Source organism: Struthio camelus, chromosome 7 (assembly GCF_040807025.1).
Source record: "Struthio camelus isolate bStrCam1 chromosome 7, bStrCam1.hap1, whole genome shotgun sequence".
NCBI classification, from domain to species: domain Eukaryota; kingdom Metazoa; phylum Chordata; class Aves; order Struthioniformes; family Struthionidae; genus Struthio; species Struthio camelus.
In genome coordinates, this window is record NC_090948.1 from 5,970,277 (window position 1) to 6,114,455 (window position 144,179).

Genomic DNA, 144,179 nt, shown 5'->3' on the forward strand with positions numbered 1-144,179 from the left:
AACGTCTCCTGCGCAAGGACTCGGCGTCTTCCTTTAAACAGAGCTGCTGTTTATGGTGGGAAAAACAAAAGTGGAGGCCTCCCTTCTGCGCAGACACCTATGAAGCTCCTGTTGCCGGGAAAGCGGTACTGCCTGCCGTGTGAAAGCCCACGCTGCCAGGCAGGCGTCTGGAAAATGGCTCACGCGTCAGGACGTTTCCGCGGGGCTCGCGTTCCCGCCTGCAGTTTGGGTTGGCGTGAGCAAGGGACAACTGGCAGCTGAGGAATACAGCTAGGAAGGCTGTATTCAGGGACAACTGCAGGCAAACTACCTGGGAGGGTCAACTACAGGTAGGCGCCTAGGGCAGGAAGAGGAGGCGACGCCCCCTGTCAGGCCGCTGTTGTGGCGCGGGGGCGGCACCGGCCCCGGGGCGCCGCCTCACGCGCCCGCCGGCAAATGGCGGCGGCGGCTGCGCGCGCGCGACCGCCCGCCCGCCCGCCCGCCCGCTCGGGACGGCTCAACCGGGGGCGGGCGCCCCGGCGCGTCGCAGCGCGGCAGGCAGTTGCCTGCGGGCTCGGCCTGACTCCCGGCTCCGCTCCGCTCCGCCCTGCGCGGGCGGCAGGATGCCCCGGCCGCGCTCGCCGCTACCCCGGTTACCACGCCGCCGCTAGGCGGATCGCGGCGGCCTCGGCCCGGCCCCGGCCCCGCCCCGCTGCGAGCGGCTCCGCGCTTTGGCCCTCTCGAGCCGCCGTGGGGCCGGGTAACGGTGTCGCGCAGCGCCGTTGGCGCCTTCTGCGGCGGCCGGGGCTGGGCGGGCCGCGTCCCGTCCCGTCCGGTCACCCCCTTCCCCGCGGCGGCCGGTGAGGGCCCGGGGCGCCGCGCAGCCATGTCTGAGGCGGGCGGGAGCGGTGACTTCTCCTCCCCGCGGAGCTCGGGCTCGGACTGCAGCCGCCTCTCGCTGCCGTCCACCTCTCGCAACGGCGCGGTGTCCGAGCACAAGCAGCAGCGGCTCTCGGGCGGCCTCGGCCCCCCGCGCCCGCCGGCCTCCGAGGAGGAGGAGGAGGAGGAGGAGGAAGAGGAGCCGGAGGTGGTGTGCGAGAGGCCCAGGCGGCCGCAGGGCGCCGAGGCCACCGGCGGCGGCGATGAGCGCAGCAGGAGGATGATCCGCAACCAGTACCGGGAGCTCATCTACAGCGTGCAGCGTAAGCCCGGGCCGCGGGGCCCTCGGGGGGCGCCCGCCGCCGCCGCCGCCCTGGGCGGGCACGGCTTGCCGCCGGCGGGCATGTCTCTTCTCCCGGAAAAAAACGAGGCTTGCCAGCGGGGGCAAGGGCCAGCGTTTCGGCGCCGCGCTGGGACCGTGGCTTGATCTTGGGAAGTAGCTTTTCCCGGAGCCTGAAGTTCTTTGCTGAGATTCTGGCCTCGTGTTTAGCTGGGGATTTGTCCGCCTGAAAGCGGGGGGTTGCGGAAGGGTAGAGAGCTTACAGGGGGGTTTACCTGCACGTACCGTGCATTTGAGTGCCTTGATGCAAGGAGGGCACGTTCCTTGAGCTAGAGAAGTGCCGCAAGCTCTTAAGGTTGCGTTCGTTGTGCTTGAGAACGAGCCTTAGCTTGGAACTGCAGGTCCCAGGATCTGCCGATGCCAAAACCTTATCCTTAGGCCTTTTGGAAAGTGCCATGAACTTTTTAACAGTTTTCTAAACAAACATATATGTATTGTTTTACTTCTTCCATCCATATTTAGAGTGTGCTGTTTTTCTCATTGCTGTATTTTTGAGGCATGACAATGCTTGTTTGAGTAAGCACTACTAACTGCAGCAGCTCCTGATGTTGGTTGTCTTCTGCGTGCTCGCTAAACTTACTCGATTTTGTTTGTTTTCGTTTTGTTTCGTTTTTAAGAGATTGCAACACAGTTTGTGGATGATCCAGTTTCCACTTCTGTAATCTAACACTTTCCAAGAAATGCAATAGTGTCATGTCTGTGCGTTGAGTAATGGTGTACATTCTTAAAACACTTAGGTGGGGTGAGTAGCTGTTTGGAATCGGACATCTGAAAGTCTGTAAATCAAACATGCACAGGTGCATATAGTATCTGTTTGACAGGATGATTGTTAAAAATCATCAAGCGTTCTTTTTTTTCCTGATAATCCACAGTAGTTTAAATAGGTGAGACAAATGACATTCAGTAAACTACAGGACCTGATAAGTGCTTTGACACAGGTACAAACAATAATTGGAATTATAAGGAATCTGACATTACAAAGTTTGGAGCTTTTTAGTAAAATGTATTTTGGAGTGATGACGTTGGATGTGCATAATTCATACAACTACAGTAGATGATAAGGTTCCACGTTAATTCCAGCCATGTGAATCTTGTTCCATTGATGTAAATGCAAAGTTGCCACTGAGCAGGTGAGTGAGCATTGATAAGAATCAGGCCTATGCAATCTCACAGTGAAAGTATTGTAAATAGTCTTGTACGTTTTGAGTAGGCTGGGGTGTGAACCAGACAGTTTAGCTTTAAGTTGCAAGTATGTGTTTATTGGTGTCTTTATGTAATTTGGAGTTTCATTTGTAATTTTCCTTTCTCTCTTCTCCCCTCCCCCCAATCCAGAAAATCGTGAGGATATGCTGAATTCAAAAAGCAACAAACTGACAGAAGCTTTGGAAGAAGCCAATAAGCTGTTCAGTGGAGGTAAAAACAAATTCTGTAACCCTTGTTGGAGATGATTGCTTGACAGTTGGCCAAGTATGAAGAGATGATGCCTTAACTTAAAAAAACAAACCAAAAATGGTATGAGATTTAATTTAGATCCAAGTACTTTATCAAAAACATGAAATAACTTGAGATAAATAACTTTAGCTGAAGAGGATTTGCTTGAATAAGGTGTTACCAGAATATAAATATCATTACTTTAGTGTTATTTGTACTTGGAAACGTTTTTTGCTTTATCTTTATAGAGCAATATACATAAATAGTACACAAAGTGGGTTCACTTCTCTTTACTCAGAGGAGAAAAACATGTTAATGAAAAATCCATTTTCTTCTTCCAAATGATGTGTTAGACCTCCCAGCTTGCCTTTGGCTATGTCGTCATCTTCTTTTCTCCTTTTTGTGGAAATAGCAAGTGTTATGCTATTTGTTGTGTTAGAGGTCACTACAGTAACCTCTACAGTTACAAAGCTGTAAACCTAGGGTATTCTGTATGCTAAACTTTACTATTATATTTTTGACAATTAGGTATTATTAACATACACTTTTTTTTCTTCTTCTGTAACAGTTTCCTGTGCGCGAGAGGCTGCACTGGATGCCCAATTTCTTGTCTTAGCATCAAATCTAGGAAAGGAGAAAGCCAATGAGTTGCACTCTGAAATGACAGCGTTTGATTCACCAGCATTTGCAGAAGACCTAGTAAGTTCCAGACTCGGAATTTGCCAAGAACTTTACTAGAGGTTTGCCCTTTTTGTTGTAGATTCATAAAAGTAAATCTGTAGATGGTCAGGCAGAACCTGACTGATAGAACTTAACATACTTCCTATTACTTTCTTTGATTAAGTTTCTAGTTAATATTGTTGTTGTAAACTATGTATTTAGCATTTCCAATTTACAGAGGGGAAAACGTAACTTAAGAATGTAGTCCGCACATATAGAATAACTGTACTTTTGCTGCTCCATCACAGTTTAGTTGGTTCATGCTCTTAACCAAAGCAGAGAGATGTTTGTGCCTTTTTGTTTTTTTGGTGTTTTTTAAGATATACAGTGTTTGGAGTTTCATGGCAGCAAAGTAGTTTCTTTATCTTGTTCACTGCTTTGTGTGTTTTTGGATGGGGTTTTCAAGGTCCTAGGTGACTGATATGAAATGGGACTTTGGATTGCTTGGATACTTTTAGCCATCCTATGCTTGTCTCTTACACTGTGACTGGTTGGAAGAGTCAGTTCAGAATAGCATTGCAACAGACATTTTTCTTTCAAGACACTTTTTGTGTTATGTTATGGTAGATATTTAAAGAGTCTGAGTCAAGATTCTACGATATAAGAAAATCAAGTTTCATTTTTTTATTAAAGTTTTCCTGAGGAGGGGTGGATTGATGGGTGCAGGGTTGGGCCAAAGAAGTTGTTTTATGGTATCTGAAAAGCTAGGCTCCCTGGAAGTGTGTGGTGTTCAGAAATTGTGAGATACTTTCGCTTTATAGTGCAATTTAAGTAATGCTTTCCTATTTCATAGATCACTGAAATTCTGTTGGAGTACAGACAGTTTTACTTGTGTAGCTCTCTTTTTCTTTGCTGCTGATCCTGCGTAGTGATTATTGCAAACATGCAAAAAGCTCTGCGCAAGTGGAAAGCTCTCACATTGGTTCCTTACTGAAGACAGAGTCTGTGACCCAGTGCAGCCAGTGAAAGAGTGCAGCTTGTAATTGTTATTAGGTTAGCATTTGGGCTTAAGCTTATGGTTAGTGTTATTGCAATCACTGGGGTGATGGCAGTTACCAAATCTTGTTCTCGAGTTCACTACAGGAGACTGCATAAGAAGCACTATCCTTTAATTTTCTTCCTCTTTCTGATAATTCAGAGGATGGAGAATCCATCCCTTTACAGTTACTTAGGAGTGATGATATTCTAAATAATTAAGAACAAAAAAAGCTGCCTGTATTCTTTAGTGTTTATGTTATCGTCTATGAAGTAAGAAAGATTTATTGAGGAAAGAAAAACCTTTTTATTGGGCCCAGTGAAATCTTTGGAAAGATAAGACTGACTAATATCTGAAAGCATGTTTAAGATCTCTTGAAATGAGATTTAACCCTAACCTCCATTTTCCTGAAGTCCATGCATTCTCTGACACTGAAGTTTGTGTTCACTGGTGACTTGCTCTTTTGATAACAGCTGCAAGTCGTTCACTTAAAAGAATTACTCATTGCTAAATACTAATATTGAATTCTGTCACCTAATTTAGTTTAGATAAAAATGTATCCTAATAGGAAGTTTAATATCAGATGCAGCGTGGCTGCTGTCTGCAATGCTGTGCAAGTCTATATGTGTGTTTTCCTGTTTTCACTGCAACTTTGGGAAAATTGACGTTCTTTTGTTATGCAATGATATTAAACATTAATCTAGCAGAACAAACAGCATAACAGTATTTCACCATTAATGCATCTACTGATCTTTCTTTTAAGTGAATTTCCTTTTCAATTTCTTTCTCTTGTAGCTAACATTCATGGGTCTAAATCGCATAGAAGTAGAAGAAAAGGATAGTGATAATGAGGGCATTTCTGGTGGCTATTTACCTAGTAATGCCTGGCATAAACTGGGAGCAGAAACAGAGAAGTACTTCAGAAGAGCACCTTCTTTTCACTACATGTAAGTTTATTTGAGGAAAATTGTATATACTGTAGCTAATGGCCTTAATTGATGTTAATTCTAAAAAATAATTTTGTACTGATTTTTAGTGCCCTGGGCTTGAGTAAAGTTTAGTTTCAGTTTGCAGGGTGCCAATGGGGACTTCTGCATGGCATCTGTTGTGACAGGGAACTTCTCGTCTCCTAAGTATCTCCTACTATATTTCTCTTTGAGTCTGACTTGGCTTGGATACAAAATAATACTTTTTTAAATATTTTAGGGATAGCAAGGTATTCGTGAGTTATGTCTTTCAGACCTAAACCAGTAGACTTTAATCACCCTCTTTCTTTCCAAAGCTGACTGATTGCTTTCCCTCCCCGTACAAGCTGCAGCTAAAAGTGTTAGAAGATCATTCATTTCTTTACTAGGGCTTTATTAGACCCTGAAAGACTAAACTCATGTATCTTTTACCTGATGATTGTATTATGAGGCTTTTTTCAAAGGGAGATGAACAGTCTTTTTCATGCATCTGTGTTAATGGGCTGTCTCTTAGTAGCTTCTTTTCAGCTCTATCTTTGGAAGAAATCTCCTGATTACTGGCCAGTGTCCTTGTATAGAATCAGTATCCCCTCTCTTTTTGTGAGGAGGCCTCCTGTTTAAATCTCAGCCTGCAATAGCGCTATCTAGTACCATCAAGTTTTGGTGATAGAGCTGATAAAAACATTTCAAATTCATACTTGCACTTTCAAGGTAAAAGCCCTAAATGATAAATATAATACTGTCCTAAGAAAATTATAAAAACTGCAGAAGGGACTTTTTTTTTTTAATTTCTCCTTCTGTGTAGTTGAATTTTGAGATCTTAAGTACTGTTGGACTTCTTGTGATGGAAGATGTGAATATTAGCAGATATTAGAAGAGTGTTTATTTTAAATTACAGTCCTTGTAGGAAGAGAACTACTTAATTCTGACTCTGTCTATTATTTGAGGTTCAAATTCTTTTTTCTGTGGTCAGTCTGGTGTTTTTTGAAATGGAGCAGTGGCAAATTACCCAATATAGGGTATGCTGCTAAAATTCTGGATACCTGCTGAGCTAACTTGAATTGACGCTCGATTCACACTCTTATTTAGGCATTTGACTTGGCAGCCAAAGTTAGTGCCTAAGTTGCTGATGCAATCATCAGAGAGAGAAAGGCACTTCACAAGGGCTAGCGGATACATTCTCATTATTTAATGAGGAACTCTGGATCTCTTTTGAATGTACTGAATGTTCTATTTATTGACTATATAGTATCATTTTTTTAAAGACACTTCTTATTGCAAATGTGAACTTACAGATGCTAAACAGTGGATGAAAAAGAGATGAATGTTATATGGAGCCAGTTTGCATACAGAGAAATCTGCAATAAAAACAAAGATCTTGGAGGATATGAATGTCATGCTTTGTTTCAAAAGTTACTCTAGTTTTAAGAAAAGTAGACTTACTAAATTTTCAGTAAAAAGGAACAGCTGGACTAATTACATTAGTTTAAAATATCCTATTGATAGCTTTATTGTGAAGCTATCAACAGGTATTGGGAAAAACTACTGGGGATGGTTGTTTGCAGTAGTCCCTAAATGTGATCAGAGGCTTTGTTCAGATTTTAGTCATTATTTTGCACTTTTATCAGGAAGTAAACTGCTGAGTATTGATTTCTTAACAAACACTGTTTAAAAAAAATGTATATATTCTTTTTATTTGGGTTAGGTTGGGATCCTTCAAGTCTGATCCTCCAGTACCAAGGCAACGGATTGAGAGGCAGAAAAAGACTACAGGAAGAGAAGAAAAAAGGGCAATGCCTGCTCAGGTTTGTGAAGCACTATTTTTATTAATGATTTATTACAGAAGAGTTATTGCAGCTGAGTTTTAAATCATTCTGTTACTCATGCCATTTCTAGTTTTGTGGTTCTGTACTGAAGGATTCAGATTTAAATCTTAGGCCTCTTGGTTTGTTTTGTGCAGACTGTGGTATTTCATTAATTGAATAGAATGAAATAGGATTGACAGACTGATTTATTTTTATTTATTTATTTTTTTTACTAGCTTCTAATACTTTTTTCTGACACTGATTCACTACCAGGACTTGTCTTTCAAACAGAGTTGTATAAATATAAAATGTATGTCCACAATGGAGGACTGGCAGACCTTCTGAAATAGTAAAAAGGTCTGGGGAGCTTGTGCGGCTTTACAGTTTATCAAGAGGTCATACCTACAGAACTGTAACAAAATGTAGTGGAGAATCTTGCTTTTACACATGTTTTTATCAATTTTAGGAAAGGAAAATGATATGAAGAGATCTTTCATTCTCTCATGAAGAATGAAAAATTGCCAGCTTACTGAAATCTTACAACTCTGTGGTAGTATTTTTATAGAATTTCTTTTGTTTATCAGCTAAGATGTTGATGCTCCTGAAAGAGGAAAGAAGTTGAATTGATAAATGATGAAGAAGAAAATGACAAATAGTATTCTCTGTGTGCCTGTACTTCAGTAGTTTACCATGTTCTAGCATGAAATGTCTGGAACGGTAATCATCCTCAGAAGAGATCAAGAGAAGTTCACAATAGTTTCTTTGCTCACTGCTTTGAAAGGAAGAACAGGAAAAAAAAAAAACTTAAGTTAGTGTGTTCTCAAGTGTTTTTTCAAATAAGTCTCTATAACAGTCTGTGGTGTTCATATCAGAATTTGGTTCATTAACAGTAACAAACTAATTAGGTCACATAAGTAGTATTTTCCTTACCTTCTGTTTCCCTGTTCTTTCCGTCTGTCTTCCTGTGTCAAAATGGCAAATGTCTTAGAACTTAAATTCAGAGGGACTTTTTTGAGAGTTTGAAAAAGTAAACCAAGTTGTTATTGGGTACATATGGCTGATACTGCCAGTTCAGAGAGCGGTAAAACATTGTGATGGCTTTTAAATATAATTTGTTTCATAATAATCTGAATAGTGACAGAAATTGTGACATAGTGAATTGTGAATAGTGACAGAAATAGTGGCAGTCAGATTTGTACTGGGAAGGAGAGGAGCAGGAGGATTGGGAGAGCTGCTACCAAAAGTATGTGATTGCTCTTCATGTTCACGTAGGTAAACACTCAACAGTGTATGTTTTAATATGTGTTAGATACATGGTTGTGTGGAAAGGTTTCTGTTGCTTGCATTATTGCAAGGTGGTCAGAGGAAAAGTATTGGTTAACAGAAACAACAAATAGTTTATTGAAAAGCATACCCCAGTGCATTTGTTACTCTGCAGATTATAGTACTTGAAAAATAATTTGGTGTACCCTTCTTTACAGATAATGAACAAATCTGTAAAATTGGAGTAATATACCCTTTAAGATTTCCAACTTGACCCCATGACCTTTCTTCCTTGGGTAAACTTAGCTACCTTCTCTGAATACATGTTAAAGATCTTAAGAAACAAGCTACTTCGGTTTCTTCAATAAATTCACAGATTAAGTACCACCAGGGTTGTCCTAGTTCCTCCGAGTTAGGGGAAAGTAAGGGTAGACCTGTAAACCGACTCAAAACATATAAACAGTGACTCTTTCAGTTTTTGCTAGTTGTCTTATTTTTACGTTAAGTGTCTGTAACTGTGCTTACGTGGCGTAGGGAGAAAATTGTATCATTTGCATACTGTGTTGGTGAAGGGCCTTTTAGTACTTACCACGGTGAGGTTTTTTGTAATGCAGATCTTACATTTCTGCTGACGTATAAACTTTCTGGAAGAATATTTTTCAAAATTTAGAAGATGTTTGTCTTACAACAGTAGGTATGTGCATTGGAAATACAATTCTTAATAAGCAACTTTTTTTCCAGTTAAAAAAGATGGAGGAGTCTCATCAGGAAGCTACAGAAAAAGAAGTAGAGAGGATCTTGGGATTATTGCAGACTCATTTTAAAAATGATCGTAAGTATGACTTCAGCTTAGCTTTTAAAGCATTAATTTGAGAAAATGAATACTCTTAGTCCTCCACAGCTAGAGTGGCTTTGGAGTTTGTAAGTAGAAAACCTTATGCTGAAGGTTGTATACTGACTAGATATGTTTTTATGAACACTAAATATTAATTAGGGTTTGATAATAATCCAAATTCAAAACTTTCCCTCTTATTAGAACATATTTTTGGAGAACGGAAATGAATAGTGCCTTAGTTTCATACTTCATATGAAGTTATTTATATATATAGAGAGAGAGAGAGATGTTTATAGAGAGAGAGAGAGAGAGAATGTCAACTCCTGTATTTCCTTTCCCACATATAGAGTAGCAGGGGAGGCAAAACGTGGAAGAAAATAAGTTTATCTAGGAACTTTAGCACTGCATGTAATTGTGAATTCAACGTTGCAACTAAATTGACATAAACTTTTAGTTAGCTTTTAAAATGAGTACTGAATTTCTTAAGATCGTATCTACTTATCTTTTAGCTTCATGTATAACACCCGTTTTTAACAAGTAACACATTTTTGCATCTCTAGCTGATATACCTATTTCCTTCTTTGATCTTGTGATTGATCCAAACTCCTTTGCACGCACTGTGGAAAACATTTTTCACGTGTCCTTCATTATAAGGGTAAGACATGATATGTTCTTGAAATCTTATTTTAGATACTGAAGTTATAGAAAAGTTTCGATTTGAACTTTGTGGTATTGAAAAAATGAAGATCTAAACATCAGGATTCCTAATTTGTAAATAGAATGAAAACAGAATTGACAGATTAATTTTTCTGCTAGATTTTTCTGCTAACCCAGGCAATTTATCAACAAAGCAACAGTGAAACTTTCGCTGTCAATACCTTTGCTTTTCGAAAAGTACTCTGGCTCACCTATGTTAATATATTTATAGAACAGTATGTCACCTTTACATACTTTAGTTATTTAATTAAAAATGTCCCTCAGTTTGATCTTGGAGGGTAAGCAATGTCTAAGAGCTTATTACTAGGCTGCATAATAATATTTAAGCGAGGAATACTTGTATGTCTTAAAAAAAAAAAAAAATCCCTTAAGCCTCCCTGATGTTGACTGTTCAAATAGGGATACTTACTACTGAGAAGATTTTTCTATTCCTTCTAGTGTTAGGTCTCATGAAATGGTAGAGTTCTGGATAAGGTCACAGAAAAGTCTGTTCAAGACCACTTTCAGTAGGTTTCACTATTCATGAATGAAATCTTGGGAGATTTAAAGTCAATTTAAAGTTTTAGTCAGTTTAAAAAGAAATTAATCTCATACTTTATAATATTACAGTCTTGTTTTTATACTTGTTTGTTCAAGCATTGTAACTTTTTTCAGTAATGCACTTTCAATCTTACTCTCACATCCTCATGGTTTTATAAATTCATTTCAGTGTGTCTTCAATTAAAAGTTATAGCGTTCTCTTCTCTGCATAAGGTAGCACAGAAGGTTCTTTTGTAATGTTTTATGTTCTTGTGGAGTCTGTAGATTGTGCTTCTAACTATCTTAATTTGACAAGTCTAATTAATAAAATGTTTACTGAACTTGGGAAAAGAAAAAAACTACAAATGTATCTTGACTTATCTGTGGCTTATAATGTATTGTGATATGGTTATGAAGGGCTAATCAAAGTATATTTGATGAATGATTATGACTTTAACATTAGATAATAAAAATATATTTAATGAACTGCCCTGTAGAAACTGATTCCTCCTTTATGACTAGTTATTATATTGAAATAATAATTGTCATACCAAATAAGAATAAAGATTCTTATCGGTATCATAAGCATATGTACGTGGTTATGATTATGTAATACAATATCAGTGGATAATTGTGGCATCTCAGTGTCTCATCTCATTTGGATGGTTCTAATGTCTGAAATTTTATATCTTATTGTCTTTTAGGATGGTTTTGCACGATTAAAACTGGATGAGGATAAATTGCCAATAATAGGTAAAATACATCTAACTTGATTGAACACTTTTTGTTATAATGTTAAAAAGCAGCTACATCTTGTGTATCACAAAGCATTAAGTACATATTTAGCTGCAAGAGTAGAGATTTGGGGATAAGCATGGAATGCAACTAATGGCATGCAGACACTTGAGAACTGAAAAAAAATGTTACTATTTAAATATGGAAATACAAAAAAAGATGTCTATTATAATGATTTATACAAATTCTATTCATAGAATGAAAAGAAGTAGCCTTTTACTTTTAAGTAGTATTTTGGGTGCTTTTGTTATGTTTTGCTGAGAAAGTATAATTTGTATGTGAGAAATCTCATCTTTTAGCTAGCTGAGCTGTCAAGTGCTACAACTTCAAAGTAGTTGAAAGGAAATGCCATCCTATGTACTGGGTCTTCAGCTTTCATTCCCACAAGATATCAATGGGCTTAAGACTTTGGGTTTTCATGAAGGATTAAACACTTATTCCCATCTGGGACTCTGTTAGTTTCTAGGATTCTGTGACGTAAGACTAAAATTTCTCATGAAGCATAGGGTACCGGCTATTGACTGAAACAAATCTAGTGGAGTATATCTTACTGATTCAATTTTTGTGACAGTTTTGTTCCTGAAGGAAAATGACTTTAAGAGCTTTGCAACTATAAAGATTATGAAAATATAATATTTTGAACAGAGCCTGCAAAAGATGATGAGGGAAAAGAGGATGACCATAGTACTCAAGCACGGAACCAAGTTGTCATATCTCTGAGCCATCAAGAATGGAAGGTATAATCAATAGCACTCTGCGCCTTTTTTTTTTTTTTTTTAACGTAAGAAATTTTGTGAGAGCTGTGCTGTTACGTACTCAGAGTAGGGCAGGACTTGCTGTATATGTTAATATCACCGCACTTAATTTTACGGATTCCAGAACAATTATGAGTCGAATGTTTTAGCTGCAAGAAAGCTAAGGAGAGGTGGGATGGAAGCTTGATCTTGGAAGCCTTGTTGATTTAGGTGCTTCTGACTTAAAACTGTGCAATAATTTGCCTTTTCTGTTTTTTATATGAGAACCAGGTAATGGAGTCTTTTTCTTCCCTCTTATATAACATCTGCTTTCAGCTAGGATATTCTGAAGTCCACACAGAAGCAGTACATGAGCAGTAGTTTTGCATGTATTGATGAGATTGGCTACCAGCTGCAGCTTTCATAACTGCTCTGCTTTATTCTCCCCATTCAGAACTGCTCTTTCAAAAACCCTGTCAAATACATATATCTGCTTAGCACTTAGCAGCAAGAGTACAACTTTGGACTTGGATTATAATCCAAACTGTCAATAATGCTCCAAACATTTCCTCGGTGTATGCTATTTTGAATAAATCTTCAGCAAAAAGTGTTTCTTTGCACAAGCAACTTGTCTCCTTTGTCCCTCCCTCAAAATGTGCAGAATAGACTTAGTCATTTGCAATAGTGCTTTAGAAAGTGAAACCTCTTAAGTTTCCCTTGCAGTAACTGCTGCAATTCTATTGAAATAGTTCAGCTCATGTAACTTAAGACGCTCTTAAAATTTTGCTGTCTCTAAACAGGACATCGTAGAAACATTTGAAATAACAGAACCCATGATTGGTCCTCCGTGTCACAGCAGTGAAGATGAAATGGAGATAGCTTAATTCTTCAAGCAAGTTCTTCTTATAAATCAAACTGAATAAATAAGGATACAAATGTGCGAGGTCCTTATGGACATATAAAACCTGCAGAGAAGCTACCTGTGATTACACATGTAGAAAAATTTTAAGGAGGATAATCGTATAACATCCTCAGAATTTCTTTATTCATGATCTCTTCATGGATCAAACCTTTCCGTGTTTAATCTTTGCAGGAATGAACTGAAGAGACTTTTTCGTTTGATGGCCAGTTAAGTGGTATACTTTAGTTCATCTTTGAGACTGTATACTTGTACTTGAAATGCAACGCTGTGAAGAATCATAGCTTAGGTTTTGTACTTTTTTTTTTAAACAGCTGATGTTCTTGTTAACAGAGTAGTCTGAAGGAGGTCTTAGGGGAACAGGAAGGGAAGACAGACAGGTTCCTCCCAGAATCTTTTAAATAACAACTGAATTATTTTATTATCATAAATTTTGGGTAAGTTCTAAAAGTTAATTACATATTAATGTCTTCTCTTTTTTTTCCCCTTAGGTGCCTTAAAGAAAAATATTTTAAAATATTTCCTTCAAATAAGGTTTTATTTGTATATATTGTACAATTAAATTTATTTTTATTAGAACCATTTGACACTTTATATAAGCTGTCTTGTCTGTAGGTCACAGAGGTAGAAGTTATCATATACTTCCATTTTATTATGGCTTTGTTTACTACTTTACAGAAAGTTTACTGATGATTTTACAAGCTTGCATAAGAAAGGAAATGCTATTCCTCGTTTCATCTGTGTCTTTTACCAGTAGCTGCCTGGAATTGGAGTTTATGTGGTTAACCATCTCTGCTTGTTATCTATCTTGTTTTTTGTTATCTAAATAATCTTAGGCATTACAGGAAAAAACCGATACTGTCATCCTGTTCTTACTCTTCTTCAAATCAAGGATTGACGTTTGGGAATTTGATCTCAGGACTGCAGATAGGGGTGAAAAAGAAGAGGAAAGTGCAACTGCCAACTTTATCACGTGTTTTTGGCTTTGTAAGATAGGCAGGAGAGCTATATTGGGACAAGGCATTATTTTCCTCAACAGAAATAAAACTTAGCTCCATCCTCAGAAAATACTCTTCTGAAGAACACTACTTCTGGTGGTTTTTGATATTTCTTTCCCCCTTTCCCTTTTGCTTCAGACAAGTGTTTCTGCTGAAAAGACTGAGATCAGACTTACTAAGTGGGTATTGAGGATCCTTTATTAGTTTTCTCAAACCTTATAATACATTCAGTGGGGTGCTTACAAAAAAAAACCCAAACCGTTTAAATGATTTCTTCTGCATTTCAGAGAAATAGTATTCTGCTTGAAATTTTGCTTCACCAGTAGGTGACTGAGGACTGCAGTATGGTATTCATCTGCTGTCCGGTGCTAGCAGGATGTCTCTAGGTGACGATAAAACGCGATCAGGTTATGAGGATATTTGAAAACAGACATGGCTTGATCGTCTTTGGTCACGTGCAGTAAAGCTGAGCGCTGTATTCCCTCAGCCTTCCTTGCTAGCTCCCAGTTTATTCTGAAGTTAACGGGGTATTCACTGCTGAAGACTAGGGATGAAAAAGCATCCGGCTGCTCTGTGAAATCTAGCTCAGGAGTTCCTTGAACTGATCCAGCTAGCAGCAGATCGGGCATGTTTGTGTTGTCTGGCAGTGCTGTTAATGTCTGCTTGTTTGATGCTAATTGCGTTGGCAAGTGTCCTGAATCTCCTCTATGAATGGCAGATGACGGGTAACACCTGTGTGGTGGTTTTTTCCTGAAGACAGTGAGGGTTAACTCCGAATCGGTGAAGCCAGCCTAGATATTTTACTTCACTTCGGAAATTTAATTAGCACTTACCGCCTGGGCTGTGGCATTTGCATGCTGTGCTTAGGGTGATTACACACAACTATTTAACAGGTTATAGGGGCTTAAAGTAGGAAGAGCTTTTTTTTTTTTTTTTTTTTAAATTTCAACAGTAACTTCACGTGGTCGGAGCACAATTGCCGCACCGTTGAGTAGTTCTGTGGCTCGTCAACAGCGCCTCGCCCCGCGGCAGCGGAGAAGGCCTTACCGGGAGAACGGAGGCTCGACAGCTCTTGCGCAAATCCCGGCAAGGAGGCCAGGCCTCCGCCAGGCGATCGCGGCCGGCGCCGTCCCCGCTGCCCCCGCCCGCTGGCTGCGGGGCGGCGGCGGCGGCAGGATGCGCCGCGCCGTGGTGGAGTACAAGGGCTGGAAGGAGGGCTACCGCTGCGGCTACTGCGCCTCGCCCCAGGGGAAGGTCTCGGCGGGTGAGTGCGCTCAGCCGGCGCTCGGGGCCGGCAGGCGCGGCCCCTGCGCGCCGCTCGCTCGACATGGGAGCCGGCCGGGCACCTGCCCTCAGCCAACATGGCGGGCTCCGCCGGCCGGCTGCTTCCTGTGAGGCGCTGCCTGGGGGCCTGCCCGTAGCAAAGATGGCGGCGGTTTCCGGGGTTCCCGGGGCGGCGGGCAGGGTGCTGTCCTGAGCAGGGCGGCGCGGCCGGGCCGCCGGCGGCCATGGCGGCGGCCGAGAGCTCTCCTAGCATCGTCGAGTACTTCGGGGGAGAAGATGGCTACCGCTGCGGCTACTGCAAGAACGAGACCGGCAACCTCTCCCATGGTGGGGGCTGAGCAGAGCGTGCGGCCTGGGGGGGGGGGGGGGGGGCCGGGCCGCAGGGGCGGCGCGGCGGGGCCGTGAGGGGTGAGGGAGCGGCGGTCAAAAGCAGCCCTGGAGCCGCGTCCTGCCCTCGGGCCCCCCCCGACTTACCGGGCCTGGACGTGTGCCCCACGCACAGAGCCGGCGACGGCCTTGGCGCCGGGCGGCGGCGGCTGAATGGCGCAGATGGGGCTGCGAAAAGCACGTTTGCCTGGAGCCGTGTGGCAGTAGGGGAGGGTGTTGGCAGCGGTGTCGCTCGTTTTGCAAACTTTATTGGGATGACAGATTTTTATTTTTTTTTGAGTTTGTCTGTTGTCGAGGTTATCTGGTAGTTGCTATAACGGATGAGTTTCTTGCTGTGAAGGATGTAGGCACACAGGGGAGAAACGCAAAGGACGTGAATAGTCAGCGAAGCGCAGTATCGAAAACCTTACTGTTGGAAAGGGGGAGGAGGACGCGTGATAGTGACAGTGCTCTGATTGAGGAGGTTCTTATTGCATCCCTTGCCCCATTTAACCCCCGTACACGTGATACGATGCGCTCTTCTCCTTTAGTGGTAGATAGCCACATGCAAAAGTTACAAGCCTGCTGTGTTTTTGGAGTAACAGACCCGAGCCTTCTTGCTTAAGCTGGGTTATGTTTTAAGAAGGCTGAGAACTGACATTGGCAAAGTGGTTTCATATATATATGTGTGTATATACATATATATGTGTGTGTATATATATATATATATGTATATATATATTTTATATGTGTGTGTGTGTGTGTATATGTATGTATATATACATATATATATCTATATATAAAAAAATAAATATATATATATTTTTTCCTTCGGAGCCAGCCTGGAGAGGGCGAGAGCCTAGCTACATGGAAAGGCTCAGCGGGCTTAAAAGCTGTGGCTGGACAAGCTCTCCTTCAGGCAGCTCTGCAGGACGCGGGGGTTTTCTGTTCCCTCGGCCCCTGGTCAGAGGTGACAGCTGCCGCACGCCTGCTCGGCTCCGCTGCCGGAGAGGTCCCTGGAAACGAGCAGAGTTAGCGTCAGCGGCTTTCCTAAGAGTTTTTCTGACCCAGATCAGTTTGGCAGAGGAGCAGTTGTTTGTGTCACTTTGTTGGCCGATCTCGGGGAAAGGTGACGGGTGGGGTAGTAATCTTTTGACGCGTATAGTCAGAATGATGTGTTTGATTGTAGGCCGAGATTTATGTAGCTGCTTTTTTTTTTTTTTCTTTCTTTTTTCCCCACGTTCAACTGTGGTGTTAATTTGAGATTTATGAATATGCCAAATCCTTGAAGGACATTTATTCAAAAGTTACAATTAGCTGGTTAGTTTTATAATAATAATTCTGTGGAACTTGTCATATTTTAGTGTTTTAAAGGGTCTAACTGTGGTCGGTTAAGTGTATGTCTATTTATTACAGGTATGTGGGCACATTCGATGACAGTTCAAGATTACCAGGATCTCATAGATAGAGGATGGCGAAGGTAAACTTAAAACAAGAATTAATCCACAAAGGCATGTTGTCAGTTTAGTTCAGTTAGAATCCAGATGTGAGTTATAGGTTTGCAAAACAGTTAAGTAGCTTCCGTAAAAGATGGAAGGCAGTAGGGAGCATTTTCTAGAAATGTTGCACTAAGTATAAGGAAAAATAAGTGAAGAATTTTCAACAGATATTGGTCCTATGCTCTTAAGACTTTGTGACACTGTAGAACAGGGGGAAAAAGGATTCTTCTTGTTCGACCTGATATAAAAATGATAATGATAATCAAGATCACGTGAGAATTGAAACTTTCATCAGTATGGGGTAAATATATTTGTGTAGCATATTGTATTTAAATTGACAATATTCCTTCAGAATATTCATTTATTAAAGCAAATACTGAACATAATGGACCATTTCTTTTTAGTAACGTTTGGAGCGCTACGTAACTCCAAGAACAAAAGTAATACTTCAAAAATACTCACTAAACTCAGTCTGCCAACTTTATATCTCATGCTTTAAAACAAACAAAGGGATAAATTTCTTGCGCTAACCGTTCAGTATTGCTTTTAAGTTCAACCATTGCTGAGGCTGAGTGATTTAAGTACGGATGTGGATGCCTAGGTATTTTGAAAGTCTTGAATGTTCTAGGACACTTTGAGGCACTGTCTGCACCTCGAATGCAGGTTATTTTCAGAAGCTGCAAATACAAGAGCTGAGCAACTCAAAAAATCTCTTTTACAGTGTCCTGTTCCTTTTTTTCACTGTCTAGCAACTCCTGCGCAGCGGAACAAATGTCTCTTCTAACAAGGAAAAACACTTCTAAAGTCACTAAATTGTAAATGCATCTGAATGTTCTTTTAGACATGCTACCTAAACAAATTGCAGCAAGGCAAGATGATCTTTAAAGGTGCCTTCTAACCTCAGCTGTGCTGTGACTCTGTGAAGGCAAGCAAACAGAGAGAGCAAATTAAAGCGGTGCTGGGGTAACAGGTATCTCTTGGCCATCTTCTACAGCCCTGAGGGTTGTTCACTAGATGCAAATTTGAGAGAGACATTTACCTCATCCTCCTCTTTAATGCTGAGATTCTTGGAAATATTACAGCTGAATATGTTTGGAAACTTTTATTTCAGATTCTGTTCAGCAAGGATCTGATACATTTTGAAATTCATATTTTTGGGTCAGAATCTTTTTTTTTTTTCCTCTCCATCTGCTGTCCTGCTCTGAGTCTTTTGACTGCACGAGCTGCTTCCTAAGCCTCTGTTTTTGGGAAATGGTGATGAATGTTTTGTCCTGGGTGTTAAAGCCTATCCCTGCAGCTGTTCCCAGCTCTGCCAAGCAGGAGACAAAAGTGTGTGGTGGGGATTCTTGTCAGATGCTTTGCAGTTAGCTTCTGGGCAAGAAAGTGGACTTCTAGGCAAGAGTCCTGCTGGAGAATCCAAAATATCTTTCTGATGCAAAAAAACTTACTAGACAGTATTTTTTTCTTAGTTGTATTTTCTGACTAAATTCTGTTAAGTATTATTTGGTTATTTTAAGTTTGGAAATATAGTATTTTAGTATAGCAGCAAAAAGCTGAGGAACTTGCTTCTTGACTTTTGTTACTCTTCATGTAAGATACTGGTATTTTAAAGAAACTTTTTTCCCCTTTTATTTTGAAGTCAATATATCTTTTAACCTTTACTTATTATTTTTAGAAGTGGAAAATATGTCTACAAACCCATCATGAATCAAACATGTTGTCCTCAATATACAATAAGGTAAGAGACCATGAATGTTATTGCTGTAATTGATTTAACTGCTTCAGATGTGTCCAACTGTAAATTGTCTTTTTTTGCTTTAAATGCATGAGACTTGAAAGGTTGATCTACTTGTAATGATACTTTGAACACTACAAGTTCCTTACATTTTTCTGAAATAATCCTTCTCCAAAGAAATAAATGTATAAAATAATTCTTTCTTATTTTTAAGATGCCAAGCTTTGCATTTTCAGACCTCCAAATCTCACAAGAAAGTTCTGAAAAAAATGCTGAAATTTATTTCTAAAGGAGATATTTCAAAAGTGATGGGTGGAGGTAAGAAATTCTTGATGTTTGAAAGTCAAGACTAATGTTTGAAATGAGGATCAAGTTTCTGTGTTGACTGAGTAGCTAATGCACTTCTACGTTTGTATGCAGACCCCTTTGTAAGGAGTTGGCTAGGTTGTATCTTTGCAGTCTGTTTTGGATCAAGGGTAGGCACCATGTAGCCCAGAGAACAAATTGTGGTAGCTGATCTCCTGCTGTTTTCTTCCTCTGTTGAGGAATTAGTTGCCTTGCTCTTTGCACAGACCAGCTTATTTTCTTTTCCATCCCTGGCCATAGTCGTGTTTTCTAGCCAGGTGCCTCAGAGAAACAGACCCTGATTTTTACCTCTGATATAAGAGTAATAATCTGGACAGGACTGAGCAGGAGAGTGGGTGGCAAAGAAAAGGAAGAGCAAGCAGGGAAAGGAGGGTTTTTCTTCCAGGTGACTGAACAGTCGCATTCTGTTTATCCCCCCCCCCCCCCGCTAAAACCAAGACTAGCTAGTCTGGGTTCTCTAGGTTGCAGTGGTACGTTCATTCTGCAACGTTATACTTTGACTTTTTATTTATTTGTTTTTATTTTTTTGTGTCACAAGATTAATGGCGACTGTCTTGTTTTAGTGGAATGAATAAAACTGCTCTTATGTGTGGGTTGGAACTAGTAAATCAGTGTCATAAAGGAAGCTTTCTGTTTTCAGACTGGGAAGATGTTGGAAACGATCACTATCTGTTGAAAAACAGTTGTAAAATATTTAATATTAACATTAATTGTGCGAAGCGTGAGCAGTCATTATGCAGAGGGAAATTCACTTATGTAGTTCTTGCCATTATTACTTACAGAAGAGCCCATGGATTCCCATATAGAGGAGGTTGTCGCGTGCAGTCATGAATACAGAAGTGAATCTCACGTCAGTCAGGCTGAATTGACTCCCTTGAGCGTGGACCACGCAGAGGGAGTGGAGGCCGAAGACAAGGACAAAGAACAAATGAAAGAAGAGGTGAATGTGAAGAAAATGGAATCAGGTTCTCTTCAGATCCACGTAGCTAAAGACACACCAGTCCCTGGAGAACCATCACATTCGACTAAAATTGTTCATGCCTTGCCCAAGCCAGGTATTCAAATTTCCTACAGTAATTGGAATATTTTATCGCTGTTTCACATGTTGTTTAAGTTCTTCCTTTATCTTGTCTAGTAAATCAAGAGTTATTCCTTTTTATTCCACATACTCTCGACAATTTTTGGAATGACAATGTATAAATTGAGAAGTGCTGCGTGTTATTGTCTTCCTAAAAGTGTCATTGTGTTCATTTTATTCAATTTTATAGTTCAGTTATTGAGAACATATATCTGCACATGATAGTCTTCTGTACCTCTGTAAAATGTTTAGGTTGTAGCCGAATAGGTCAAGGTAGTCCAACCTCATGAGACATTGGAACCAGTTTCCAGATTTGGGTACCTCCGTGTGTGGAATAGGGTGTTTTTTTCAGCTCTTTCCTTTACTCTGTGCGGATATGATGACTCCGGCTTTACGTAGCTTGAGGTAGGTTTGTGGCAGGCAGTGAATTTGGCTGTTAGGTGAGCGTGCATTGACTGACCGGTTTTTTCCCACTTCCGGAGTGGTAAAGGAGGTAGGCCTCTCGGGGACTGCGTGCAGCTGTGGCCAGTGCCAGCAGGAGTGCTGGCTGTTGGGGTTAGGTTAATGCTTAACCTTGTCTCTTGTGCAGCATTAGGAAACCAAATTCAGGTCTAAGAAGAAGGTCTTAAGTGTTGTTTTCACGTTATTTCATTTCTGCAGGTTGTCTTATTCTACAGATTGCTGTTTATCTTATTAATACCCATCTATAAATTATTTATGTAAGGCTGTATTTTTTTCATGCTGTCGTAGACTTATGCCACAGATCTATCTGGCATTGGAAATATGTTCAGTATATTTCTGTAATTTCATTTTTTGTGCTTAGAGGAAATATAGCTTTCTGTTAATAGAAAAAGATTAGATACTTCTACACTCTTCTATAAGGAATGACTTTTTTTATCTGTTTCAGAGCTTGTTTGCAGTATCACTAAAACATGTGAAATTTTGAAAAACTATGGTATTTTCTAATGTTTTTACCTATGAATTTAATACTGCATTTCTCTAAGGAAGAAAAATAAGGCAGTCTAACTCATTTTACTTTCTGATGCATTTGTACAAAGATATGACTCTTTAGCATGCCAAGAAGTGAAAATAAGTGTTTACAAATTTCAAGAGTTTTGTTTGAAATTAAGTGGAATACTGGAGGTATTTTTAGCATTTAATAGTATGGTAAATTACTTTTTACTACAGAAATTATCTTTCAGTCAAGCCTTTGCGTCATATTTGCAAAGGTTTCCAAAATGCTTCTCTCTTTGGGCTGAGTTTGCACATGAAACGATTACCTTAAAAAAAGGATTATCTCATCATCAGTCATCTGATTGTAATCTGTTCTTGTGTGTATGATAGCTACTATGGTGCCCCTTATTGTGGCATGAGGGCCTGGGATCTACAGCTGATGACAGTTGCGTTAAGCTTTTCACATAGCTTGTTGGGGCAGGGAAGACCATATGTCACAGCTATTAGGTAATCCTCTTTGTGGCGTGATCGTATCTGTTGCACGTGCAGCAAACTTCCTGAGAGTCCCTGGGGAAAAAAAGAGATGCTGGCAACTGCTGCTGCCAGGATGCTCCTGCAGAATGCTGCCGGTTGCCTCTCTCCTTATGGCTGCATAGTTCTTCTGTGGCGTGTTGACTGTGTTCTTGTGGGACGGGGAGGGACTCTTTCTGGAAGAAAGAAACTAAAAGGTCTAGATAGGTGTTGCCAGAATAATTCATTTAACCAGCAGCCTATACTGGAAAAGGAAGTGGAAAAATTACTCTGACAGGCTTATGGCCCAAGGGTTGCAGAGTAGGCAGCCTTCTTTTATGGGTTATGTTTTCAGTGATGCGTAGCATCCACAGTGGGCTTTTCAGAAAAACAGAGGATGCTTCCTAAACTGCAGTTAGCCAATACATGCTAAATAATGTTAGCTAGAATCCTTGTGAAGAGTGAGTACTTCAGCGTTTCTGCATACGTTGGCAGATCATACGAATTCCTAATTTCACTCAGCTATTAGACGTTATGCCAATATTTAGAACTTAAAAAGCCTTTGGCTTCTTCACGAGGATTTTTGTCTCCTCCTATAGTTTGGCTAATTCTAAGTAAAAGAACGTTTGTTTTTTCCTTGGGAACGCTGATCCCAATTGGATCAGCGTTTCACCAGTTTAACAAGCGGTTAAATGCTTAAGCCAAAAGGAAAGGTTTCAGAAACGCTCGGTCAGAAAACCAGCAGTAGTGCTACGTGGAAGCAGTACTGTTACGTGTTCCTGGAAAACTTGTCCAAAATTGTTAAAGACTATATTTTAAATCTTTATTTTTGAAATGCAGTTGATTTATGCTAGAACTTTTATGTACCTGTTGCAGAAATTTTCAGAATCCTCTTCTTTTTAAAATAAATGACAGTGAAACTTTGGGTTATTTAGACTTCATTTTGGAAACCAGACTAAGTGGAAATTGACAGCAGGTGGCAGTCTTGAGTAAAGAGTGTTAGTGTAAACCTGCCATTATTTTGAAAAAGGCAAGGTATGGTCTTCAATTATGTTAGGAATAACATTGTGGAAAACTTTAAACACAGGGAAAGCAGGTAAAGGAAGTTTGAAACATTTTTTGTATTTAGTTTTTCAAAAAAAGGGGGAAGAAGAGAAATATTCATTACTGTATTTTTTTTTCTTTCTGGTGGTTTTACAGGAAATATAAAAGTGAATAATAAATGCATCAGAAAGCTTGCTTAATTTTTTTTTTTTTTTTTTTTTTAGAGTAGGTGGTGTCATAGGTCAAACTTAGTTCAAAATTTTCCAGAAAGATGTTTAGTTTTCATCTTGGAAAATGTAGACGTATTCCATAATAAGATTGTTTAATTGCATTTTTATTCTTATATAAACAAAACAGGTCATTGTCCTATAGGAATAATGGGCTGTTCCTGCACAGTTTCAGATAGAGAAGAAAGTTTGCTTATGTCTGTATGCACACTCATTGTTTTAAGTTTTCCTTGCTAAATTCTATAGCTTATAGAAGATATGAGACAAGAAACAGATCCTGAGCCAGATGAAGTACTCAACCATTCTTCAAATGCATCATGAGTATTTTAAATAAACTCTTCCACTGACTTGTTTGCCCATGGACCGGTCACATAAAGTCTGTAATTTCCTCATAATACTTCTCTTTTTCTGGGGAATACTTTTAGCTGTGCGGATGAAACAAATACTCAAAAATCTTCGTTGAGAGGCAAGGACACTCAATCGTAAAATCTGCTAGTGCAGTTGTATGAAGTGTGGAGAATGCAGAAGTGATATTAGCTCCTTTTCCAAGTCCCTGAGATGCTCTCAGAGTTTCAGTTTGTCATGGGGTCTGCCTGGAGCAACCAGGCTGGGACTTTTCTGGGTGAGCCACGAAGACCTTGCTGCTGACTTGCCTCAGGAGTGCACTTGTCTGTTCTGAGAGCTTCCTGTGGCTCACACACTGGAAGTCCTTGACTGAGCAACAACAAACATTGGTAAAAACATATGCCACAGTTTGGGGGAAGCACTTATGCACACGCTTATTCTTTTTGTTATATTTCAGATCTGTTGCTCTTATTTTTTCTCTTACTGTGGTATCTCCATCTCCAAAAGGAGATCTTAATGTTTCAGTGCAGTTGTGGCAGCATCACTGTGGAAAGCTTGCTTTTGCTCTGAGTTCTGTGCGGCTGATACTGCACTTTGGATAATGGTGCTTACGTGTTCTGGGACCAGAATCCTTTTGCTAAGTCTCCTTTTGGGCTTCCCAAATCACTAATTCTTGATTCACTGGACTTGTGGGCATGACACGGCTGAGTTTAGTGTGCTTTTTCCTAAGAAGTAATTGCAGGATGCTAAGACTTAATTTTCACTGGCTTACGTCAGATCTTGTAAGGTTGCAAGTTAAGACCCTGCTTCCCTTCCTCCAGCTATCGTTACTATAAGTTTGTTCTTGTAAAGCTGTTACTGACACAGGAAAATTGATTTCAATATAAACCACGTGCAAAGTATTTTGACAGCTTCTACAGTATACCTGTTGGTACACAAAGATGCAGGCAGCAGCTGTGGATTCTGTTCAATTCTTTGCAAGCAAAGTGCATCCAAAACCAACAAGCGTTTAAAATATCAACACTTGCACCATTTCCAGTTTGCAGAAGTATACCAATATTCCCTTTGTCAACAGGGAAGGTTTGAAATGGGCAGAGGATGAGAAAGATGTCACTTTTGGCTATTGAGTTACTGGTAAGAGGAGGGAGAAGGAAAGAAAACTCTAATCACGTTTTCCTAGAAGTTCTGTGATAAATAATTTTCATGTCATTTCCAGGCCTCAAAGAGAATAAAGTGGGATAAGCCATAGTTAAGTCTGGGTTTAGATTATCCTTTATTTCTTATAAATATTAGCAGAGTTAAAATGCGTCGTCTTTCTAATGCTTGAAATAAAAGTACTTCACCATCCAGGGTACTTACTTTCCCATTTAAAAAGGTAAATCTTTCAGGAGTTGCCAGTGTGAGTCTCTTGCAAATACACAGATTTCAGGAGAACACTAATGGCATAAAAGACTTCTTCAGCAGTTTGTCATAATATTTGTTACAATTTCTTTGTTCTGTACTCCCACACAGGGAAATACAGTCATATATCTTGTAGTCTTTTTTCCACTCTCTTCCTGTCCTTTCTCAGTCCTTAATATTATGGTGCTTTTTTGGCCTGCAACTCATGCACCACTGCTTCTAAAAGAGAGGGAGAGAGAAAAAAAGCAGAATTGGAATTACTTTATATTATATTAGCTGGTTTGTGTTGTAATTTTGAATGTAACTTTCCCTCTGCTGAGAGCGACTCTCCCTGTGTTGAACGTAACTTTCAGCAGCAACTGCTAGGCTTTTGACTGGTACTCCTTGGAAATCGGTCGTTTCTTCCACCACTGTTTCTAGCGGTGCAACAGAGATTCATACAGCTTTTACTCAACTTTAAAGTGAAGTATGTTCAGCTACTTGTGTGTGCGACTTAGAATAGTTAATAACAGTGTGCAAAGTTTAAGGAAAGACAAAAGGCAGAACTGGGAGCACTAGCAAAATGTTTCTTTTCATGTTGTTTGTGACTTTTTTTTTTTTTTTAACAAGTCTGATACTGATTGTAAATCCATAAATTCATTTATTAAAATCACCATGTGTAGGGAAATGGCTGCTTTTAAACAGATGATTTACTTGGTAACCTTCCTTTTGGTGCGCTTAGAGGATGATGTGGGGACCAGCCATCATCATCTTATTGAAGAAAATCCTGTATTAATTTTTTATAGTACAGATATTCTCATATCTTGATTTGGGTATTTTTTTCTTTGTTTTGCTGTTACAAAACATTACCTTACATTACTGTCTTATGTATAAAATTAACCTGACCCCATTGTTAAGGAATGTGGACCACTCTGCTTTTATATTTGTACATGCTATTTGGAATTTTATTCCTGTAAAACTAAGTTCCTGTAGTACTTATTGCTCTTTTCGATGTTGATCCTCTTGTTTTCTAGGTTTGACTTTTGTTTTAAATAAACACCATTTCACACATAGAACTTGATGAACAGTTGATCTGTTGCTGGAATGAAGATAAGTTGGTAAAATTAAACCTATTAGTGAAAACAGACAAACTGAATATTATTTTAGGCAAAGAGATAAGATTGTGGCCTTTTTATTCTTCTCTTACACGACAGCAGTGGTGTTGGCAGTATCTCTGTACACTGCACCAGGCTTCCAGGAGACACGAAATAAATCCTTTCTGCTTGGAGTCCTCTACAGGAGTATATTGTGTAGCTCTTTGGGTTTTAATGCAGTATAATAAATATGTTGACTGTGACTTTTTTTGTTCTTTCAGTATTTCAAAGTGATTCTGTAGCTCTTTGGATAGAGAGCGTCTTCACACCATACAGTAAACAGGAGCTTTTCTTTGCTTTCATGAGAAGGATGTGGTATAATGATGTAAGCACCAAGTTAAAGGAAGTTCTTTTTTTTTTTTTTTTTACTTTTTAAATATATTCTTGCCTCTGATATGGGATCATGGTTAATGCGTTTCTGTATTAATTAAGAAATTGAGACTTTCAGATGAAATTTTAATGAAGTTGCTATTTCTAGTTTGCTGCGTTAGACAGCTGTACAGGAAAAATCGTTGCAACGCTTTAGCTTGGCATTGGGCGTAAGGGCCCCTAGGCAGTTGTAGATGTGAAAGATCTTGCTATGTTCAGACCGTGCTCTTCAATTAATGATAATTTTAGCCGTTTCTTTTCTATTCAGTCATCACGTAAGAACTACTTGTTTGTTACAAAACGTGGTATTGAATTCTTTCTTCATGCCCTTATAGGTAAAGGGGCTGATTTGAGCAAGCCACCCTGTCGAAAAGCAAAGGACATACGGAAAGAAAGAAAACTGCAAAAACTCCTTCAGAACCAGATGTGCACGTATGAAGGCTCTCCACTTCAAGCAGGGGATCAGGTTTTACTCTTGCAAAGCTCTAAATCTAAAACGAATCAACCTAAGACTGTGGAAGACTTCATTTTTGTCTCTTTACCTGATGATGCAGCACACAAGTTAGAGGTAATGATACTTACATTGTTGTTGAAGGTAAAATAAGGAAAAGTCTAGCTAAGGAATTTTTTAAACTCTCTTAAGGCTTACATATTTAGTATCTGTGACTCTATGGAAAGGTTATAGTTGAAATCTTAAAATCAAAGGTAAAAATATGTGGTACAGCTGAATTCTGTGTGGCCGCGTGAGGGCACTCTTGCACTACAGTCAGTCTTGGCAGAGACCAGTGCAGTTAACAAAATACCTGTATATTGATTTCATATACTGTAACATGAAAACTAAAGACTTTGAGTTAATTAAGTGTTGAATGATGAGAGAGATGCAATATTTAGTTCTGAAGTGTTTAAATACTGAAATTATCTGTGTTAATGAATCTTGACAGGAAAGCAGTAACTGTTCGTAAAATTAAACCATTAAGATGATAGCTCTTTTTTATAAATGTCTTGGATATGTGTTGCTGACTTTCAAAGTCATCGAGTTGCGGCAGAAAATTTTTGCTTATTTGAATACAGTGGTTATCATTAAGTATATTAGTAATATAAAGACAATCATCTGGAAAACTTTTGGATTTCCTAACATTTATTAATCATGACAGCAACTTTTTCTGGAAGTTGAAAAACTTATCGGAATATAAATATTTTCCTATAGCTATTGATCATCAGTGATAGTGTGGGAAACTGCATTTTAAATACTCTTTTGGTAGTTATTTAAAAACGTAGTGATGGTGACTTAAAAGATTCACCCTAAATAATTGACAATAAGCCATGGAAGTGATTTCTTTCACTATGCCTTTCAAATTTTCTGATAAGTTGTATAACAGAATGATAATGGCTGTTTGAACATTTTCATTATGAAAATGCGAGGAGAATTAAGAGGAAGATGGTTCCAGCAATCTTTCTGCAGATTGTCTTTGCCTCTTACTATGAATGTCAACAACTTTTTTTTTTTTAAATAGGTCAGAGCTAATGATATTTGTGAAAATTGAACCATACTAAAGATTTGCGTGGTTTTGAAATGAGCACATCTTTAAATATGTTTGAAGAGGAATGCATTGTTGCTCATGTGATAGCATTCCTTTGGTCAGAGAGCAACCATTTTTACTAAGAACTGTGTCATTGTGTGTATGTGTGTGTTTATTTGTGGATTTCTTTTTGGTAAGGGTGATGGTTAGTATGACAAATAATTTGCTCTTACAATTCAGTGGTAACTGAATAAGGGAACATTGTTTCCTCTTCTCTTTTCGGTTTGGAAAATATCTTGTAGTCCCCTTGGGATTATTGCAATAAAAAAGGTCTTTATCCAGAGAGTAGAGATGAGTTTTCCAAATGCATGAATCTTTCTAGAATTTTTCAATGTGCTACAATAAGAGCAGTTTTTAAAAAGTATAGAAATTTTTCTTAAAATGTTGTTCTGCATGTAATTTATTAGTGTTATGTACCGAAAACTGTTTGTGTTTCTTCTATAGGTATTTTAGTTATCATAATTCATAATTTCCGAACCTTGCATATTGTTCAATATAAAAACCTTCAGTAGTCTAAATGGAGCTAAAGGATTGGAAATCTATTGCCCAATGTATTAATTAAATTTTTAGGACTCTTCTCTTTTGCTGGAAGTCGGAGTTTCTCTCTGTTGTGATGTTTGTTTCTTTTTATATAGTTATTGTGAACTGTAATAATGAATGTCTTTAACTTCTTCTGAAGGTGAGGGTGGTGAGATCATCTCCACCAAGTTCACAGTTCAAAGCCACATTTCAGGAGTCTTACCAGGTCTATAAACGTTACCAGATGGTTATTCACAAGGACCCACCTGATAAACCAACTATAAATCAGGTCAGAAGGCCAAGTGAATTTTACGCAAACTTCAGCTCCCCCTCCATTTCACGTGTCTTGAATAGGGTCTAGGAGAAATATCCTTTTATACTCTAAACCATGTCAAATATCATATCAAATAAGACGCAACATCCTGAAAGTGCAAACTCTTTTGTATTGCTTTGTGGGTGCCACAAATATTTGATCTTCATTGCAGACAGAAAAGTGAAGAAACCTATATGGTGATGCTATTGGGTAAGAGATGGAGGGGATGAGACTTTTGGAGATAAATATTTTGTGAGCCTTACAAATACACATCTCCAAAGAATTAAAACTAGACGGACTTGTAATCAATTTCATTGGCCTTGGTTTGAATGCTAGCATAAGGAGGACAAGCGTGATCAGGGCCATCATGTGAATTTCTGCACTCCCATGCAGATTGTTGGCGTAAGGTTCACAGAAGTTATATGAAGCTTTTCACTTTCAATTTACACCCTTAAAAAAGGAGTCGGTATACTCTAAATTGCACATCATTACTGCTTCATGTAGTAACCAGGCACTGTGTAGTAGTTGTCTGTGTTGGGCACATTACCTCCCTGAGATTAAAGACAAGAAATTGAAGTTTGGAGTAAAAGCATAGGTAGCAAGAACATGCAATTGCTAAACTGGAGACAATTAATAATATGCCATTAAAATTAATATATTTGCACAGTCCTTGAAATTGTACAATAAAAACTTATGGTTGATTTATTAGATACTTCCTCAAAAAATAGATTGAGCAAACTAGTACTTTGGAGTGTTCTAGCATCATTCCTTTTTTCTTTAATGAAATTATCAACAGTCAGTTTAAGCTCGGTGTTAGTTGCAGTATTAGTAGACTTCCCACGTATGAGATTTGTTACTCTGTATAAAGTAGAATACTGACTTCAGAGGCTTTGAAATGGATAGGAGGAGATCTTACACTAGCCTTACCTTCAGAAGCATGTGATCTGATTATATGCACTCAAAACAGTATGCTTGTATCTTCCTTGCTCTGAAGGTGAGGTTAGTACCCGTCTCCTTTGAGGACCCACAGTTCAAATCATCCTTCAGCCAATCAGCTGCTTTATTTGCCAAGTATCAGATGGCTATACACAAGGATACACCTTCTGACTGTGGCGAAAATGAGGTACAGTCCACTGCATGCACCTTTATACGTTTATTTTTATAATGTTCAGGTACGTGATAGGAAATGGTGTCTCTTAGAATGATTCTAAATAATAAGATATTGTAGTTTGCATTTGGGTGGGAAAAATATCATGCTTTTCGGTAGGCTTCAGCCCAGGGGAGACTGAGCTGAAGAGAGAGCTATCGTAGCCAGAAAAAGAAAAAATAATGAATTCGAGTTTTGGTACTGAAATATCCACTGGAAATAGGCTACTGGTATGAAAATACTTTTTTTTTTTTTTTGGATGCCTCCAAAATTTTCTATTCTAAAGATGTTTGGTAGCTGTTTCCACATTTCTCCTTATTTTTGACATTGGCTTGCTTGATTTAACAGGTTAAGGTTTTAAAAACCTCGGTTTTATTCACATTGCTAAAGATCCCTCTTAAATCTACGCTTCACAGTAGAAATAGTACCGAAATATTACCTCAGGCTGACTCAACAGGAAAGCGCTATGTATGAGTAAATCTGCTTTTAAGAATATAAAAAGATGTTTACGTGATGCTAATCCTAGTCTAATAAGTAGAAAAAGAAAGAAGTGAGCTTCTAAACAAACAGCACCCATCTGGTTTGCTGGCAGGTGGCACCGCATTCCCATTAGCAGAATTCACAAAACATCTGCTGCAGATGCAAAGTGTCAATATTGATCAACTGTCTAGTCATAAACTCTTCTGTTCTTGAGAGTAAGCCTTACTGAAGTGATACCCAGCAAGCTGAGGCTACTTTCCAGAGAGGATAATAAAACCACATAATCATTCTTTGGCTTTAGTGCAAAAGAAAGGATAGCTTTTTGTGAAACATCTTTGAAATGCTGTTGTGGAAAGCTGTACGATTTCTTGACTTTATTTTGTAAAATAAAAGGACTCATAACGACAGTAAGAAGTAGACCCTGCACTTTTGAAAAATTTCTGACATAAGTGGAGTTAATTAAAATACGGTGAAATTTGGAAACGTGTAAGGAAAGTTTGAGCCATTTACTAGATTTGTAATGGGCATTAGCGGATCCGACTCGTGGCTTGACTTGTCTGATACAATGGATGTGTTTCAGCCTTAATGTTTAGATACAGTTGATACTCCCCCATGCTTTTGCTCCAAAAATCTTGATGCGAAGAGAGGGTGATAATACGTTTTAAAAAACACAAGAAAACAAAAACAACCCCCCACTTTTTGTCTGAATTTTTGAACTGAGGGAACAGAGAAGATGAGCGCTTATGAGGTTAAGGACAGTTCAGATTTCTACTATCATAAGGTGTAAAGTCTGTTACAAGTGATGTATTTTGAAATAGGAAGGAGCTGAATTTCTGTTCATACTGTTATTAGAATAAGGGTTTGATTTCTTCGGTCCTTTTTATACTCCTTTTTTTCCTTGCTACTTACTGTAGATGTTTCCCTGCTGTACCTTTATCTTTTCTCTCTGACATGCTGTATGCAGACTCAGTATAATCTTCTTGGGAGTGGGGAGGGAAAGACTTGCTACCGTCTCTGGGACTTCTGGAGAGAAGTGTGCAAACTCTGCTGATGGGTTTTAATTTAAGTCCTTCTGGAATACTAGTAAATCGTGTTAAGTACAGTTCTTCAAGTGAATACTTGGTTAAGATGATCTTTCTGTTCACAATTATTAGGTGCTAAAGCTCATTCCCTGGCCTTCAGTCGTACATGTTCTGTATTTGATCCCTGTAGGAAGTAAATTGAAGAATTATATTACACAAAATGTATTTTGGTGTAAATTAGAAGCTTTAACATTTTGCACTGAAGCGATCTGGAAGAAGAATTATCTGAGTCACTTGCAACAACAGAAGATACCAAGTAGGGTGAAAGTGGTCCAAGTTATTGAAAGGGAGGCTAAAAAGTGCTATTTGAAAGACCTCCATTTTTTCCTTTCTCTTATACAGACTTTTTAATATATCATTCAGACATTATGGAGCCAGACAGTCTTTTAAGTAAAGTTAGAATGAAATTCTGTCCTGTACATAGGGCTTTTTATCAGGGTAGTAACAAGTGTGCTTTGACTTTAAACTGGCAAACATCCAGGAAGTTTTTTGGGTGTAAAATTAAATTTAGCTTTTAATCTGTGCAGGCTATTATACCATATCCGTGCATGGTGGACGGACCACCTTTTCAGGCAGAGTTCTATGCACTTTAGTATTTGGAAAGTGTCCCATTTGTGAAAATGTAATTTTACATTTACATTTTACATTTAATTTTACGTTTGACTGAACACTTCACATTAAGAAGCCTGCCTATATGTAAATTCAGAATCCAACAAAAAATATTATGGAGCATATTAATAAGTTTCTTGGAATATATTCTTAGATTGTTGGCATTGCAATATACTGTCTTCCCATGTTGCTTGCTAGACTGTTTTAATATCAACCTTATTACATTAAAAGGCAATTTTAGCAATAGATTTATAATTTTGGTGAATATTTGAAAATAACGTGGAAAGTTATAAAAGGGTTCACAATATGAACAGAAGGTATGTGGACCATGAAGCTGATTATTGCTCAATGAGCGTGAAAGAAGGCCCTCTTTTTGCACCTCTACAATGAACGTATAACTTGTCAACAAGATTTTATGTGAGAAGGGGGAATAGACAAGTTCCAGGACAGGAAATGCTCAGAATACTTAACACCAAAGATTATTTTGACCTGTTGGGTACTGTCTGGTTAGTGCCATTCTGAGACCAGTGATAGCTGCTGTTTGTGTCCTTCAAGATGGTGGGTCTTTTGCAATTTTACCTCTTTGCCTCCTTACTTTCTCCTCTCTCCTCCTCCTGAGTCTCTGGTGAAGACTGCAGCAACACTAATAAGCTCATGGGTTCCTTGTTGATACAAGGCTGTTGATTTTAGGCTGTTTGATCTGAAATACTTTATTGTAATGGTCAGCGCAAGATATACGCAGAGTACCTCGATGGCTTCTTGAATCCATGGCCTTAATCATGGGACTGTGCTTTCCTCGTTTTCTGTCTTGGGAAGCTTGATTTCTGTTGTTCTTCGTTAGAACTATAGTTTGGTCAGTTCCAAACTGCAGTTTGGTTCAAGTACTTTTTTTTCAGTGTTGGGGCAGCAACATGCCCTTATTAACATGTTTGTTCTTTGTGTTTTTGATCTCTCTTGTAGTGGTGGACAGTAATCTTCCAGTGTAGCTTATATGCTGTTGTGGAGATGCCATATGTCTTCCCTTCCCCCCCGCCCCACTTCTTTCTTTATTGCCTTTCATAATCAGGATTTCATTGTTTTTTTTATAACCGCCTTTTCACCTGGAGAAGAATCTTAGGGCTCATCCTTAAAACTTTGGTCACAACTGCTATAATTGTGGCCAAGAAGGATGTTCAGTCATAACGGCACCAAGGGCCTATACAAATTTTCTTAAGTTGTATTTGCTTGTTCTAGGGGCACTGCACCCATGCCTAGAAAATAGCCTCAGAGTTTCTTTCAGTTTTGATCTTCTGGGCTTGAGATTTTACTTTTGCTACTACTAGTAATGGACTTCATTATCTAAAAGCAAAAAGTCCTTTAGAAGACTGTGTAAGATTTTTAAAAGATGTTCATTAGGCATTTAGTTAGACGTGATGGCTTTGTGTGCTAAAATATTATTACACGTGGGATTAGAATGATAGTAGTACGTTATATAAAGGTTTTTTTCCGGGTATGTGGGGAAAATGATCTCTGGGTCTTACCTTCTGTGCCAGTTCTTCAAAGTAGCCTGTGTCACTAAATTATTTGCTGAATTGGGTAGAATTTTTTGGTCAAAGCAAATAATTAGTCCTTTCCATTGCCTTTTATAACATGCCGAGTGTCTCCGTCATTTCTCATATACCTGCACTAATTTTGCTAATTCTAAGGAATTTGTTGTACGCTTGATTCTATATAGCTGATACTTGATGAATGGATTGAGGGCTCTGCGGGACTAAAACGAGCATTATGGCCAACTGAACTGAATGGCACAGTAAAACCACAGCGCCTTTCTAATTTTGTACTTGATAATGTTTGTAGGATTTTTTATTTGTAATCTTAGAAATATACTGTGAATATCATTATTGTATGTTTTAAAATATACTTGTACAATGGTAGAGGCTTTTTTCTTCAAAGTCTAAATATTTGGGAAGCAAAAACACTCTCTCAGGAGTTTGTTTACTTGAAGTTCCACTGTCAACAAACCCTCTCCATCCTTCATTTTAATTTAATTTGTGGTCTCTTTTCAAAACCGCAGCTTGATGTGCTTTTACCTTCCTTGAGCCTGCATGTGTGAGAGAGAGAGAAGGTGGTGGCATTCTGCTTAGGAAGGCAGAGTAGTTTATTATCTGCTAAAAGAAATTATTAGAAAATAAACTTTTTTGTCTAATTTAGAAGACAAGCTTTGCCTTCCTAATAAGCAATATCTTTAGTCGCCCATAAACTGTCCTTTTACCTCCTGCTCTGTGAAAGGGCTTCAGAACTAGCACTTTTTTCATTAAGAACGTAGGTTTGTCCAGTCAAATTCAGTGGCTATTTAATAGTCAAAATGGACTAGAAGAAAGCTCTGTGTAACTTTTTAAATCATCTAGTAGTCAAGATTTTCTTCTTTAAGGAAGAAAAAGAAAAAAGACTACTTATTCTGGTACCAATTTTTATGACTTAAGTAAATTCAAACCTAAAGCAGTTGTAGGACTGAATTCCACTTGTGACTACAGGCTTGCAGCTTATATATCCTAATCATATTGCTATTAAAAAACAGTCAGTTTTAGATACCAGTTTAACTTAGGTTTTTTTTTTTTTGGGAGGGAAAAAAAAAAGCAACAAGCAAAAAGCCCTCCCTGCAAACTACAGCTTTAAATCTGTAATTTTTAATGCTACTTTTAAAATGTTTTAAAGAAATACAAATATTGTTAACAATATCTGATGGAGGTTTCAACAGTCTTTTTCTTTGCTTTCCATCATCAAAATGTGTCCCTCTCAAAAATTAACTGCTTTTTCTCCCCTTTATTCCTCCTTTACTCAGCTGCTGACTTAAAATATTTCTCTTCTGTTTTTTCTTTCTTCAGTGATGTTTTGAAGACGGTGGTTTCTTTAAGTTTTTTGTCAGTGTTTCTTAGCACTGTAGCATGCTGCAGTGGCTGTTTACCTCTGAAGCTGACGTTCTTTTTGTAATTTAATCTTCACACCTCGTTTCTCACGTGGAACCAGAACTATAATATTTTCAGTAACTCCTTGCATACTCTCTGTCTTTAACTTTGTTTAGTTGTATCCCAGTGAATAATTTGACTGTCAAACAATGTATCGCTCCTTGTGTTGATTTAGGCCTTACTTCCAAAACCACTTTTGTGTAGTTATGCTACTCTGATAACCTAATTTAAGCCATTCAATAGCTCGTGGTAGCAAAGGAGCTTGCAGGATCCTGTATTTTAAATACTTTGGCAGAAGCTTTATTATTTATTTAGATTTTTATCTTGAACCGTGCTTATTCTGAGGTGGTCTTTGGGTAATAATACAGGTAATAATACAGGTTTTTGATAATGATTTTTTTTTTTAAAGCATCAGTTTTAAAATGAGGGTTTGGGAGATAAAAGCTGAACAAATCTTCTGGGCTTACTGCTCCGGATTTGGCCAGTGTGCTCAAGTTTCTGCAAAGAGGCCTCAGTAAGAGCGGGTTGACTGAAGGAACAGCATCCATTTAACTTGCTTTCAAGTGTGTGTATTATGTATAAGGGCATCAACAAGGAATTCGTTGAATTAGTCATAATTGTTACACACTGCCACGCCATGTTTGCTGCTCTGTCAGTAAGGTTAAGATTACCTCATATCATGAATGTTACTGCTAACCTGTATAATCACTATTCACGCGATTTTCTATGAGAAAATAGTTGGACATACATTCTGCATATAGGCACAACTTATAGTTTGCTGTATTCAAATTAGTTATCACTGTTTTAGTGTATTGGAAAAAGAGTGTGTGTGTGTGAATGTGCATACCTCTGTGTGCGTGTAAAAAAATTTAGTTTCAGATTTTGCTGGAGAGTCCTGTGATACCTGATGATACGCAGTACTGAATTTTGGTTGATACAGCGGCTTCTGTTCTAACAAAAGGTGGGGGAGCAGTTTGGTAGTGGAAGGAAACTTTTCCCGAGTCCCAGGGTGAGTGTTGCCCCAGAGGTGAAGAAGCTTGCCTTTTCTGTGAGAGCGTTGTCAAGATCTTCACGGCTGCTCTGACTGCGGAACAAAGACTGTCGTAAGGCTGAAGTATATCTTTTACCTGCCGAACAATTTAGCATGCTAGAAACAGTTTTGAATCTCCAGTTGCTTCAGGAATCTAAATAATTTAGCTTTTAAACTATGCTTTTATTTTGGCATGAAAGCTATAACTATTTTCTATGTAGGCTTTTTATCTACTGATTATCCCTCTTTATCTTAGTTTGTTTACTGCTCGTTGACCTTCCCTTGGAAGACTTCTCAGTACCCCCAAGAAGCTTTGCTCGATTGCTGGAGGATTTCAGCTTCAAAGCTGACCTGGTCGGCTCTGTGCTCCCTAGTGCAGTCAAGTATTGACGTTGCACAAAGTTGAAGACATCCAAGAATATTTATTTCAGCGTGTTTTCATTGAGTTGGATTGGTGTCCTGAGGAAAAATATAGTAAATGATTCCCTAATTAAAGACTGCTTAATAATATATGCTCTTAAAAAGTGCAGTAGAACCACCAAATTTTCAGTTTTCTTCTGTGAGAATGTAAAATTTTACTATCCTACTGTGTAAATGCATAGTCATCCACTTTTTGAATGATATATGTACTGTATCTTAAAAATAATGGTTAGGGGAAAAAAACAGAAGTATATAACCCTCCGCCCCCCCCCCCCCCCCAGAATCATGTGAGGAAAATATAAATAGCTTCTGAAAGAGTTCATATGCAGTCACAGAAAATAGATGTATTGCTGCCTGTTAAACATGATGACCCAAGGCTACCCTTGGATTAGCCAAATCCCTGAACTGCTCATTTTTTGGAAGCTGGAAAAATGTGCAAGGGAAGAATCTGTTCTAGTAGTATTTTGTCACACTATTTATGCATTTCTTCTGGCCTTTTATGGAGATAGAGTATTAGTGCATAAAGCTCTTTTTCTCAGATCCAAGACACTAGTCCTCATGTATTTTTTTTTCCCCCCGTATAATAGAACTGTTATTGCACTAGTGTTTATCTTTTTTCTTGCTAAAGTAATGGAAGACAATAGTCAAACATCTTTAGTATGTGCATCAGTGTATAGAATATATACAAAAAGCCACTAATGAAATCAATTGCAAGGATTTATTTCCATACTTACAAGTGTTACTTATTTTGGTTCTGCTTGGATAGTGGTGATGTGTTTTGTGAAGTGAGTCAAGCCATAAAGAAAAACTGAAATTATAAAAGATGGGAACAACTGAACAGAGGAGACTTCTGTAATGAACAATGAGGAAGTACTGTAGTGCTCTGTTTGCTGAACAAGAGAGTTCCTGTACAAGATACAATTTGGAGAACATTATCATAGATCATGCAGCGTAATAGATTCTGTGCATCCTTCCATTAAACCGGCATTCAGTCTTTCTCTGTATTATCAATGAAAAATCAATCGAAATGCTAATTATATATGTGATCAGCAGATCAACAGTACCGTAACTACGCAAACAAATTGAATGAAATTTATCCATTTTTTTCTTGCTTATTTGTCATAATGAATCTAATAATAAATCATAATAAAGCTTTGCCGTAATAAATCATGCTCAGAGAAATGGCAGCTATGGTTTTTGAACCTCTTTTGGGGGGGGAATTGACTAATTTACATCTTAACATTTGATTATCTCTGGGAGAGATAATAAAATATGTTCAGTACTGATCTGTTTAGGAGCAGTAGGCTTTTTGCAGTAGTTTTATAAGAGTTATTGCATGCAAAACTGCATGCTCCAGTTGATTTGCATTAAAATGTCTACAATTTATGACAAAGGCACTTCAGTTGTTCTTTGTGCTTTAGAAATCAACTTTGGTTCATGCACGCAAACTAAACGTTGCTGCCTCCTTGTTCTTTTGCTTTTTTGTTTCTTGAATCTCGGGTGTTTTGTTTCGTATTAAATATGAAATAATATGTAGAAGAAAAAAAGCTGCTACACTATTGTAAACATTTATTATCAGATATTACTTTATTATTAGCTATTTTTTCATATAATAATGATTCTTGATTTATACTTGCATCGTATCATATCAGTTCTGGCAGCTTATATTTTCCTTATGTTTTGCTTCTGCAAATAATCAATTCTCAACTGCCATCCCCAAATAAAACACGATTGAAAATACATTTTTTTCTTTCCAAATCAGTGTAACTTAATTATTTGTGCTTGCAGGTTTGTTACTGTCTTAATTTTCAGTGGAACAGCTGTTCAGTGCACACTATACAATTTTCATTGTTCAGCATAGTTTTAACACCAGCACAAAGAGTTGTGATTGATAGAAGTGCAATACCTTTTACAGCCAGCACAGGGAGTTAAGTCAGGTCCAGTTATTCTTGTGCTTGCACAGTTGCTATGTAAGAGGAGTATGAGAGGCTGTCTTCGAACAGGTTTGGAAAGTGCGTGCCTTTGGAAATTTAAAAAAAATATCGAAACAGTTAAGAAGTGGTCATGATATTGACTGGAATCTCTGGGTTTAACCTCTATATATGTCAATTAAATGTTGCGTTTGCCAATTTTATAGGTAAACAAAAACAAAGTCTGATTTATTTTATTTTTTTCCTGTAGAAGTTTAGTATAAGCAAGTCTGTATTGTTCATATAGTCCATATACTTGCTACTGATACAGAAAATCATGCAGCTGGCATGCTTGAGTAGTCCTGGTGAAATTCATGTGAACATGTGTGTTCACCATCATTAAGTGTAATCTAAGTTAACAAATTAGTAGTTATACAGTACATGTAACACAGGTAGGAGAAAAATGCATTTTGTATCTGTTTCCATACAATTAGTGTAGAAAATATATGCAAGTATGTTCCTTCATTTCATTTTCAAATTATTGTTTAATTGGCTGTTGGCAGATTTGAATGGGTGGTGTACCGAACAGGATTTGGTCCAAATTCTTTGCTAATCTTATAGGTGTAGCTCTATAACCTATTATATTTGGTGGTTGAATAATTTGAAGTGATGTACTTGGTACTTTGTAGTGCTATGCTATTTTATTGCCACTGCTTTTTGGGCACTTTACGAAAATGTGTAGGTTAATGGATGGAATAATGATCTGAGAATAAGACAGAAGAGTGAACTACATACATGTTTTGTACAGTCACAGAGAGAAATACTTTGATAATTGAATCAAGTGCTTGATATGAAATAGTGCTAGTTGAGACAGTTTGCTCTACTGATGTATCACTCAGTTCTTGTGAGTTTAGCTCAAGAAACAGAAGAAACCAGAGAAACAAGGTAGTGTTTCATGCCTTCACTTTGTAAAATTACAGTACAAAAATCTGAAAACAAGATAGATAAATTAACTAGGTCTAAGGGAATTGGCTAGCTCTTCAGATAAGAACGTTGGATTTAAGGGAACTTAGTAATAGATCTGGCTCCTCTTCTGCTTTGCTGAGAGGAATCCGTATTTGCAAAAGTTTTAACTCTTCCTTGCCAACAAAAATACCTGTGCTTCTGTGTAAGGAATTTAGGGAAGGTTTTGCAGAATATAAGTCACCCAGAAATTTTGTGATGCATTTCAACCCCAGTTTCAAGACAATTTAAAAAAAAAAAAAAGAAGTGAATATATATATATATATATATATATATATATATATATATATGTTTTAGAACGTTCTGCTACCTTCATGTCTTTTGTGTTTTACATGAAGTGCTAAACATACATTTCATGTTATTTAAATAATAGATATGGATGGGGAACTGTGTAGCTTAGAAGGTAATATGCACTATTATGTTATATTACTAGTGTAATATATATACTAAACGAATATAGTGAAAAAGATTACTTCTCGGCTCTCTTGTGCCAAAGTGGAAAACTTTTGATCCCAGTGATTACTTCGTTGGTTAATTTGGACAGAATAGTGGGTATCCCCAGCAGTTCTTACAATGAAGAAGTGTCTCACTAGGGCCATTACATTTCTGACCCAACACTGTCCTTTTTAAAATGCTTCTTGAAGTCAACTGTAGAAGCTGTCAACATAATATGTATTAGCTGTCGACTAATTTAGTTCTTTAATGGTAATCTGTTCTTGTGCAAAAAAAAAAACTAGTGCCTATGATTCTGAACTGAATTTTATATATAAAATATTGTTATATGAAAATTTGAAATTATTATTTTTACCTGTTTTCCAGTGAATTCAGAGGTTGATATACCTAGTTTAAAACACTGATACTTTGCGTCAAGTTCGTTAATGTGATTTTTAGGCTTTAAGTCTTTTTACAGTAGTCTTTGTCTTTAAGAAACACAGCTGCAGTGTAACCGAAACAAGCTATGTGGCAGCTACACAAGTTAGAAAACATTTCCATAAATGATCATAAAAAAATCCTACAGTAGTTTCCAGAAAGGGCCAGAGTGAACAGTTTACTGCTGTTTAGACCTACTGAAGCAGGCATTTTATTTAACTTTTCAAGGGTGTTTTATAATGACAAGCGTGTAGAAAAATAGTGTGTGTCTCAGTTCCCGCTGCAAAGCTAGCTGGACACTCTCTTTACTTTGTGCTTAGCTAAATATTTGTCTTGGAAGAAAAGAATTTAACAACATACAAAAGATACACTGTTCGAAAAGGTGCAAAGAATTAGTGAAATAGTCTTTTTTTTTTTTAATTGCCTCCCAAAAATACACTTGAACTAATATATAGAAAACTGAGTAAGAAGTCTAGGAAGTGCCAAGGAGCACATTCTGATCAGTTCGAAAGCTGATATTAGCAGCCAGTTTCAAGTTGTTAGTCCTCTCTAATCTAGTTTCCCATTCCTTTTCAGATTTTTCTAGCAAGAAAATACTGAAGAAAAAAAAAAACTATTGTGGTTATTTTTAAACTTCTTAGCCTGTCTAGGCAGCCATGCATCTTATAGTGCTCTTCAATTAGTTTTTTATCATTTGAGTTGATGACAGAGGTAATCTGATGATTGACTCTTGGTGGCTGGCTGCTATTTCAGAGGAATCTGCCTCACTTTGATAATCTTGCATTTCAGATATCCGATAAGGTTAATTTAAAAAACTGAGAAACAGTACCTGTGTATCACACTACTTCTTTCTTGTTATGTGTGTGGCCCTTGTGACTGTACTGTCTTGGATTCATGGATTTTGTTATTGAAATGGCAATGAGAGCCAAAGAAATTAGACATCCAGTAGATTAAGCAGCTTGTCCACGGTTGTATTGATTCAGTTCAGGTTATGTTTTTTGCTTCCCAGTTTATATTATGTTTCCTAATTTTGATACTGAAGTGTGTTTGTTTTTTTTTGTTTTTTTTTTTTTAATGCAAGTCTATAAAGAATTAAAACATCTTTACCCTAAGACGGTCAGATTTTCTTCTGAGAAGACAAAGCCACAGTAATTTTTCCCACTCCATAATGGATTTGACACTGTAATTGCTGGGGGACAGAACTTACATTTCAGAATTATTTCCATTTCCCTAGTCTGCTTCTCGTTCTGAAAAGTGCATCTGGGTCATGCACTTGAACTTTAAACCCTCTCTTTTATTATGTATGTTTTGAAAACACGTCTTTCAACCTTTGGTCCATGGATGTCTCTGAAACTGTGTTCTATTAGCATTTGTATAAGGACTTGTACAACACAACCTGGAGAATCGTTTAAACTATTGGAGAAGTGTGGTTGGCTCAGTGTTCTCACCCATAGGGTTTAACTTGCACTGTAAAGCCACAGTTGCAGATTAAGAACTATTGAGGGTCTTCTGACATCAGAATGAATAGCACATGGTTTATTTTTTCTAGTGCCTACACATTCTAAAATTATTGCCTGTAATGACTGATACACTAGCAGTGTAGGAATTTATAAATCTCTGTTCTTTTTTTAAGGAAATGTAATAATTCAAATTTTGAATTACTTTTTTCTTCAAGTAGCCCCTCCACCCCCTTATCTATCTCTGTCCCCCATCCCTCCAATCAATAAAGATTCTAGAGTTGGATTAGGATATTGCAGTCATTCATTTTTCCTGGCCTCTCATACAACTCAGAATAACTCAGCGTATCCAGTACTCCGGTTGTGAGCAAATCAGAAACGACTAATTATAGGTACTACACAGTACCGTTGTCTACAGTAGCAGCTTACGGAAATTCAGTATTCATCCCTAAAGCACGTGTCCAAATATTTGCCATTCCTTTGTAGATCAAATAGCTAGCTACTGCTATGTGTTTGAGAGAGGACTTGAATAAAATTAGTGTTATGGGAAAAATGTGAAACTTGACGTCTGCGAAGTCTTGATTCTTTTCGCATCTACTGTACAATGCTTTTCAGTGCGTCTTAATAGATAGTTATGGTTCAGTGCTCACCTCATGCTATACTGAGAACAATCCAGTTAATGTTTGCAGATCCGTGCATCTACCAGAGGCTGCATTTTTATTTCTAAAATCTGTTTTAAAGCTCTCTTATTCAAATGTGCACTTTCTGTAGAAAAGAGAAAGTTTTAATTACTTATGTTGTACATAAAACTTAGTCCTAAATTGGCAGTATACAGTATTGGCACTCCTTATTGTCGCCTTCCTTCCACTTCTCCCCTTCCCTGAGAAAAATGGGATGATTGACAGGTAATCACTTGCCATTTTATATATGCCCCTTCAAATAGAAAATTGTTCTTTATTGCATCTCAGAAATTTATTAAATACTTGACAATAAAAATGTTTAATTGTCAGTTTTCTGTGGATGTCCACGTAGTCCTTCCATCAAACTTTCAGTTAAAAGCTCCAATCCAATCTGGTTTTGCAGCTTGGGAACCACTGCTGCATTTTCAATCATGCAGCTTATTAGATGAGGGGGAAAGGAACTGTGTAAAATATAGTAGCTGTTTAAAGTGGAATGCATAGTTTTAAGAATGGAATGTATTGAGGTTAGATGCCTATCAGAAATTTTGTAGTATCTTTTACAAGTTTTATGTGGAATGCATCGATAAGGAAGTATTTCTATCAAATAGGTAAATGATGTTAAATAAGTATTATATTTTACTGATCTCACAATCTTGAACAAGCTCCAAATCATTTAAACTTTGCTTGATCTGTGGCACATCATTTTGTGTAGAGTAAGAGGTCTAATTATGAAAACCCTTGCACTTTCAGGAAGTTGGGTTCCCCCCCCCCCCCCCCCTTCTGTAGACTGGAACAGGCTTGCTCATGATTTTGAATGTAAATATGACTTAATTTCTGTTAAGACATCTGAGGGCCCTAAAAGCCTTGCTTTAGTGATTGGGATGGTACCAGTGGAACTGTGGGAAAAGACTCCCTGTTGCGGGCAGTTGCAGAGAAGGAAGAAACAAATGTGTAAGAATTAATTTAGAATAAAAGAAAGCAGAAACAGACCTGTATTACAATTCTCTCATCTCCTAGAAATGTTTTTAAAATATCTATTTCATATAAGCGAGTTTGAAGTACTTTGGATGATTTATTATGTCATCTGTTGGTACTGATTAGCAAGATGGAAAGTGGCAATGTATTTATGTAAGCCATGTTTGAATTCTTAAAATGTTTTGGTACCATTCAGGTATATAATTTTGAAAAAATATGCTTGTCTGTTAACGTATCCTGAAGTATTATTGTTGCTAATATATTCTTATTTTTCTGCTTTGCTTTTGTGGACTGTCGTCTTGGGAATAATTCTGAAACTTCCCATGTTTCTGATGAACCTCTTTCGATGCAGTTCACACGATTCCTCTGCGATTCTCCGCTTGAGGTACGTATGACTTCTACACCTAAGTGGTATTATGGTATTTGTATCATCACCAGCTGGTAAGGAATTATTATGGAGTTATCAAAGGGGTCTGTGGAGCTGGGTAATGAGCTACCACTGAATTTCGTATCACTGCATTAAGAAACAGTAGCAAAAATGAAATGGTATATTTTTTCTGGGTTTTTGTGTGTGTGTGAAAGAAAAGAATATATTACTAAATAGCTTCTCTTAGCTCAAATTGTGGTAAAATGCAAGTTCAAGTTTAGGAGAATTGGTGTTGCTTCGTTTCCAGTAAACAAACTGTAGGAGACTTGTGGCGCTGTTTTTCTTGTTAGTCTTAAAAGAGTTAACTACTGCACGACTCTAATGAAATTTTCAGGTTATAGTAATTACACTAGTAATTTGATATGTTGCAGTTTGAATGAAGCCATGTGTGGAGAGTTTGTTGCTTTTCTTTGCTGAGTCCACTTGCCTTTACATTCCTGAAAGCTGAAGAGTAATAGAGCTCATTAGACTTTATAGGAAAAGGGCTTTTATCACCTCGTCAACTCTAGCAGCAGATTTCCATTATATTCTTAATTTTGTATGGCTGCATAGATGTTGATGCACGCTTCCCTGCCAGGTTTATACCAGTATTGTTTCTTACAGACACTTTTTATTGACATTTCTAAGCTTGAATTAAATTTTGTGTGGCACCACTACAGATGTCTTCAATTAGATGAAGTTAAATAAAAGGCTTATATATCAGAGGCCACGGGATTCTTGAAATTCTTTATCCTAAAACAGTTGCCACAAGCAAAACTAGTAGTGTGTTGTCTGTTTACTCTTTTGAGCAAAAATAATTTCAAATATTTTCAAACCAAGTTTAGTTTACATAATTTCAATTTGAATTTTTTTGAATTTTTAGTATTACTACCCAAACTCTTTCCTTTCTCCTCTTCCCCCCCCCCCCCCTTATTTTTTTAGTTATTTGATTTAGTCTCAGTTTTGGCTATTGGCTCTGTAACAAAAACAAAAAGAGTAGTTCTAAAAAGTTATACACTATGTAGTAGCAGAAAACTAGGCAGTTTTCTAGCAGTAAAGAGATACTGTAGAGAACTGTTCGTTTGGTTTTTGTTTCCTCTTCCTCTCCTCTTAGAGAATGAGTTTAAACATTTGCCATTTTATCACTTTCACAGACGTAAATACTACCTTGTTTGGAAAGACGAGATTATAATGGCTCAGTATAGGAGAAAGGCTTGCGTGAGTCTACTGAAGCGACAGTGTGGTCTGGTACCCTTTTGCTGCATAAGCTGGAATATTTATAGATGGAGGGTAAGGCCCAGGGAAAATCTGAACTGGTCAGAATGGATTAGTTTTTTGGTAAGCAGTGGGTTAAGGGTGCTGTGTGCCAGTGGTGCTATCAGCATCGTTAATAGTCATCTCTGCACTTGTCCTTCCTGAATTGTTCTATGGTGTCTTAAACTCATTTTTGTACTTTAAACCCAGAAAAGGTACTGGTACAAAATTTTCTGAACTTAATGCTTGAGAATATAAATGGTATAAATGGATCTTATAGGATTTATCACTGCCTCCTCATAATGAATTAAATCTATATTGTATCATTTCAGTCATCTCTTTCCTAAGCTGAAGAGCCACAGCTTTTTCAGACTGTGTGGAAGTTGTTCATATTTCTGATCATCCTTTCAGCGTTTTTTTTAGACTCTTTTTTTTCTGTTTCTACAGTCTCATATCTGAGATGTGATGATTGGAACTAGCCTCAGTATTTAGATGCATGATGGCATTGCACAGTAGAATGATGACTTTTTTTTTCAAATCCTTCCGTAATTGCTCTTCAGTCGTCTTGCATTTTGACTAGTGCTGAGCATTATATTTATGTTTCCATAAAACTACCCTCAGTATCTCAAAAAGATCTTTTTTTAGTGTGAAATGCTAATTTATACCCGTTTTTTTGAATGTGTATATGGCAGTGTTTTTTCCCATGCACTTTGCATTGGATTTATGAACGTTTGATGTTTCTTCTGCATCTTGAATCACTCAGTATCATGGGTTCTTTCTGCAGTTCTTTGCACTCCTGACCATGCTGAATAATTGTAAATCCTTAGCACAGCTTGTTGCAACACTGTTGAGTCATCTTTGGTGGATCACCTATGAGTATGGAGAACAGAATAGGTTCTGTAACTCAGTGAGCTTCTCTTCATGATATAAATGATCATTTGTTCTTACTTTGGTTTTTATCCTTATTGAGATGCTTGTTGAAACTTAAAGAACTGAAAGATGTTTGTGCATCTTTTCTTTTTTCAAAAGCATATTGACTTCTGCTCAAATTTAATATGCTTGTTAATGTATGTGTTAATTCTTAGGAGATCTAATAGCAAACATTTATCTGATGTGGTTATGAATCTGTAACTCTCTGGATTACCTCCTGAAGAACATCACGTTTCAGTCATGTTCTGTGTCCTTCTAGGGAAAAAATCAAATGTAATTTATTTTCTTTTGAGAACCTAGTAAATTGCTTTGATTTTTTTCATGGGTGTTTTTCTTGTCTTTGTGGCAGTAACCAGTCTCTTGCTACTAAAGTCCCTTGTGTCTTCACACCTACCCTAATCTTTTTAGCATTTTAAACTTACTGTCAGTGTTCTGGTTAAATAGTTGACAGTATAGCTCTAATAGTATAATACTATTTCCTATTAAGGTGCAGAAGTTAGCTCTGTAGAGCTAGTGTATTACATTTTGAGGCAGTTAATTTATTTACTTTGTTGCAAAATGGTACACTTTGTTGTTGTTGTTAAATGGGAACTGCCACCTCTCTGCTGACAGAGCTTATACTTGTAAGCTGGTTTTATGGCTTTCCCACTAATCCATAATGAAAGGAGGACATAGAGAAAAGGAAATATGTTCCTAACCAAGAGAGATAGAAATCTACCATGAGGTAGATGTGTGTTTGTATGCCTGAAAGGACCTGCTGGAATTAATCACTTCATTTCTTTGGCAAGTAATTTCCACTAGAGTGAAGAAGTTAGGGGCTTCCTGGTTTTCTCTGTAAGGAATAGCATGTATTTCATATCCTTCTCCCTTCATCCACAGCAGATGGCAAAATGGAAGTGTTCAAAGTAGAAAATTGAAATGATGTTGTCGTGAAACCTTCTAGTAACAAAAAAAAATGCAGTTGTCAGAGTTAGGAACTGTTTTTGGTAGGTGATTGTGCAGAGCCTTCTGCAGTTGCATGCTCGTCGGGCATTGTGGTTAATAAGCATAATTAAAATACAGTAAAACTTTCTTAAAAGTAACAAAAAGGACTAATGTGCTTTGAAACAAATTGAGCATTCTCAACATTACTGAAACTTCATTTTAAGCAATAACACTGAGAAGTACTGATTGGCAATATGCAATGCAAGTTGATACTAAATATTAAAATTTTAATACTACACTATAAAATAAGAGAAATCAACTGTATCGATAGAATCACTAGCTAGTAGAGTACGAATACAGGTAGAATTAATTTGTGATAGAATATATTGTATTTTTTCTCTGCGATGTAGTCTAAACTTTGGGGAGGAAATAATTTGCTTTCAAATTTTTGTCCTGGATTGAGTTCTTAAGATGCTGAAACAATCAGAAAACCTGAATTAGATTATATAATGCATCATATTCAAGTTTGAGTATAAATTTTTAATTTTAAACAAGTTGGCCCCTCAGCATTGATTTTTTTCTGCAGATTTGGAGATGTTACATGTTTGTTTGGAAGTACCATGTAGCCTAGAACTAGGCAACAGAACTATCTACATCCCTATCTGCTGATAAAGGCTCAGTCAAACCCTTTACTTTTATATAAATTGAAGAAAATAAGTAACTTTTAGACCTTATTGAAAGAAAACATGAGGCAGAAATAGCTATGAAAACTGTAGGTTTTTCATAGTCCCTAGTCAGCACATTTAACTGTGCCTTGACTCTCTTAGTAGACTCTTTGTTTTAGTGTTTACTCCTTTAACTTCTTTAATAAATATAAATAAAAAAACCTATTAACTTTTAAGTTTCCCATTTCTCTTTTACATGTGTTCTGTAGAATGCTTGAGTTTTTTGTTTGTTTTTTTAAAAAAAAAACCTGGAAGCACTGATAGTTTGCACCTCACTGGTTAGGGGAGTAGGAGAATATTATTTCTAATCTCCCTTGATTTCCACATTAATAATGCCTCTGATATTATGTTTGTTGACTCATTGATCATAGAAATTGAGGCATTTGGTGGCCAGAATAGCTCATGTTTTTGTAGTAGAAGGACTAAGGTTATTATTTCTGGTTGATAAGGTGAGCCATCTCTGGTGGGACTTGCTCAACTGGTGTCACGTATATTTTACGTTACCTTTAACAAACGTGGTCCCAGGAGAGGGGATATGTCCTGTGGAGGAGGAGATGTCAGTAGTGTGAAATGATATAACCTGTTTCAAGAAAGTGCTTTATATTCTAGACCTATTATGTGTCAGATTGCTGGGGCAGTACATAAGAAATCACACTGATGGAGCCAAGTATTCATTGAGATATTGGAGAAAACATAATACCTACACAAAGGATCATGTTGTATAAAAACTTTTCAATGGGGAGGAAAATTGTTTTTTAATGTAATTTATTTGACGTAATGGAGATCTCAGAACATTTTACCTGAAATCAGTGCTGTGCATATGTTCATTATAAAACATAGCCTCTTTTATGTATATAATATTCCATTGTAATTAGTGAAGCAACAGTGTAGTTTTTATCTTACTAAAAGTTCTTACCTGATGGTAATACTTCAGTTTGCAGATGTCTGCTGACTGAATCCGTACTACACCCATTTTAAGGTATGTGGTTCTCCCCAGTCAGACAGACACGTTCTTTTAGCTTCAGAAGACTTTACTTTGTTTGTTTGTTTTTTCTCCCCTGTTTTGTTATAGACAATTTTCTTCTAATGCTCATTAAATCCTATACAGTAAATTTTTGACTCTCCCAAACTATTTAATTGGGTATGTAGTTTTATTGGATATGCATAACTTACTCTTAACTTCATTGTCTTGTGTTTCAGAAAAGTTGGAACCAATACAGTTTATAAGAAATCCAAGTATTGCTTTTGAAATTATGTAATACAGAAGTGTGATACAGCTTTGTTTGCTAAATTCACTGTGCTGAATTGAAATTCTGTAAAGGGTATGAACAGAAGCTTTGCTGGACAATGAACTTGAAATATTACAGAGCTCATTGATGTCACTCTGAATGCGTTTCAACAGCTGTCCCCTTTTTAAGGGTATTGCAGTAGACGTTGGGGTGCTTGGAAAGAGCAGGAGGAGATGCTGCCTGGGTACAAGGTTTTGGCATACCAAAGCTGAAAGTAAGTTGTAGCTGATACAAATAGAGTATTTGCCCTGTTCTAGTTCACGCTTGAGATTGTGCGCATTTAGAGTGGTAGAAAGCCATTGTTGGTGCCTCCCTGTCTCTTTTTCTTGAGCTCTAAGAACAGCTTTGGTTGCTCAAAGGAACTGCTGTGTGCGTCACGTACCATTTTGTTTTTCTGAGTGCTAAAATAAATCACCACTGAAAAACAAATCAGTCAGTCTGACTTAGAAATCTTAGGAATATGATTCAGTGTAAGACCTATGTAGGTTTTTGCATATGCGTGAAGGAAATTGTTTACACAAGGAAATAAAATTCCTTTTACTTGGTAACTTTTTAAGCAAGCCTGCATTTCCCATTGATTTACGTAGGCTGTCTATACCTTTTTTACTGTCGCTTTGGTAGCTGACAAGTGCACTTAACCTGTGCTGAGAAATCCTTAGAGAAGTTTCTTTTCTCAAACTTTGACCAAGTCCCTGCTTGACTGTGTCCCAGTTTGAAAATTTTTGTACTGACCTCATGTTGTCTCCTTTGCCTCTACTGAAAAGCTGAGGATGTTGTGTGAAAATGTAACTACTAAATAAGTAAACCTCTCATAAATGAGGAGAAAACCCACCTTAACGTACTAATATCGTAGTCTGATATCCTCGTGTACTGCAGAATACTGCTCTCGGATATTTGATCATTTCATTTTTACAGTGTCTGTAGCTACATAGCTAATTTTATACTATAAAATTGTGTATTAAAAAGTCAGATGTTTTATTACATGGCCTTTATTTTGGGAGTTACTGGTTGGATAAGCCAGTTGAAATATTTTTTGTTCATGTGATTGATTTCTTTTGACACATATGGTAACAATTAGAATAACTTCTACTGACCATCATCTTGTCAGTCTACGCTACTGTATCAAAATACTTGATTAAACCCAGTTTCTGTTGTTGTAATGCAAAACAGTTGGTAATAGTAGGTAATATTGTCAGATTTATTGAGTGAGAAGCAGCTTTCTGAAGATCTGGCAATACAGTGAAAAACATGACTGGATGGATAATTTAGTTGAGCAGCGTGGAATTCAGGATTTCAGGATTAAAGTAAACTTGGCATTAGAGAAGATGGCATGCCAAAATGGATTGTGTAATAGAGTTTACATTAGGAGACCATTTTCTTCTTAGTTTGAAGCTTTGGTTTCTGACTTTAGGCGCTTTACTGAGTACGGATGCATGCTTTGCTACTTGCTCAGAGGCAGAATACACCACAAGAGTAAGTTCCTGGATGTTTTCGCAGGAGATGCGCTGTTGTGGGCTGACAGAAAACACGCTCTGCTGATTCCCTTGCAACAAAGAGTTTGAGATTCTTAGATGAAAATGATTTAGTTGGTCCAAATAAACATAAACAGTAAGCCTTTCAGTTCTGTCTGTAAATGCTCTTCTCGTACGGTTTTAATGGACAAACTGAACGGAGAAACAGAATTTCTGTGGCCAAAGGGATTCACTTCCAGTGCTTGGGGGAGGAGGACGGGGGCGGGGGGACAGTTGTAACGCCTGACTTTCAGGTAATTGTGAGGTAGAGGTAAGTCAAGCATTGTCTGGCTTTCTCCTGAATGTGGTTATCTTCCCCCACCTGCTTGCCCTCTCTCTCCTGGCATTGGTGGTTACTGGAAGTATGGAGAAAAACAGAGTGGCATCATTAGCTGTGACAGGACACGTTGGAAGAACTAGACAGTTGCAGCCAGCTTGAGGAAACACTGACAGAGTAACGTAATACCTACACTTTACTTTTTGCAGCCTTCGCGCTTTGTCTTGTTAAAGAGTTAGCAGGCCAAGATTAAAGGCCAAACTGGGAAAAAAGAATATCTGCAGAATTTCTATATATGTAATCATGCATTGAAAACTTGATGAATCATATTGCCCTCTTACCAGTCTTTTGCTATACTCTAAATGCTCAGTGGTCGGGGCTGTTTTCAGATTCATATTTGTGTGTGTGATATATAGAGTTTACTGATCATAAATACAATAAAAACCACAATGCTACCATCTTCCCTGCTACTCTTTTTTTTTTTTTTTTCTCCTTTCTCTATATACTCTGTGGATCACAGTATATCATATTTCTCACATGACTGACTTTTCTTTTAAAAATCCTCCCTGAAATCTTTTTTCATGTTGCAAGTCTACTGCTGAATTACAGATCCTTTTTTTGTTACGTTTTGTTTAGGCAGAAAATCTACCAAATGGACCAGATTGTGGCTATGGTTCTTTTCACCAGCAGTATTGGCTAGATGGGAAGATAATTGCTGTAGGTGTAATCGACATCCTTCCCTACTGCGTGTCCTCTGTGTATCTGTACTATGATCCAGACTACTCTTTCTTATCTTTGGGAGTCTACTCGGCATTACGGTAAGAAGACATCCTTGTTCTTCAGTCAGACAGTATAGTAATAGTTGGTGCTTTTTCCTATGTTTGAGCTTTTGATTTTATTTCTATCACAAACATAGTGGGAACACTAGCAAAGTTTTTATTTATTTTATATTCTCTACAGGTGGTTGCATTCCAAATATATTTTTAATAGTCATCTTTAATTAGGCTGTATACTTTAAAGACTAAGAACACAGAAATGAAGTACCTAGTTTTTATTCACCCAGAAGAATATTTGTTATTGCTTGGTTTCAGCAAGAAAACATGCTTTTTTGTTTGAGTAGGAGTAATTTTCCCTTTGACTCTTTTCTTAGCTCCGTCACTGAATGACATTAATTATTTTTTATAGCTGTATGCGCACTGAGATCATAAATAACAAAGTCCCTAAAAAATAGTTGTGTTCTGAATTAATAGTTTTCCACTGCAGTAGCATTAAGTATGTTTTCAGGTATGATAATCTTATCTTCAGAAAATTTGATGGGATAATCCTATGAATTTTAAAGCCTATATTGATTATCAGCCTAGTTTGGTGTCTGCAGAACAATGGAAGTAGCAAATAATGCATTCCTCTGGGAATAAGATATGACTGGTAAATTGTAAGCTTCTATTTTTCTCCTTTGAGCAATTTTGATTCCATTATTATTAGAAATAAAAAACAGAATGAGTGGAAATATTTGTACATCTCAATTGTTTGTTCGCTTTTTCACTGCTTCTTTGCTGACATGTAATAAGCTGGTCACAGGCACGTGAGAGTTCCCCAGAGAGATCCTAATGAAGTGACTGGGTTTGGACCATATGTCAGACCTGCCTATTCTCAAGTTTCTATAGGTCTGAGAAGTTCTAGCAAAAATCTTTGGCTTTTCAGACTAGTACTACACTCTTTCTGGTACTGTTGTATGCGATAGGATCTAGCTTTCCTGCTTCTCCAAGGCATCCTGTCTGATCATGCCTTCTCTGCAGATGGAAGCTTCTTAGCTCCACCAGTGTATAGTTTTACCCACCAGACATGCATGATTTTTTTAAAAAGGAGTGTTTTTTATTTTTGTGTGGGGTTTTTTTTGAAGTATCCTGTTAACTGTTACTTCGTGTACTTTTGTAACAACTAATGAACTGCATGCAATTCCATCTTTCAGAAGCCTAACTGCTGTTTTTTAAAAAAAAATGTGATTAGTATCTTTTGATTTCCTAAGAACTTTTTTGAATTCTGCTTTTTGAGCGTGTATTTCTCTTCATAATGGTGAATTTTGTGACTTCTGAATAAACTTTCCAAGGACTGTTCAAATGGCAAAGGGTCTCCCCGACAGAAGTTTGCTGTTGAAGTTGCTGACATCAGTCTAAGGATTTAATGTTGGTGAAGTGAGGTCCTGCAACTGAGCTTCTCTCCATTGTTGGTGAAATGAGGTCCTGCAACTGAGCTTCTCTCCATCTCTAGTATATTCTGGGCCCCTAGCAACCATACACTTAGTCAGTTTAGTTTACTGATCAGAGCACCGTTTGCCTTTGCAACGTGGTTAGTGAGCTGAATTAATTGGCTCATTGAAGAGCGTGTTAGCACCGGAGCTGGTGCAAGAGCTGTGGTGGGACCACGCAGCTGGGAATGAGTGTCATGGGCATTAACATGACTTTTGGCACCTCCGTTGGTCTATGTCTAGAAGAGTCCGAATTGGTCATTTTCTGATGCGATCAGTAACACTAGCGTTTTCATAAAATTAATTAGGTTCACAAATTGAGAGAGGGGGAAAGAAGCGTGAACTCCTCTGACTTAAAAATGACCTTTTTTGTATCTGAAATCTTAATACTTAAAATTTGACTTATTTTTTTCAATTCACAATAAAATACTGAATCTTCCTGAGAGTTATTTTCTAGTGTTTGTATGCATCACTTTGTGGAATAATAAACTGACACAATCCAGGCTTATGAATTCTTGAAATGATTTTAAATTTTCTGCATAATAAATTTTGAACTTTATGTCAATGCAACACACTTGCATGGCTCAGCTAGTGAAAAGGCAGATTATAAATTCTGCTGCATTTAAGGCAATAAAAATGAGTTCCCAAAAGTCTTAGAGGGAGTGTGCCTTGTTCTTCTTTCAAAAAAGGAGGGGGAAAAAAGTCTGAGACTTAGGGAGGATTTAGGGAGTTGCGAAGGAATCTGATACCTTAAAAGCTGTTACCAGTTTTACTCTGAGGAGGTTAAACTGCATTGTAGTCCTGTCACTTCCAGTGCATGCTATTTTGAGAATTTCTGATGCTGAGTCGTAGAAAGGATGAGATTTGATGATAATTTGAAATATATAGGAATGTCAGTGAAAAATAAGGGGAGAAGAAGCCGCTTGTGAAAAACCAGTCTTACAAGAGGAAAAAAGCTAGGCAAAAAATAGTGAGGTTTCATTCTTAGTTGCAGGACAGGAATGGTTTCACAAACCTTTCCCCTACTACCTGAAATCATTAATAGTAAGCAGTCATAGTATTCATAATCTCTCTTTTGTAAGAAGGCAAATACTTGCACTTCTTTTGCAACTGGGTTACGTAGGATTGAAGTGTTAAGTCTGAATTTGACGTGAAATGAATACGTTTATATAATGGAATATTGCTTATTAGTTAACTACTCTCGCTAAGTGTTAATAGCCATTGTAATTCTTCAAATGTGTATCGTAACTGAAAGGTTTACTAAAAGGTAATTACAGATCTGTCCTCCCTTCTCCATAGGAATGATTTAGGCAGAAAGAATGCCTGTAAGTGTTAGTTATGTGATACAGTCACATCTCTTGGCTGTACCCGGTGACGTATGTAGTAAGAGCGTTCTCTTGTGTTGGATCACAGTACAGGCTTGAGCCCTGGCGGGGAGAAGCATGCGCTCCCTAAATCCTGTGCAACGTTACTCTTTTTTTCTCATCAGCTTTTGGGAAGCCGTAGGCTTGTGTATGGTCGGTTGTTCAGTATGTAGTGAGCTTTGGATCATGCCAGGAAGCTGGAAGAAGCCACAATTGTGTCATGAGACTGCACGAAATTCTGGTGCTTCACCAGGGCACGTGAGAGTTAGGGGAAAGAAAAGAAAAGGTCTTTCATCGTTCCTCTGGAAAAGCTATGCTTGGAATGGGCTTGGCTGAACAGGTAAATGAAATATACAGCAAGGTCTTGAATAAGAGGGTCTCTATCTGGAGTGCATTGCTGGACGCTGGAGTACATGTGAGGACGCCCGCAGTGGTTCTAAGCCATGTGGCTTTGGTGTCATGTGGAGTAATTCAGTTTAGCCCTTAGCAAGCTTGGACAAAGCTTTGTTGCCCTTAGTTAGACTGCTCCTGTTCCCAAGTTATCTCATTACGCTGTGGTCTACTTACTACACTTTGAGTCTTTTCGTTTTTGTCTTATTAAATCAGACAGTGTAGTCCAATTGCAAACAATATCTAAGCATATTTGAAGTGTAAAGATAACATTTTCTTCCTGAAGCATTTCCCTTTTTTTACACGAACTGCACCAAGATTTTGTTAAATTAGGTCCAGGATAATCTGCGTGATTAAGGTTGTTCAGGTTGTTTAACTTCGTGCTATAATAGTTTTAAAGATTATACATATGTGAAGCACATATTGGTATGTTTTTGGTAGTACATAAATCTCACTTTTATCATCTGTTGTGTTTACTTGGATTTTTCAGATGTGGAATGACTTAATTCTAGCAATTCTTTTGGAAAAGGATGTGTATAGATACATAATTATAATAAATTTGTGATGGACTCAGCAAAGTAAATGCAACCGAAAACAAGTAAATGTTAAGTTTTCGGTACATTTGAACATCCTCATTACTAACTTGATTTTGAAGTGATTAAAAAAACATATTTGTACGTGCTTCCTACATGCACGTTCTCATAGCCTCTTAAGCATTGAAAGTAATAATTTAACATCCCTCTTTGGTCAAATTTGATACAAATGGTCAAGATTCAAATGCTGTAAAGACAAGCATTGTAGTGGAAACACTGGCAGAATCTTTGTAACAGCAATACTTGCCTAGTGCCAGGACAATAGACAACTTACTGTGGAATACATTTATGCTTCTTTTTCAGAATAAATAAGATCATACAAACAAACGTGAGATAGGCTTAAAAAAAAAAAAGCTTTTGTTGCATGAAGGTGGATGTTTTTGCATGTAAATTGCTAGATTGCAAACAATAGAACAAGCAAGAGGCTTATCCTTGAAGCTTGTTGGGTTTTTCTTAAAATCCTCTGATGTTTCCCTGAGCTATGTTAGCCTGTGTGTGAACAATAGCAGCACTAGATTTTTGTGGAATACCGAAGTGCATGAATGTTAAGAAGAAACCTGTTAAATAGAGGCTTTTAATCACCTGCTGTTTGAATTTCACGTCAGTCACTTGGCATGGCAAACATGCATAAATGGAGGCTTTATAGCCTATGATTTTGTTTGTTTGTTTTCAGCATTACTTTTGAGCTTGTAGTCATCTTTGTTTACTTGATTGAAGTCTAATTCTTTCAATGGTTCAAGAGCCAGATAAATGTAAAATATTTCCTTTATGAAGAGGTAAAATAAATGTAAGAACTGAGTTCATAACTAATTAATCTTTTTTCTTCACTTTCATAGAGAAATTGCTTTTACTAGGCAACTCCATGAAAAAGCTCCTGATCTCCGTTTTTATTATATGGGTTTCTACATTCATTCATGCCCCAAAATGAGATACAAGGTAAAGTGTGTTTTTACTTATTTCCTTGGTGTGCTATTTATTCAAAGTGTTTGACAGTGTTCCTAGTAATATAATATCTTGTGATTGTCTTTTTTCATTTTAATGTTGACTTCATGCATTTAAATTTGAATATTGGTTACTATTTAACTTGGCTTTTTTTTTTTTTAAATTTAGCTGCATGTGGTATTTATTACGAGTTGGCTTACGAGCAGTTCACATGGAGAGGTTTTCCAGGCTGTCGGATAATAGCTTGTCATTTGGTTACCTGGGTATCTCATATTTACAATATACCTGGCAATAGTCTAAAATTCCTTTTCAGGTTTGAATATTTGGGTAAATGTTGCTTAATGACTATGGTCTGACCAGTCTGTCACCCAACCTCCTTTGTAACTCTTGTTAGCCACAAATTTGCTTACCCCTGAGTGCCTAAGGGTTTCTCTCTTCTGTGCTTTTTAGACCTCATAAAGGTACTATGTTTTCTCTGTAATGTGGATAGCTTTTTGATTATTACTATCCTGCTTCAGTATACTGAATTGAAATTTGCCAAACACTTGCACGCAGTTAAATATATCTGTTAATAAATTGTTTTCTGTAGCTGTTTCTAATATGGAAATACAGCTCATAAAACAGGATTTTCATGATTTTTGTTTTGTTTGCAAGCATGCTAAAAGCTTTGCAGGTTGTGGGGGGGTTTTCTCTGTTTCCTTCCTCTTCTCTGTTTCCTTCCTCTTCTCTGTTTCCTTCCTCTTCTCTGTTTCCTTCCTCTTCTCTGTTTCCTTCCTCTTCTCTGTTTCCTTCCTCTTCTCTGTTTCCTTCCTCTTCTCTGTTTCCTTCCTCTTCTCTGTTTCCTTCCTCTTCTCTGTTTCCTTCCTCTTCTCTGTTTCCTTCCTCTTCTCTGTTTCCTTCCTCTTCTCTGTTTCCTTCCTCTTCTCTGTTTCCTTCCTCTTCTCTGTTTCCTTCCTCTTCTCTGTTTCCTTCCTCTTCTCTGTTTCCTTCCTCTTCTCCCCAAAAATTTAGGAGGGTTCATTGAAGTGATGGATGTGATGGAAGAGCTATTTCAGCTTTATTATGGCCTATGCTACAGGGGACCATATTAATTCATTTTTCTGAAAGTAACAAATTCCGCCTTCCCTCCCATTTTGTTAAAAAGACGTTTGTCTCTTTTTCCTTTACCAACTTGAGCTTGTTATCAACATCTGCCAGCCAAAGCCAAGAGAATATTAACTCTGCAGCAAACCAACTGGTGAATTGGAAAATGCTACCTCTGTAATCTAAATCTTCTTAAAGAATATCCACATCACCATCTTGAATCATGAGTTCCGATTACTTGCTCTACTCTTTGGTAAATATTAAAAGATTTGAGATGATTCATTCATATTGAGACACTGCAGATTAACATCCCTTGTCTATTCTACAGCCTGTGTAGTTCAAGACTTGTAAAGAGAATGCATTCAATTTACCAGGGCTCTTCAGTACGAAAAGAAATTAACCTAACTGTAATGAAAAAATATCCCAGTTCTTTAAGATATCATTGCTAAGAAACTTTTGGTTCAGCCATTTGTTTTAATAAACTTTGTGTCCTTGAATTAAACAAAGCTCATACATGAGTTAACGTATTACAGTAGCTAGGAGGCTGTTAAGATGTGGAGATTAAATGCTATGAATATGGAACTTAACTTCAGTAGTCATTTATATTCCTTATCACAATGTAGTATCTCTTCTATTGAGACTGTACTATTGTTTGAAAATCGTGTCACAAATACAATTTTGAAGAGATGCTTCTAATTTCCACACTCTACTCATGGAATTTGAATGAGGTATAGTGGGGTTAATTAAAACTTTTTTGCACGTTCTAATTCCTTAAACTTGTTCTTCTGCCCTTGCTTATACCTGATGCTGCTCTGACATCACTGTGATCAGTATAATACACAGTTTTCTGGAAACCTGTCCACATCAACGTACTTAAATAATTCAATATGGCCCAGTATGGAGATAATTCTAGCAGAGGTGGAGGAAAGGGAGAGGAAAGAAACCGACATGTACTTATTCAGAACACATAAAATAGCAGGTGAGGGAGTGCTCTCTGTTGGGAGAATAATTTTATTAAATGAGTTGCAGTGATCCCCCCCCCCAATCTATTTTTTAACATTGGCTGAATATATCATTGAAATTCCAGTTGATGTTAATTCTGTAGCCTTTATCCTCATTGAAACAAATTTTAAAACTAAGTTTTGAAGTGCTTCTGGATAGTGCTACTACTCTTGTGAACTGATTAGTAGTGGTAAAGTGGTGACTTTGCAGATTAAGTAATTTAATTTATGTCTGCTTGAGTTACTTGTATTAGGTATTGAAGACTTTGCTTGGTTCCAGTTTAACAGAGATATCAGAGGTCGCCTTCCCTTAATGACATTAGTCTGGAAAAATGAAAGGAAATGGGTGGACATTGTTAAACAGATGTAATGGTAAGCAAATTAAATGATGAAGGAAGGAAAAGGAAGGGGCTGAAGAACTAATTACTGTTTCTTATCCTCTGCTTGTACTGTACTTTGCAAGTTATATGTCCTAGGATATTTGGAAATGGAGGCTAGGCACAGTGTTACCTGTTTACCTGAGCAGTGACTTAAGAACATTTGCATGCTATACTTGTTTACTACGAAGTCACTAGATTTTGGAAAGGGTTGTACTGGGGGCCAACTCCTTCCTTCTAGTCTCCGATTATGATCAGTAGAAATGCCTAAGCTAACATTTGCCTTTGATTTTTTGAAGAAAACACTGTACTGGAACTTTTCCAAGCAAAAACACCTTAGCTTGACTACTGGTTTGCTTCTCACTGTCTGCTGGAGCCTGCATTTGTTAGTGTGGGTACTCTTTGCAGCTAGCATCCTCCCTGCCGATTGAGGGACAGCCGATGAATCGGGATGTAGAAGGACTAGTGACTTCATGATGTTGATTTAAGGGGTTTGACAGTGTTTCACTTTACACGTGAAGTAAAATTCAGTCTTTTGTACAGGACATGGCTGAAATAATTGGAGATCTGTGCAATGAACTGTTCTGCTCACTTATAATATAATCCAGGACTGATGCATTAGTATTGTCCACAAAAGAGCATAGAAAAGTGTTTAAGTTTTAAATGCACGTGAGTCCTAGTTTAGATGTACAAATATTCAATTGTAGCCATTAAAGACTTGTTCTGTATGAGTACTTTTTTGGAATGCGAAATCTAGACATCTCTTTTGGATTCTCATTTTGTTGTGGATGTTATGTAATGATCAAATATCAGTTTTAAAAAACTGATTATAGGTGATTGTCATGTAACAGTGACTAAGCCGTATATAATAATAGCTTTTCCCTCCTGCGACAGATCATCTTGGTACATTTGCGTTCCCTAAGGAGGTCCAAGGCACAGACAGAGACTATTTTACTGAAGTATTGGTTCCTCCGAGTAAGGATGCTAAGGACAGGATTCCTGTGGTGCAGCAATGCAGTTTAAGATATTTGAATCTTCAGGGAGGAAGTGAGATAGTTAAAGAGGCTACCTTCTAGCCTGTGGATCTGACATGTAACTGTGGAGTTTCTTAAAAGGAACCTTGTATGTGACTCTGCTCCCTTTTCTTCCTTCTCTTTACCTTCACTCCCAGATAGCTTGCATTTGACTGCAATGTGATTTAAAACAATGCAGTACCAGGTACATTGTTTAAGATGGGGGAAAGGAATATATAGTAATGTTAGACTGTTTTTTAGTCCCCAGCTCTTCTTGGATTTGTTCTCATTTATGCGTTAATATTTATGAACTGGTAAAATAAAGTGTCCATTAAATTGAGTCAAAGGGATTTCTATAGTCCTGTTAACTATATTAATATGGAAAAATATTATAAAAACATTAAGCAATGGCTTTATTCCACTTTTTCAGGGTAGGTTAGGGTAATGCAAGAATAAAATGGTTCTCTGAAGAAATTCATGACCTTGTGGTAAAACTTCTCAGGCTCTTTTAGATGTGGTAGTTCTTATGTTGGAAAAATAGTCTTGTGGAAAATTTTCCAGGGCTCAGAAGATGCAAAGTCTTTTTCCTAATGCATTTTGGAGTCTATGATAAAATAAAATAAGGTACTTTCTTGTACTTATAAGAGTGATGTTGGTCTCAAACTTCTTTCTCATGTGTGTAAATACTGTATCTGTAATCATTAATGCTTTTCAGTTAGTGGCATGTTTTCTGACAAGTTTATATAGAATTACAGAGGTGAAGAACCAGCTCTCAACCAAATAGTGGAGAGGATCTTCCCCCCCCACCCCCCCCCCCCCATACTGACCCTCTCTCTGTTGTATCCCAACGTCTTTCCAATTTGAGAATTATAGTCCATGGCTCTGTGCTATTAAATTCTCCTCTTCCAGTCACTACTGAACTCTCTGAGATGCTAAACTACCCCCTTCGATGCTTTCTATTACAATTCTTTGATAGTGATTTTGGTTTGTGGTGACTGATTCTAGGTAGGTTTTGCTTTTGTGCTTGTGGTCTAAATAATTAAGTGTACTTGTTACCCTGCTTTTTATCATTAAGGTCTGTGACCTGAAATCATGTTTTCCTCTAAGTTCCCATATTGGGAAGGGGCTATTGGTGAAGTTTTCTATGTGAGTTTTCTTGCTTCTGGGGTTTCCAAAGCTTTTTCAATGTCAATATTTTCATGCAAATATTGCAATTTGAGCGCACGTTGTTACTTATTTTGGCCAATGTTCTGCTTTCCCTGAAACCATTCCATGAAGTTGGTAAATAAAAAATAATGTACTTTGAAGTGTGTAACAGCTCTAATATCTTCTTGCTGTGTTATCTCTGTGTACCGTTTTAAGACCATTCTATGATTTGAAGAGGTGTTTTGACTGAAATCTTTATCCAGACTTGTATGCAGGCCAAAATAAATGGAATTATTTCAAACAGTCTACTTTGGTATCAAGACGTGGCCAGACTTCAGATAGATGGAACACTAGAAAGGGTTCTGAAATGTCAAAAAAGAAACAAAAGGCTGATTCATCTGTGATTAATCATTCTTAAACTAAATACCTCAGGCCGCCTGTGGTCGTAAGCGGTGCCCCTGGTATTTTATAGAACTCTAGAGCCAATTTCTTTGGCTGATTTTAGGAATTTCAGCATCATTCCTTCAGCACCAGTGAAATATGTACAGTAGTAGCCTGCAGTTCCACATCCACAAAATCCAGTATTGTGTGCTTCGTCCTCAGGAGTCCCGACTCTTTCACAGTTCCCTGACCATGGAATTTAGTTAACCTTTTCACTAAGCTTGGATTTGCTGTGTAAGCTGAAATGAGGGAGGGGAAGGGACTCAACGCACAATGTGATCCGCTATGATTTTTTTGTTATAAGCGTACGCTGTTATGATTCTGCCACCGAAATGCTGATCGGTTTGCAAAATATGTCACTACTTCCACACAAAAAAGAGCTGGTATTTTTGTCCCTCCATGATGGATCTTTTTATTCAGTGTGTACTTGAGTTGCTACCAGCTGCCCGCCGGCTTTTCTGAGTGATACTATGGTTTACCTTGACGATGGGAAAAGATGATAAACTGAGAGAAATTGGGAGGACTGGGACTTGGTCTGCTCAAGTTTGTCAGCACTTGTACTCGTGACTTTTCCAGGATTAATTCTGCTGATTTATAGTACTAAAAACGCATTCACACATTACCATTGTAATAAAGAACCGTAATATGTAGGTTGCAAAGCCATTGCCTTCTCTTGAAAAGCCATGCATATTCTGGCAACACAGGGGTTTTGGTTTTTGACAAGACTGTTTAAAAACGAACAGAAAGTCTCAAACACTCACAGACATGTTCCCCCGAAAATGACAAGAATTGTAAAGTGGAGGAAAAAATCCCTGTTTTATTTTTTCGGTGTCTTATCTGTAGCTTGTTACTTTAGCTCCCTTCGTTGTCCGTTCCTTCCTGATCCTCGTTGGTGAGGATATTACTCTACATTAGTATCAACAGCTAAAATTGCACATTCATTTCTTTGAAGCTGTGAACTTACTCTGTGCATTCGTTCTAATGGTTTGGGTTAGTGATTGAGAGAAAAGACTGCTGTTACGTGTTGACTTTCAACGTTAAAACCAACGCGATTTTGAAGAAGTCTCTTAAAATCGCTGGCCAAGACTTTCAAAAGTGTTTTAGAGGATTGACTTAGCTGTAAGGAAAATGTTTTAAGGGGCTTTATCTTTCAGTATGCATGTGTTAAATGCTTCTGAAAATCAAGTTGCTTTAATGTTCCTCAGGTTGTAACTCGTACAAAACCCCCTTTTGTGTCTGCATATTTTATCAAATATGTTTTGACTAGGAGGTTGGCTGTCTGCTTTTTTTGGTCTGATAAGTCATACGTTCTGTTACATGCAGGTTTGCAGAGTCCCTTGTAGCTTGCTGTTACCTTTTTTTTTTTCTTCCATAAAAACTTTCTCCTTTCACCTTTCCTCGTCTAGAAGACTAGCACTAACCACTAACTACTCATAGCACAAACTGGCTAAATGGAACATGTTGGAATAAATAGCTATGAGCGTGTAAGACGGGGTAAAAAATACAGTAGGAAAACAATTTTTAGTTCTTACTGTAGTGCTAGTGATAAATAAGAAATACTTTAAAATATTTACTTTGGACAGTACCTTGCAAAGTGTTTGAGGCCACTTTCTCAGTTCCTTCATTTTTAGTTATTTCTGTCTAGCTTGTGAGTACTACACCACAGTATGAACATCAGAGAGTGTGAATAAGCCGATGTTTTCTTCTGGATAGCGGTAGCCATTTCTGAATGCTGACAGTGGATTTCTGCTTCAAATAATCTCACTTAAAAGCAGAATATCAGTTTCCATGTCGCTTTTATAGTCAATAGTTCCTTCCTTCCTTCCTTCCTTTTTTTTTTTTAAATTTAAATTAACCACTGTTTTAAGTTGGGTGTAATTGGTGGATTATTGTTTTTTCATTGGTGCATGTGCTGAAGCTGTGCTGACTGTCATGCAGCATTTGCAGGGTTAAAACCAATTGGAATCCCATTTTCCTACTAGAAACAAATATAGCTCATAGCCATGTCTTAATTTTTAATTTTCTTTTCTTTTCTAAGTATTTATAATCGAGACATATTGTTTTGTCAACTGGAAAAAAAAATGTAAAAACATCCTTCTGGCTTTATACTGCTAATTTTGGAAATGTGGATTTCTTTTCAGTTGCTTCAAGTTCAAGACAACTGAAATATCACAGAACTGAGATGAAAGCAATATGCATATTGATGACTGTTTGTATGGTTTGCTGACTTCTGTCAAGGCAGAATTAAATGTCTGTTGTATAGGTTTCAGTAGATGTGTCAGGTGAATACATCTTTCTCATTACTATACTGTCCCTTGAGAAAATAACCAAAAAAAGTCATGTGTTGAAAACACTCTAGAGTGCGAGCCCATTGAATAAGCTTTGAAAACCCTTTTGTGGGATAAAGTAATTGCAGGATATGGCCTTGCTGCAGTTTCAGTTGTATACTTGTAACTCCATACTTGGTAGGGCTCCATTTCTAAAGCAAATTTCCTCAAGTTTAGCAATCCATTTTCTCAGCACTAAAATTTTAAGTCCCTATACTGGAGAGAAGAACGTTATTAATTAGGTGTAGGCCTTCTTAAAATAATCCATTTTCCTTTTCTTCCGGATTTTTTTTTTTTTTAAGAAGTTTCCCTATAGGCTATTATTCCAAGTCATATATTACATCTTTTAAGTGATTCCAAAGATGAGGTGATTTAAATATCAGACAAAAGTAAAGTGTCTTTGTTCCACGTATGACAGGAATATGCTTGTACATATCAATATATCTATTAGGGATTCAGAATTCAGATTTTCTAAAGAGTAAACATTAAAAAGTGATAGGATAGTATTAACTACTTAAATATGCACATCAATAGGAGTAAGTGCAATACATTTTACTTATTACAGGAATTCTGTTAACCTATAACAACTTTCCTGTCACATTGCTTTGATACGTGTAATTTTGTTAATGTTTGAAGCCGAAGTAAAACAAAACGTAACGTGGCTTTTGCAAAAGCGCAAGAATAAAAGGTACAGTTTGAATTGTAGGCCAGTTCTGTGCCAGCTGATATTTCCAGAGTTATCGAAGGTAACTTGACTGCCTCTGTCAAAAATGGCTGCTAAAATGATTTATTCAAGACCAGGATGATAAACCTGAGGCAAACAGTCTTCTGAATGAAAATAGCTGGGAGAAATTTATCATGTCCATGTCACAAGGCTACATAGTCATAAATTCACTGCTTACAACTGACTTGCACTAAGTCTGATTTGCTGGCTTATTTCTGGACTCCATGGCAACTATTAGCAATTAAAGTGTGAACCATAAACTGAAATTTATGCGCAAAAGTAGTGTATTGTTTGGTTCGTTTTTTGGAATAATGTACTTCACAATTCACATGGCATTAATTTTTCCCGTTGATCTGAGAAATGAGATTGCAGCTCATGTTTCAGAATTTTCCAGTTACAGTTCTATAAATCTTTTAATCATTGCTAGTAAGTGTAAGAATGCATAGAATTGAATGTATTTTTAAAGTTTCTAATAAGCAAATGAGTTAATATAGTGCTGTTTAGTCAGCTTCATTTCATATTTTTTGTTATTGATGTGATCATTTTTTATGCTACTAGAACACTAGTTATTCTTCTGAATTTTCTGTCCGCCTCTCTCTCTGAGTACTTCTCTGGAAAAAGTGAGGGAATTTAAATATGCAGAGACAGACATCTTACTATACCATGTTGCAAAAAGTTAAAACACATTAATGAAGGCAATGATCTGCGTTCCTCCAAACAGTGATAATCTCTATGTGAAGCTGTTCATAGCCATGCTAGTCTTCAAGTGTCAGGCAAAATACCAAAGGTTTTGTGTCTTGCAGAAAAAACAGCCCTTTAAATCTGTCACTGAGGTATAAGTCATTGCAACGCTGGTCAATTAGATCTTCACACCAGATTTATTGACTCTGGCAACACTTGGAATATCAGATCTCTCATTTAACTTAAAATCCTATAGCTCTTATTATATTCTTTTTTTATTTTTGCCATTTTGCTGATTATATTAGCTTTAATTAAGCAATATTGTCAAGTGGAATTTATTTGGTTTGAAAGCCAGGAACTCCTGCTTTTCCTGGCTCTGCCATATTTCACCTTGTGGTCTTTACAGTAGGAGCTGGCTGACAAGTCAATTAATCTACATAGAGACGTTTTTTCCTCCAATTTTTCAGGAAAGATTTAATAGTAGATACTTTAATGAGGTCTGGTTTTACTAAAACTTCTTTAATTTTACAAAGTTAAAAGGACCTTGAGGAATTATGTAGTCTGTTTCCTTACTGCAATTTTCAGGATGGGCTAAACTGAAACTTGGTCTGTTATTTTTAGTATCAACACTTGTGAATAAGTGAATATGAAAATGCCGTGGGTATATGGTCTTGAATCTCTTTTGCATTCATTTTGCTGTAGTCAAGTAACTATTCAAAGTTACTTTTCTCTTTTTTCCAGGAGAGAACATTGCCTTGGATGGGGTGCCAAAACTTGAGTTCTGTGCTCGTTGCATACAGTAGCTAGCAGGAAGTGGCTGTTCCAAGAAAGTAACAAATTAAGAATAAACGAAATGCAGAGCAAACATGCTTTAGTGTTGAAATTATAGATGATAGTAATTGTCGTTTCACAACACCAGTAAACTGCTACTAGGGGAGGAGCTTATTCTATGTTATTCTGTGGTAGCTACCAGCATTATTTAGGTGTATATAAATTGAACAAATCCATAGCCTCTTTGTATTAGAGGCACCACATTCCTATTCTAAGTTTATGGAGCCTGACAGACTCCTGGATGATACCGTGTCTTCACTAATAGTATCATAAGGGCAATAGAGATCTGAGAGATTTTACAGAGCAGGGCACCAAGCAGAAGAATCAATGGAGAAGCTAAATTTTTTTTTAAAGGGCTTTGTTAAAGACTTTGATTAATTAAATAAGTGCACAAAGGCTTTCAGAGGTTACTATACTGGGGAGGCCTAGAAAGATTTGGGAGCTTGACAAACTGCAGTCTTCTGACTGTGAGACCGAAATGCAGAATACTTGCTATTTCTGGACAATACTTTGGGCTTTCAGTTTATTGTACAGGGGAATTAACCACTGTTGAAAACTTCTTGTTCAGTCATTTTCAACTGAATTAACTGAACTGTACTAAAATGAGTGATTAAACTTCTTTTGCTAATGAGACCTGTAACAGTATTTATTTGCTTAGTTATATACAAAGGATAATTTTGAGATGCTTAAGTCGTTTCCAGATGACTAGATGATTTTTTTTTTAATAGACTATTATATTATTTGCTCCCTCCTTTCTCACTTCTAATAGAAACCGTGATTTCAAAATGTTCGCACAAGTAAAACTGAGCTAGAATGACAAAGGAAAGGGTATGAAAATGATTCCGTTGTTAACTAATTGAAGAAGAATGGGTTCATGGAGCGAAAAGTACACAGGAACCAAATTCTTTGTTCATCCCAACACAAATGCACTATTGTTTTATGGACGGTCAGAAGACAAGATGAGCTTTTTATTCCACTGATCTATTGTTGTGTTTTTTTTTTTTTTTGTTCGTCCATGTTGCGTTAAGGCTAGTGTTCTGAAGGGCTACTTAGTGCTAATATGTTCAGTAAAGTTGATCCCTGATTTCTATTATGAATGTGCTTTTACATTCTTTCCATTGTACTCTTTACCAACTGGCATGATGTGGCTTACTGTTGCTTGTTTTTAATTATCTTCCTTTGAAGGGGAAGAAGGGGAGAGATTGGCAGACAGTTTTGTGTTTCAGTATAGTGTGGTCACGGAGAATGTTGGAGGACTTGCTGCTCTTTGCATCCTGCATTTATGCCTTAAAGTGGCAGTTAAGGACAGAAGGACCCTGAGTAGAATGGCGTAGCACAGTGCTGTGGGGAAGGCTGAGGTGGGGAGCTGGAGAGCCAGTGTGGAGTTCTCCCCCTGCTTCTCGGTTTGAGCAGTCTGGGGATGCTGTACAGTGAAATTAGGTGGCTCCTTTGGGGGGGGGGGGCTTTGTGGCTGCTCCTCCACAATTCCTGCTTGATTGGTTGTGGCACTGAGAAAGGATCCAAAGGGTAGCAGCAACGCAGCTTGGATTATTGCGAGATGGTAGTTTGTGTTTCTCATAAATAGTCGGGTAGTTTTGATAGAGCTCTTTGCAGAAGAGCTTACAGAAACTTAATTTTAGAAGAGAAATTTCTTTCTCAGAAGATTATCTGTTTCACTGTTTGCTGCTGCTGATTTAATAGATTTATAAAGACGAAATGATTCCCAGATGATAAAGAATTTTTTTATGTGAAATTTCTTCTTGATCACATTGACCGAATTTTTAGCCCTCCAACGCCTGTATTAATAGCCGCGCTTTCTGATGAAATTTTACATGTTAGTACATTGACCTTTATTATTGGTGAAGTGGAAAGAAATTAATGTGATGATCCAAGAGAAAGATGATATTTCTCAAGCCAATAACCATTGAGTTGGAAAAGTTGAAAACTGCCACAGAAGTATCTGAAATCATTAGTATGTTATAAGCTAAATTCTCTTGGATGCATTTCCTTTAAAACCCTGTCTCTGTGGTGATTCCACGTCTTTAGAGCAACAAAAAACGACGAGTGTGAACTTTCTCCTGAGAGTCTCTTAAAGCTGCAAACATTGTTCCTTCCCTGAGATTTATGAACTCTTTCTAGGTTTAGGGCCAAATCCTTGGCGCCGGGTTTCTGACTGCATTGGGTTGCTTGGACAATGCAACACCACAGGAGAGCCCCCCTAAAGGGCCGGAGGGAGGGAGACTTCCTGAAGGGACAGAGGGGTGGCAAAGATGGAGTATACACCGTACTGCTGCCAATCCACATCAGCATAATAGCCTCAAAGGGCCCATTGCGAGCTGCTCTAAATTAAAATAGCTTTAGATGCCACCAAGACTGAATAGGAGGCAGAGAAGTGTGTTTGAACCACTTTTGACTGCTTTCCTTTAGACGTGCAAATGTGGGTTAAACTCTTGTATCACTTTTAATTTGCATATGATAATAAGCATTTGAGTATTTATTATGTTGTGTTGCTCTGTAATTTAGAAATATGCTAAAAATGCATGGAAGTGCATGCAAGTGCTTTCATGTTCCAAGATACACGTGCACTTGAATACAATGTGGAGTTTTACTGATTTTTAAAATAAAGCAGGGTGATTGCCTGGCAATTTTACTCTTTCTACTATTTTAACTCTGAAAAACAAGAAGTATAAACTGATAGAATAATAAAGTACTTATGCAGTTATACTTCTAATAATAAAGTACTTATGCAGTTATACTTCTAATATGCACCTAATCCTATATTCGGATGTATGTTCAATGCACCCTTGAATGACCAGATTTTGGTATGGTAGGACATACGTAATTGGTGGTATAGTTAGTGATGCCAGCCCATTTGCCTTCAAACTTGTTTTCTTCTCTTAACTGTTTTCTCTATAATCATCTTACCAAACATCTGGTATTAAAGGAAAACTTGTATAAAAAGTATTGTGTTTCAGCTCAAAGACTTTTGTGATATATTAATGTTAAAGAAACTGTTTTCCTAAACATCTAAGTAGACATTTATGTACCCTTTAATGGTGATAATTGAGATTAAAGCTTAATAGCAAATCTTTTTTAACCACCTGTGAGAATGGTGGTGAACTTGATTTTAAAGATCCGCGGGTGTGCCCATGTGCATTTCCATTGCTAGCAGATGCAAAATCTGCATGCAAAATTATTGCTACAGAATTTGCTGTGAATTTATATTTGTTCCTAGATGTAAGTGAATAGAAATTTTAAAAAGTTAGAGTGGCAATTTTTAAAGTGATATGGTCTTTCAACATGGCTTAGTTGCACAAGCAGCACCAAAGCTTTTGAAAATCCGTCTTCGTGTACATAGCATAGCTTAATCTACTGCCAGCATCTCCCAACTGAGTTCTTCATTAGGCATATATTTCAGCTCATATGAATATCGGTATTTCACTGAGGGAAATGATAAACAACTTGAAAGGCTATGAGTTAGTCTAATATTTATTACGTCTTCAAATATTCTGCAGTCAGTAGCTGGACATGAAGGTGAAGTATGCCCTTGCATATTCACTGTAAGGCAGCTATTGGTCCAGACTTTCCGGGGTATGTCTTCTCCTCTTGCCCTCAGAATCCTGTTTGGATAGATTTTTGGCAAGTTCTAGTAGAGGCAGAAGCAGGGCTTTGGGGAAGGAGGGTAGAATTTTTGGTGGTGACGTAGGCTTAACCTAGCCTGTGCTCTGAGGGGTTTGAGACTCTGGGTTGTTGAGTGAGGTGAAATGCTGAGGGTTGGAGCTGGGAGAGGAGAAAGGGTGGGGTTTGTGGGGAAATGATTTGAGGAAAGTGTTTGGGAAGAGGTGGGGAAAGGTGGAGAAGGCTCGGAAGTTATGAGGATAGGTGCTTGTAGGGCTTTAGTCTGCCGGGGGAAGTGATGAGGCTAGATTAGTGCAAGGATAATGAAGATGGAGGTAATACAGTGTGGAGAGCTTTTGGACTAGGAAGAGATGGAAAGACCTGGAGGAGGGATGATCTTGGGAAATAATTGTCAGTGGAAGAGCTGAAGGTTTCTGCACTGGGAAGGCAGTATAAGGTTTTGGAGGTAACCACAGAACACCCCAGCTATAACGTGAGTTTGATTTGGAGATTGCATGAACTTTTGTGTGTTTATAACCCTTCTGACATAGGGAGAAATAGTAGGTTCTGTGCACCTTATCACATAGAGTACACAATTTTATCCAGAAGCAGAGAAACTGCAGCTGAGTTAAGTTAAAATCACGCTGTGTTTATTATGCATGTCTAAAAAGAATAATTTGGAGATTCGTAGATATTTGAAAAAAATACTGTATCTTACTGTAGATGCAGCTCTTGTAGCTCTTGTCCTTTAGAATTGTAGAAGTCTCTTTAAAAGATGAGAGAAAAAGGGAGTTGAGTTGACATGAATCATGGGAGTAAGGTTTGCATGTTTGTCCCTGTTCTTAAACATCCCAAAAGATGCAAAAGTTAACTTGCATTGTCTTACTACATTGTGCATCGTAGTTAACAGTCAATGTTTTAAAAAAGTTATGCGCACTGACTTTTGTTTGGCTTTTTTTTTTTTCTTTTTCGTGTAGCAATTAATACTCTGGTGGTGGTGGTTTAGTTCTGGTAAATGTTAATTTTCACTTTTCTGTACAGTTGCACAGGGAAAGTATGTCAGAGTATACTTAAAAAAAATTATCAATTTAATTTTATGTTTGGATATTTTTATTTTTGAATTGAATAAACATTGTCTGTAGTGTTTGTGCTTTGATCACTAGATAGTAGAAGCATCCTTGACAGATCATTAATTTAGCTTTCCTGTGGAGTGTGTTTGTAAGCTACTTAGATGAACGCTTTCCTTTCGGGTATGACACCAGCTAATGAGATATTAAAGAATGTTTAAAGCTATTTGATATCAATCGGACAATTTTGCATGCATTTGTATACGTGTATATGGAGCAAGGGTGCGATATACTGGCATATTTTTCTGTGATTATGTCACTTTTTGTTAAATATAGGAAAATAAACTTTAATACTTTATTTCGTACGTTCCATTTAACGAACACGTAAACGTATTGTCAGCTTATGGCAGCTCTTGAAGAGAGAGATATGGGTTGCACAGGATCAAAATGTTCCCTTTTTTACTTCTTGCAGCTGCCAAAATAAACTCCTTTTGAGATAGACATAAGTCAACATTGGTAGCGTGTGTCTGTACTGAAGCATTCCTCTTGAGGCCCCTGCTTGAGCTTTAACGTTTTGTCACCGTTCTGCGGCCCTATCTCCCTGAGTTTGATGCTGGAGCCCCTTTAAGAATTTCTGCAGGAGAAGATTTAAAGTGAACATGTTCCATACCAGTAACAATATGATTTCTATTCCCCCAGACCTGTTTTTTTTTTTAAAGGAAAAAGACAGCTTACATATTCTTTCCTATTGCTTATTTTTCCGCTCAGACTGTCTCAGTGTGCTACTTCCCCCCCCTCCACCGCCACCTTGAATCCTTGCGTAGCCCCTCTAAGGGCAGGGTGGGTGCTGGCTTCCAGCTTCAGCGGTGTCTGCGTGCTACTGTTTTTAATTAACTTGTTCCCAGTTGGCTATTTAATAGAAATTTGCAGTAAATAAATTAACTGGGTTTACATGTTTTATTTAATATCACAGGATCATTTTCCTCTTTTTCTGTAAGATTTTTGAACGTGTGGCTGTTTCGAGTTCACAGTAAATCTCGCCACCTGTTAATGTGTAGAGATGCACCTTAAATTAGAAATATTCTTTGAAATTTCAGTCTGTTATTGATGTCAGTATTCTGCTGGTTCAGTATCACTGACGTTGCCCAAGTATAAATAGACAAGAGAGAGATAAAATGACAATATTTGAAGGTACGCAATATTTGCTGCTGGTGGCAGTCTGTACAGTTCCAGTCAGGAATTTACAGGATGTTATTCCAGTAAATACCATCCCGTATCCCTGGTCTCGTCTTTTATGTATGCCAGATACAAAGTTCATGTATAACACTGAAAGTTAAACTTAGTTTCGGTAGTCTATTTTAATAACATGCCGTGTAGCACAGATAGACAGACACAGCCTTTTCTGTGCAAACACCTAGTAAGCAAACAAAAAACAACCCCCCACCCCCAAAATCAATTCAAAAAATGCCAAAAAACCTTGGGAAACGCAGAAAGGCAATTTAGATGCACCAATAGTTTGATGACATAAAAATTCTTTAGGAAAGACGCTTAAAAAGTTATCCTGATTTTATGTAAGCTCTTTTGAGTGGCTGCGTCCTTCTAATAGTGATCTTTGTTTCTCAGTTTGAAGAGTTATCTTCATACCTGTCTGTCATTTGGATATTATTATTTCAGCTCTGGATAAACACTCAGCCAGCTTAAGTCAATTCAGAATCCATAAACTTGCTGTTTCTGTCATCAGAAGTCTGGAACTAGGGTGTAATAGGTGTTGTAGACTAAATAATGTTATTTATTGGTCTTAAAGGGGATATTTAATAATCTTGTATAGTATTGTCTTTGTAGAGTGTGAAACACTATATACATTGCTCTGAGTAGCTGTATAAAGTACTTCACATTTTTGTACTACGATTTAAAGAGTTATCAAATGACATCTGCAAAATGAAAGGGTGCTGTTGAATTGCCCGAATTAAACTTACCAGAAAAATCATAAAACAGGGTTTCTGAATATTTCTGTTGTACAAGCTAGTAACTGACTAAATACATGCTGTGTTGAAGAAACAGTGGAAATTTCGGGAGTCGAAAGTGGCTGAAGAGTATAGTTAGAGAGAAATCCGTAAAAGGTGGAATTAACATTTGAGTTTAGAATGGTTTTCCCCATCTCTCTGCTCTCACAAAGTGGGAAAGGTTATGGTCATTTTTCAGGTGGTAACTTGTAGAAACGCGCACACAAATTCAGCTTAGTATCATTCATTGTTTCCATTAAGCGTACTGAAGTCAAGGGGAGCAAATGCTGAATTTGTATGCATATATTAATGACCGAGCTCATTATTTTTCTTTTTTCTGAAGTGTCTACGAGGTTAAACCTGAGGAGTTAAAGCCACATTGATTCCTCTGCGAATTTGAAGATCTGGGCTCGTGGATTCTCTTGCACAATTGACAACTTAATTTTCAGTCATCTCGCTAAATCTTGAGGTGTGGTTCCTAACTAAACTGCAGTCTGTATCCCTTCTCTTCCTATTATGTGCATCCACATCTATCCCTTTCTTTCGTAATCAGGAAAACCTGAGTTAGCGCAAGTATCGGGTGGGACTAGGCAGAGGTGTTCGCCTGCTTGTGTCCAGGCTCAGGAATGTTGTTGTACACACCCATTGGGTTGGGTAAATCTCAAAATGCAAAGAGCATGAACAGTGCGAGGCTGACAACCTTCTCCCCACACCCAAAATCGTTACTGTCTCTTCAAAAAAAAACAAGGCAGGGCATTCTTACGGGGTTATGAGTTATAGTAAGGTAATTGATTCAGCAGGCAAAGAAAATATATTTAAGGGAAGACCAGCTCTGAATAGAAGAAAACCCTGTTTTATTGATGCTGAAGCTTGACAAGCTTTCATTTGAAAGGAAAGTCTTTGTATTTATAAGAAACAAACTAGCTGGGTGTTAATACAGGATAGTGCTTACGCACTACTTGCTTCTGTTTCTTCGTATAAGCCATGCTCGTGAGTTGTTCTTCCATGTTAAAATTAATGGTAGTTCTGTTGAATTGTAGGTTAATGTCTAGAATGTAGGTTAATGTCTTTCTCGTCTGCGTGCCTTCGTTATTTCCCCTTCCAATATCAACTCGGGAAGTCTAAATCTGATTTTCACACTTGGAAGTTGGGATATTGAGGACCTGACCTCCTGAGGAGAGAGATGTTCAGAAATGCTAGTTCCACTGACCTGCGTTTGTTTCCCTCAACAATTTGCTATTTACATATGTAGTTGCACCGTTTCAGAGATACAAATATCTGCTTACAGATAAAAATATCTCTATTGAAAATGCCTTTGAATAGTCCAACATCCAGAATACCTAAAAACTGTTAATTCCTCTAAATATTTAAATCTACCTTATTGCTGAATCTTGTAGGCACTTCTGTTGGCTACTTGAATCTTTCTGACGTTGTCGTCGCATGTTGTGTATGTTATGTGCAGCGGTTCGCAGCTTGGGCCGTGTCACGTAAGCATCAACAACCTCCCTTAGCCTGTCTTATTCGGTGACTGGAGGGAAGGACAGTATTAGCGTGGAAATGGAAGAAGAGCAGGACAGAGGCTAAAAGTGGGGGGAGTTTGCATTTCCTTTACAAGCTTTCGCCTTTTTCCTCAATGGAAAGGAATTCTTCCTGTAGCAGTCAATGAACCTTTTCAGACACCTCTTGGGCCATTTTCCAATATCAAAAACAAACTAGGAAGTGTTTAATATTTCAGAATATATGAGAGAGGACAAGGTAAAAGCAGCTACTTAGACCGTACACTGAGTTATGAAGATGGGAGGATCCCGGCAATTCAGGATATCGCTAGAAAAAGCATACATTGAGAAAACAAAAGGCATAATACCCACTCAAATATTTTTAGGTAGTGGGCAGGGGAAGATATTGCTTTGCCAGTGCTCGGTGCAGGCCAGTAGCTTAGGCAAATAAAATGATGAGATTTACCTTAAATCTGAGTGAAATTGAAGATAAATTTAATTTGATACCATTTTTGTGGTGGATTAAGAGGCTGCAGACAGTTGCCAAACAATAGCTTGATAGTTGTGGCTAATTTATCACAAGCCTGAGCTCTCTTCCTTTTTGCCTAAAACAAAAATGGCTTTTACCGTTATCGTAGACGTTTTACATTTTACCCTACTGAGATGTTTTATTTATTGAGGGACGTTATCAAAACCTTTTGAAACACTAAAAAATTTTATTTTGAATGAAGAAAAGCTAAATCTCGATATATAGTCAACTCGTTGTAGGAAACCCTTTATTTCTTACTCTTTGTAGGAAATATAAGAAACAAAGGCCATAACTAATTTCCCTGTGGAATCAACCAGTTTATGATTAATTATTTTATTTAATACTTTACATGGAATTTGGAAATGAAGAGAAGGTAGCCGAAGGTTGACAAATGATACCATTGCTTTGGTTATTCATTTTAAAGACTGGGGTACATGCAAACAAAATAGCAACAAAGTAATGTCATAAAATAACTGGTCTAAGTAATTGTTGGTATGACTTATGACTAATTTAAATTACTCACAATATTTTTATAGTTCAGCCAGTCAATAACAATACAAAACTGCAATAGTCTTGTGTGCAGAGACACGGAATGATTACAAACTTCTACACTTCTATCTGAAATACAACTTTAAATGATGTATACTTTTCATTTATACACAGGAAACTGAACAATCCAGGGGGAGGTGAACATTTCATCTGTCAGTTTCTACATATGAGATGCAGTAGGAACTGTGTTACACCTCTCTGGCTGGCCTATACATTTTCCATTTCATAGATTTTATGCCTAAAAATTATAACTAAAAGAATGAAAATCAGCACATCTTTTTGACTAGGAAGGAATGTTTCCCTTGCACTTCATTTACCTCTCATAATAGTTTGAGTTTTATGAAGTACAAAATGAATTTTGGTTATTATGAATAAAATCCTTTGAGGATTACAATGCATTAGGCACAGCTGCATTTCTCTAATCCCTTTGCAGTATTCTTTAATAAACAAGTGGTAGCTAAGCTCTCAAGAACGTAGCACTTGTGTCCTAAAATGTTTGGACTACAAATTTGTAATTTTGCCATTTGGAAGAAATCGGCTCATGTTGTACCATTATTGGCGTGTCAGGCAGTCTGTTTCCTTGTGCAACAGTGTGAATTCCACAGTGAAATCCAGATTGTTGTTACCTATTCATTGGACTATCCATAAGCTGCGTTTACTGATTTAGCTCCTTTTTAGTATACCCTTTCTTTCAGATGAATACTTTTGTTGATAAAACTGGTGTCCAGCAGTCTCCGTTGATTTAAAAAAAAAAAAAAAATTAATTATTTGTTCTGTGTCTACTCACTTTGTTTATTTAAAAAGGTTAAAAACAATTTTGTGTATGAGGTGGCAGCGCATCTGTATAGTTTTTTATATATATTTTTATAAGTCTTTCAGGCCTGCCTATACACACATGGAGCGCACGTGAGCGGCGGCCGACCCTTGGAAGCCCAACTGCATTCAGATGTTCAGCTCTTGGTCTCTGCTGGTTCTGGCTCACCTCGCTGGCTCGGGGTGGCATAGTCCAAACACAGTTTGTGAAAACAGAGCAGTTAGAGTTACTTGCAAAGGACTCTCCTGGGGATCGAGAAAGTCTATTTCTGTTTATGTAATGAAATCAGGGAGCAAGGGTCTGCTGTAGTACTTTGCTGATGGGATTCCACTGGTGTTGTCTTTCAATGAAAAGACTGAATTTAATAAACCTTTAGTCTGACACACTCTTTCTCATGTTCTGCTGCCCAACTCTAGTGGATTGCTGTTGATGATTTTGGGGGTTATTTTGTTTACGTTGTCCGAGAGCTTCTCTTTAAGCAGCTGGCTGGAAACTGAGATGAAGGAAATCTTAATTCACTTTTATTAAAAGGGTTTATTGTGAAAAATAGAATGCAGATGTACCCTGTACCTGATAAAAGAATTAAATGTGTGTTTAACCTTCCTTTTTTGTTTGTTCAGTGCTACTGGTACTTGACCTTCTTTGTTTTTGAGACTATTCTCTTTCTTGGTACTTCTACGTTTCAGATTTTACTTAGATTACAAAAACAAACTTTGCTGATGTTTTTCATCTCAAATGCTTACCAAATCCCTCAGATTTTACAAAATATTTAAAAAGTAGTTTCCAGACTAAGTTCTCAGTAAACCCTTGCCCTTGCTTTGGGACAAAAGTTCAGAGAAGTTCTGATTGATTTTGATTTGGAAATTGTAAAAGAAAAAATATCATAGTGTGAAGTAGTAATTTAGGCTCAGCAACCTCGCTGTAAAACTTATTTCTGAAAGTTTCCAATTAAAATGAGGCACGTTTAACAGTATGAGTGAAAGCACCTTAAATGTTTTTTTCCTATTTGCATTATGTCAGAGGAAAAATGCCCCGAACGTTAGTGAAAATGAAAATCTTAAGAGATTTTTTTATTAAAGCCGTCTTTGTATTGCAATGAGGTGACTTAGTAGAAGAAACCACGCATTCAGGTTTTTCTTAGCTGTGTCGATTCGCAGTGTTGCTTTTAAAGCAAGCTAGTTGATAGATTATTTGGAGATACTTATCAAAATTTTGATATTTTGATAAAATTTTGATAATCAAAATTTTTTCTTTTGTTTTTATTTTTAATTAGAGATACCTCTAGTGTATGCAGGCTTTTAGAAAGTGTGAAGCGCTAGTTTTACTACTAGAATTTTGAGACGAACCATAAAAAGTTTGTCATCCAGAGTGCTGGAGAAGGCTCTCATCTTACTAATCGGCACAGAGAAATCTAAATTGATGCACCTTTAGTTTACCTATAAACAATTGTTTCCAAGTGTAATATTGCCCTTCAGGAATGATATTTTAGCGTTACTTTAGATACTTCCTTGAAAGTGTCAGCTCAGTTCTAAGTAGTGGTCAAAACGATCGAACATTGAGGATTACTGAGGAAAGAATAGTGAGTAAAAAAGCATCATTATGCCACTACATGAATCTTGTGTGCTCTTTTGCATCTTAAACAGTACAGTTTTAATGTTTTCCCCCCCCTTTGGCCATTCCTGCTGTTTCAAAGGAGATAAAGTTGGAAAAAGGGCAGGATGACTAGGATGATAAAAAGTGATTAAATGATGATGATAAAATGATTTCCAAAGGAGGACAAGTAAAGAATGTAGGTCCCCTTAGGCTGAGGGAGGTACGAAAAAGGTCTGTAAAATCACAAGTGGCATGGAGAAGGTGATGTGGGAATGACTGTTCACTGCATTTCCCTAGCGAAAGAAATAAAAGAGCAGCAAATGGAAATACAGGTTACGGGTCTGAAGTAAAGAAAAACAGTCACTTTTGACCCAGGTCATTAAACTCCAGAACTCCTTGCCTTATAAATTCATGAATACTTTAAGTTTTCATGTGTTTAAAAAGTGACTTGACAAATTCTTGGAAGAAAAATTAATTTGGGATTATGAAATGGCTGAGAAAACAACTTCAATAATAATGCATTTCATGATTGTGGAAGTATCTCTTGACCCTCAGACAAGTTGAAATACAGAGTATGGTTGGAGTAACAATACATGCTTGTAGCATTCTAATATCTTCACTGAGTATTTTCTATTGGCCTCTATCAGAGATAGGATATTTGGGTGTATCATAGACATCCAGCGTGACCTGCAGTGGCTGTTCTCGTGTTTTAACAGCTCAAAACGTGTTGATCGTCTGTCTCAAGAAGGGTATTTCTGGATGTCCCTGAAACTTTAGGCAGATAGGATCAACAGTGATGAAATTTAGGTAGGTGTATTTTTAATTTCCAAAGACACTTCAAAATAGCACATCGCATGTCCTGCTGAGCATTTCTCCACTAAGTATGTTGCAGAAACACTGAGAGAAATATGTGCAGTTGTTGTATATTGACATAGCGTGTGTCATCAGCAGGTGGCACTGGATTTAAGAAGCTGAAACATAAGACGAGTTCAGAGTTGATCTGCAAGATAATACTTTTTGTTGAAAGTCTTATACTTAAGTATTCCCAAGTTATAATCAGTGCTACTGTGCAAGAACTCTTATATTGCGAGATAAAGGAAAGCAAGGTATTTTCAGCTGTAGTTTTTACCATAGACTGAATTATTTCTGAAATGTCTTCTAATTTAATCTGAAGCCGAAGAGAAATAATTTTCAAAAATAGAATTCTCCTGAATTTCTCCTACTGTGATAATTATATCTGAGGCTAGCTCTGCAGTAGTTTTTTCCAGAGATCTCCTTTCTCTTTTGGATTTATATTCCGTTTATTCTCAGTATTACTGCTTTGCAGTATATGGATAGTACACTTGGAGGCAATTATTTTAGATGACATAATCATTTTGGAGAGAAGAATGAAATTTGAATGTGTTCCTATTTCTTAAAGTACAAGTTCTTCTGTAGGTGAGGCATAATCTGGCTAGACTGAGAGATGCACAGTTTTTTCCCAGTCCAGGAGTAAGGGATGAGGAAGAAAAAGAGGTATTCATGGTTGGTTGTTTTTATATTGAGTTGTTAGCGTTTTTAAGCAAGAAAGAAAATTAGGAGTAAATCCTTTTTAAAAAAAAAAAAAAATCCCCTTTTGGATCCCTCTTTTTAGTTATATCACTATAAATACAGCACCAACACTGTTCATTGGGAAACTCAAATATGTGTGTGTCTGTTCCCGCTTCCTCCACTGAATGATGCATGGGATTTGGGTTTAGCCAGTAGAGCAAATAGCATACCTTCCAAGGGAGAAAAAAGTCTTACCTCTAGTATATTTGGGAATGCCTTTAAAAATAAAGTGAGGCTATTGAAGAGCATCAATGGCTTGTTTAATTTTTGCTTCTAATGTTTTATATTACAGCTCCGTGATACCTCTTTCATATATGTCATCACCTCAGTTCACACATCTGCAGTGAAGTTTATTAGTAAGATTCTAAATCTCAGAGGAAGAAGAAATCTAAAGAAAACCAGCCCACAACTATTTCCTCTTTTCTTTCACCTAAACATGGAACTTCAGTGTAGTATAGTAGAGACTGTTCCGGGAGCTTTAAATGAGTCTCATTTTGAGAATAAAATTTTTCATGTGGCAAAGAAGAATATAGAATCATGTAATTCCTATTTGTATGAAGCAGCTATCTGCCTTCAGTAGTAGAAATATATTTAGATTTCTTTTGATCTCAAAAACTTCAACTGGTTATTCCAGAAAAAGAATAAGGATTCTTAACATACCATAGACTAAAAAATTCTGTTGCCTGTATACGTTTACACAATTCATGGAAACGTGTTTTGACTGTCATGCTGTTAGATATACGTGGAAATTCCACTTCAAAGAGGGAACGTAGCTCTCTGAGTAAAAGTATTTTGTCTTAATTGATGTGTGTTAGCTTGTGCAATGTAAATGTGAAGCTGAATTAGGTCTTCAGTTGTAAAATGTTTGGAATTAGAAGGTTTAATGAATTATAAAAATAGTATCTCGATCAACTTCAGAAATTTCAAATACATGTAATGAACTGGCTTTGAAATGATATCACGGAAATCTTATGGACCACTAGAATGTTTTCCTATTATGACTTGGAAAAAATACAAAATCTGTGATAGCCCAATACTAGATTGTGCTTTATAGTGAATATAGCAAAATGATGTCTGTGGTGAAATTGTAAGAATTGGCCAGAGTTACTGTTATTTTTATAGTTTGCTTTCACGACTGTATTTCTCTAACTAGCCTTTGACCCCTAAAGCAGACACTGGATCTGCTGCCAGCTGTTGTCTGGATTGGATAGTCATTTTTTTCCTATTACCGCTTTGCTCTGTACTAAAGAATACATATTTTTGTTATGGCCTATGAATGCTGTGGACTGCTGTGAATTTTTTACGTTACATTTTGTCACAGAATACAACGTTGTAGAAGTAATTGGGAAATTTAAAATAGGGCTGCACAGTGATAGGATTTTCACGTGTAGGATTCACTAATCTGATGTGTTTTAAGATCTAGGGGCAGTATCTTCTAATAAAACTGTAGGTGACTGAACAGTCTTTTAGTTATGAGTATAACCATGTTACTAGGAAAGACTGAACTGCCACCTTATATTTTTTGTAGCTAGGCAGCAGCTTTGAAAGATGTTTACTTGCCTGTTTCTACCTTCTTGACCCGTTGTGAAAAACAGATGGAATCCACAAGTAATTATGTTTTAATACTTCTTTTGTCTGACTGAAAAGGCATATTGTTTCCTAAACCGTTAAATTGTTTCATCTGAGTAATGCTGACTTAAATTGTTCTTTAAGCATGACATTTGCATACCTTTCAACTATTTCTGTTTAGAAGGCATAACGTTTCAAAGGGGTCTATTTAATAAAGCCATTTCCATTCTCTGTCTTGAGAGAATTTTCTAAAGCCTTGAGGTTTAAGCTTACGCATGAAATTGGAAGAATATTGTTTTAATTTAATATAGAAATTTGCATTTAAAAAACCCCGGTAGTTACAGGTTGTTTCTGAATGTTTTTCAAAGGAGAATATCAGAGTTATATAGTGAGCCTATTCTTTCACTTTGCAGTGACTGTTTGCAGAAGGCCTTCCTAAGTGAAAAATAAATGCAAATAGTCATCGTAATCTATCAATAGGCATTCATTGTTTAAGCCATGTTCTAAGAAGATACCCAGTAAAGTGCTGGTTGGCTGGAGAGAGAAGTGTTACCTGTGGATTAGAATTGGTCATAGTTCAATGCTGGAAAAGGGAAATGGAGCGTCTAAACTGTGAGCCTGACTGGCTAGGCAGGCGTTGCGGAAAGACACACCAGGCATCTGATCGGGTTCGTCATGAAATGGTTAGGTCCTCTTATTTCCCCCCCCCCCCCCCCCCCCCCCCCCCCCAATTATTAAACCTAAATCTTACCCACTGCATGAAAGTTTTTTGTTTGGTCTTTCATATGGGTAGTTTATGGTTTACTTTTTATTGGATATAGCATAGAGATTTCTGAGTCAGCCTGTTATACGTGGTAGGAAATACATAGTGAATAAATAAATCTTTTTCTGTAAACACTGTCAAGAACTGAACAGTAAGTTAATAGAAGGGATTTGGAATATCTCTCAACATTCAGAAAATTATTCTTCTGATCCTCCAAGATCGTGTACGTTGCTGCCCAAAGCTGTGTGTGTAAATGAAGAATAGCAGAGCTTGTGAATGTGAAAAGATATTTTTATCACCATACCTTAGTCACAGGAACTGTAAGTTCCTTCCCAAGCATCAGTCAGCTTCATCCATGCTGTATGGCTATGGAGGTTCAGGGGGGTATGGATTAAATGAATAATGGCTCAAAGGTGTATTTCTGACAGAAGTTATAGGCCAATGAATAATCTCATTTTAAATCAACCAAAGATCCGATTAGGGGAGGTCTTTATCACGGAGGTAGTGATTCTCTCTGATGGGAAAGTAAATATTGCTATTGAGTTTCTGTGAATATCTGCAAACGTTATCTTTTTAATAAATAGAAAAAAATTCACCGATCAAAATTGCAAGCTACTCCAACATAACTCCATGAGTTGAAAAGAAAATATTACTATTTAAGGGGCAAGGAACAAAAAGCTCTATCGCTAGTGCAGTAAAAATAGTATCCTGCCTTTTGTTGTGGTTTCTTTCCCTGTTAGATATTTTTTGTCTCCGTTATTTGCTAGAATGAATAACATTTGAGACAAGCTGCTTTTTGAGGTGCTGAGTTTTTTTAGTGTCAGCACCAACTCAGCAGAACTCTAGAGGGTGACTAAGGCGTAGAATTTCAGAAAGCAAAGCCAGGACTTCTCTAGTTCATCTTGGACACTATAAAACGTGTTATGTTGATTGTACATGTGTTTTCAAGTCAAGGTTAAGTTTATATCCTTGAAGTGATGCAGAAACTACTAAAGGACAAATCCTGTGTTTACAGTGAAGCAGTTTTTGACACATTTTGTTTAGACTTGATTAAAACCATTCCTTGTCTATAGGAAAATCTGGACACTTGTAACCACGGTGTTCTTGTGCAACTGATAAGAGTATTCTTTTTTTTCCTCCCCCCCCCCCTTTTTCCCTTTCTAGGGTCAGTATAGGCCCTCCGACCTGCTGTGTCCTGAGACGTACGTCTGGATGCCTATTGAGCAGTGTCTGCCCCTACTTGAGCGTTCTAAATACTGTCGTTTCAACCAGGATGTAAAAGCAGGTAAGTTTATAAGTAACCATGGGCCTCTAAATTGTATGTCTTGTTTTCACAATATATTGGTATCATCTGCTACTAAAACGTTATGGAGATCTTTCCTAATAAGAAAAAAAAGTCTGAAATTCAGAACACCTCTAGCAAGCATTAGCAAATACAGTCCTGTTTTGTTTGCTTGGTTTTTTTTTTTTTTTAAACCAAAAAATAAGCAATAGGAATTTTAAATACGTTCCATTTTATAGATTAGCTGTAGTTCAGGGTTAACACATCTTGGTGTTTTCACATAAGTATATATGTTATTCTCTGCGTGAATAAAAACAATCAAATAGTTACTTCTCCCTTAGATTCTAGTTTGATGAATGCATAAAGAAGGCAAATTAGGAGCAATATCGCAAAACGAAAGAGCTTGAGGCTTAAAGACATCAGATGTTAAGAAACAAACTGCTAGATTTAGATTCAGAATATGCCTGAAAATTTGAAGAATATAACAAATGGTTCAAAAAAAAAAATCAGTCACCTTAAACATCTTGAATTAGGTTGGACATAGGTTTTTTTAACATTCTATAAAGAATTTACTTCATGATTTGCCAGCACGGAATGGTCTAAATTATTACTGATCAGAATATAATACAGTGTTAATACTGTAAAATCATGTGATCAAATGGAAAAAATTACACATTCTTGCTATAGTTGCCACCTCTGTGGACTGATTCCAGGCTCCAAGGAAGGTCTGTCAAATAGAGACTACTTGGTGTGATGCTTGGATGGAAAGCAAAAATCTTCTTAAGGTTTTTATTAATTACAGATTGCTAACTACCCTCTTGATTTTTTTTTCTTTCCCTACTGAATAACAGCTGTGAAGTTGTGATTTTATTCAGAGATGTCAGCCGTTATGCTCAAGAGCACATAACACCATGATCTGTTTCTAGCTATCAAAAATACGGATTTACCCTACTGTGAGATTGAGTTGTCTTGAAATCAGTTTCCTCTTTATTTTCCGTGAATTTAGTTTAACACTTTCTTTCACTGGTTAGATGACTGTTGGAGGGGTAGGATGTAAATGTATGAGTGGAATTTAAAGAGGGAGGACAACTTAAGTGCAATTGTGAACTGGAAATGCTACTTCAGTTCCTTGGTTTTCTTCATACTGTGCATATTATGACTTGATTGCTCAACTGTAACACTAAAATAATATTTCCCGATATAAATATGCTGAAAGGGTAATAGTCTGTGTTGAAATACTGTAATAGTCAGGTCAAATACACTTCTAGATATAGATACTGATTTGTATGTTTTCAGTAGAAGAATTATGCTAAGCCTTCTATAAAAACAGTATTCTTCAGAGATCTAATGGGTAGCCATGAGATATAGTGGGGAATAGACTAGGGAACATACTTGGATGCTCTTTGAAGAGGCTATTTATCACCCTGGGAAAAGCTCAATTTGTAAGGGTTTTAAATGGGCAGCGCATCTTGATCAACTGGAGTCATCACTAGACCAGTGAGAGGAAATGTATATTAAAAAAAAAAAAATTACAAAGGTAGAAGGAAAAAGGAAAATGTTCTAGAGGCCAGTGTTGTTCAAGATGTCCTTATCATTCAGAGAGAAAAATACTACATTTCTTTAAGGAAAAAAAAAAAAAAAAAGCCCAAGAAGTATGCCAGCTAAACTACTGCCTTTTGAAGGTGTTAACCCTATACAAGCAAAAGGGCATCATCTTTTCAACTCTGTGAAATTCCTGTGGGATATCAAGCATTTGGAAACTGTAGGACATAAAACTTTGTATCTTTATCAGCGCAGAATCTCTCTCTTCCCCGACACTACTGGAAATGTGACTTATGTCCTGTGGTTTAAGGAAATTAAAACATAGTTACATGTTGAAATGAACTAGACCTGCTGTGAGCTTTTATTCTTTTGAGGTCTAAATAATTGCTAGCTGTTAGGAAGCTGTTTCTCAACAATAAAACCAGTTTCCTTCTTATTTCTTTACTTTCTGCAGTAGTCAGTAATATGAGTTTAATTAAGTTACACTGAGAGAGAGAGCGAGCAATAGGAATGATAGTATGCTGTATTCTTCATGAATCAGCTTTCTCTAATACTGCCTATAATTATGTCAGTTAAAGAGGTCGTAATTTATAAGGAGCGGGACTTCCTGATTAGAAACTGAGCCTAGTAACCAGATCCAACAAACAACTGGAAGAAAGAGTGCAACTTGCTTTGTGGCTTGGGGCACTAAAAGAGGCGTTGGAAGTGGTTGTCCTTTATATATGTTCTCTGTAAAGTCAGAAAAGTTCTGAAACATTTCCTCAAACTAGTTCATCATATTTGGTAATTTTCTAGCCCCCTTTCCCCCCTTTAAAAAAAGGGGTGAAGGAGAGGCAAAAAGGTTTTCTAATAAATTTACTAATTGCAGTAGCGGTGAATGCTACTTCAGCAGAGAGGGCTACGCACGCTTCCAAGTCACTGCACTGCAATAAAGATTTCTAAGCGTTCATGCACATTACCTCCTCGAGCGCTCTCGTATAATCAGATTTATTTTTCTTTTCTGAAAAAATGAAATTCACAACAAGTAGCAAAAGTTTGTGCTAAAGTGTTAAAAAGTACTCATTGGTATTTCCAGAGGATTCTGCCTGTTTTGCATTATGTGCTTGTCCTGGCTTTGAGCACGTTCAAAAGGCTTTAATGTGCATTATTTTCCGTCTCCTTCTCCCCTGATGTCTAATGTTATTGTTAGCGTTTGGAGAACCAAGAAGAGGGGAGAGACAACGTAAACACAGCTTTTAACTCTTTGTACCACAGAGATAAGTCTAAAAATGCGTCCAACAGTTAATTACTTAAAAAAAAAAAAAAAAAAAAAAAAAAGCAATGATAGGCACTATGATAAATTCCGTTTGGATTATTTAGAATGGCAAATGATGGGTGCCTGATGGCTAAAGTAGATCAAACTCTTTGTTTCTTTACTTCTGGCCAACGTTATTGGGTTCAACCTTAATTAACCTCGAAACACTCCAGTCATACAGAAAAAAAATGTTAGGTCTTGTTGCAGCAAACTCTCGAATTTGGTATTTAAATAAACTACGCGAGTTGCCTCTTCGTTTATCGTTCCTAGCATGTATGGAAAAACATCAGTTACTTTAGGGAGGAAAAATAAAAATTACCTAACACTTTTTTTAGGCTAATGGATGCTCAAACCTCAGTCATAGATAAAAAGTCACGTTTGTCAAGTAGTCTTGCTTTTTTTAAATCACGCCTAAGAGTAGATTTTTTTATTGTAGTCTGTTCAGTTTGAAAAGCTCAAAAGATCTGGCATCATCTTATAAAGGAAAGATAATTATTAGGATTTTATTGTATCTATTATTATGCGGTGACCAATCACTTACAAATACATAAGCAGGTAGTGAAGTACGGTAGTAATTAAAAGAGGGTTTGGATAATGATGAGTTCAGAAAGCTGAGACTGTGCTAAACTGCATTTTCTCAAAGCGATACGCAGGCAGTGAGCCTTCATTTTGTAAAGGTGAGCTATTATGAAATGAAGCCATGAGTGCAGATGAGAGTATGATTATTAAGAAAAATAATGACAGTAGTAGTGTTCTGCAGGTAAGTACTTGCCAGTGACCATGCATATGTATTGAAACTGATGACTAAAATTCAGTCACATGACAGCATGCTGCTAAAATACTCTTGGGCGTTATCTGTCTTTCACACTCGTCAACTTCCTGCTAGCAAAACTGGTCTTCAGAGTTTTACTTTGGTACTTTCACTAACAATTATGCCCATGGAGCAAGCAGGGTATCAAGAAGATTGTAAATAATTTACTTGGCATTCTGGCAATGCGTTTGTCCTGTCACTTTTCGTTTTTCGGAGACAAGCTCACAGGTTTGTCTTTTTCTAACGTCTGTTGAGCGTTTATTTCTGTTTGTTGCTTGTGAGACAAGCCTGTGAAAAATGTCCTTGTAAAGTAAGATCTTTATGATAATCTGCTTTTGGGGTTGTAATTAAATTAGTGGAAAACTTCAAATCTTTCCTCCCGTCAGCACTGGACTGTCAGCACCTTTAAGAAGTAACATCAGACAAGGGCAGATGCAGTCTCAATCTAAACTGGTGCCTTCAAAGCCTTCATAACCTCCTGACTGCATCACATAAGATGCACCAGGTGAGATGTACCAGCCACTGCTGTTAAGGCTTTCTTACCCAGGTCAAAAGCTTTGCTTGATCTGAGATGCTAGATACGGCCTGCTGCAATCTCAGTCGTGTAGGATATTTCCCACCTTCTTATGTCTGCTGGTTTGAGCAGAAGCTTTGGAGAATGCAGGTTGAAAAGGACTTCAGTGGTCTTTTTATTAATTCATTTCTTTGCTGAAGCTAATAAGTTGGCAAAGCTAATACACATCTGTTCAATGTCCTGTATTTCTAATTATAGAATGAAATTGAAATGCAAACAGAATACATTAAGTAAAATTAAAATACTTTCTGCAGTGTTGAGACAAACATGTGACACAGACAGGCGTAGTCTCCTCCATGCTTGACTTTGTGCATTCTCAGAGAGAAGGCCCTCTTTGCTCCAGAGAATATAGTCTGAGACAAAACATGATAGATGCAAAAAGGGCAGCATAAAGAGACAGCACCTCTGGTGGATGTGGTAAATTGTAGTCATAGCACATGAACAGACTAAACTAAATGAATTTTTTGTAAAAATCACAATGAAGGAGAGTTTCAAGGAGGGATCTACGAAGGACACTAGTTACTGTTGTAGTTTATGGAGAACTTTCCCAGCAGGGGAGCTGTGGGAGAAATGAAGTACATATGGAGACCCACAAAAGCGCCTCCTTTGAAAACAGGTACGTTGATGTCAGATCCTGTAGTCGATGAAAGGTAGAATTTGATCCTTTGTTGCTGAGGGTAGATACTTGAAACGAACATAAGATCAAAACAGGCTGTGGAGAGCTTTAAAAATGAGGACTGTCTGATGTGATTAGAGCATGGGTAGCTGGTAGATGCATAGAGAAGACTGGGAAGGAAGTTTTGCAGTAGTTTTGGATTGGTAGAAAAATGAGAGGAAAGCCTTGATATGAACAGAGGAAAGGTGCCTAATCAATAGGATTAAAACCTGAAAATTCAGGCAGATGATTATGCAGATGAGTAAGAGAGGCTGTTTCTTAGATACATCTAGGTTCTTTCTGTGTAATGTGAAAACCTGAGGAGATTGTGAAGCCAAGGTCACATGCCAGCAGAAGTTTGCTAGAACTTAACAACTGAGCAACACCCTCCACTCGCCATTCTTAATCCAGGCCACACTTTGCATCTGCCATCTGCATAGAGCAATAAAGAGTTTGCTCCTTCCAGCAGAAGAGTTCAAGTCCTTAGAAGAATTTAGGCTTTAGACTATTTCCAGCTGGTTTGAGCCAAAATGGTGGTAGGTGCTGGAATCCTAAGAACGAGTAAGGCTATGTCTACACAAAAGACAGTTGTTAAAATTGAAAAAGGACTGTAAGTCAGCTTATGTCCTTGCAGAAGTCATACCTGTTGTGGTGTTTTTTTTTTGTTTTTTTTTTTAAAAAGGGGGCACTATGCTTGAACTTTTTTTTCCAGGAGTGTTAGTCTAGCAATCAGTGCCAGAGTCCTGGGGCTCTGTAGAGCTGTGTAGAGGTCAGAACTTGAATCTTGGCTATTTGGTAGCAGGAATGCTTTCTGGTAGTGATATGCTAACGTGAAGTTGAGTCTAACAGATGCTGTCGTTTTGGGAGTTAGTTAGGATAGTGGAAATAGAGGAAGTGTTTTGAGTTTACCCAAGAACATTGTCTCTTGTCCAAATGACACAAACGAAAAGAATGTCATAAATGACAGAAGCATAATGAGATGCAAAGTTTGGGCAACATTTCTTCCTTCATCTTTGAATCTAAACTAAAAGGCATGTTTGAATGTTCATAGCTGCTATCAAATTAAAACAGAGAGAGGCAACAGCCAAGCTTTGCTGAAGTGGCAGAGTCCTTTGCTGCAGATCTGGAAAGAGGCTATAAGTATGATTTGACTGTGTTAGTATTGTACCATGCCACAGGAGAATGACTGTCTGAGACTGGAGAAATTAACGTGCACATATATACATATATATATATATATGTGTGTGTGTGTGTGTGTATTTTTTCTTTTTTTTTTAAGAAATCACACAGCAACCGTGATAGGAGATAAGTATTGAAGTTACAAAGTGAAACTAGCAAAACTCAGGGGTTATCAGAATGACAGTTGTCCTGTACTCACAAAAAAGCCATGTATTCTTTAATCGTAGACTAGGTTTTTTTATACAGAACCTTCTGAAAACAGGATTCACAAGACACTGCTTTACCCTGAACCCTGGCATCGGTGACTTATTCTCAACAGGCATTGAATATTTCAGTAAGAAGATAGATAAGTTTGTTTATCATTTTAAGATTGGGTTGGCTGTGTTTTCAATTAAAAGAAAGATAGGTAGCTGTGAGGTCTGTCTCACTTCAGGCTCACAAAAATCACTCTGTAAAAACCTTCATTGGATGTGCTAATGTTAAGAAGAAAAATTAATACCATATCATTATTGATTTTGTTACTGAAGCTAAGAAAATGACTTAAGTTTTGCAATCTCTTTTATAATAGTTATTTTATTGCAGGTTTTTACCAGTTTTTTTTTTTTAACCTTTAGGAATGTAAGCTGATGAAGAATTATCTTTCCTTCCTCCAAAACGAATCTTTCTCACATATTACAAAACTACCAAGTTCATTCCCTTTGCTACATGCAAAATGAAAAATTTAACAGTTTTACAGTGCTATTATACTGCTGTATGAACTATAGTAAAATGCAAACAGTATTCCAAATATTTTAGAATTTTACATCCACTTATTTGCTGTAAGATTGTGCATCTTGGTATTTTTTACAAGACACTGAAAGTTATTAGTTCTCTAGTAACCACCACCCAGAAAACTGCAGGCTTGGACACGGTTAAACATAAGCTTGTTTATTTTAGAAATGTGTTCATGTGCATAGTGCTCTCACTAGAAAAACAATCCGTAGCAACTGTTCCCATAACCTCCTTTTTCTAGTACTATATGTTTTTCAGTACATTTCATTTTATGTACAACTTAGGTCTTATTCTTTACCTAATAAAAATGACATATTTCAAACATTTGTTTTGCATTTATTGCATTTGTAAACAAAAGTGTTTTGTTGATTTGTAATTAACCACAGAGGCTATTTAATTTGAACTTATGTGTAAAGGTAGATTGTATTAGCGTGATACTGTTCTCCCTCTTTCCTCTCCTGAAGGAAAAGTCCTAATCACATATTTGTATCTATAAAGTGAACTTCAGCTGAAAATTTGACGCTTCTGATAGCTTAGGCCACTAACTACATAATAAATTAGTTTTGCATCTTTGAATCTAGTCAGAACGATAGATGCAAAAGGCAGGCAGTATATATTAGCATTTGCAAGGGTAGTATTGTGCACACTAACGTTTGTAAGGTCAAGGCTTTGGTTTAGGGAGAAATTTGCTGGCAATTTGTATCTATTTCTAGTAAGTTTAGAAACACTTGAAAAATGTGCTTGACTACACCTTACTAGCAGTATCTTCACTGTTTATCTACCTTTCATGATCAAGGATCGCACTGAATTTAGAAATATACATTCTGATTATTTCCCATCAAGTTGAGCTCTGTTTTTAGTATGTTAAGGGGAAAACAAAGGTAGCATTTCGATTAAATTGAAAAGACTGGCATGGCGTTTTGCTCTATTGTGCAAGAATATGCTCAAACACTGCAGTGCTTCTGTAATAAAAATAATGTTAATAACATCTTTAATTTTACTGAGCTGTTCAAATGGCATAGATCAGGTGAAAGACTTTCAAACATACAATGTATAGATACATCACAAAACTTAATCCATATAAAAAGTAAATCTGAAAAGCTGTTGTAACTTTATATGCTAAAGTTGAATTGAAACGTTTGTCACAATTTAAATTGTGAAGGTCTGTATTACAAGCTGCACAAGTGACAGATGTAGTCATACATATATATATATATATATATATATATATATATATAAAAAAACACACACCCCCACTCATTTATATGTATGCATTATATTTATATATTTCTTTCCTTTTTAATGCATATATATTTCTCTTGAAAATTTGTTCCGATAAGAAATGATTTAATTAGGGATGAATCTAGATATCAACATAACTTAAGTCCAGTTTTAAAAATTTTATTTTATACTATTTCTTTATCCTCATTCATTTTACACACTTTTTGTTTATTGTGTATGTATGTGCACTAAATTTCAGTATTTCTGACCATTTTACATAACCTTATGTGGATAATTCTTCTGCATTTTGTACTAGTTATACTTAGAAATATTTTTTTATCATTATATACTACTAAATATTGTATTTTACCTAAAGTTATTTCAGGGGTGCCGTTTTTTTGTATTTTTGTGTGTTTAATTTAAGGGTAACTGCTAAACAACTGGCACCGTAGCTTTGAGGATGCTTTCGGACATTTACACATCAAAAACACTGTATAAATTGGCCTAGGGATTTGACGTTACTATGAGCTATCAGCTCTGAAACAAAGTATCACAGAACAATCAATTGTAAAGAAAGAAAGAGTTTGAGAATGTTGTACTTTGAAGTATGGCTATAATATGAATTCCATTTTGCTAAATATTTGAGCTTTAAAAGTTCGTCTTGTTTGATACTCTGAACACATCTATCTTTGACGTACGTGTAGCAGAGTAAACCAATGCACCTCAAGCTCCATCCTCCGACTTCTGGTGGAATTCATGAAATATTTGGCTTCAACTGAATATTCCCTGAGAATAATTTTTAATCCCAAATTGCCTTTGTTGAGACTATATAAAGAAGAGATAATGAAATTGCATATTTTTTTGAATATTTGCTTGGAAAATAAAGATATACTGGCATACTTTAGTTCTGCATCATATTAGAAAGATTAATTGGGGGGGGGGCCATGTGCTCAAAAAATTCCTTATCAGTAAGGTTTTACTGCTTTAAAGTTGTAGCATTTAATTGTCTAGAAGTAAATTCTGCTCTTTTTTGTTACTGGGGCAAACTAAAAGCCTTGTGTGACCAGTACTGAATTCATTAGTTACTGAAGATATGGGGGAATGTGAGGAAGCACAAAGATTGCTAAAACTTACAGGAATCATTTGCCATGCCCAAAGGTGGAACAGGAACAGAAATTAAAAAATCAAATAGTGTGAACTAAGTGGACAGATCATGCAGATTTGTTTCATGCAGAGGGTAACTAGCATATGGAATTAGTTTCAAAATGTGATAAAAGTTAAAAGCTGTAATTAGGCGCAGATACAGAGCAGCTGTGGAAGTGATGCCAGGCACATGTGCTGGGTCTTCCTCCTGCCCCGAGAACCAGCGAGTCCTGGAGGGCTGCTGGGACTCAGCCACGTGCTACCAGCTACCGCAGCAAACTTTTTTCCAGGGTCAGACCTTTTATAATGATCCTCAGCGCCGCCGAGCGTGCTTATTCTGTGCTGCCGTGACATCACGCAGACTTTTCCTATGGAGCTTTTTGGAACATAATTGATTCCATGTTTTAATTATTTTAGCCAGTAAATTGATTGCTGTAATGTGATTTATTTAGCTGATAAGCTACTGCTGATTGCATCAAATTTGCCTATTTCACGGAAACACCTGCGCTGGTAATTCTCAGCTTGACTTTTATTTGTTTATCTTTTTTTCTCATTCTCATGTATCGTCTTACTGAGGATTTTTCTTTGCCCTTCTTTTCTAAAGATCCCCTTACTGCTTTCTGCCATTTTCATTTACATGCAGTTCAAATATTGTTTTAATTAATAGTAGTTAACTCTCTTTAACTCTTCAAAATTTTTTTGTTTCTACATCCCAGCGTTTTGAGCAGTCTCTCTATAAAGCATAATCCTGTAACTCTTAAATTCCTTTGCACCGTCTTCTATTCCATTACTTTACTATCATTGCAGACTTGGGGCTCAGTACTGCATTTTTGCTGTGGCCGTTGAAGTATCATTAGGACTTGTGTTTAAAGCTCTCTGGAAAGGTGTTTTCTGTGTGTGCAGTTTTGTGTGTGCACAACTGCACTGTCTGTGCAGTTTTGCAAATTAGCTCTTTTCACTTGCTGTGTCTAAGGACCAGATTTATCAGACCACTCTTACTAGTTTTGTATCTAAAGAGAAACGAGAAGCTTGTAAGACTGAATTTCTCTCTTCTCCTGAATAACTGGGATACTTTGGGAAACCAGAAAGCTCAGCTAATAAAAGTTCTGAGGGGCACCGGGAGGATGCATCTGACGCAGAATAAGGCTTGGGCAGTCTCATCAGTGCTGACCCAGAGCACAGAAGCCCTCCCAGAACCCAGGAGGTCAGAGGCATGCCTTAGAAATGCCCAGAGAGTCCTGCAGAAATGACTCGAGGCGCGAATGAGCTGGTAAACTTAACATAGCATTAGCTGCTGGAGGTATGCTAAACTCCCTTGCGTATCTACGTTCTCCGGACGTAGCTCAGGGGGGCAGTCTGCAGGGCCGTGCGCAGAACCCGCGTCTCGCAGCGTTCGTGAGCGCAGCGATACTGGCGGCAGTAATGCTTCCGGATTGGAAATGGTGCTAGATTACTGTGTTTAAAGCCTAGCTGTACCTGCTTCTTGTCTCTGTGTGCAGGGTGTGGATAAACTGCGTACACATAAGTGGAAATTGCCTGGATGACAAAAGGAAGTGTGGAGGGTTTTTGTTGTTATGTTTTTTCAAAGACACACGCAGTTTATGTTCTTCATTGTCAACTCCAATTCTCATTTCTCGTATCTGACGTTATCAGGAATAGCGTCATGTCCAGTGATACAACTTCAAAGAAATGAGTAGTTCATTTCATCTTCTGAAGGAGCATCTAAAAGTGAAATAGTTATCTTTATCTACAGATCATCTACTGGATTGTATTCCGTTTTTCTTAGCCTTAATGACTTGACTTTGGAGACAAACCAGATACCGTTTGCAGCTAGGAAGTTGTTCAGTCTTACTTAACCAACGTTTTGCCAGGATGTTGCTAATTTTTTGTAGTCGATCCCTGGAGAGCAATCCCTTGTTGGAGAAATGTCAGTATCATTTAAATATAGGTCTTTGGTGGCTATTTCACCACGTTAGAATGATTATTGTCTTAAAAGATAGTCCCTCATAAACATACCTGGCATTTCATACTTAGTGGTTTATGTGCGTTCTAATCGTCCAATTTCTTTCAAATGCTTCCAGAAGAGTAGGCCGTGCCTGGACTCCCTTTGGTGTTGAAATATAGGCAGCGTAGTCAAAGGCAGAAGCTTTTTTCAGGTTACTGTGAGTTTTCTAGTTGGAAACTAGAAGTACTGTTTCGGACTTTTTTATTACACAGGAAATATTTTCTGTTGGCCCCAGTTCATGTTTACTACTAGAATAATCACAGTCAAAACACAATGAGTTACTGTTTCCGCATGGCACAGCAGTGTTAGCAGGTTTTGAATGCATTCGTCAAGTGATTAATCTGCCTGATTCTCAAAAGTGAATTTCAAATCATAAACTGGTTGTGTGATTTCAGGCTCAAAGCCCAGGCGTTTTCGTCTGTAAGACCTGTTTAAAATTAATCCTCATTGTAGCTTCCTTTCTTTACCCGTTTTAAGGTTCACTGTAAGTTATGCTTGTAATACTGTAATTCTTCTGTCTTTACTTTTTAAAGAATCTTTGATAATGTTTTGATAAGATGCGTTTTTCCTCTTGGAAACATTTTCTTTTTGAACGGTGATTTGGTGAGTTTGAACAGCTGAACAGTGAGTTGCTAGTTGTTCTTTTCCTGTTAGAGTAACTGAACTGAGAATATTCTGAACTTTTTACTGTACTTCCTTTGTGACTTGCGCTTGCTGGTTTTAATTAAAAGCTCTTTTCACTTTTTTTTTTTCTTAGTTAATGCTTCATTTTAATTGTACTCTTATTTGAATCTGAGGTAGTATTTTTATACCCTGAGGGATACTGATCTAACTATTTCTTAATGTATGAGTGTGGTATGAAAGAAGCAATATGAGAAAAACATTTCAACTTACTGTTTTAATATAAGTAATACTATCAGTGAGTATGGCTTATATCACTGTATATTGTCCATTTCAGTTTTGCAGAGATTTCGTATGTTTTGCTGGTCAAGCAAAAGAAAATATACTTTTAAATCAGTAAGAAACAAGCTTATATTCAAAGATCAGGTACATTATATTTTGAATTGTGATGCAAACATTTCTGTTTTCAGTAATGAATGTATCCTATGTAGATCTCAGTTGTGAAATTTGAAAAGTTACCTTATTTCTTGCTTTTAAAGTTTCTTTCTCTCAAAGTTATTGATCATTAAACTGTGATAAGGTCATGTAAATCAGATGTAGCATTTCTTAAAAATATTCTACAAGTCTGTAGTGTTTCTCAAATGTACGTTGCCATGGGATAACCGGTAAGAGATGAGTATTTTTTGATCATTTTTTACCCCTAGTTTGAAAGCTCGTGTTTCATAAAAGCTTTTTACTCTTTGTAGATTGAATTTTAAACCTTTTACAGTATTTTTCCTTGATTTGGCAAATGTGAATACCATGTTAATCTTAGAAATGATACAAGCCCTTCCTGCTTCAAAATTGAAAATTAAAAACTGAAACCAAAAATCAGTTTTAAGCGTACAGTTTTGACTGTCTGTCTGAAAATCTGGCAGTTATCAATTGCTGATCATTGTCCTTTTCTTGTGGATTTGATCTTTAGTGGTAAAAATAGATTTTTTTGGAAATTCCGTTATTAAGCAAAATGGAAACGAGCGTATAATAGTAGGTACGCACATGGTAGTTTCCTTCTAAGACTGCTTTTAAAGTGAACCACAGGATTCAGTTCATGGCACAGTTTTAAGCTAGGACTAGTACTTTGCGTGTTTCCATTCTTTCTTGAGCTGTTTCGCTCTGTTGTGGAAAAAATCAAATCTGTATTTTCTGCGTCGTGTAGACGCAGAAGCAGCACAAAGTGAACGTGGCACGCACCTTGAGGGCTCTCAGTGCCTGGGAGAATCTTTGAGCACCTCAGAGTGCCTTCAGCACTACTCCTAGTTTTCACCCCAAGACCCCTGAATTTAAGAAACACAGCCCTGAAACTGTTTTTAGCCAGGTTTTTGCAAGTGATCTCTGCCTTGTACAGTATTTCGTATCAGAAGAAACAGCCCTTTGTGGAGGGGGTGAACCACAGGCAGCAGGCAAAGATTAAAGCGTATCTGAAAACAAAGATTAGGTTGTGAATAAAAGCTTAGTATCTTCTTCACGTGTAATTTTTACAGGTCATTCTCTCGGCCATGCTATTCCCTTGGGATATGTAAAGTCAGGAAATGTGTTGTCTCTAAAATAAGACTCTTTATTGCTGCTTTATTTCAGTTTTGCACGTTTTTCAGGGTTTTCTGAGTTAGTACTTCTGCAGTGCAGGCAGAGCTGAACTTTTTGGTGTTTCTAGGCCATAAGATCTAAACGATAACTCATGAGATATGAACAATGAGTTTCTTGTTTCAAAGTTGATGGAAAAACCTTTGCTAAAGAGTGATCATTTCCAAATTGCTCTACCTTTTAAATTTATGAACTACCCCAGAGAGATTTATTTATTTATTTTCCTGCAGACAAAACTGGTACATTTAGCTTCTGGGTTAAGTGTCCTTCTCTGAAACACTAGCCTGTACAATGAAAGATAGGACTGTATGTATGGTATCCTCCTGTAACCTTAAACCCATATCTCCAACTAGATGACTACAGTAAAAGAAATATAACCCATATTGTTGAAAATAAATATTTTGATGGCCAAATACTTGTTTCAGGGATTTTAAATGACATTTAAGGAAACTGAAAGTTATGATCAGAGACGGCATCATTTCAGAGTTTAGCAGGAGTATCACATTTCTGTTTTGAATTAGATGTGTCAGACCTCAATAAAGCTTCATACTAGCTCTGAGTACGTTCTTTGTACCAAAAATACAAGAAATATTTTCCCATAGTTTTAAAAAAAAATTGGCATTGTCCTACTTTTTTCCTATTTAAAAAATTAAAAAGTCAATAAATCTAGCTTTTTTAACTATTTCTTCACTTATTTTCCTGTAAATGGAAAAACGTCCTTCAAAAGAAAGTTAATTTACCCTCATTTCTATATTACACCACTGGCAAATAAAATATTTCACATTCACGAGGAGTATATTCAAGGGGATGAGGGAACTGGTAACAGTGAATAAGCACACCTCATATCTGGCCCTAAAGAAGTTAACAGTGTAGCACATTACCAATATTCCTCAGTTCTGCTTTGATATGTATTCATTCCTCTTAGTTCGAGAAACATCATCTTTGGAATTTGTGATTTGGACAGAAGAGTTATCTGATTTTCTAAGGCACGTTTAGAAAATCGTTTCTGGGTTATAAAAAAATCCATATTTTGCATTTAGAAATAATTGAATGTAGCAGTTCTTTCTTACTAAACACCAGTTTTAAATATCTATCCTATCTTCTTTCTACTGTTTCCACTAGACATGGAAAAAGAAAGCTTTAGGACCTGAATTATGACTGTCTTTTTTAATCAGTATTGATCAAAAAGCAGCCTGAACCAAAACAGCCACCACTGAAAAGCTGATTTAGTAATCACTGGCTACAAAAAGCCTTGATCCATAACATTTTTCATTGTGATGCTGGCTTCAAGCCTGCTTCGAGTTGCAGCAGCCTATTGCAGCGCTCTCTCTCCATTGTCTTGATTCTCAGTTGTACTGTTCTACCTGTGCTTGCTAAAGGAGAGTGTTGCGTTTTCTGACCAGACGTAGCTGGTTTTCACTCAACATATTTTAGGTAGTAAAAATAAAGATTAGTATACTTGGAGAATAAAAATATTTTGATTTCAGCTTTTCAAAATAATTTTATTAAAAATACTAATAAATTCTACATTGGAAGAAAAAATCAGAATATTAACCTTTGAATTTCTATATAAGTGCACCCTGAAAGACTGTTTTGCTTTTACTGTGAGTGAAAATGGTAAAATATTTACTCCTCCTTGTTTTATGTTGGTATTTCAGCAGGAATGCCTATCAGCATTTTAAAAATATGTTTTGCTACCAGCTTTTTCGAGTTTGCATTTTTTGAGCAAGGTGGTTTTGAATACATAAAGAAATAAAAAAAGGAATTGTATAAGAATATGTCAGTCTTCCCACTCTTCAAATTCTTTCTAATCTCTTGAGTATAAAAGTATTTCTTGGGCTGATTACTGGATGAGACTGCCTTTGAAGGTCATTGTGGTTACTTCTAGCTTATTGTGCGGTGTTGCTCCGCAGCCTTGCCCCCTGCGCTTGACGAAGGTGGGTGGGTGTGTAGCCAGGCCGAGAAATCTAACCGATATTTAATATCTGCCAAGACAAAACATTATGTAGAGGATTTTAAGGGGAAACCTACTTTTTACTTTGTGTTTTCTGATGCTTAGAAAAGTATCTCATATGCTTCGTTTTTTTTAGGAAAGAGACTCTTGATTTATTTCACATTTAAATAAGTCATGTTAGGCGTATGTAGTAATTTTCCCCATGAAAAGTTCATGGTGACTTTTTTGGCTTGCAAAAAGGCCATTTTTATCTCAGACTTCTGGGAGTATGTTGTTGCTAAGCTGGTCCAACTACTGCTGATCTTCTGTGTACTACGTATGAGTTACCGTGCCCCCAATGGCGCTTTTGCTGTTTCCCTTTGCATGGAGGCAGCAGTTTCAGCGAAGTGAAATCCTAAAGCTCGGGGGGGAAATCTGAAAGCATAGACAGAGGGAGCCTTGGACTGTGTCCTTCCCCAGCATCTCAGCCCTTTCATGCTTGCTGAACGAAGATGTAAAGTATGCAGAACACACATGAATTGTGTTCAATAGTGATGTGAGGTGAAAAAAAATTTTAACATCCATTTTCAGCTATTGGAAATGTCACACGAGCACACTTTGACTTTCACACTTTGGCTTTCTTGGTAGTTAAGTAGTTAAACGATGTTGCTGTTTTCCATTTTGATAGGCATTCTTTTCCACCGTGGTGGGAAGGTACGTAATTGTATATAAAAGCCGTGCTAGGAGTGTGATACTTATTTTCAGCATTCTAGGAAATGAAGATAAAAATATGAAAAATGACAGCAGAAGCACTTAACAGTCTTAACTGTGCCCTGTGATGCTGAAGTGCAAAAACTAGATCAGATTTACCTGCAAGTGTTATTTTATGTGGATTTCTTTAAACAGTGTCTACACTGATGTAACTTTTTTCATGGCATCACAGTGGCAAAGTTGAATTATATATGAAATCTATATTCAAATTTTTATAGATGAATGGTATATAAGTAACTTGCTGTTTTAGAATTATAGGAGAGAGAAAGAAGTGACAATTTATTCAATAAAAGTTCAGATATATTTTTAGGTTTGAGACTACAGATTTAAGTTGGTTGGTGCTGTACTCTGATGTAAACCTCCTTAAAACTGTTGCAAATCGGAGTGCAAACAAAGCACTAGATAAAAGTTTTGCTAGAGCTTTCAAACGTGAAGTATAAGCATAAGACAGTTTTGGTATCTTTAAACAGAGCTATAGTAGGGGCAGCCAGAGCTTTACATTGCGCTCTACGGAGATACTTTCTTATACTTTCTTATACTCAGCTCTAGCCAGGTACTTTGTCCGTTGTTGGAGGTAGGATGCTTGACTAAACGGACTCTGGCCTATCTTAAGCTCACCTTGGCCTTGTCAGTTACTTGGTTCCTTTAAAATGACAGGAACTCTCAGTCAACAGAATTGTTTTTCTGAAGTTAAGCTTTTTGTGGACTTGGGGGAGAGTGTAAAATTCTTAAGAAGGCACTTAAACTGAGCAGTGTGGCATAGTCTTCTGGAACTCAAAGTTCTGGTAGTCCTATTGAACTGGAGTGAGGAGATGGGTGAGGAAGCAAACCTTAAAAAAAACTTAACTAGCTATAAATTGCAGCCTGAATCCAGAGGGTGATCCAAGAATTATGCAAGTGCAAAAGCCCCTTTGTCTTAAAACCCATAATTCTGTCTGTTTTGAGGTTTATATAGAAAAATGTACAGACTACAGGTGAGGAGAAGCAGAGGTTAGCGGGCGACTCGAGAACTACAAAATGAGGAAATGCGAGGAGGGAAAAAATATGCTTTTTAAGCTTTTTGGTAGTAACAATGTCATGTTCAGGAATTATAATAACGAGTAAAGCTGATATAACATTGTTCCACCCCAATCAGTCTGAGTCCTTCAGGAAATAGAAATCACTAACTGAAACTGTTTTAAGAAAGCATAGACTAATACAGATTGAGAAATTTTTTCTTATTTTCAAAAAGAATTTTATTTAGTACGCTATATGATGTTGTTTTGAATTGAGATTGCTCCTGTATCCCAGCTTCAGTCACACAGAGAAGGGGTGTTAGGAGTCAGCTGCTGCCTGCTTACGTATAAACCAAACTTTATCATGTACCACTAAGCAGGAACAATTTTTTTTTTTCCTGTTTGTTGGGTCACTTATTTTTTAACCAATAGTGAAGCCCAATTTTTTTTTTTTTTATTTTCCATTAACTTCTCTTAAATCCATTCGACTTAGGGGTTTAAATGAATAAAGAGAGTACTTTCCTGCACTCATATGGTGTTGGCACCAGAATAGTAGCTACTGAAAGCTGACTAAATTTTAACTTATGGTTTTGGTATTGTGGTGACAGAACTTCCTTTTCACTCTCTCTAAAAGCTTGACTATGTACCTGAGATTAGTTTAGTGCTGACTTAAAGTTGCAGTAAAAGGATTCTTTTTCAGATGGAGTTTAAATTATGTATATTTTAAGTACTTTTTCAGAAGGTTATTTTTATCGTGTTAAGTTTTTAGTTTGGGGGGAGTTGATGAACAGTATTCGCTAGTAATCTTTGTGAAGAAACTGTGGAAGTTGTGAGGATCATTATTTTTCTGCTTTTCAAATCTTACTTAAAGAACTTGGAATCAACCTTAATGTGTAGAACAAGTATAAATACAACCGATCAAGCATAAGTTCATAAGACCAAACATGCTTGGTTTTAAACTTTTCCTGACGATAAACTTTACTTATTACAAGTCTGTAAGTATATACTGTATGTATATAACTTACTGTCTGTGTTTAGCTTAAAATATGTCTGAGGTATTCGTATTACAATGATTTTCAAGATATTTGGGACTATTGGATTTTCTTGATTACTCTGGGAGAGCGTTCTCTTGCCTGAGGGCTGTGTTAGAAATCTGTGCCAGAGTCCAAGTAAAGATTGGTCTACAGCATGGTTTGGCAAGCCTTACTTCTCCCCCAGAAAATATTTGGCTGCAGCGTTAAACAAATTTGCTAGAACCCTGGTAGTAGTAACTATGTTTCATGTAGCTATAGAGTTAGAGCTGGCATGATTCTGATTCCAAGGAGGATAATGCACCAACTGTGCTTGATGTAATGAGTAAAAGTGGACTAAGCATATAAAAACACATGCTGGACAACAAGAACAAAGTTCAACTGAGCCAGTGGAGGCTATAGGGAAATTGAAGGTACAGTAGCTTTAGTTACTGTAAGAAATTGAATCTGGGGCCAGGAGTACTACAAGCCAAAAATGAATTCATCCAGAGTATCAGGCCTCAGTGTTATTGAAGAGCAATGAGTGTCAACAGTTTGAAAGTACTTTTGGGATGAGATTTTATATGAAGACTAGACTTGGCATAAATCAGTTATCCACTGACACAAGCTAGTAGCCTGGAGGTACAGTAAATATAAGCTTTCCCATTTACGGAGTTAAAATAATTTTACAATTGTGTCACTGGGTCAAGCTAAACTTGCAGTATTTCCCTTGGTGAACTTTCAGAAAGGAGAATGTAATAGAAGAGTAGATAGGATGGGTAGAAAAACAACCATTTAGGATATCAGAAGGGTATTGGCCACACATCAAAAGCCTAACGGATTTCAAAGAGGGAGAGAAAGCCAAAACAAAGTGTTTTTTACTTTGGTGTTTATGTAAAGCAAGTGCCAACAATAATTAGAGGAGAATGCAATCTTAGCATGTACTATTCAGTTTTATTTCCTTCAAAGCACTTTTTGCTCATTAAGTTTTAAGAAGCACATTGTACTTTCATGTTAGGAATCAAAACATAGATAAAAGTAATGAAGTCATTCTAAACTTTGTAAAATGGGCTGGCTTCATTAGGTTTCACATACTAAATTCAGGCACTCAGCAGAAAAATGTTTGTAAGACATTTCTGTGTATGAATAGGGGGAGATTCTTAAAAGTGCCTGCGAAGAAAAGCGTGTAATGACCAACTTTGTCATTATAATGCATAGAGAAAGCCAAAAAGTGAGTTTTAAGCTTTTCCATAGGAAGGGCTACGTTTGAGTAGACAGAGATTAATCTAACAAGCTTCATATTCTTCCAGACACAGGCTATCGCATCCTTTTGTTTTTGATTACTTAGGTTATCTGTGGCAAGTCCAAAGATTACGTATACAGGAAAGGTAGATGAACTAGATTTTTCAGTCTTTAGTACACTTCAGGTACGTAAAACAAGGCAAGACAGGACTTTGTGACCAATTCACTTGCCAGAGCTGATCGCACAACCTCTGTACTTAGGATCTAATGCCATTTGCAAAGCTTGTTAGAAAAGTTCTGTATCTTTTTACCCTCTTATAGTTAAATACTATTTTTACCCTTGATGTAGCTATTAGGATTATTTGGCTTTCCACAGCAGTTGGTTTGATTTTGAGTCAGCTGATGAATCAGCAGAAGACTTCATTGCAGGTGGTTAAGTGGGTAAAGGTGTAGAATGGATACCATTCAGATTCAGTTGAGGGAGCCTAAAATACTGTAACTTAAATGAAACCGGTGCAAGAACATATATTTCAGTTTAGGACAGAGATTGATACAGTGGATAAAGCTGAAAGTTTATACTTAACCCATGCTGTCTTTCCAGTCAGAATAGTCTCCTGATGCCAAAAAAAACCACCAAACCCTTGAGCTTATGTCCCAGATGCTGACATTCTAGTAAGCATCGCTTCTCTCTCATAATTTGAAGGTATATACTTCAACTTTCAAAGTCCTATTTCAGCTTCTGTGTTTAATCTAACTCTTACGTCGGTGGCTATTTAAATCTGAAGTTCAGAAAAGTCCAAAACTTTTTACCAGTATTGTGTAATAATTTTATTAATTTATCCTGCAATTGCCTCAGGCAGGTGGTTTGCTCGCTCACTCTCTTTAGAGAGTGTTCTAGGGCTCTAGATCCGATTTTTCTGACGCACAGCGGCTATATAAAATTAATATTCTGCAATAGTAGCATCAATTGAATTTGTGCAAATAAGGGAAGTTTTAACTTGTTCAGCAGTGCTCTTATGTCTATAATTCTAGTTTTAAGTCACAAGGGTTCTGTAGGTTAGGTTAATAAGATTCAACTATTGTGTGTGTATCTTTGAAAGCTTAAGGAGTTGTGTCAGGCCCAAGCAGCTAGTGCTTGCTCTCTGAACTCCATTCATTGGTCTGCAGAGCTAGAGGATCAGACTTGGAGTAAGGAAGGTATGTGTTTAGCCTCATTCTACTACAGAAACTTAGAAGCCACTATATGAGGAGAAAAGGTTGGGGGCTGGGGGAAGGGGAGCTTAAATCTGGGAAGATAGTTTATTAGCTTATGCTTACCTAAAGCAAAAAGTGAGGAAGCTTCTTGCTGTATTTTAGATACTTCTCACTTTCAGGGAAGGAGAGCGTTCTGTGCTGATAGTTTTGCAAATGGCATGGTAATTAAATGTAATAGGGCAACTATAGGAAGTCTTTTCTAGATGGTCATATTTGAAATTATTTCCCAGAAACAATTTCATTTTTGGTGTGGGACTCTAGTGAGCATTAAATGCACACAAATTTTAAATTATAACAGGAGAGGTACTTTCAGAAACACTGTAATCACCGTTAGAAATGAATGACGTATGATTTCCCTCCACCCCATCACGCATACCTTACAATCTAGGATTTATTTCCAGCCATAATTCAAGGAAAGGAATCTGTATGTCAACCCTGCTTTATCACAGTATTCATCTGTAGATTAGTTTTATCACTTCATGTAGTTTTCAGTATGCATATTGAACTTAGCTGCGTAAATTAAGATCACAAGGACAATGTATTTAACTAATTTTTGTGTTCTTTTTGCAGTTGATGAAGGTCGTATTAAGGACCTGGGCAGAGTTAGAGTACTTCACAAGAGAACCATAATGTCTTACAGCGTATATAAGAAAAGAAGGAAGGGGCCAAGTGATGAAGCCAGTGTTCAGCAGTATGCGAGTTTGGTCGGACAGACCTGTTCAGAAAGGATGTTGTTGTTCAGAAGTTGAAAAATCATTAAATGGCACCACAGTTGCACTGCCACTGGATGATATGTAATATAGTTGTGTGTTAGTATGCCTATTAACGTAGCGGTATAAAAGGACGGATATATATCTAGGCTTGCGTGAATACATGGTACTTTATTTAAATGCAAACTCCATTGAAAGTTCTGACAAAACAATAAGGCTTTAGCAATATAAGCTTAGAACATGCTCGCAATGTATTTCAAATAAGTAGTTCTAGCCTTTCTTTGCATTTTGAATAACTCTAAGCATCTAAGCAAAACAAAAAACAGATGTCTTTTTTTATAGAGACAAAGGTTAACTCTATCTAGGCTAATTCTTTAATTACAAATGTTTTCAAGTAGCACCTTGGATATCGGTTATTAAAAATTACCATGAAATCTATGCTCAATTTGTGTGCTTCTGAAGTATTGCAAGGGAACTGAAATGTGCAGTTCCTTTCTAATTTGGAATTTGGCATTGTTTAATTCTGCTTCAATAGTATATTTAAAAATAGGAGGAAATACTACTTTGCACTGCACATTCTCTATTTGCTTGAAGTAATAGGTTAGTATCTGAGATCCTAGTGAATGTAGGAATTCATAGTAGATTCTCAGTGGCGGGGGAATACAGTGCTTTGGAAAATGTTCCCCTTTAAAAATGAAACAGAATAGTTGCACTATTAATTTACCAAAGATATACAGCCAAGTGGCACAGGTTTTTTTTAGTTTTTGGGTTTTTTTTCTTTTTTTCCTTTTTTTTTCTTTCTTTCTTTTTTTTTCTTTTTTTTTTTTTTTTTTTGCTATAAGCCTTATCCTTTGCCTGAAAACAACAGAGATTTTAATGCACATCATTAATGTGAAATAGGTTTTGGGAGATTTATCATGTAGCTCTTCAGTGCACATTTCAGAACCATGCTCCAAAATAACATGAGGTACCAGAGCTGTTTTATGTTGCAGTATTTTTCTGCAGCGTTATATGGGGAAATTTGCGTATGTTATACCTGGCTTTTTGGTGACTTTTTCATTTATGTTGCAGCACTCACAGGTTAACATCTTTAATAATATTTTAGTAAATATTTCTACTGTTGGAAACACAAAAAGTTGTGTTGCTTTATCAAAGCACTTTATCTGATATTTGAATGTTATCATTAGTAGTTTTTGTGTCAGTATCAAGTCATACAAGTTTTAGGAATTTGGGGAAATACACTCTTGTATATTTCAGTTACATATTACAATATCTTAACAATCTTAATGCATTTATAATTTGGTTATCTTCTTGGATAACATGGACTTGTGTTTACGCTATATCAGAGAATGTGTAGAAGTTTTTTTTTTCTTTTTTTCTCTCTAGAAAGAAATCAAATTTGACTCTAATTTTTGAGGTTTACATCTCCTACCCTTTATGGGCTTGATTTCATTTAGAACAATTGGCCAGTATTTTTATTTTCATTGATTTTTTTATGTGGAACAGGAGTAAGAATTTGAGATTTAAGTGCATTGCAGATCTGACTTTTTTTTTCCTATCAGTTTGATCGTTGTAATATTATTGGTATCGAGCACAGGTTCAACAATAATTTTAAAAAGTTATTTTGTGTTGATTAGGATTTATTGCATTGATCTCCTCCTCTGCAACAAATTGATTATTTTTGTCGCATTATATCTGTTATGTATTGATTAATTATTTGGAACCCAGAAATCTCTGTATGCTGTAATACCTAATTTGTCCATGTTTATCTCAATCTACTGCCACAGGAGAAGCACCAAATATTATTTATGAACATTTTTATAAAGAGTTCCTATTGGGGGTGGGGAGGAAGGGGAAGGTATTACTCCCTCTACTCAATGCAAAGTCAAAAAGAATAACATTTTCTACCTACGCAGTGTGTTGAAAAGCGGTGATGCCCATATAGCTTAAAAACAAAACAGATAAGGGAACTTTCTAATATGATATCAAATTAGTTAAAGGGCCCACAAGAATCCCGCTATGACTTGCAAAATCTTGAAGATTATCAGAACTCTTTAATGGTGACCTCACTGTGCTCCGGTTGAAATTAATAGATAAAATTCCTATTAAATTCCAAGGGAGCAGACTTACCTAACACGGAGACTTCTGAAGAACTCCGTCCTTTGTGCCCAGCCTTTGCTACTGCTACGCCTTCCACGTACTCATTAGACTTTTTTCTGATATTCTGTTTCTCTTCTTGGGGAACTTTCCAGGCCTGCAATTAAAGTGAGATATGGATAAAACTGAAAATTGAATATGGCTTGAAGTTGTCATTAGTGTGGCAACTAAATGTAAATGACCGTTTCCCGTGAGTCCTGAAATGGTGCTTCCCCTTTCTGACCTACGCCGAAGCTGCAGTGCTGCCACGGGTTGGGCTCTGGCTTCTTGTTGAACTCAAATTTAAAAAATTGAGTCAAATCTCAGCCTACTAAATGGAATGAACGAATCAGATGGGTTTGTTCATCTGATCTAATATACTGAGATCTGACTCTTCTTTTTTGATGTTATTTTAGAAGGAAATTAGTGCAGTTTTTTTCAGGACAGATTATTGTATCCTTATTTTAAAAATGGAATAGAGTCCTGAGGGTGAAGTTCTGTAAGTTTTGCCATTACTTTTGATCACTTCACCATTATTTTTGTCTATTAATTCTTTCAGTCAAATTCACCACTATTTTATTTAATAAGGTGCTGTTATTGAGAATTGTTAAGTTAGAGATATTTAATTTAGTACAAAGTATTTTATAAAGGAGTAAGGGTTTTTTTGGTTTAATTAGTTTGTGAGAATTATTCCCCCAAAATAAGGTTGCCTTGTTCTATTAGTTGTTGCTAAACAAGCATAAAAAGGTGGTAAGAAAACGCAGAACTGTTGCCAATGCTAAAAAATACCATGCTTTGTTTTAATCCGAAATAAATGGGGAGCTTGTTCGTTTCCAGCATCGACAAATTTCAGTAAGCGCAAAAGAACTCGCATGTAGAGTTTGTAGTTGCTTTTCAGGAGGCCTGCTTGACCTGTAAGTATAGAAAATAAAGTTATTTCCCGTCTCTGTGAATTATTATAAAGAACTAATAGCTCTGAGTCTATTAGCTTCTGTCTTACTTTTGCTAAACTACCAAGGTAATTAATTTGTACCATGTCTAGTGAAGGGCAAAACCAAGGAAGTCAAAGAGCAGCGGTAATTAGAAGGCCTACTTATCAATTCAAAAATGTAGGCCCGTATATTAAAACTAAATTTCAGTTATGCCAGATTAGGTTAGATAGTGTGCCTGTATGCTTTGACACAAGTTCTAATTCTTTTGTGAACAGGATGCAACAGAGGTAGGCTTTGCAGAAATGGAGAGGCGGTAAGGCTAGCCGTTTGTTGTAGTAAGGCTGTACCATTTCCAATTAGTGGAAATTTTGGTTCCTCTGAAATAAGGAGTCCAACAAGCAACACGCAGGTCTGGATTATATTTTCTTCTCCACCAAGAAAACCAAACGCTGATTTGTTTTCCTACTGAATGGGGCAGAATTCCAGCTAGTTCTAGATTCCTGAATGAGACCTCTGTAAAATGCCAGTGCCACAGCGGCTCACGGCTTTGGTGTACCAAGGCTTTCAGTGATCCAGTACTCGAGTTGTTACAAGGCTTTTGTCAGATCAGATTTCCTGAGGACGTTTATTTTGCTCTGTTCCGTTGCTCCTTCGGGGAGCCTACAAGCCAACGCTTTCTGAATTTTTGTTCTAATATTTGCCAGGTGATTTTTCTGACGTTACCAGCATGATTATGCACGCCTTTAGCCATGTATTTCCAAATTCCCTGTCATTCTGGTCATCCCCGATAATCCTTCAGTCGTGTATTATATACTCTCCCCTTCGTTCTTTCCCTCCCTCCACCCCAACAAAAGCTTTAATGTTTCTTCTTTCTCAGTCTGTCCCAGTCCTGCTTAATGGAAGAGAAAGCTGTGCCCTTGAAAGGGTGTAAGCAATACTTCAGACAGCAGTCTTCGCTCCACCGCATTTCAGGGACATCATCAGTGTTTCCAGAAGCATCACAGGCACATATCCTACCCGATATGTGTATAAAGCTACATCTTCAGAGCCTCTTGCTTACAATGTCACATACTGAGTATAGAAAGCCAGATTATGTTTCCACTTGCCAAATAATTTATTTTCTTGAATCAGCGGAAGTGATGGAGATTTTCCAAGCCTTGACTTTGGTTATCCTTAGGAGGTTAGCGTGGTTAGCTGTGTTCCACAGGTAAGCTTGAGAAGCAACGGAGGAAGATGCTACGGAGAAAACACAAGTCTGACAAAGAGAAGAACTGAAGGTGTCTACTGTTCTGGGAAGAATCAACAGATAAGGAGCCATGTGATTTACTTGTAGTAATGAGACAGATTTTACTCTCGCCAGGTAAATAAAGCACACTGTGGACAACAAATAGTGTAAATAAGACCATCTAATTACAGGGGCAGCAGCTACCCATTTTAGAAGCTAGTTTTTTTTGTTTGTTTGTTTTTTGAAAAGCAAGGTGAATAAGTGCCCAAGTACACTAGCGCTTATTGAAGATGTCGTGAGTAGAACTGCATCAGCATTAAGATAATGTACAAAAGGATGTTAATATATGATGTAGAAGCCAAAATACATTGTTTACAGGATACAGACAGTAATGACTCATGCTGTTAGTAAACATAGTATCCAAGTGATAGTTGTTATCTATGGTTTCCGAAATAAATAAATATTCTCTGCATTAATCCGCTGCATGGGTTTTATAACATATTTAAAGCTCATTTTGCAAGTTATGTTTCCTGAGTATCAGCATATATATGAAAGTAAATATATGAAATTATCACACAAAAATTATAAACATATTATATAGTATAAAATTAATATTAAGTAATATAATATTAATTATATCAATATATTAATATTTGATGTATTGATATATTAAAATTAATGTGAAGCCATCCCAACTCTGAAACCTGTAGCTCTTAATGACCTCCATAGATAAACTGGGTAATGAATATTGACCTGACAGCTCAAGAGCTGTCTTTTTTACTGCTTTGATGCTTAAGTTTATAACAAAGACTTGCTATAACTATTCCCATCAGATGTTTATGCTTCCCATCAATTATTTCCTCTTTACTTTTAACACATAATACATATCTGCTGAAAGTGCTGTCAAGAGATTGATATCAGGACAAAAAAAGGTGTTAGCCTGTGTAGTGAGAAGAGAGCAGAGTTCACAGGGATAGTCGGTTTGCCACCTCTGTGCTTCAGAAAAGACAAGTATTAGTTATTTAATCTGCTTAGACTTCAAAATCAGGGCATCATACTTCATTTATTTCACTTTCTCTGTAGCATTTGATTGCCATTATCCAGGAAGCGTTAGTACAGCACTAGAGAACATTAAGGAAAAAAGCAGGTCAGCGAACTGCATTTAAAGCAGAAAGCTTTAGTTAAGGAATGAAATTGCATGAATTCTTTTGAAATTCTTATTCCTTGCGTGTATAGGAGCAGAAGAGTATATGCTGGATGGGACTTGTTGCTTCTCCTCCCTCTTCTGTTCTCCGGGCTGAGGTGGGGAAGTACACATAAACCATCCCTAACCAATGTTAATCTAATTGTTTTTAGGGAAATGTCCAGTGAAGGAAGTTCCCTGAGTTCCTTAGAGTAACTGTTTGCAGTTATAGTGTCCTTTATAATTAGAAGATTTTAATACCTGATATCTAATCTTCATATCTTTTGTTTCAAATAAACCTGGTCGGTTTTTTCCCACCCTCGTGAATATGAACCACAGTCACTTTGGTTCCTCCTCGCAACAACTCCAAACATTTTACAAGATTGTTAGTCTACCTGCCCTTTCTTTTTTCTAACCTAAGCAAACCCATTTACTTCCATCTCTACAAATAGCCATGTTTTCTAAATATTTTACAGAATGCACTTATATTCCCCCATTGGTCCACTTCTCTTTTTAGTGGGATGCCCCAGTAGTCAAAGGGAATAATTATTCCAGTGTTTTGCATCAGCAAATAAATGTTGCTTTGTGAAAATAATATTCACTATTCTAACTGAATCTTCTGTTTAACACACATCCATATTTTCTGTTTTTGTTTTTTTTTTTTTACCATACTTCAGTAAAATGTGGTAAAGAACCCAAGCTTGCTGTACCAGCAAACGTGGTTTTGCTCTCTTTAATTGTTATGAATCTGTAGCCACCAGAGGGCAGGTTCCAGCTTGCGTAGTTCATAGTAGCACTGAAGTTAGCTGTTATCTCAGTATCTAAACTATCTGCATCTTTTATCAGCATTTAATTCTGTGTTTAATTATTTTTACTCTGCTCTAATTGTGGCACATCAGGAAAAAAAGCATTGTCAGGTGGCAAAGCTCTGTAATTCATTAGTTGAATGAAGCACAAATTTATTAGAAGTAAGGATTAAATGCTATTTCAAGACAAATAGTCTAGATTTTTTAGCATCAGGTTTATTAGATTAGTTAGCCTGCTAATATATATTACTGAAATTAAGCCCTGTGGAGCACTTCAAGGAGGGACCAGCTGACAGAATTACCTGTCTTGAAATACTTTTGAGGTTACTCAGACTGAGTAACTCTTGCTATTCCTTTTCATGTTGTAGATTCGTTATTAAATTTATATCAAACTGTGTTCAGTAGAAGCCTTAATAAAGTTTGATATTCTTAGTCTGTAGTTCATTTCATGCTTTTTGACGGCTGCTCTGTATTCCTCAGTGGGACTACACCAGCTAAATTAGTGCATCTCAGGAGAAGCTACTCTCTCCAAAAATGAATAAAATGTGCTTACATCTTTTGATGTTTGCATCAAAAAAGATGCATATATTGCACTCATCAACAATTAACTGTGCAGTTGCATTTTTGGTTACTTGTAGCTTGACAATTTTCTTGTTAAGGCCCTCTCTTTTCAGCAGCCAAGTGATCTTTTAAATCAAAAACATGTTTATCAGAAAGGATCAGTGTTTAGTTCATACCTATACTAAAATCAAAAGAAATCTCCTCATTGTCAGTAGAGGTATTTGCAAGGTTGCTAGTGCAAAACAAATTCACGTTATCTTCCTACTTTCTCCTTACCTCTGTCTTTTTTTTTAATTTAAGTTGTTTTGAAGTCAAAATTTCTTTCTCACCTACCCAAGGAATAAAATATTGTCAAAATGAGGTCTCTATTAACAAACTTGGAGATCAAGAGACTGCAATACTTTCCTTTATTGCCAATGGCAAGGTAACCCATTTGTTTTGTGGATATAATGTTTACCTCTCCAGCGCTTAACATAAAACCAGTTGAAAGCAGATCAGTTTAAAAAACAAGCTTCAAAAATTTAAATTATTTATTATTTTTCACGTGAATACCGTTCTAGTGCCCGAAAGTCTTGAAAAGACTTTGCTGTGGCAGATGCTGCTTGTGTCCCTAAATTGAGATAACGCTCATCCCAGAGCGTTTTGCAGTCCATAAAATTCCACATGTCTTGTAAATACTCGTCTCTAAGCTGTCTTCCATGCACTCATGTGGAGAAGGAAGCATAAAAGTAGAATTGAGGGCTAAATTAGGGGGATTTCTAAATTTTAGAAATTGGGCCTAGCTTTACCCTCTCACTGTGTTCATTTTGCCTACATAAAACTGATGTGATAGCTGAAGGCCTGGCACCTCATCAAAGTTAGCACTACAGACTCATTTGCAAACCCACCAGTGAGGTTAAAGACTAAGCAACCTTTTGCAAATTCAGGAGCTGATCTGTTACGTTAGAGCTGAAACATGGTGAAGTTCATAACCTGCAAATGCCATTTCCATTGAGAGGCTTTTTTCTTTCTTCATTAGATGAAGTTGGAATTTGGGAGTCCTGCATAGAAAGAATCTCCTGGGTATATCCATGCAAGGTCCTTGCACCCTACTGCTACAGAATATGCAAAAAATATCTCTTTGCCTCTCTAGAATGAATGATTAAGGAATGCTCAGAGGCGGGTCTGCATCTCCTCTACTTCCTTCGCCCAGCTGAGCAGAGCTAGTGCAGGGACAGTCATTTACGCAAAGAACAGACCAGGAGTAAATAACTGCTTTCCAGGAGCAAGGCAGAAAACGTGAGGAGCTGGGGTTCAGAAGTTCTTGGCAGTGCTGCTATAGTCATTGTGTCTCTTCTCAAAACGCTCTGGTGTACGAAGGCATGCTCTAGCCTTTAGGCAACAGAGGACTCCTCCCTTGCAGGCCTTTCTAATCAGCACATTTGGTTTGCTGGTTATTATATATTTTATTGCTCTTTTTAGCACCCTCAAGTACCTTTATGGAGCAGCATTCATTACTCTCATGTGAAATGAGAATGTTCCGTAGCATTGCGGGACTGTACTATTTCTACAGCTTCTTTTATTTGAAGATATCGGAGCATGTCAGACAGGAATATATTAGCACAGTCTTACCAAGCTGTAAATAGGGGAGATGCAGGGACACTGCCATCTCACCTAAAATAAACATGGCAGCAGTCTGACAAAACTATTCAACAGTTTAAGGCAAGAAGTGAGAAGTACACCTGTATTCAGCTGGGATTGCAAAGGCATTTGGGTGAATAAAATGTAGCTATGCCAGGTGGAAATTGGCAGCAAAGCCACTAGGGCTAATTATGCACTTTTACTAACATGCTCTGTAGTCTTTAATTACTTCACTTGTACACCTCATTCAAATAAGAGCAGCTTCAGCTTCTCTGGACATCATGCATCACCCCATTGTCTCATTGCTGGCACTCTTCATTCCAGATTACTGTTCTCTTCAGGTGGTGGGCCTCCGAAACCTACATTCATGGGGCTATTTAACTGAAGAGAGATTCCAGGAATCCCAATGCTGTGTAATGAAATTGAGGTTTATGTATGTTTTTGTTCTATTTTTAATATATTAAATCCGTATTTTTCTTTTATTTAAGGTCTTATGTTGTAAAAAAATTATTTCCATGATGGGAAAAGGCAGAACACTGAAATACAAAAATGTTACTTGCCACAAACAGGAGTTGACTATTCCTGATGCAGATGAACTCTCCTGACAGAAACCGACTCTACCTAAAGGAGTGAAGTTGCCAAAATATACTTCCCTTGTATAAATAGGGAGGCACTTTCTGTGCATGAAGATTTTAACGGGTCATTTCTTCCATTCACATCTCCTTTGTTGTCTTTGCAGCGTCCTCAGGTTGTTTTTTTTGTTTTAGCACCCCCACTACCACATATGAGCCTCTGTTAATTCTTTTGGCTCTTTAGAAATGGATACATCTATCTGTAGCTAATGATTCAAAAGTATATTTAGTCAGGTATGTGTGTTCATTATTACCTTGCAGAGTGACCTCTTAGCCAGGAAAGAAAGACCACATTGACATTTACAGTTAATAATCTATTGATTTATGGTAGAAAAGAGAGGCAATCAACAGGAGAGCTGTAATTGTTTCAGTAAGTCCCATGAACAACACATTGTACGTTGATCCAAAATGCCTTGGAGCTAGAGCTCTACAATGTCATGACTCTCCCCGTGGGCACCTTGATTTTTCAATTTGCTGGCACTTCAAAGTGCTTTGATAGTCTCACAATATCCCATCATTTTGAATTGCTTTTACTTTCTGTGATTGTGTGGCAGGTGACCTACTGCAAAAGTCTAAACAACGGAGTGCAGAATGGTTTCATACTTTTAAGTAGTCGTTGAGGCCTTTAGAAATTACTACACTTTTTTCAAAAGTAATTTCAGAAAAATCAAGCATGTAAAATATACTTTGCAATCTTACACTGTGATCACACTCCAGATAAATTATATCCCTCAATTTATGCTTCAGAAATAAAGAAGAAAATATGGTAAGATTTTTCCAGATGCAAGAAATGTTCTCCTTGCTGCTAACTGAAGATAGCTTTGTTTTCTCATGCCTTGAATGTGGGAAGACTCCCTCAACACATTAAAGCTCAAACTTGTTCACTCTTGAAAACGCTCCAACTCTTATGCAATGAGTCATGGGACAACACTCATCCTTGGCTGCTGTGTCTGCTGAGAACATTGGGACTTAGGTTTCCTTCTCTTACTCTTCTGTCTGGAGTTGCCTTTAACATTGCAGAAGGCAATAGAGATCTCTCGCTGATCCTGTGGCCTTTAGCTAGGCTGAGATTTCTTCTGAACAGATTTCAGAAGCGTTCCTTCTTATTTTACACTGAGCAGAAATGACACAGTGGTTCTAAGAGCCAGCCAGGCTGTCCTCCTTTGAACTCCTGCTTACTCCTACTAGTAAGTTCAGCTAGTGCTGTGTAGTCATAGTTGGATATTTAATAAAATGTTTAATTTTGACATAACATGGAAGAGGTTTTTCAGTTTGTATGCCAGCCTCTGGAATCCTTTTCAAACCTTTCTATATCATTGAAAGGTGATAAGTTACAGTAAAGCCGGTCAGGCTTAGAATCTCCTGAACCACCTGATTTACTACAAAGGCCACAAATATTTGTCTATGCATCTTGTTTTTACTGGAGATTAATATCATCTGGATCAAGAAACACTACGTACTAGAGCAAAAGCTGTAAACACCCTTCTTAAAAGGTTAAAGCTAGAGTAAAAGATGAATTTATAAGCTCAGTGGTTTGTCTGAACTGTATAGCCTCTGACTTCATATGTTTAGTAGGATAATCACACATAAGCTGAACTTGCCTTTGGAATTACTCAATGTTTCTTCTGATTGCATGCCTTTTCTGAAAGTTTTCAGAGATGGTGTTGTCCCTTCCCCTTCTGCACACCTGGAATAGTAACTTTGTCTTGTCTGGCCCATCAACATCTCATGCTTGTCATACTTCTCAGAAATTTTACTTATACAGCGTGTGTGGAAGGATGGTGTCTGGCCATTGGATACAAGGTCTGAGATTTCTCTTACTTGCAGTATACATTTTGCTGTTGGTGTGAACCAAGAAAAACGGAAGACTAGCTTTTCGTGTTACAACTTCTTGCCTGGTTGGTTGGATGGAGTTCTAAGTGAAGGTTTCCTGTTCCGGGCAATGAGGCTTTTGCAGTAGGTGTGCTCACAATTGAAATACAAAAGCCTTCCTGATACCCTTCAACAAAATGGCCAGAGCAGTTATAGCTCTTCTTATAATGATGGTAGAGTCCTTCAAGGAGCTTCTAATAATTCTCATGTTTATAACTTGGAATATTTTGCACACATGTTCCAACTTTGCATTCACAATATTTGCTAAACCGACAGTCTGTGGCAGACATGATAGCTACCATCAGGAAACTAGTTTGACAGTTTAAACAGACAGCATCTGCGTTTCCTACAGTTCATAGTACACAAAAAGAATGAGGATTGCCCATAACTCAATCAATTCAAGATGTAGTCACATGATGGAACTCTTGTTTTGGAGTTGTTAAAAACATACAATTGAAACAACTGATTTTGCTCTAGTATTTGGCTGAGCTTCATGAGTATCGTCTCCTCCATGGCATACTACTGAGAGCAGTTGGCTTGAGTTTGGGGAATTAAAATTAATTGGTGTACGGTGAGGGGCTAGCCTTCTATGCTTCCAGCTATATCTGTGTTGAAAGTGATTTTAGGATTTTCGTATTTCAAAGCGAAGTAACAGACCTGAATTAGGTATCACTTAAGCGTCTTTTAAAGTAACACCAGAATTGTTGACAGAAGGACAAAAAAACCCACCCCAAATGCAGCAAAAGCAAAATGTTGGTCTGTTAGTGTTGTGAAATCATGATAGTGGCAGTAAATCAGAAACAAGTTATCTAGTTGCATGAGGGGAGGCACCGTACATTTGTATCCTTTTTATTGTCTAATGAGTGACAGTCATTGCGTTTAAAGACAGGCCAAAATTGTTGCTCTGCATGTCGGTGAAGTGAAGTGTCAGTGAAGTCAAAGCCAGAACTAAGCTACAGAGAAAAGCACCACGCATCAAACTACTATATAGTGATAACACCAGCCAGTGTAAATTAGCATATCTCCACTGACAAAGACACTGCTTCTGGGGAACGGTTGTATTGCATGGATTGGACGCAGTGGAGCAGATAAACAGATGCTTAAGGTTAAGCACATGACAAGTGATTTGAAGTGGATTCCCTGAGAGCCAGGCCGTCATAGCGTGGGTCCAGCTTTGTAGAGTGCCATGAAGGACTCTGAGATTTACAACATTTTGGCTGTAATGAATGGGACCCCATTTTGGCACCCATTTCAGGACTTTCTAGATTTATATTACTATAAAGAACTAAGGTAAAATGAAAACTTACTCTTCTGTGGCAAAATCCCTTAGCTTTTTTAAAGATTGGGTGGAGGGAAGAAGAGGGAACAACATTTTCCCAGAAGCTGTAATCATGGATTGAATTGTGATAGCTGTGTTGAATAGTATCTTAGTTCATGACCTCATATATTGGCTTCGGTGAGGCTCCTTACAGAGTAAGATATTATTCAATGTGTTATGTCTGAGCCGCTGACTCTTGCCTCCTGTGACGCGAGGTATTTCTCTCTACTGACGCAGGATTTTAGATGGTCTGTTGATCTGAGCCATGGCATGTGCCAGTACAGTGACTGGCTTTTCTGTGAAATAGTCCACAAATATGCTGGTTCCTACTGGTGTCTTTAATGCCTGCCTGCTCGGAGATCCTTAGCCACACAACTTTCTGGCCTTTTAATAGCAGACATGAAGCTAAAATCATGCACACTTATTTGAAAATTTATGGGCTGACCTGACTATTCTCTCTGGGGAGGACTCCCTGGGTCAGTCAAAGTGAATTAAAACCAAATGTGTCTGTTTTTCATGTTTATTCTTTCCATAAACATAGCACATATGCAGTGTGCAGCTGCTATTCTGAAAGTTTTTTTCCTGGTATTTGAGAGATCTGTACTTTAAGTGCATATTCTATTGATAGAGCTGTAGAAAGAACAAGTGACTCTGGACCACTTAACAATTCATTTTTCAAACTGTCTGGAAGAGTTTCAATTAAGGTAACAATATAATGAAGTTGGAGCTAAGAGCGTCGGTCAGTATCCAGGGCATTGCAGTAAATAAAAAGTAACAAAGCAAGTCAATGCCTTTCCCCTCGGCTTCAATCAATTCCAGAAGAAATAAAATTAAAAGGTATAGAGTATTTTGGTGGGGAAGGGGGGCAGAAAGGGCGAGGAGGGAGGGAGGGAAGGAGATTAGTTTTTGTTTTTACTGATTAGTGTCCTAGGGCTGTGATCTAGAACGCTCCTGATGGTAGTTTCTTCCCCCTCCTTCAGTCACTCTGTACTGTTCCTTTTTGTGTACACTTTGATGAAGAAGTTTTTGGTCTCCTTTGGTTGTAAAGGCTCTACAGACTCAGCACTGCCATGATACTGCGCTCTCGTCCTGTGCTGCCTGGGTGGGCATGTCACTGGCGCGCGGGGCAGAAGTCTTGTCAAGACGGCTTTGCCAGGTCACTTAATCCAACTCACTCTCCTTCTTTCTATAAAACAAGGAGCAATGGTATTTAGTCATTCCTACAAGAACTCTCACTTCTTCAGAAGAGTGGCTGCAGGAAAGTGCAAAGAACTACTATTTAGTGCTGCAGAAGAGTGAAAGTCCGCCAAGCAGTGCCTGTACCAAGAAGATGACAGATAAGTGAAGGCCGGGGCAAGTCAGAAGAGAGTTTTGATAAATTAAGAAAATAGACAGTTGAATGGACAGTTTGGATACTTGAGGACTGGACCCGCTGACCTCCAGATGTCCTCCCTGTGATTGAATGAAAACATTTCTCTCTCCATTAGGACTGTAGGAGCATATGAGAAATGTAGGACTGTGTGCCTAACCGGACCCAAAGCCTATTGAAGTCAACAGGGAAGAGTTCAGCAGCTTGGATTAGGCAGAGGACAACTGAAATACATGAAATATTGAAATCTTGCTCATGCAAGATTTTAAGACTCCCATTCTTATATCAAATTAATGGAGTATATGAACGGAAAGTAAAGCATATACAACTATATTTTGCCATGTAGACACAGGTACAAGGTTCACCAGTGAAGGCAAAAGCAGTGTAGGAACCAGCCTCAGCAACATGACGTTCAGTAGCCTTGTGTGTTCAAGTCTGTTGTATTTTATTCCCTATTCAGTTAGTGTAAATTAGGATGCTCTTTCTGTATTTTGTGGTGTCATTAACCAAGTCACTGGCTAATAGGATCTTTTGATGAACACAATGATCAATAGAAAATAATATTGAAGTTTTAAGGGAAAGCCATCGTATAATTAATCTACTGAGAAACAAAATATAGCAGCTGTAAGACACAGATGGTATGTTGGACTTTTTGGTTGGCACAAAGTGTAACTCCTGTTCTTAAGCTGTAATTTGTCCCTACATCAGGCATCTTCTATCTCTGAGTACGCAGTTCCCAGAGTCAGGTGATGAAGCAAAACTTAATCTTTGCTGGAGCTAGTGGGAATACTCAAACTGGCTTTATCCTAGTGTTTTTCCCCTCTTTTTTTTTCCCCTACAGCCTGAGCAAATAGCAACTGACCATGTCCTTTCCCCTCCTTTTAGCAGGATGATTTCTGCTCATAGGGGACGGGATGAACTCTCTTTTTCCTGTTGTCTTCCTGTCCCATTCGTGGATAGGGGACTGACTGGAATACAGCACATGATTTGAATAGTCAACCTGGGGGAAGTACACATAATAAAATCCTTTCCTGGTTGAATAGGCTTGCAGAATGTCACCAATTTCCCCAGACAGCCAAGACCTTTAGGAGTCATTCCATATCCTTTTATTGCCGTTGCCATAGTGAAAGACACCAATTCAACTTTGTGTGAAACTTAATAAAAATCAGCTCATCATTCACTTATCTATAGGCCATTAGAAATATTTGTGCTGAATTTTAGAGACAGGCTTTTCACAATCTATTAATTTAATAGCTAAAGAGTCGTTATCTGATTCACTTGTGCAGGATCTGTATCGAACACCGAAGAGTTTCTGTACTTGCTTTGACTGTGGTTGTCTGGAAATAGGCAAAAAGGCACACAGCTACTGTGGTTTAATTTAAGTGGCCAAAATTACCTTTGGGCTAAGTGTACTTTGGTCTTCAGAGGAGAACGGAGCTGTCTGAGAAACCTCTGCAAATTACTAAGAACATTAAATTGATCTGACACTAATCAAAAGTAGTCTCTTACTGGCTAAATTAAAGGGGCTATTTTATAGACCACAATGCCTCCGTTTGGGTTGTTAGGCAAGTTAACAAAGCAGCATATTGTGCAGAGCCAAATTACAAGTGAGAGTGTGCTGTGGTTTCGCCTACCTGAGGTACGTGTTACTGGAAGACAAAATACAGTATTTACTCTTTGAACTGGGAGAGCTGCTTTTGATTTGAAGGTGAATTGGCACAATGGCTCCTGTCGGAAGCCTGTGATCCTGAAACCTTATTTCTTGGAACTCTCTAAAACTAGTCCTAAAAAGGCAAGAGAAAATAAACACGAGGAAGCAAACTACTATGAGCCCTGGGATACGAATATAGTCGTTTTTTGGTTTTTCATTTATAGTAAAAGCTATCTGTTTAATGGTATAGTTTTACTTGCTGGAGTGCCTGAACAGTTTTACAATAAACGAGTGCATTTCCCACATCCAAACTAACACAGCGGCTCTGTCTTCTAAGGCCAGACTTAAACCGCTTTGATCGAAATTATCTATCCTACGCCAAAAAAATCTAGATCAAAAATGTTTTTGACTCATGCTGAAATGTAAAAACAAAAAAAAAAAAAGAAAAAAGAAAAAAGAAGGAGACTCAAGATACATCTGACATTCATTTTTCATTTCTGGCGATCAACCGAGCGATTGACTCCATCCAATCCGAAGCTTTCATCTCGGACAAAATTATCGCAGGCAAGCTAATCGAGGCGGAGGTGCCCTGGCCGGAAACCACCCCGTCTGCCTTTCTGTCCGCTCGGGGCGGCGTGGGCAGCGGGAAAGGCTGGGCTGGGGTGCCCGGCGCTCCCCATGGCAACAGGCAGCTGGTCCCTGGCCAGCCCTGCGTGCCCGGCCGGGCCGGCCGCGGGAGCCGGCGCTCGGGGCCCCGCTGGGCATCCCCCGCATTGTCTTCTGGGCATAAATATTCTCAATAGGGATTAGAATGGAGAAGGGGCTAAAGGCTGTGGGAAAACCTGCGTGTGTCATATTTCTCTCGTCTGCTGCTGTTCCCGACCGTTTCCCCTCTGCTGACAATAAGGTTAAAAAGTAAGAGCAAACGTTGTGGTGGCTTGATTTTGAATTATGTATTCATGCATCTGCATAATAGCCTTTCAGGGGCAGTATTGTTGTTTAAAGCACAATCTGGGAATTGTGAGAGGAGACGGGGGAGAAAGGGACGGAGAAGCGAAGAGAGCGAAAACAGGCAAAACTAAGACTTAATCAGGGAGTGACAAGTCGTATGAAATGAGATTTTCTTGCCTACTTGCACTGCGTCTAAGAAACGAGTTTTCACTTGGAAATGCTGACTCCTTTCGCAAACTAATAATACTTCTGTTTTCTCTCTCGGCTAATTGCTTAGATTGCTAAGAGGGAACGGAATAAAGTTGTAAACACAGACGTCTGCTCTTCTGATCCTCGCTCATCCGTGCACTACTGGATTTTCCTGTCTTTTACGCAGGTAAGATGAGCAACTGAGTTACCCCGTTTTGCTTAATGGCAGGCTGTGGCAGTTACGTGTCAAGGAGAAGACACATCTTTAGAAAGGACGAAAATAGCGAGTGGCCAAAAAGGGCAGATTAGCTGGCCGGTTTCAAGGAGACCGCCAACATACAGCTCCCTAACAGGTCTTGCTGCCGTAATCTTCTTTCATCCCGTGTTTGAGGGCTTTCAGTGTCTGGTTTTCAAAATCTTACAGCAATAGCTGTGGGCCTCGAGCACGACGAAGGCCACAGCGTGCAGGGGCGCGTAGGAGGCAGAGTCTGCGTCGGCCCTGCCTGCACGAAGTCCTGCAGCACACAGGAGCCGAGCCGGCGCTCGGCTCAGGATCCCGCACATCAGAAGCAATCCCTCTCCCAGTTTCTTAATTGATACAATACAGCACTAGATCCCAAAGATATTTTCTTCTGAGCAGAAATGATTTTCTATAATTCATCCTATTTTTGCAGGATGGTAAGAAATCTAATGGGAAAAAGATAAATTCACTGCAAAAAGGCTTCATTTTAAAGGGCGAGAGCCTCTAATCAAACCTTAATAGACTCTCCTCAGAGTATTCAAGACCCTTGTTTAATGTGCTGGATGTACTCCTAGACTCAGAGAACACATCCTCGTTATTCCATCGTACTGCGAAGTGGAAGAATTTTATTTCTGCTCCAACTGGATGTACAATTTGCATGAATGTGCCCAACTGAACTAGCTGATTTGGCACAGCTAACCTAAAATTCATTAGCAAGACTTACATTATAGAGTCCCCAACCAGCTAGATGTGGCCTGCGTTACTGCTTAACAAATGTGCACATTGTCAGTTGTGACAGTCTCTGGAATTTGGCCCAAAGCTGCAAGCTTAAAGCACAGGGATTTTCCATAGCATCTATTTTTAGTAATTATATAGACTCTGCTTACAGTAGTACCTGGACTCCTCTTGATGTTCAACGCATTTATTCTTCCTGTGAGGTCAGAAGGGATGAGCACAAGCCAGTTTAGTAATGCTACAGTTCCTTTCCCCTGAACAGCTGGAAACTGGTGAGGTTTATGCCAGAGCCCTCTCCTCTGTAGGTGAGGCACAACCACAATAAGCAAAAACTTAGAGGCCTTTAAAATGTATTAGGTGTAATCAGATGTATTTCTGGAAATGTTAGATATCTACCTGCTATAGATGGAGTTTAGACAGTGTGCTGTATTTTTCCCATCCCCTCATATTTTTTCACAAATTTTTTAATGTAAAATATTGGACTTCCGTAAATTTAGACATAGCCTATTTTGTGCTGCATAACTGAGCATTATTTCATTGTCAGGAACTCATGAGCCAAGGGTAAGAGGCATCTTGGTTTAATTCAGTTGCGTTGTGGATCAGAAGTGACTTGAACTGTTCTCTGGGCTCTGCCTGAACTCTCAGCTGTTGAGGCAATCTCACTTGGACTGTACTCTTTTTTGCAATGCAGGTTTGCTTCCATCGTGTTGCTACACTCACTTGGTGAGGGGAAGTTCCTGTAAGGCCCATCTGTGGCTCTCCTCCATGGAGCCACAACTGATAGACAGTCTGTCATCTTCTAAGTTCTTCTGATACTCCTTCGCCTTTTTGCCATCTGGGTGGACTTTCCCTGTGCTGCTACTCCTGTTATCTTTTCTTTCATCTTCACTGTTTTTTTGAGTTTCATACCTGTCTTCTATGACTCATGTTTTGCTGCTGTTTGGATTGTTACCTTATGCCATTGCCTTGTGCTGCTAGTGGATGAATAGACTCAGTCCAAACAAACCAGTTTTTCCTCTGGTTGGCCTGGGATTTCGTAAAGCTGCATGGGCTTGTCCTGCTATCAGTCACAATACTCTCTGCACATCTCCTTTCTGCTCCGTGCGTGGTTGACCAGTAGATAAATCCTTCGGCTTATCTCAGACATGAAAGGGATACATCATGATGTCAGCTATTTAAGCTACTAAGATTACATTAAAATTTCTTCAAATAAAATCTTGTTCTGCATGTACAGCTTGTCTCTCACCTTGCCTCTTGTGGCACCTGATGAATTCTGACCAGTTCTAGAAAATGAATAGTTTTACTGTCTTATGCCTACGTCACGGTTGGGTTGCTGGAACCTCCCTCTGAGATGCACAGATAATGGAAGTGTGTTGCTAGACTCTCACTCTGCGAAGCTGGTTGTATTACATTGCCTTCCCTGTAGCTGCGCTAGAAATGACTTTCCTAAGCAGAACCATGTCTTCCTACTATACTGCCACAGTCTCACAGATCTCTGCTATATTTACTTTGACTGCCTCCTGCATGTTTTCTTCATGATGCTCTGAACTGTTTGTGATCAGCTTGCATTCACTCATTGGTGCTTCCCCCCGCCCTTTTTTCTCCCACAACAGTAGCCTGCGGGTGCATTTTCTCTACCATGTCATTGTTACTTAGTTTACCTAGAACTGAATTGCTTGTTGTTCCAAGTACGTCAGTGAAATAGCTGTTAGTCCTCTTCTTTACAGCAAGCATATGAAGAGTCTTCATGTCTGTTCAAGTTATACTGTCAACATGCTCCTTTTCAGTGGAAATGCCTAACTCTTCAGCTTGTGTGTGCCCTGCTGCTTTTTCCGTAAAATGGTTCTCTTTCCGATGTTCCTTCATCAACCATTTATAAGTCACATTTTTTTCCTGATGTTAACGCTGCTTTTCCTCTTGGAATGTGCTATTCAAGCTCCATCTGTCTCCATTCCATTAAGCCTTTATCTCAAGTCAGTGTACTTATTCTGCACTAGTGACTACCCTTATTTCCTCCTCCTGGATCATTTCGCTGCCTTTAAAGTGTGGAGACATTTCTCTAAGGCTAGAACAGTTTCTCTTAAAAGTTTCTCTCTTGAAGAAACAGTTTCTTCACGTGTCCTACAAATGATCCTGCCCCTATTTGGCAAGCGTTTTTGTTTTCCAAATTAAACACAGAGTGCCAGAGCTTTTTGCTCTGCTGTGTAAGCAGGCTTCTCCTATTTTTCTTCTTGATTTTTTCTGTGGGATATGTGTGAAAAGAATGATATTTCTCTACAGTCTCTTTCTGTCTGAGATCACAGGACTCACTGAACACTTTTACTAGGTGGTCTAGAGTTCATTATTCCTAGCAGTGGCATATCATTCCCTTCTTGCCTCTTTTACCCAGTGAGATAGAAAGAAACGTTACTTTTATTTTTTCTTCTGTATTTCCCTCATGGTAAGCTCTTATGTCAGACTCCGTTCTTGCTCCCATTGCTTGCACAAGTGTTTTCACTCTGGAAAGTCAAATGCTTGGCAGCCTGAGCCCATGCAGTTTGTTTTCTCTGAAGTCCTTTCTTATTCTCCTGTTATCCTTATGTGAGATTCCCTAGTTAGAGCAGTTGCTATTGTTATATTTCTATTTGTCCCACAGTAGTACGAGAGACCTCCGTATTTATAAACTATGCTTGTTCACTAATATGAGAATTAGGGCTCGGAAGCATGATCAAATTACCACGTGCCACCAAAGATTCGGGAAAAGTCCTTGTGCGTGCTCCTAGCCTTTGGCAAAAGTGAGGCAGCTCCTCTTGGCATAATCTGCAATCAAAGGGTGTTTTGCTATTCTCATTACTTTGCCTTTGCTGTGGGCTAAAAGCATGCATGGAGTGAGTTGTAATGCCTCAGCTGACCTGTAGTAGCTTTTTGATCAGGCGCGTAAGTCCTGTGGGATGTCCTACTTCAGAGAGCGCTGACCTCGAGCAGCAGCGCGGGAGGGTGGCTGCTTCGGGCGCGCTGTGGCCACCTTGTTCATACCGGCCAGGTGGCTGCAACGGGAGGTGATTCACAGAGTGAAATACTCAGCTCCCTAAGGGACATCTACTAGGCGTTTGTGCACACCTTGTGAGTTGCCACCTCAGCTGCAGCTCCCAGGTGATGCTTTGAGTCAATAACAGTAATACCCATATTCAGGTAACCTGGCAAATTATGGCCTTGGCAACTCCTTGATACAGATTCCCTCTCTAGAGAAGTAGTTATGATGGATTATGAGGCACAGCGATCTTCAAGGCCAGTTTGTGTTATTCTCCCTCTCTTGCCTTTCCACAGGTTAGACCATCCGATCCTCCATGGATCCTAATCAGTGTGAACGGAGAGTTCTGGCTTCTATGGAAAATACTCGGTGCACGGGCAATTTACTGCTGTAAAATGATTAACATACTTGAGGTAATTTTCAATTAAATTAAGGAAACCATAGCATCAAACTGTAGCATTTCCAAACAATTTCTGTAATGGAATAACATGTCTAGATGTCTGTGACATCTTTGATTTCTTTCAGGCTGGGTTTTTCTAATTTTATTTAACCAGTGCATGAAACCTTATAACCAGAAGCTCAAAATGTGCTTTTGGAAAAGTATGAATACCTTCCTGGCAATACTTGAGAGGAAAAATTTAGGCAGGTTGCAGGGCACAGGCACACAAGCTTGTCACTTTGGATTTAGAAAATGAGGTCATTATGATTTTTTTTTCTTGCTGTTTTTAAACGGGTTGATGAAGGAAATATTATGGAGAATAGCAAGTTGCTTTCGTAATCTGTATTTTCTGTTCATTGAACATTGAGCCACTTCTGACTGATTGAAGGGAAGGAAGGAAATACAAAGGAATGAGGAGTGTATGTTGCAAGATACTTGGTTTGCAGTGCCTTTTGAGGCATTATTGTCATAGACAGTATATCAATTTAATATCCTGGTAAATACATGAAATTTTTGAATGTTGCATTTCTGTTATGCTATAGCATGTCAATAAAAGTAGTCAAACTGTATTGACTTTACTTTATACTATATTTTCTCATGGAAGGCAATCCAAGCAAGGAGGAACTCCTTGTTCAATAGCACTTGATTGCATTCATCTGAAAACACCTAGACCGCATTACAAAAGCAATGCTTCAAAGAAAATAGTCTTTTCCAAGAACTGTGATACATTGTAGCAAAATGTAATGAGGGCTCTTATTCTAACTCGTATTTAAGAAAACAGTATTAAAGTTGTCTTTCTGAAGCAATCCTTTTCATGCCATTTTAGACATGCATGTATTCGTGGCCATGGATCTGGTGTCTAAGCAGAGGAGTACAGGACAGGCTTCTTAAAACTCTATTTTAGAGTGGTAGATTGAGAGTTAATGTATCCTGCTTGGATCTAAATAAGCCCAGGGATCTTCAAAAATGAAGAAAATGAATTAGACAGGGAAAGTAAATACTTGCTAGCACAAGAGGACTAATGAACCTTCAAAAGCCCAAACTGTGAAATCCTTACAGAACTGAGCAAATATCAAAAAGAAAAAAAAAAAAAAAGAGTAAGTTACCTCTTTCTGTGATGGAAGTTTTGCTTCATGTTGACTTAAAATCACTTCTGCTGCTTTGCACTCTTGACTCTCCCCTTGCTGCCACTCCAGTCAATGACAGAGCTCCCACTGGTTTCGGTAGACAGAGCATCAGGCCCTAAATAAGAAGCAGTCTGCGTCAAGAGCAGAAACTGGCTTAGCTGTGGTATTTCCTGTGCGTGCCTTGCATCTTTCACATGATGGCTGTGCTTTCATTATCCTTCACAGCTATATTGCTAAATAGTGACTTCAAAACTACCCTGCTGTTAATAGTTGTTAGTAGTTACTAGGTTATGAAGCTGATTCCTAGAGGTCTTCCTTGTGTAGCTGACTATCTTCTGCTTCTGTGTAACTGTTGACCACTCTTATGGTTTCAGTGTAATGACGTGATGGTCACAATCTTTTTTCTGATGTGACTTATAAATAGGTTCAGATGCCTTTTTAACTCCAATAACTGAAGATGAAAGCGTCTTAAAATTTTTTAAGTTAACTAGATACAGTGCAAGTAGTTTGGTGAGAAGAGAATTTTGTTAGAGAGGGAGAAGAGTTCAGAAAGGATAGCTGCAGCACCCTGCTTTCCTGTTTTTTTTATACTGAGATGCAGTCATACTCATGCAGTGTTAATGGTTCAGAGTAGGATTTGCAAAAGCGTGCCGTACTGGGCGTTAATGGGATTTGCACTCCTAGATCAGATAGATACTTCTAAGTCTTCTTTTCCCTTCTTTTCTGTCTTTCTTTCTTTTTTTTTAATTTCTTTTTCAAATCAAAAAGCCCAAATCAGGTCTCCTCATCAGTCGTATCTTTCCTTCCAAATGCATATATTAAAGAAGACTGTGCTTATCCTAGGCCTGAATTTAGCCTCTTGTCTTTCCAGGTATATTTAAATACTTATTGACTTTCTACATAGGACCTCCACTGTCGTAAAATGCCATTTAAACTCTGTCTTTATGAAGCACATTTGATATACTACAAATGGCCTGCGAATCAGTTTAAAAGACCACGTTGTAGAAGCTGACTAGCAATACTACACTTTTTTCCAATTTCCTTCCTTCCTAGCAAGGATATTGCCTCTGCACAGTCCTTAAACTCTATTTTGCAATTAAATGCCCTGTGGCATTTAAGAAAGTACCAAGGTGTCTAGGTCCTTCCTAATGTTCCTCTAACCCATTTTTTTCTTGAGAACATTCATGAGATTAGATGAACAGCTGTGAATATTAGCATGATTATGTTCTTTCAGTTAATTGAACACATTGTTTTGGTGTACATTATTATCTGTCATAACAACTTAAAAAGTAAGCAAGCAACTGGATAGAATGTCTGTTAGATAATTTATATGCAGGGATAAGAGAGAATTACTGCGTGAATACTAGTTTAATCAGACCTGATAGTGACATACAATTGCTGCACATCCTAATTCCAGTTGGGACCTTTCGTCTGGTACAGCTATGCCTCTGAATCCCTTCAGATACAGTATTTGCAAACTTAATCAGGAGTAACAGGTTTTTCTCATGACCTGTGTATAGTTTCCCTTCTGAATAGGCTGTTGTGCTGTTACATCTGCGAGCAGCTCTGGCTGTAATATAAAGAGCTCTGTTCTGCCCTTATGCCCCTGCGTATTTCACACTGGTGCGTAGAAATAGCACTACACATCTCCTCTTTCAAGTAACACCGAATGGTTCATTTTCTTCTCTATTCATTGCGGATTTAATTGCCCTCTACATCAAAAGCGGGATATCCCCCAATTACCATCCTCCTTCCTAGAAAATAGTTAATGCCTATCTCAGGAAATTTGCCAAGATATCCAGGCGCTGAGGAGAGAAAGGAAGTGTCCAAACACAGGCCAGAAGAGCTGGGAAAAAAGAAGCTGGCGCAGACGGGCAGGTGGTAAGGCGTTCCCTCCTTTCTGTGCACCTCCGTCTGGGAATGTCTGCAGAGCGTGGCATCTTGTCTGACACCGGAGCCTGGTGCTTTTAGCTGCACAAAAAGTAGCTAGAGAACCGCCTTTTGACAACTTTTCAGGGCTTATGCCCTTCCCTCCCGAATGAAGAGGTACAGTACTCCTTACAATGTTAATGTTGCTGTAGCAGTGTTTTTGCAAGGTGCTCGGTACCTCTGTCTTAAAGATACATTTTCCTTCTGCCTGCTGTAGCTTATGCTATTTGCCAATGAGCAAGAAATATCTGAGGGAAAAATCAAGCCAGATCCAAACTGCATCAAGAATTCTGAGACTGCAGGTTGCTGTAGCTTTGAGTGAAATCCTACAGACAATTAAATTAAAATTTTCACCAAAATGCTGTAATTCCCTAAAGAAGTCCCCAGCAATCCTGGAAATTCAAACGACTGTAATTTCAGGAGAATGCTTCTGTGTTGTTTGTTCCTCTTCAACACCTTCTTTGCTTCTTCCTCCTCTTACTTTTGTATCTGTTTTACACACCTTAGAAGAAGAAGCTCTGTTCTAATTGTCACCACTAGGATTTGTCTAATATAAAACCAGTGAATGCATTTCTACTGTAGGGGAAGCTTGCTGAATGTTTGTAAAGATTTTCCCTTCCAGCTTTGCTGTAGTATAAATTTCAGCCAGAAATGTTGTTTTCAAATGCTTACTACCTCATACCGGAGAGAAGAAACTTTCTAGGCAGATTACATAGATATCTCTTCAAAGAAAACCAGAAATTTAGAAAAGACTTCACTAGCATTGGATATCAAGGTAGGGAATGCCTTTGAATTAGTAAGTGATGAAAAAATTATTCAAAATACCTATAGGCTGCCTAAATAGGACAATCTAGAAGAACTGCAGTGACTTGAAACCTTTCAAAAGAGACTTTCAGACAATGAAAATTGACTTCTGCTCACATCTTGCACCCAAGTCCTTTCAGGGAACCCTAAGAAATGCCCTAGCCCCACCTAAGTCACTAACTCGAGGGATCTTGCAGACTGCAGGTGTAGCTGAGCAGATTGGAAAGTCTGGTGAATTTGCACCACTGTACATCTGGGCTCCCAAGCATTTGAGGCTCACGCTCATTTGAGGCTTCACTCATTCTTGAACTTCTTTGCTCATTCTCCCTTCCCCCCAGTCTTGCTCGGCTATGTTGCTGCTACCTAAACTATATTTTTTTTAGAGTAAGAATTCAGATTTTTTTTTCACTTACATGTGATAAAAGACTCCACACAATAAATACATTGTTGTCCTGATTCTGCAAATACTTAAGCATGTTATTAAACACATGAATAGTGAGTGTCCTTAGGGGCAATGGCACTATTTACTTGTTGCAGGTTAAGCACAGGCACAAAGGTTTTCAGGATTAGGGCTTCTGATGATTTACCTGTGCGTATATATAAGTGTGGCAATTTAAAATGACTGTGCTATAAATTAAAAGATTGTACAGTGAAGAAAACGGAGGGGTACAGAAGTGTTTTCTCATTTTTCCTGGACGCAGGCAAGCATGAAGAGACAGTACTTTGGTGAAGACTGTTTAAGCAGCTGGGAAAAAATGCCATTTGTCAGAGAATTACGATAGTCTAGTCTAGACAAGACTAGTGCCTGAATCCGTTTCCAAATCCTGACAAATTAATGTGTGCAGCAACTTGGAAATACGATTTAGATTTGTGTAGTGATGTCTATTGCATTTATACACAGACACACACACATGCACGCACGCACACGCACACACAAACACATACACGAAAAAATTCCAGTTGGTTTAGCTTGTGGGTTTATCCTTGTGGTTTGTAAGGTGACTATCAGTCATTCGGACCACAAACAGCAGAATGTTTGCAAATGCCCAATTCAGGCTAATGGAAAGCCTTTTTTTTTTTTTCCCCTTGGCATTAGCTAAAAAAACATTAGCTGTCATTCAAACTTGGATTGCAGACAAGCAGGTGGTAAGCAGAGACATCACCTCATTGGGCTGCATGAACAGGCAAGTGTTGCTGGAGATCATCTCCATAAATAGGATAATCAAAGTCAAATTTATATCACCTTTCTGTTTTTTGGTATATTTTTCCGTTGCGACTTTCGCATTTTGAACCCTCACCCCCCTGCTCTCCCTCTGCCTCCTGACAAGGAGAATATGATGGAATGGGCACTCCCTTGCAGAAGGCAACTGGGATGCTTCACTGGGATAGCACCCTGGCTGGCTGAACATTCATACAAGCACTTTATAATTTAGCGTATCAGCAGTATCTAATGTATATACTAAATAGTCTGTTCCCATTTGCCTCTGCAGTCTATGCAACCATCTGTTTATTATCTCAGAAAAAAAACTGCATGCTTTTTATAGGTGTAATAAAACAAAATTTCATTGTCTATGAGGGGTTGTGGCTCTTATTCTTAACCAAAGTTTTGTGCTGAGAAGACTTAAAGACGTCAACTCCAATGTTCCCTATTGTTGTCAGCTTCTTTTAAACGGTTGTGACCTGTTTCATTAAAAGCTGTTCCCCCTCCACACTTGCCGAGTGTTGTGTTTAATGACAGACTTTCACTGCTAGCGTTGGTTTTCATTATTGGTCTTTGCACTTCTAGCATCTGGGAGTAGCATACGTAGCATATGTTCATGTAATTTATTTATATTTAGGGAAAGTGTGGTGTAGGTTGTACAATGTTAAATTCCCCTTTGGAAGGCTGTTTCCTTGATGTGTTAGCACAGTGTTTTCAGAGCATTAGTGTTTCCTGTAGTAAAGACTTGATTCACTATTGTGTCATAACACGAATCCTCCTGATACCCATGTAGCGATATTTTTAGTTTGAAAGGAGGGTTCTGATGCTGTGCAATGCACTGTGGTCAAAGAACTTTTTTTCCCCTCCCAAAAACCTTTGTATACCTTTGTTTTTTGGATTTTGTGTACTAGTGTCAGTGGAAATAAAGGTCAATGCTCTTCAAAATAAAACTGGATGGCATAATTATTGTTCCAGTTAAAAGGTAGGGACTTGAATGTTTCCGTATTAATGTCTGTTATTCTTTTATTCTGAATGACAGTACTTCTGATTGGGAGCTGCCAAGAATAATTTGAACATTAAAGATGCATGAGTAAAAACATTGTATTTTTTAAGCTAGTCCATCTGAATGTCTTAGAATTATGTGTTCATATCACATCAAAAACTGCCAGGAAGGGCAGGCTTTTTCCTTTGCAGAAAGGAGGCCTTGTAAATAGTTGTATTCATTGGAGTTAAAATTAAGTTTCTGTGGTGTTGACTTGCAGCCAGCTTTTCCCACAGGGCAATTTATTTAAAAAAAAAAAAAAAAAGAAACCCAAACCCCTAAAATAGTAATGTGCATATGACATATTCTGTGAAGTTGAGAGAGTTCATTTGGACTAAAGCTTTCTTTGTATTTCTTTCATGCATGGTGCCTTAAAGGAAAAGTGTGGCAGTAAGCTAACTTCCCTTTCTAGCACATGGCATATGCAATGTTTTTCTCTAGCTTGTGCTTTTATGGGTGTATTCTGTGGGATTATAGTTAGAGAAAAGGAACATAATTCTTCCTCGAACCATTGGTCTGGGAGAGTTTGCTCAAGACTTGGTCTGTGAAGATGCCCTTGGTTGTCCCACTCTGTTGCTTGGATTTTAAAAGGAATAGGATTCAGCTGGCTGCCCATATGTTTTTTATGAGAAAATAGAAAAAAATCACGATCTGTCCAGTACTTATGTACATCACTGAACAAGTAAACTGGAATTTATATTGCATGTGGTGGTTTCCTTATTTTAGCACACTCAGAAGGCAAAAGTCCTCTATTTCCCCACAGAGCTGCCCACTTACTTGTGTAACAGCAATACAGTTTTATTCCTGCCTTTCAGCCAGTGTCAGAAATAAATCTTGGACTTTCTCCCAGGCAGACATTGTTCATTTTACCTCTCTCTCCTGCTTTCTCGTGGCACAGCTCCACAAATCCTTGGAGCGTTGACTGTCTAGCACAATGCCAGAGTCTTCAGAAACAAGGACTCTCCAATATAAAGTTTGTTTGTATGAAACTTCTTAGAGAGAGATCATTCCCTTTTACAGCCAAATACAGAACGGGAGATTTGATGTCGCTGAATTTCACTAGGGACTTGCTGGATCTTCTACCTATCTCTGCTTTTAGTCTCCCAAATGATCTTTTGGACAAGTCACAGGTGGATGATTATCTTGATTTCTTTCATGAAAGGTCTTGCAGTTTGCTGATGCAAAAAAGCAACGTAGGATTCAGGCATTACTATCATATGGTTAATTTGTCCATCCTAGTGAGTATTTCCAGGGAATAAAATACCTATATTTGTAGCTTTCAGCAGTACCTGCTTTGTGCACGGTTTCTTAAACTGAAAAGCTATCTACTTATTATCAGTCTCAGATGTTGTTACTGTATCTGCAAAACAATTATAAGTAAAACAAGCTTTCACGGATGTACATTATGTTATTTGATTTTGCAAGGAGAAAAATGCACCAAATGAGGTTAGATTTCAACCTCTAGTTTTTTGGTTTCTGCTAACATCCTTGTCTGGTTCTGTACTACAACTGAAAGTTGCAGGTTTCCCTGAGCAAAGTACAGTCAAGGTGGAGTCTTAAAGACGGTCATAAATCAACCAAGACACAATAGCTTTCTTTTTGACACCTTCTGTAAGCCCCTGGTGAATTCCACTGGGTTAATTTGCAACATACTGTAGTTTAAAAACAAAATCCCCATTCTGAAGGCAATGTTACTGAAGAGTAACATTCATAAAGATCAGTCACCCAGAAGAAAACACACATCAAAAGAAAATCTTCAAACAGGATCTCTGTTGCTACCAATTATAAAACGAATGCATGATACTTTATTATCAAGGAAACTTCATAGATTTTATTATGGTGTAGTAAGGCAGTATAACTAACTGCAGTGGCTAAATCCCCTTACGGCCTAGATCGTGAGGTTATAGATGCGGTGAAATCTGTCTTCTCTTCCCTGCCAGCTCTTTAGCTCAGAAGAAATATCTTTCCTGCCCTCCTGTACCTCCCACCTTTCTATGTTTCATTAACATCCTATTAAAGAAGAACCAAAGCAGTCTGAGAAACAGCCTGTTTTGTTTCTTAGATAAGCTGTCTTTTGCATGCTAAAAGATTTATATTTATCTTGTAGACTACGCCTAATTTTTGTTAGTTTTTATTTGAGATCTTAGTAGACCAAGAGCCTTTAAGCCAAGTGGCCATATCTGCCTGCCTGAAGCTATACAAAATGGGTGTTATGAAAAGGATTAGGATCACTAAACTGAAATTCAGATGCACTGGGACTCCCTTACACAGCTACTGAGAGGTATGATTTTCTGTCTTATCTGATTTTGCCTAGGTTTTGAAGGATGTATTTTGAAAAATGAAGAACTTCTGTAATTCTCATTGGATTCAATTAATGGCAATGAATAATGTGAATAAATGAATAAAACATTCTCCACGCTTTGTTTTTAAAGCTTTGTCTATAGCAAAGCCTCTCTGGAGTTCTCAAGCTGCGTCTTGAGTGGAGAAAATGAACCCTTCTAAATACTTTTTTTTTTCATGGTTTGACAGCTAAACTAACATTTCTGCCTGCCAGCTTATACTCTCTTCGAGTATAAGACTGAATTGAGGACAAGAAAGAATAGTGTAGTCTGAAAATAAAGCTTTTTTGACATTTTAGGTGTGTAGAAGGACCTGTTTGTGTTATGTAAGGCTTTAGTGAGGACTTTGAAAGTTCCCCCTTTTTCGGCACGTACTGCATTGAAGTAATGGAGCATCTGCCGTGAGGTTTGCGTTTCTTCTGAACTGGGGCTTTGGGGAAGAAGATTTGAAGGACTGGTGGTAAATGTGGATTTCATAGCCAGCCCATCTAATTTTCTGGGGGGGAGGAAGGAAACTGAGCTTGGTCAGCTTCTTGGGCAAAGACTGAATTTTAATATTGGGTGCTAGAAATTGGGAATGGAGCCTGCATGGCAGGTATTCTTTCCCCTCTTCAGCAGTGCTGGAATGCTGGCATTTCTAGTAGAGGCAGAAAAGTCTTCCCCTTCTACACATAACCTTTTGCTTCCTCTGTGCCAGTAAAAATAAGAAAACGGCACGGCTTACATAGCAGACCTCCCTCAAAATAACTCTGTGGTCATGAGCTGAGGGCAGAAATTGTTTGTTCTCTTTAGCATGTATGAGATAAACTATTTGCATGATGTTTTCTTTCCTGTGTCACTTTTTTTGAAAGGGGGGTTCAGAGTTTTTAGTGGTTTCCTTTGAGACAGTGTAAGGGAGCTATTAAATATACTTCTTTGGGAAATATCACTTCAGCCTTCTTTTTACTGCACTGGGGAAAAGAATTATGTTAAAAAGTCTTCACTAAGTGGAACCTAATTGTACCATTTTACTGGGTTACCTACTCAGTCTTATCCATTCTTTGTCATTTTTAGTTGAAGTTGTTCTTCCAGGAACAAATTATTTTTTTCCTAAGCAGACAATGCAGTCTGATAACTCCCCTACTTTACTCCACATTATACTTTCGTAGGTGGAGGAATAGCGAAAGCTGAGGAATGCTGAAGCACTTCTCAACACCCCCACTTACTGGCATCCTGAGATTAAAAGTTCTTTTTCTCACAAAAAAAGCCCTGACCCCTCCACTTTCTTGTAACTCAGCATCCTCTAGATGGCCCTTAGGCATAGCTTACTGCATGATATGTGCAGATAGCTTAATAATAGAATTTCCTGCTGTGAGGGTCTTATGGATTCTGTGAAATCCCGGAGTGATTCAGGGAAATCTGCATTATAATACTCTGTTTGGTACAGGTCTGTGCACTGAGCGGGTATACAAAAGGTAACGGAAACTAAATGTGTCAGGCATCATCTTTCTAATCCAATGTGGAGTCTGCTTAATCTCTTTCAAAAGATGTCTAAAGAACTCCCAGTGTCTTCATTTGAGTGCGCTTTTGCTATTGACTGATATGGGGGATGGGACTATTGCATGGCAAAGCTCTGCTGACCGGGTGATCTCTGCTTCAGATCTTGTTGAGTTGGAATTTTGCCTTAATTAACACATAGAGGCATGTCTCCTGCTAACCCATCCTTACCACTTGCTTCAGTCTAGGCAGGAGACTATGACACTCATTCTGGAGGAAGTGTTTGTGATCCTATGAATAGCTCTTTTAGGGACATGAGAAAAGACCTGGGGATTCCTTTCTCTTTTTAGCTCAGCTAGGAGAAATAGAAAAGCCCTTAGATATAATGCAGTCAGAGCAGAAAGTGTCAGACCATCACAGCTACAGCAATACTAGCACTAAATTCTTAACTGCTCGGCACACCTATGATTTCACAGGCACCAGCTCAGTTTACAAAAATTTAATGCCTCCTGCAAAGTCCTTTGGCTCAGACCCCAAGCTCTAGGCTCAAGATTCAGTTTATGCTTTTCCTGTGCAAATGTTCGTCTTCTAAGCCAGCTATGGAAAGCTGAATGCCATGGGAATGTAGAACGGTGCTTGGAATTGGGGGATTAAGTGTGTGTTGAATAATAACAAAGTCTTATGACCCCGAAAGCTCTAGCAACCCTACAGCTCCTATTGGCTTCTGGATCGGTCAGTTTTAATACTGGCATCACGCTTACAGCTTAAATACCTTTGCTGCATGGAGCTATGTTGTGTGGTTATTGGGCAACATGGAGGAGGGCTAAAATCTGGGTTCTTGGAGGTCTTATGTGATGTTAACCAAAAGTAAAGCCAAAGTAACGTACAAGTGGATACACAAGCGAGCAAAGATGCATTAAAAATGAAGAGCTGATAGAGGCAGGCCAAACTTTTTATCAATATTGAACTTTGCTTGCTTGTGTAGCCTCGTAATAGTAATTTTTGGCTGGTTTGCCCAGCATAATGCAAGAGAGCAAAGAGTAAAAATAATGACCACAGATGCAGAAAATGAGAACTACGGATAAATCAAGCAACCGTTTCTTCTCAGTACTCACAAATCATGTTATTGTAAAATTCTAAGTGAGCCTAAGAAGAAAATCCAAATACTTAAAACAGCAAAACTCAGGGAAGGGCTCACAGTTCAGAGAAGAGTACACATCCTGTGACAATCAGGAGGTGGCTGTACCAGCTGTGACTCGGTTGAGCTACATTATGTCTATGTATTAAGAGTCATAAACTTTGCCAAGACACCAAAGAAGGGGAGAGGTAGGAGAAAAAGGCAGAGTCCCTTTCTTTTAATCTGTCTTCCAATGTTTAGCTTAACTACAGTGTAAGTAATAACAAAAGAACATTGTGTGTGTGTTAACTGAACACTAAAACTTGTGTCTGTAGACATATAAATGTCTATAGAAAGATGAAAACGGTAACACTTATGACACCAGTCAAGTTCTGTCTCTTCTTGTTGGCATCAGGATCCTCAGTTTCATCCAGTTGCTGTCAACAGGCTTTCAGCTGTGCCTCAGCGCAGAAGGAGCTCAGTCTTTCCAGGGAAAACCCGTGCTGACTCCCAGGGGACAAGTCTGATCCGTGTTCAGTCAAGAACACAGATTCCAGCACGACCTTTCTTGTCTTGTGCATCCAAAGAGTCTCAAATTGTCTTGACTGTTGCACGTCCCGTCTTCTTCATTCAGCTTTCAGTAGCACAGTAACTGCCATTTCAGGTGGCCAGAGCATAAAGCATTCGAAGTGCTTCAAGGATGCCAGTCATCACATACGCCTTAATCTTTCAGGGTTTTTTTAGGACTCATTCAGAGGCCTAAGCTACTTTCTTAAGTGGTAGTTAAGGTGATGCTGTGGTAGGAGATACATCAGGAATGCATGACAAGAACAAGCAGAAGCTGTTATTCCTGGAACTATTGGCAAAATTTCAGTGGGAACTGGTATAGAGCTGTGTATCAATAACTATTTACAGATTGGCACTTCAGGACAAATTCTGGCCTTTAAATGTTTCAGTCAGTTCATCAACACTGGTCTCAACCACTCCAAGGCAGAGGCCTTAATGTTTACCAGCAGGACTTTTAATTGCCTTGATCCATTTTCAGTAGATGATCGGCAACTGAAGTGCACAACACGGCCATTCTCTCTCTTCTGGCCTTTCCTAACAGTGTTATGTAGTTGGAGCTGGTGGAAAAGATTCAATTGCAAAAAGAAAATGTGAAAATACATTGTTGTTTTTTTTTTTAAATTCCAAACTTAAATTTAATAAAAATGTAGTTATTACTTTCTTTCTTTATTTATTTCAAATAGCTCTTTCATGTATTGGGACAAAGGGCCATTGTATTAATTGTGAAGTGTGAAATGTTTTCTTGTTTGCTTGCAACAACAATTGGGAATACATGGATTTGCCTATTCATGCCTTATTGTTATGACAACATTTTTTCACAAAGTATTTGAAGGCTAGAGCTATGAAAGGAATAAAGTTGGCTATAAATCTGGAGGAGTTTCACGCTTTTGTTTTAAGCTTGCATGTGTGAGCTTTCTCAAAACTGTAAGCCTTTCCTTTATGGTGTCTGCCTGACTCAAGAGTTCTTTTCTTGTTCAAATATCCTTTAGTGAAACCCATTTGACTGAAAGGCTGTGCAAACATAAGCTGGCTATGATAAGAGTTCCATATGAAATCTTTAATGTGCTTTGGCAGCATGAGTTTTTACAGCTGTGTGCCCTGGTAAATATTTTTTTTTCCCTGCTATAGTAAGTTTATTTTCTTGAAGGAGGGTGTTTTTTATTTATAATTGCTGCAATTTTGTAATGGATTTATGACAATAAGCCATTATATTTTAGGAGAAATGTTAATCCACTTGGATTAACGTTACTTAATAAATACTGCACTAGTCCAAACTCTGCTAATGAAACAAGCTGCATCAGAACTTAGGTCCCAGCCATGGCTGCGTTTGAAATGCATCCGTTTCCTAAGTCTCTCTTTCATGAGTGAGTTGCTCATCAAATTTTCTTTAGCAGAGAAATGCTAAAAGGCATCCTGAGGAGTCTAATCCTGTAACTGTGCTAAGCAAAGAAAAAGTGACGGAGGACACTATATTAATCAGCCTAACCAAAACTGAAAGATGTCCATCTTCTTTGCAATGTGGTCATCGTGTGTGAGTCTATCATTGTGTATATAAGAACTGAGGACAGAAGGGTTAATTTACGCCCTACTTGTATGAATGCTTCGAGTCAAGAAGGGGAGTCTTTGCACGGCTGAATCTTAGCGCTGCAATATCCAGTATAGTTGAAAAAAGTCTGCGTTTGTCCTGTAACAAAATATTTGCATCGTGCAATACACAAGCTATTTCTCTCTTGCTGGTTTTGTTCTGGAACTGATTTATAGGAGGAACAAGATTCAAGACTTTTCAGAGAAAAGTTCTTTGTTTCACTGCAGTTCATTCCTGTGTTGCTGTTTTGAAGTCTGAGCTTTTCCAGCTCTAATTCATCTGCACTCACCTTTGCTTTTCTTGGTAAAAGCCTACATTGGCATACAGCTCTAAGAGAGGAAAAAAAGAGAAATTTTACCACATGCCTCTGCTAAACACTAACTGTTAACATGCTGGATACTTTCCACTCCACACAAACTGCAGAACTGTTCAGCAAATGAAGTGAATTTAATTCTGAGTAATGTTTTGATGAGGAATTTTAATCAGGGTTGTGGAGAAACTGCTCTCAAGTCTGGAAATATAACTGCTTCCTGTAGTAAACAAATGTCATGGTTTTAGCATTTCACTTAATTTGATTTTTCAGATGACAGAGCATGTTCCTTCTCTTGCTCTATGGTCCTTAAAGCTTAAGAACACATTTGTTTCCTGATTTAATTGGTCCCTCCCTTAAATTAGGTAAAGGCGAGTGAGAGGAAGGTAGTTTTCATCTTTTCCTTCGGCAAGTCAGGCGACAGTCTTGACTGCGGGGGACTTTGTTCATTTTACCTGTCCTTCCTGCAGCAACTGAGCGAGTCTGCAGTGATGTCCTCTGAAAATTAGTAGCTTTTTTGTGAAGCGCGCATTTTTTTCTTGGAAGAATACATGGGGGAAGCGGTGAGTTCTGGTGTGATTTGACGCATTTCAGCACATGGCAGTGCCTGTAGGCACCTGGAACCAAATGGAGCTATCAAGTAAATCTCCTGACTGTTAGTAGTTGCTGCCAGCATGAATTTGGTCCATAGGTCTTAAGCAATTGCATGTGCTAAGCTCTCTCGTGCTTTCAAGGATCCTAAGTATATAAGCTCTGTATCAATTTATCTAACATTTAAAAACAGTAACAAGTTGTGAAATGAGTAGCTGGTAAAAGTACTTCTATTGCACTTGTATTTGTAGTGTACTACAAAAGAATCGCTCTTATTCTGGATGGAAGAACTGGGCCTATTTTCTTCTTAGGCTGTCTCAGACCACGCACATCTGAAAAAGCCGAGGTAACATCCAGAGAAATTATAAAATAAATATTTGGAAGTTAAATTTCCATTTGCAGGGCAGATTAACCATAGAGTAATGAAATAGGTAGTAAATTTTGTAAGAACTGCAAGAGGGCTTTGAGGGAAAAAAAATAAAATCAAGATTGCTAGGACTCTTAAGCAACTTCAACCTTTATTAAATATAATAGTAGGTAGCACTACCTGCCTGTGTCTTCCTCTTTTAATAGAGTCTGCAGAGATTACTCCGTGAACAGCAAGACAAAGTACACCCAAGGGCTGGGTTTACATAACACCGCTGATATGTTAGATACTTCAGAGCGGCGCACAACAAATTCTGGCCCGCTGCCTTTTCCTGGAGGAGATGGGGAACCTTGCCCAAAGTGCTGAGATCATCCGCCTTCCCGCAAGGTAGCGCGCAGGCAGGAACGGCAGGCGCGTGGCCTCGGTGCCACGCGAGGGGGGCTGCTCCCTGTCATTGCCAACGTGCAGCCCAGTTTCTTTCCGCTTCTTTCTGTGGAGCAAGCCCCCCCAGGACTTATTGATCTTAGATGGCTTCTTTGCTCAGCCTGCTGTGGAAGGTGGCATCTCTTGCTCCACTGGCTATTCATTTGTTACAGTTATATTATAATTTCAAGCTCCCTGTCCCTGTAGGCGACCCTGTGCTGCCGGATGGCATATAAAAGTGAAGGGGGAGCAGGGCGGGGGGGAGCACAGATCTCTGTGGATATAGCATGCGTATTTGTTTAGATACCCAGCACCTGTCACAAACACAGCTCTTGCAATCAGATTTCCTGAGCAGACGTGAGCAGCTGCAAACCGGGAATTCATATTTTAAAGATGCCCTCCCACTATTTCCATCTAATTCTTTATTTTTATGAATTTTCTATTAATAATCTCACTTGCCAGAGTATTTTCAGAGAGAAAACACACAAAACGTCATAGTCATTTTAATATGTGTGTAGGTAAGAGGATAGTGGTGTGATGCAGGGGTTATTAATACTTAGCAGTATTTAGCAATATTCCTTCATTTACTCTTGGTAAGCACTATTTCACACCCCTGTTGGAAGTTTAAAGCACCAGTCCCATGAACTATGCCATCTCCATCTTTTATTAAATTCTTTTTCATGGATTTGTCCATTGCCAAACACATTACCTGCTATTTTAAAACTGAGAATCTCCAGATGTTAATTTTTTTTAAGGCAGATTTAATGTTCCCCTTGAAAAATATCACAGCAAACAAAAGATGCATGCTGTTGCAGAAATGATGGATTTCTTTTTGGCAGGTATTCAATAGGCTGGGAGTGAAAGGAGTGCCTGTTGAAGCTCATGATTCCTAAGTTTCAAGACATGTCTTTTCACTCCACGCTGCAGTGAATAGGGATGTGCCGCTTTTGTTACTGTGCAGCCGTCATTCTGCCAAGAGAATTAAAGCTTCCGTGTAGCAGAGTTTACCCTGATGAAGGCAACCGAGGAGAAGCTGTGCTACGATCCCCCCCAAATGCTCTAGAAAACATAAAATCTCAAGAGTCTTAAGTTTCCTTCAGCCTTTATCTGCTAAGAAAAATTAAAATACTTGTAAACGTTTGAGCTGATGCATCATGAAGTGATGATGTGCAGGTGTGATGGTAAGAAAGCAGCATCCAGCAGCAGAATAACCCCAAATGCTCTACCTCTCTCATGTGGTGGGTCCACTATTAGGAGACGTCTGATGAGGAAAAATTCTTCAAAACTTTAAAGGACTTAAATTTCTCTTCATCGGACTTCAGACCTTAAACCGCTTGTCTGTACTAATTGTTGTCCCTACTTGTGCAGCCGTCAGTAGTGGTATACTGCTGCATGATCCATTTGAGAGGGAGCACAGCATTGCTCCTATTTTGCAGAAAAGCCCTGAGAAGCTGAATTGAATGGCTTATCCAGTGTCTCAAAGGTGCAGGAGGAAATTCTGAGCTTTGGTCTTCTCAGACCCTAGCTATCATCATTCTTTTCCCCTTTTACAAGTGCTTCTGCTAAATAAACCAAAATGGGCAACATCATCCTGGGGCGGTTCAGCCTGACCCAGAGGCCAATGCTGCTGGCTAGTTGGGTGAGGCTTCCGGGGGTTTCCTCTGCGGTTGCTATCCGCATGGCACCAGGTAGGGGGGTATGTTGCACCTGAAGCACTTGCCAAATGCTCCACACAATAACTGGAGATTACAAAAAATACATACATAGCTAATTGGGCTGGAAAGGAGTCCAAGGCTTGCACAGTGCCAAGGTCAATTGTATGGAAAAAACGTATTCAACAGAAGAGCGCAACTTTGATTTTTTCTCTGATCTGGGTGATGTCACAACTTAAATTGGTACTACCTTTAAGCTATTTAAGGAGATACTGCACATCAATTAAAAAATTCATAGACCAGTCTTCCCTTGTCCTTCGGTGCATAAACATTTAGAGCTGCCTCCGCTTCCTCTCAGAGGCATAGTCCAATACTTCCCTTTCCCTATGTGTTATCCCGATTTACCCCTTGCTACATGAAACACTTTTGACTTCTTTACAATCTCCATTTCATTGAGCCCATTTCTTCATTCAGCCTATTTCTTTCATTTAACACTGGCGTTTCCTTTGGTTCTGTTGATAACACAGGGACAGCGAAAAGGAGGAGTTAATATTTTAATATACTGGTTACTTAAACTTTAAAGTTTTCAACCTGCATTTTCTGCATACACAATGACATCATGAATGCAGGTTCTGATTTTGTCTGTAATATAGGGTTTTGAACTTCACTCTGGTGAAGCTGAGAGATGTATGTTAGTTGCGTCCTTTAATCTTTCTTCTTCTTTTAAGTAACCTTCAGAGCAAGTCCTCTGACTGAGGATCTTGGCTAAAGGATATATGTCTGGCTGCTTCATTTATGTGCAGAGATGTTGGATCAACACCTGCAATACACAGCTATAAATGAAGACCGCATATTGTAACACTCACTTCCTGCAGCTCTCCTCAGTACTCAGGGACAGAACAGATTGTCGGCTTCTGTTGCATTCATGTAATAACTCACCATCTGTTTTTCATTTTTAATTTAGACACTAGAAATAGACCTGAATCTCAACTATGATTCCAGACCCATGAGAGTTACTAGAAACTCTTCCGCATTTAATAATTAAATAAAAATTAGTTAATCTCTTAGCAGAAGTCCATTGAGTTGGGCACATGCCTAACAGGAGCAACTACAAGCTCATTACCTCATTCCACTTCAGTCCCTTTTTTGTTAGTACTGGTTCATTGTCACATCTCAAGTCTGTACTATAACTTCTTCAGGGCAAGATCTGTGTGCGCTTGCCCTGCAATGTATCCATGGGAATAATGTGAAATACTAATGGTCTAGGCATCAAAGGAAGTTTGGAAATGGATTAATTTTGAAGTCTGGCTCTTCAGTTCATCTCAAGCAATTGGAGGAGAAAATAGGGAGAGAAAACATCTCATTCCAACGTATTTAAAATTAGGACTAGAAATTAGAAATACCGCCAAAGCCATAACTGTAACTCAGCAAATAGCCCATTAAATCAGCACTTATGCCTGCACTAGTGATTATCGCAGAACAAGGCTACCTGAACATGTACCATGACGCCTGCTTCCTTTTGGTGCCTATGAGCAAAGGTGACGTGAGGAGGGTGGGAGTGGTGCAGAGCCAGCTAGAGATGTGGCAAGCCGTGCGGGTCCTTTCTGTGAAAGGAGGAGCGGTTATATTTAGACTGCAGAACTGTCTCTGGAGTCTAGTTTTGGGACAAACCAGCCTTGCCATGTGGAAGCGATGACTCAGTGGGATTGCTCTGATTCCTCTCTTGTCCAGACATGGTTCTCTCACTACAGCCTCTCTCATTGCCCTCCCCTTCTTCCTTCCTCTCGGTCCATTCACAGCCTGCCTCCTCGCTCCCCCAGGATAGATATACGCCTTGGGAATTGGAGAGGGCTGGGTGGGAGAGACTAACCTTACCAAAACACAGTATTTTGAGGCATTCCAGGGGCTGTCTCGAGCTATTGGGGACTGAAAAATAGGTGGAAACATTCAGGTCAAACTTTAAAGGGGCTAGTTCCTAAAGAGGCTTTCAATTTGCCAAAAGTGATAATGCTAACAGGATAGGGGGAAAAAAAGGGAAAAAATCTATGTTCGCGGTGTGCATAACTTGGAGATAAAAGAAAGCTAAATAAGCTGATGCCACTTCATTGACTTTAATGGCATTGTGCTGCTTTACATAAGCTAAAAATGACCACCAGAAATACTGCTCTTGCTGTAAATGCCACACTTTAGCTTGTGTGTTGCTATCAGTGCCTTTGAATTCGTATAAGTGAAGCCGTTTAAGATTACAGATTTTGGTTCCAGTATTACTTGTGTTAGCCTGTACATTGCAGCATATCGAATTCAAAGATCTAAGGGCAAGGGCATCTTAGCTCGGTTTCTGTGTTTCCAAAAGTTTGATATTTCCAGTGTCCTAGCTGTGTCAAAACTAGTAAAGGAGTTCTTCAGCGTTTCCCAAGCGTGAGGGTGACAAGTGATCACACAAGCAATCAGGACAACTAGTTGAAAAGCACTTGTGGGGGAGACAGATGAAACTCTCCGCAAGGAAGACAACGCGTAGTCCAGTGTTCTCTGCTCCCCAAGCATAATGCGTATGTTGGCCATTGTGGGTCTTTGTTACCCAGTTTTTGTTTTTTCTCTTCAGCTGAGGGAGCCAGATGCTATGTCAGGCTTATCAGCACCTCTCACACAGCTGCTAGGCTTCAGTAAAGAAGTGAATATTATCAGATGAAATAGACTCTCTGAAGGATGGAGCCTCCGACATGGCTGCAGGGACTTCTGCCTATATTCTCCTTGCGGCATTAAACAAGAAAGAAGAGGGATACCCATGGAGC

General features: G+C 38.0%; 2 protein-coding genes across 14 annotated transcripts; both read left to right on the top strand.

The window, feature by feature from the left end:
- Positions 1-478: 478 nt before the first annotated feature.
- On the top strand, positions 479-14,025 carry NSMCE4A (NSE4 homolog A, SMC5-SMC6 complex component). 2 transcript variants are annotated; one of them, XM_068951561.1, is made up of 10 exons: positions 479-1,181; positions 2,591-2,671; positions 3,258-3,388; positions 5,181-5,332; positions 7,056-7,155; positions 9,160-9,250; positions 9,814-9,908; positions 11,194-11,242; positions 11,930-12,021; positions 12,819-14,025. In XM_068951561.1, the coding sequence occupies exons 1-10, from the start codon at positions 866-868 to the stop codon at positions 12,900-12,902; spliced, it is 1,191 nt and encodes a 396-aa protein (XP_068807662.1). In that variant the 5' UTR covers positions 479-865; the 3' UTR covers positions 12,903-14,025. The 2 variants fall into 2 exon arrangements, 1 of the variants encoding a protein (XP_068807662.1); XR_011142383.1 differs by having other exon boundaries at positions 491-1,181; positions 11,856-12,021.
- Positions 14,026-14,122: 97 nt separating this feature from the next.
- Positions 14,123-105,734, top strand: ATE1 (arginyltransferase 1). 12 transcript variants are annotated; one of them, XM_068951550.1, is made up of 13 exons: positions 14,123-15,199; positions 17,002-17,065; positions 18,760-18,822; positions 19,034-19,137; positions 19,968-20,240; positions 26,582-26,814; positions 28,506-28,634; positions 29,653-29,781; positions 43,639-43,671; positions 51,239-51,420; positions 56,031-56,130; positions 82,516-82,636; positions 103,848-105,734. In XM_068951550.1, the coding sequence occupies exons 1-13, from the start codon at positions 15,112-15,114 to the stop codon at positions 104,024-104,026; spliced, it is 1,698 nt and encodes a 565-aa protein (XP_068807651.1). In that variant the 5' UTR covers positions 14,123-15,111; the 3' UTR covers positions 104,027-105,734. The 12 variants fall into 12 exon arrangements, 11 of the variants coding, with proteins under 11 accessions (XP_068807651.1, XP_068807654.1, XP_068807655.1 ...); XR_011142382.1 differs by lacking the exons at positions 14,123-15,199; positions 103,848-105,734 and adding exons at positions 15,290-15,546; positions 57,313-57,472 and having other exon boundaries at positions 82,516-82,621; XM_068951549.1 differs by lacking the exon at positions 14,123-15,199 and adding an exon at positions 15,290-15,546.
- The last annotated feature ends 38,445 nt before the right edge of the window (positions 105,735-144,179 follow it).

Bases quoted from the DNA above. Each gene is read 5' to 3' on its own strand.
- NSMCE4A (XM_068951561.1), top strand. From the start codon at position 866: ATGTCTGAGGCGGGCGGGAGCGGTGACTTCTCCTCCCCGCGGAGCTCG. The intron at 7,156-9,159 runs GTTTGTGAAGCA...CTTTTTTTCCAG, and splicing joins AAAGGGCAATGCCTGCTCAG to TTAAAAAAGATGGAGGAGTC. The intron at 12,022-12,818 runs GTATAATCAATA...GTCTCTAAACAG, and splicing joins TGAGCCATCAAGAATGGAAG to GACATCGTAGAAACATTTGA.
- ATE1 (XM_068951549.1), top strand. From the start codon at position 15,444: ATGGCGGCGGCCGAGAGCTCTCCTAGCATCGTCGAGTACTTCGGGGGA. The intron at 17,066-18,759 runs GTAAACTTAAAA...TATTATTTTTAG, and splicing joins ATAGATAGAGGATGGCGAAG to AAGTGGAAAATATGTCTACA. The intron at 20,241-26,581 runs GTATTCAAATTT...ATGCCCTTATAG, and splicing joins TCATGCCTTGCCCAAGCCAG to GTAAAGGGGCTGATTTGAGC.